At 37.1% G+C, this 119294-nt stretch overlaps 4 protein-coding genes across 11 annotated transcripts; 3 read left to right on the top strand and 1 right to left on the bottom strand.

Moving 5' to 3' along the window:
• Positions 1-46950: 46950 nt before the first annotated feature.
• On the top strand, positions 46951-47886 carry LOC100617107 (olfactory receptor 2D2-like). The gene has a single exon (XM_003339598.2). It carries the CDS (start codon positions 46951-46953, stop codon positions 47884-47886), a length of 936 nt encoding a protein of 311 aa, XP_003339646.2.
• A 6453-nt stretch (positions 47887-54339) lies between these two features.
• LOC100021091 (probable E3 ubiquitin-protein ligase TRIML1) lies at positions 54340-87017 on the bottom strand. 2 transcript variants are annotated; one of them, XM_056812186.1, is made up of 2 exons: positions 86881-87017; positions 54340-56236 (listed from the first exon to the last, which is right to left on the bottom strand). In XM_056812186.1, the coding sequence occupies exon 2, from the start codon at positions 56198-56200 to the stop codon at positions 54803-54805; it is 1398 nt and encodes a 465-aa protein (XP_056668164.1). In that variant the 5' UTR covers positions 56201-56236; positions 86881-87017; the 3' UTR covers positions 54340-54802. The 2 variants fall into 2 exon arrangements, with proteins under 2 accessions (XP_056668164.1, XP_056668165.1); XM_056812187.1 differs by lacking the exon at positions 86881-87017 and adding an exon at positions 85947-86084.
• LOC130457236 (POU domain, class 5, transcription factor 1-like) lies at positions 67972-68634 on the top strand. The gene has a single exon (XM_056816932.1). It carries the CDS (start codon positions 67972-67974, stop codon positions 68632-68634), a length of 663 nt encoding a protein of 220 aa, XP_056672910.1.
• LOC100021070 (zinc finger protein OZF-like) lies at positions 86961-110216 on the top strand. 7 transcript variants are annotated; one of them, XM_007474718.3, is made up of 6 exons: positions 86990-87125; positions 87872-88025; positions 91971-92040; positions 95061-95187; positions 95523-95618; positions 95861-110216. In XM_007474718.3, the coding sequence occupies exons 1-6, from the start codon at positions 86990-86992 to the stop codon at positions 97114-97116; spliced, it is 1839 nt and encodes a 612-aa protein (XP_007474780.1). In that variant the 3' UTR covers positions 97117-110216. The 7 variants fall into 7 exon arrangements, with proteins under 7 accessions (XP_007474781.1, XP_007474780.1, XP_007474783.1 ...); XM_007474725.2 differs by lacking the exon at positions 87872-88025 and adding an exon at positions 90143-90221 and having other exon boundaries at positions 87050-87125; XM_007474723.2 differs by lacking the exon at positions 87872-88025 and adding an exon at positions 90143-90221 and having other exon boundaries at positions 87104-87160.
• Positions 110217-119294: the final 9078 nt, after the last annotated feature.

The following is a 119294-nucleotide window of genomic DNA, read 5'->3' as shown; positions in this document are numbered from 1 at the left end:
ATCCTACTCCTCTTCACCCCACCCCCAGCCCTACCCCCAATCTTTTCACTCTGCCTCCCCACCTGCTGACCAGCTCCATTCCACCACCGAACCCCCTTCCCCTACGAGCCTCACAACAACTCACTCCATTGAACTCCAGAACACAGGCCAAGCAGCAGTTGCCACAGATGATTCAAATAAAGGTCTTTTCCCTCTAAGAGTTGCCCCTACATATAACAGAGAAGGAAATTTAGTAAACATTAGACCTCATACAGCTTTTTCTCCACAGAAAATTGAGAGATTCAAAGAAAAAACACCTTCATATGAAGCTGAGCCTGTGGTGGTGATAAATAAGTTTGAAAGCATTTTTCACACATATAATCCCACATGCCTTGATGTAGATGATTTGCTCCAGGTCTTGCTAACAGAAAGGGAAAGGAACAAGATCCTTTCTCTGGTTAATCAGGTTCAAGGAAAGGGAACAGTTCATTGGCCATCTGAACATTCCCAAATTCAGACCAAGATTACTTACAATTATGCCAGGCTAGAAATGCATTGCTAAAAGCTATGATAGCACTGGTACACGGATTAAATTTGAAAATCTTAAGCAAGAAGATAGCAAAAAGCCCGCCTAGTTTATGGATGGACTTATTGAGCTGGAAGGAAGATATATTCAGCTTGATCTTGATAGGGAACAGGACCTTAGACAAATCAGAATGCAATTTGTGAAAAACAGTTGTAAGGTAGTGTGAATTTTAGATTTGCTCCTGTAAAAATGGATTGGAATCCAGGACTTCAATCCCCACAAGCCTTTGCTCCACTTCCCCAGAATGCCTTGTAACCTCACCTGGGCCAAAATAGAGAAGGGATTTAACCTGATTGCAAAGGCTTTTGGTCTCTTTTGGACTTCTGTTTTGGGGCAGACGTGGCTCTTTCCATAATGTAGGTGAGGTCTTGTCTAGGCCTCCCTGGCCTAGGCACGTTTTCCTTATCCTGTATTTTCTTTTAATCCTTAACTTTTAATAAACCTCTAAAAATATAATGCTCCTTGTAGAGAGAAACTAATTTCTACCTGCCTCAGTCTCCCCTAAATTTTAGTCTTTACACTCCACCCTGCATAGTCTAGCAATCAAGAATGTATACACCCCTATTTAAGAATTAAGTGTTGAGAAGAATGGCCTATGACAGACATGTGCTAGCAAATGACAAATAAGAAACAACTGACACACCCCCTGGGCTGTCCCAAGTCAAGCTTAAGCTACCATTGGTATATGTAAGATGCAGGAAGTGATGTAAAAAAAATTCTATATATTCCCATCACTTCCTCTTGTTGATCTCTTTTTAGTGGCTGAGTCATTGAGTTCAGGGTCTCTCTCTTGGAGACATTGGATTCAACTAGCAGTGTGGCTTGTGGCAGCATTTTGGCATCTTGGCTTGGGTCAGGTAAGGCATCTTCCCTGAGCTCTCTTGGAGTTTAGGTTGATTTTTTTTTTCCTTTACCTTGCCTTATCTTTTCCTTATCTTCCTAGGAGGCCCCTCATCTCAGAGGAGGCCTCGTGGCTGGAAGCTGAGCTAGTTTCAATTTTGGAGGAGGCCTCATGACTGAGGTCTCCAAACTTCCCTTAGCTTAGGCTAGGCTGGAAAATTCTTATACCTCTTTCTCTCTCTTTCTTCTTTTTAATTCCTTCCCTCTATATTAATTAGACCACCATAAAATTCCCAAACTGACTTGAGTATTTTTCTTAGGATTTGATTTAATCCCTGGCGACCAACTAAATTTATATTCAATTTTTTAAAAACCCTAAATTTATCCCTTACAGTCTGGCTAATCCATGAAGGTGGTGACCAGGACCCTCAAATTTCTGTGAAACCTTCCTTTCTTTTCTCTTTATTACCTCCTCAAGTCAGTCTTTTAAGCATCTAACTCAGCAGTTCAAAACAAAGCTGTGAGATCAAATGAGTATAAAACATTTTTTTCTCTTTTCTCCTTAATTTGAATTGAACAGTCATTTTTTTAAAACCCAAAAGTGGCATGACCTTAAGTGGCCTTAGCCAAGGAAGTTGTTTAAGAATCTCCTTTCCCTTAGGGAACAAACAACTCAATTAGGCAACCCTTACTGACAATACTGCCTATATTACTCTTAACTAGTGGTGAGAAAAACCTGGAGAAAGTTTTGGCCTTGTCCTTCTCCCCATGTGTCTCTAGTTTTTTTTAATTAAGTAAGAAGTCAAAAACCTAATGAGATCAGCTAGGCAAAGCAGAGGCTTTGCTCAAAGAAAGGGAAGTAGAGGAGGATTGTGACCCCTCCCAAATCAAACAAAAATTCAGCCTTAGCCTCAGGTAAAAGGCTTTCTTTTCTGTCTCCTTTTGGCCTAGGGGACTTGATTGGATTAAGAGGCTCTTTTAAAAAAGTACACTACACCCAAATCTTTTTGTTTTCACTCCCTGACTTTAATCCCTAGCCAGTATCAACATCTACTGACTAAAATTAAAATTGTAAAGTATATATATATATATATATATGTACATATATATATATAAATGAATACTACATTCTATGAAATTTGTATGATGTTTGATAAATTAGGGACATTAAGGATTCCAGAATACTTCCCATTTCTTATGTTCTTAGGTCATTTCATTTTTATACTCCTAAATACTGTGACAAGAAATGCTACCTTGAAAATTTTTGAAGCTAAAATTCAGGAAAACATGCAAAACCAATTGGATGATTTTAAATGCTTCTTATAGGATCAATTGGCAAATACTGACCCCACCAAAACCATGTCTGACCCTTACAAATCTGCTTCTGAACCTCTAAATGAGGAAATTCCCTCCCCTGAAATGGAGATGGAAAACTCCTCTCCTACAGATCAGCTGCCAGACTGCTTCTCTTTTGGACTGTAAATCTTGGCTGAACGTAACTTCCCAAGACCCTTCTCCTGAAACTCCAACTTCTGAAATCCCAGTTTCTCCTGTTCCTTCTCCTACTCAAAAACCAATTCCAGCCCCAAGAAAATTTCATCCTTCTAAAGAAACTCTTTCTAGTCAAACTGACTCACAGGTACCAAATTCAACTAAAGGCATTTTTCCTCTAAGAGAAGTACCTGAAATAGGATGCAATGGGAATGTGGTGACTCTAAGGCACAATATACTATTTACTCCCCAATAAATAAATGAATTCACATGAAATGTTCCCACATATAAACAAGATCCCTGTCTGGTAACGAAAAAATGACAGACATACTGTTTCAGTATAATCTGCCTTAAAAAGATGATGAAAACTTGCTCCAGGCTTTTTTAACTAAATGTGAGAAAAGTAAAATAATTTCTCATGTCAATAAAGCTCTGGGGCACAATGCAGCATACTGGCCATCTCAGGATCCTGAATGGGACTATAGCAACTCTGAGGATTATTTACAACTATACTGTTGTAGGGAGGCCATCTTAACTGCCATGAGAGATAACATGGATAAGTGGAAAGAATTTGAAAGAATTAAGCAAAATGAAGAAGAGACACCCTCCAGATTCATGGACAGAATAATAGAGTTTGGGGGTTGATACCTAGATTTTGACCTTTCTAAAGAAAATTACACAAGACAAATTAGAAGGCACTTTGTCAATAACTCTTGCAAAGTGATTAGGGATTATTTTAGAACCCATTGCCCAATGTGGCCTCAAATGAATCTTGAAGAATTATGAAACTCTGCCCTATATATTTCAAAGGAAAACAAAGAAAAGGAGGAAGAGATCTCATGGAGAAAATTGAGAAATGATTGACAAATTTAACAGATATGATTGATAAACTGGAAAAGGGGCATGATACTCAACCAATGGCACTAGCCCCCTCCAAGAATCTAACTATCAATCCATAACCTGTCAATTCCGTGAGAAGGGCCACAGAATGATAGAGTATAGAATTTTATTCAAGGCAATCAGAAAGAATATGCAGTTTAATAACAACTATTGAAATAGTAATTTTAAAAATAACTATAATAATGATAATGGAAATCATATTTAGGAATGATAACTATAGGTGTGAATTTTAAAACTACTCCACCCTACTCAGACCATACTTTAGAAGATTTGACTTAGTTATTTCCTGATTTGTAACAATGGAGATACTTGTTCTAACAGAATCAGGTCTTTGGAACTCTACATTGCTCCACCCTACTTAGTTTAACAAGGACTGGAATGTCTGCACCAATACTCAAGGATTAAGAATCTAAGAAGATGGCCTTCAATAGACATATGCAGAAACAGCTGACAGACCCCAGGGCTGTCCAGATGAGATGCAGGAAAGTGATGTAAAACCATCTATATAGGGCACATCATTTCCTCTCTTCACTCTTCCCCGGAAATGCGGCTTTGGCTGGCAGCATGCTAAGCATTCCAACATCTTGGCATGGTGGCAGCTATTTGTCTGGGTTTTGGTAGTGAGTTTGCCCTTGAGCTAATTCAGATTCAGGCATCTTGGCTGAACCCTCTTGGAGTTCAGACTGATTCTTTCCCCTTTTACTCTCCAAACCCTTATCTTCCTAGAACCTCTACTTCCCCCTGGCACAAGCCAGGTGGGAGAAATCCTACATCCTTTCCTTCTCCCTTCTTCTTAATTTCTTTCCACTATATTAATTAAATAACTATAAATTTCCAGCTGTCTTGGGTATTTTATTTGGGATATCCTATGGTGACAAATAACTTATATAGTTCAGGTCACAACGCTAAAATTATCCTTTGCATAGGAATAGATATTGGGGAAACAACAATATAACTTAAGTGGTGCTCATCCAAAAAATACTCGGGGTGCTAATGCCCCTCATGGGGGTACTCCTCAGGGGGGGTACCCAAGGAACTTCCCAAATACTATGAAGGTGATTCCTCTTAGATCCTATTGATTTTGTAGATATTAACCCTTTTCAGTTTTGTCTCCCCTCCACATAGTAGCAAAGAAGAAGGAAGAAGAAAGATAGAAGATAGAAGAAGAAATGAATTTTTGAATACACTACCCCTGTGGTTATGAAATATACACATTTTTAACATTTTTGTTTTTCTTCCCTAATGATGGACCTGTACTATTTTGTTGCGCTTTACTTGTGCCATACGGTATTTGATTTTTTTCACTCATTTTTTTGCATTTGAAACACATCAACTTCTACTGAGATGGATTGACTGTATCCTACCACATGCATTGGAGATAATAATCCATAGACAAGTAGATACTGTTTTTGTGGGGAACACATTTAATCCCTGAATTTTGTCCCTTATTTTTATTATTGCTTTTCTTATATTTTGATTAGAATATTTGATTTTTTAATTTCTTGTACTTAAGGTACATACAATCAATATTAATTTTTTATTCTGCAGTAATATAAGTTTTATATATATGTATATAAATGTGTACATATATATGTATACATATACATATATATTTGCTATGATATTAATGCATAACCCAAAGTTTTAAACTGTGGGAACCTGCCATTTATTGATAAATGTTATGGGACTGTGATTAATGTTTGTGTCTGATTCTAGGAAATTGGATCAAAAAGGAGCAGAGACTTAACCTGAATAGTTCCAAAAAGAATACACAGGTAAAAAGAAAGAAACCAATCCAGGTAGGATTTATTCACTTCTAAGCCATTAAAAAGGACTTGAACCTAGTGTGAGACTCAAGGTTGCATATGTTAAGTTGTAGTATTTCCTTATATCCATACTCTTTGTGAAATACTCACAGTCAAGTACCAAAGTTTGGCTATCATGCTGGCTCCCATATCCCTGAGAATGACAAAAAAAAAATCAGACCAGGGAATGACACTTCCCTATCAAAATTAAAATCCAGTACTTTTTCTTTCTTATAGTATGGCAACTTCCTATAGTCTTGGCTGCAAAAGGGTAAGGGAAATATTACTGCGTTCTGTCCTACAGACTTGTGGGATAGAAATTACTTTAAATTGGACCATAATCAAGGGCCTGTTAGAAATTTATTAAACCCAAATAAGGGTATATTATGAATTTATTCTTGGTTACTCAATATTTTATATACATAGATTTGATTAATTTTGAATTTTTTCTTTCTCCCAAAAGTTTAACTTTCTTCCATTTTTTTATGTTTTTGGTTTTTTTCTCTTCTTTTGATAATTGACTCATACAACCCCATAACTCAACAATGCATCCTGAGCTGAACTGGGTGTTTCATAACACTCACTTCAGGGGGGATTGTATTTTAATAAAAATTCAAGATTTTGAAATTTTTGTTCAAGAAAGATCTTCAAGGAAAAAAGCTTTCTAATTCCTAAAATCCAGAGAATGAACTGTTTGCAGAAAGATGCCAGAAAACTTAAACTACATCAATAAGATCCAGAATGAACTTTGGGTGAGGTTGAACATTAATTTGAATGTATACTCTTATGCTAAAAGGGGGTTTCCCCCTAATTGTTTTTTGTCAATGCTCCCAGCAAACATTGGTTTTGCTGTCTTTCTCTCTTCTATTCCCCTCTTCTATCTAATTATTGTAGTTTTCTCTTAAAAGGTGAAATTTTGTATGTACCTGCAGTTAGGAGAATTTAGAAGTGCATGATTATGTTTAGTGATTAACTGGGGAGACTAGTCCCCTAATCACCATCAGGGGAGATTGTGAATTTTAAATTTACTCCACCCTGCTTACTCTAGCAAACAGGAATGTATACACACCTACTTAAGGATGAAGTGTTGAGAAGGATGGCCTATGACAGACATGTGCTAGCAGATGTCAAATAAGAAACAACTGACAGACCCCCTGGGCTGTCCTAAGTCAAGATTAAGCTACCATTGGTACATGTGAGATGCAGGAAGTGATATAAAAAGTCTCTATATTTGCATCACTTCCTCTTGCCAGTCTCTTTTTGGCGGCTGAGGTGTTGAGCTCAGGGTCTCTCTCTTGGAGACATTGGATTCAATTAGTGGTGTGGCTCCTGGCAGCATTTTGGCGTCTTGGCATGGGTCAGGTGAGATGTCTTTCCTGAGATCTCTCGGAGTTTAGGCTGATCCCTTTTTTTTTCCTTTATATTTCCTAAAACACTATCCTCCTAGGAGGTCCCTCATCTTGGAGGAGGCCTCGTGGCTGAGGTATCTGAACTTACCTTAGCTTAGGCTAGGACAGAAAATTCTGATACCCCTTATACCTCTTCTTCTTAATTCCTTCCCTCTATATTAATTAGACCACCATAAAATTCCCAAACTGACTTGAGTATTTTTATTGGGATTTGAATTAATCCCTGGTGACCAACTAAATTTATATTCAGTTTTTTTAAAAAACTTAAATTTCCCCTTACAGTAGTTAGGAATTATTTTATGACTAGCTGTCCAAATTGGCCTACTATGGACCTTGAACAATTTAAAGTGGCAGTTATGCTTTTGAGGGACATAAGGAAAAGGAGAAAGAGAACACTGATTTAGTGGAATCATTAAGGAAGGAAATGAAGGAAATGACTTCTAAACAGGGTGAGAAGCATAAGGAGAATGCTACTTTAGTAGAGACATTGAGGAAGTAAATAAAAGAATTTACTGAAACAGTTGGAAAGATAAAGCAAGGAGAGATCATAGCTCCCTTACATGAATCCACAAAACAACCACTAACATGTTACTTTTGTGGAAAAGTTGGTAATGTAATTATGAATTGTAAAAGAAGAAATCAGGAAAATAGGAACAGAGGTTTCAGGCGGAGTAATATTCTTAGGAGGAATAGTTATTACAATTTGGGAAATCAATACTCACACCCGAACACCTGTACTCAGTGTGGGAATTCCCATCAGTATGGGGGACCCCAGAGGCGTGGACAAAGAAATTGTGATGAATGATGGTACTTGAGAGGGGAAGGAACCTCAAAGAGTGTGGAGGTGAATTTTAAGCCTTTTCAGACCTCATTGACTTATTGATGTAAACTGTTTCAGTTTGTTCCTCTCCCCAGAATGAAGAAGTCTCTGTAACCTGATTCTAAATACAAAATGTATGTAATTTACTGTTAACTACTTCATACGTTATCAAAATTGAAATTTTCTGTTACATTGTCTTAATTTGTACCTTCCCTATGACTATGATTATAATGAAGAATATCAATGTAAAAGCCCATAAACAGCATTTTGTTCCTTTTTTGTCTTTGTTAGTTGTCACGCAGAGCTGATGAATGGACTCTGTCAAATAGGTTTCAACCTGTATACATATTTTGGAGAATTTAATTGTCTAATAATTTGATTTTTATGAATCTTCAGAAGTTATTTTCATATATTTGGGAACATCCCTACCTCTGACATCATTTATTTGCCTTCCTCTTAAATTATTTGTAACAAGAGGTAAGGGTCCATTTGTAGTTGAACTAAGGTGCTTTGCATTGTTGTGTTTTCCCATCTTACTGGGGGCCATCAGTCCATGATGCCTTGACAGAGTCACGCGTGGTAGCTGGGGAGACCACAGAGTGATCCTTGGCAAGATGTGACTACCCACTCTATCCCCCTTGCATGACCTCTTTCATCAATGCCCCTTAACTATGAATTGACATGATTATTATTCCCCCTAGTCTCAAAAGAAATAATGCAAGAGCAACGCACATGTACTCTTATTCCCCAAAACATCACCAAAAGATCAGACCCTCAAACCCAATACCAAAAGACTATCATGGGTGAACTTTTACTTAGGTACATAATTCCCAGCAAAACCACAGCTAGAGGCCAAGCCAAAAACTTTCTCATGAAGCCACCACACAAATCAATCATAGAGGCCCAAGTGATAAGTACAAGTAAATCAAACTTCAGTATGCCTCAGTGAATCAGTAACTCCCTAGAAGCCACCAGTCTACATTTGAATTGTGGTCCCAGACCCCTCAGCCCCTATGGTATGATTGTTGAATTGTCTTCTAAGAACTGCTGATTAATCATTCCATTTTATTAAAAGCAATAAGTAATTTCCCTTGATTATTTGTAAGCTCAAAGCTTCTCACAGGGTAATGAGAAAATTAAGCCACCTGTGATGAAATCGTTTATCTTGTGTGCAACCTTTATTTTGTCTATAATCACAATACAAAAATATAGAATGTTAATCAAATGATTTGTTAAAAATTGATGTATCACTTTTCCAATTCTCTCTCTTTGAACTTGTGTGTTAGGTAATGTAATCTGCATGCCAAGAAAATGGGTATAAAAATAAAGATCAGATATTGGAATTGTGGAGCAGCTATCAGATGCAAAGCAATCCCATGGCTATTATGATTAAGCTGTCTTCCATTTGTTATTTTTGTTGACTGATTGCTCGCCACCAGTTGGGAACTCTGGAGTCGCGAGTGGGGCTGGACCCTGACCGTGGCACCATCTCTGCATTTATTGTAAATGTAATAGATGACACACCTGAAGTGATTTTTGCCTTTTAGTCCTCAGCTCCACATACAAATGTGTGGGACATATTGGAGACAGTTCTGTTACACTGTTACAGTGTCATACCAGGAGGAGGGGAAGTGCCCAAGTGACTTAGTTACCCTGTGATATGTTATAATCTCATCCAGTAGGTGGGAATGATTTTTCCTGTGAAGTCTTGTAGCTTTGAAATGGATTTATTATATTTTGAAATTCTTCATCAACTTTACAGAGGTTTTTTTTTTGGGGGGGGGGGGGTTCCCTCCTACCAAATTTTGGAATGATGTTAATAATAGACTTTGTTAAAAAATATTTTTGCCAATGTTGAAAGGTTGGATAAACCTGTAGAACTTGTGACAAGTATTCATGTGTTCATAGGTTTTGTATGTCACACAGCAGGTCATGTAAATCCTAATGATAGTTGGTTTGTTTGTTTATTGTCATTAAATGGGCTCTTATAATTTTAGGGATTTTGGTATTTTCTAGAAGCTGTATTGGTTGTTGCACTACTGTTGTTAAAAAGTTTTTACCTGGTGAAAAATTATGTACACTCACACTGTGGATCCTGGCCAAGTTAAGAGTGATACACATTTCATTTTTGAGTGAGCACCTTTTGTGTTGTGCCTTTGCTTGGCTAACACATTGTCACATGGAATGTGAACTATGAAATTATGATTTTTTAAATTAATTTTTCCCTTTATGTTCATAATAGGATATTTGATTTTTTATTCTTTCATTTTTCCTAACCTTGGTGATACTTGAAGTACATGAAATAAGTATTAATGCTTTTTTTTTTTACTTGAAGGATAAAGTTTACAGTATAAGTTTACCGTATCTATTAGCCCAAGTAATATGCAAGCCCAAAGGCTTTCAACTATAGAAACCTGCCATTTATTGATAAATGTTGTGGGACTTTGTTAAATGATTGTGTCTGATTCCAGGAGAAGGGAACAAAAGAGCCACTATACAGTGCCAAGTACCATGAGGTCAAAAAGGACAAAAACCAATCCAGGGAGGATTGTTGAACTTCTATGCCAATACGAAAGGTCTTCAATCTAGTATGTGAATCGAGGTTGTGTCGCTTGACATATGTTTAGATGCAGGACTCCTTGTACCACATTCCATGTACAATATTCTGACTCAAGTACCTCAGTTTGGCTATCATCCTGGCTCCCCCTGTCTCTGACAGTGAAGGTACAATCAGAACAGGGAATGATTTTTCCCATTTGCTGCTGAAACTTCATCCTTTCTTTCTTATAGTTTGGCAGTTTTCTGTTGTCCGGGCTACAAATGGGTAAAGTACTATATTGCTACTGTTGTCCTACAGACTTGTGGGACATAAATCACTGTAGTGGAACCTTGCCTGTGGTCCAGGAACCAGTTAGTTTTTTTTTTTACTCAGAATTTTATACACATAAGATTTTTTTTATCATTTCTGTACTTATTATTTTATACAGAATTTCATTTTTTTACTCTTTATTTGGGATTGTGGGGGGGGGTTGTTTGTGTTGTTTTTTTTTTCTTTGGATGATTGTTTCATATACCTCATAACTCAGTCATGTATCCCAGTGTGATTCTGGTGTTAGCCAATATCCTCCTTGGGGGAGGGGGGAGGGAATTGTGTAATTACCCTAAAAATTCAAGTTTTAAAATTTTTGGAGAAATTTCAGGAAAAGAAACTTGCCAACACCTCAAAATCAAGAAAGTAGATCCTTTCAGAAAAGGTGCTGTAAAGATGCCTGAAGAAGGCACACACTACATCAAAGATCCAGAATGAACTTTGTGATATAATGAACTGAATTAAAGGGGGCTGAACATATATATTCTGAATGTAAACTCATATGCCAAAGGGGACTGACCCCTAGTTGGCCTTTTTTCAATGCATCTATCAATCAGTTTTTGTATTTTACTCCCATCTCTAACTATTGTAACTCCCTCTTAGAAAAATGCAATACTTTATGTACTTTTAATTAGAAGGTATTTAGAGTTATAATATAGTTATATTTAAATGATCCATTGAGGAGACGGGTCTCCCAAAGGATCATAAGGAGTAATTTTGTCAATGAAGCTCATCCCCTCCTCTCCCGGAGTAACTTTACATGTCTATCAAACATTCCTAACATACCACAGTTGCGCCAGGTTGTTCATTGGTCTATGTTTAGTATTTCAATAAAAATCAAGGCTTGGGGCAGAATCCAGGGGAGGGGAGGACCGAGAAGAGAACAGAGGAGGCAGGTGAGAGGAGGAAAGAGAGAAAAGACATTCAGGCTAGGCACCATATGTGAGGTTACTTAGAGGTATAGTTGTCTACCCTTTCCAATAAACTTTATAAAATATATATCTGGGTAGAAATATTACTTAATTCTTACAACACTAAATATTGCTCCGGTGCTCAGCTCAGCCCAGTAGGACTTGTTAACCCTCAACTGGAAGACTCAAAGTTCTACCCACACCACCTCTCCAAAGAAGGGAAGGCCTCCCCAAAACTAATCTCTCTCCAGAAACCAGGAAACAAAGGCCAGCTATTCATTCACACAAGAGGTAGTCCAAGTCCCAAGTTACCTCCAAGAGGCAGGTTCAGGCCAAAGAGGACTACTTAGAAGACTATCTCCAGAAGATTGCTTGCAGAAGACTCTCTAGCTGAAGAAGTTCATGGCTTTTATAGTGACTTCTTGTCCCTTCCCTCTTCACAGGGGCCAATCAGAGCTTCCAAATTGCCTAGCACAGCCCAGGAGAAGTGTCTGTGGGATCCATTTCTCATCTCTAAAGGTGTTAACTCTTATCATAGGCCTCTGAAGGTGTCAGCCTTTTACCATAAGCTTCTGAAGGTATCAACTTTTATCATAGCATTCACAAGTTTCTGACTAATTGAGTTATTACCCACTTTAGCAAATGACTTGCAAATACTCTTACTTAGTGTTAAGTAGGGGTGCTTTGAGTCCTGGAGTTAAGACTCATTTTAGTAAGTTACTTGATGGCTCACAAAGTGTTAAGTAGGGGTATTTTCAGTTTTGGTTGATCAATTTAAAAGTTGCTGATGCTAAACAAAGTCTGATTCACACTTCACAACAGGCAAGTGTGAGTGATTGCCATTACCATGGCTACAAGGAAATGAGAAGTCCAAGACAGGGTCATTAGGGAGACTGTTGCTTTACAATGGAAACAAAAGGGAAAGATCCAGACAAGAACTGGGCTATCTGGAAGAGGACTTTGATACAATGGGAAAAATTACTAGGACAAAAGGGTATTTAACATTTGATTAGGTCTACCTTAAGATCTATTCTGTCTGAAATGGGTGAGTCTGGGACTTCCCTCAGGGTGAGTTCTCAGGGAACAAGGGTAAACAGGGTCTCCAGATTTCAAGTTGACACCTTCCAGTTGGAGAACCCTGCATGGGCCTGATTGTAGAAGCCATAATACCTCCTCCTACCCTCCCTCTCACCTACTTTTTGCTATTCAATAAATAATTATAAAATTAAGATACAGTCTCCAGAGAATTTAAATCATTACATAATTAATAGTAAATTACAATTTCAGGGAAGGAAGAGGAGAAATAGGGAGAGAATGTGGAACTCAAAATAATAGTTAGAGATGGGAGTAAAATACAAAAACTGATTGATAGATGCATTGAAAAAAGGCCAACTAGGGGTCAGTCCCCTTTGGCATATGAGTTTACATTCAGAATATATATGTTCAGCCCCCTTTAATTCAGTTCATTATATCCCTCCCTCTTAGAAAAATGCAATACTTTATGTACTTTTAATTAGAAGGTATTTAGAGTTATAATATAGTTATATTTAAATTGTTTTTACATATAGGTAGGGGGAAGCATTACAGAAGGAAATAATAAAGAAATGACCTATCACAACTTCAAAAAAAGAAGAGAAAAGAAAAATAACAGAAAGGAAAAGAAAAAACAAGACTGCAAGATCTAAAGAAGGAATTTCCATTTTAATAGTTGGGTAGGATTCTACTGGTTCTTTTAGAGAAATTTGTCAATTTCTGATATTCTTATATTCTGATAGTTCCCCCTTACAAAGGCACTTAGGCCTTCACTGGTGTTTTATCACCTTATCTTTGGATTTTTTAGGTGTTCATATAATCTTTTGCTTTCATTGTATGTAGCCACAACCTCCCCCCGGGGAAATGTTCCTTCTTATACTTTCCTTCTATTATTAATGTTATTGTTGCTATTAGTCTTTTTATTATTTCATCACAAGATCATTCCTCCTTTGTTATTATCACAGAAAAGATATTCATACTCTTTACAAAAATTAATAACTCAAATTGTATGCTTAAAAAACATTTGCCCCTATACCTTCTAGAATCTTGTTAGGGAAATCATCTTCACTCTTGTGTACTGTCAGTCTCTTCCCCAGAATAGTTATTCCTGCCTCCCTACATTCTTAACTTTACACACGTGCACACACACACACACACACACACACATACACACACACAAATTAAACCTTTTAATTCTTCCTGTCCAATAATTACCACCCCATGTTTCCTTACATTGATACTATTTTTAGGATAGAAATATAAAAATAAACAATATTGTAAGATGATCAATTGTGAATGACTTTAATTAACTATTATCAACAATGTGTAGTGGTTAAATTTAGTGGTTGGAGTCAAATTATATGAAATAACATGGTTGCTGAAATTATTATATCTCAAGTCAGGAGTTTATTTACCAAAATAGAGGAGAAACAATAAAGTAGAGAAATGTGAGAGAAGTTAGAGAAAATACCTATACTAGTTCTCAACCAGGAGGGCCAGTAGTGGGTAACTACAAGGCCTCCAAGATGGAGTTAGTCTCTTTGGAAACTAGGAAGGAGCCAGCCTTTTCACTCACCCAATGAAGTAGCCCAGGAGTCAGGGTCTAAATTGAAGCCACAATCCCAGTCGCACTCTCCAGTAATGTTCCCTCAAAGACTACTATAAGAAATGAAGGGAGCTGAAGAGGACTGAACAGGTACAGGGGATACAAGAAGGGTTTGTAACAGGGAATGGAGAAGTTGAAGGGATGCCACGGGCAAAGTCCACCCTTGCCCGAGACTCCAGGGTATCCCCACTGGTGGCGAATGATCAGTCAACAAAAATAACAAATGGAAGACAGCTTAATCATAACAGCCATGGGATTTCTTTGCATATGACAGATGCTCCACTTTCCCAATGTCTGATCTTTATTTTTATACCCATTCTCTTGGCACACATATACACAAAATCAAAGAGAGATAATTGGAAAAGTAATACATCGGATTTTAACAAATCATTTGATTAACATTCTATATTCTTGTATTGTGATTACAGACAGAATAAAGGTTGCACACAAGATAAATTATTTTTGTCACAGGTGGCTTAATTTTCTCATTACCCTGTGAGAAGTTTTGAGCTTACAAACAATCAAGGGAAATTACTTATTGCTTTTAATAAAATGGAATGATTAATCAGCAGTTCTTAGAAGACAATTCAACAAACATATCATGGAGGCTGAGGGGTCTGGGAACACAATTCAAATGTAGATTGGTGGCTTCTAGGGAGTTACTGATTTGTATGTTCAAGTCACTGAGGCATACTGAAGTTTGATTTGTGTGCTCACTTCACTAAGAGAACATTAGTGTCAAAGAGAAAAGCTTTTGTGGTGATAGGTAATTGAGCCCCTTTTACTTGATGAAGGGCCATATTTACCTACTTCTGTCTTTGTCTAAGACACAAATAAACATGTGTTGTATTAATTTCTTTCTCATCTACTTTCATGTTGTAATCTGTGTAAATTGCTTTGCATCCACTGATTTACCAATGTTTAATATTAGAATAATTGCTTTTGTTAAGGTGGTGTGATGGTGTGGAAATAAGAAAATGGAAAAGCCTGCAACAGAGATGCAATAGCTGAGACTGCTGAGCTGTCACTCAAAAGGAGAACATTCTATTTGGAATGATGTCCAGAAAAGACAGTTGAGAAAGGATCAGAGCAAACTGAAACTGGCTCTCTTTGCTTGGGAAACAAAAGGAAGTCTGAGGTCTCTTGTCTTTAGCCTTGAAGACAGAAAGGAGAAAGGGTCTCTTGGTTTTGGAGACAGAAGAAAGAAGGACAAAAGTATAGCTCTCTCTGATTTGCTCTGTTTTGAAACAGTGACTGAACTTTCAGACCTATCAGCCCATTTTCCCAAATTGAACTATATTCCACCAGCCTCCAACCTAAGACTTATTCTAGTATTAGGGAAACCCCAAACCCTCTTTCCCTCTATTTCTTATCTTTCCTTTCTTTCCCAATAAACCCCTTACTTAATTTAGAGAAGAGAAAGAGTATTTTATTTGAGACATCATAAAACTACCCCTGAGTTGATTTTTAAAAATCAATAGAAGAATCATCAGGAAGGGAGAGGGAAGAAGAGAGGATGAAGAGATGAAAGAAGGGAGGAAGGGGGAGGAAGGAAGGAAGAAAGAAGAATAACAGCCCTGATCTGTAGTCATCATTTACCATTCAAATAATCCCTTATTACAGCGGGCACACCATAAAAGGTCAGGGCACAGGTCCTAAACTATGGGGGAATTGTGAGCACAAAATGTGGAATTTAAAAGAATAAGAGAAGAAAGAAAAAGAAATAAAAAAGACAACAGTATTGATTTCAGAGAAAAATCTCACTTGCCTCCTTCCCAAGAGGCTGTTAGCCAGTGCTTTTAGCAACATATCAACACACATTGATTATCTGATTGATATCAAAGATATGCAGAATGTACAATGCAGTGGATTATATCAAAGTAATTATCCCTGTTACAACTTGGTTAATAACAAATTTCTATTATACTCATAGTTCACATATTTTATGTCTCTGAAATGTTTGCTAAGGAAATGGAAAAGATGAAAGAAAGATTTTTGATAGAAAAGTTATCTGGAAGACAGAAGGACTGACAATTCCTTCTACTTTCTATCTAGAGGGGAGCTTTGAAGGGCCAGAATGTTCACTGTTTGGAGCTATAAATGCTTCCTAGATAATCTGCAGCAATGCCAGATTAACCTAGTCAATTTGGTAGAGACCCACTAATTATTTTTTCCTTGAAATGTTTGAACACTTATTAACCCTGGGAGTTCCTGATATGGCCACAACAAGAAAATTGCCTTTACAATAATATCTTGTTTTATATTGGACCTTGACCTTTGCCATGAAACCTCAGCATGAGTATTTCAGCATTCCAGGATTCTAGTGCTTATGTTCCCTTCAGTTTTAACCTTTTGTAGTTTTTACTGATGGAGCTTTTTTTAAGCTTTTTAAGAATAACATTAGGATGTTATTCTTAAACAGGTACATTTGTAGAGCCCCTTAAATAAGGAATAATTTCTAACTGTCCCAAACCTCCACCCCTGCATTGGAATCATTGGAGAATAGACATGTAAGATGATGTCTCACTCCTCAAGGAGTTTATAATCTATTACAGAAAATAAATAAGTACTCCAATGCCACGGGCAAGGTCCAGCCTCACTTGCAAATCCAGGGATTCCTGACAGGTGGCAAACAATCAGTCAAAAAAATAACAAACTAAAGACAGTTGTATCTTTATGCTCATGGGACTGTTTTGCATCTGATAGCTCTGTAATACTTATTGTGAAAGGATGGGGAGAATAGGAAAAACTGGGGATAAAGTGAAGTTTGTATGGGGGTATGGAGGAATTGAGGGGAGAGAGGGAATATTACTCAGTGAGGCAAAGGAGAGAGATGCCACCTGCCGAGAGGAAGCAGGAGGGGTCCAATAAGGTCTGTTTGTCTTTGAATGATTGAACTGATGTTCAGCTCCCTCTATGCGCAGAAAAGATAGTCCACTTATCTGACTGCGAATTCAAATAATATAAAGTTTAATAACCAGTTGGGACTGTAGTTTCTTATCAGCTTCAGAGCTGAGGCCAGGCCCCAGAGGCTGGCAGAGGGTTTCTCCCACTCCTGTCTACTCTATATCAGTCCTCGCTTTGTCTAATTCAGAATCTTAGCAGTAGACAGAAAGCAAACAAGAATAGGTATGACCTTCAGAAGTGATTGGGCGTGAATCTTCGTGCTGAACCAAGAAGAGGCACACCACACCAGACTGGGCTGAATGAGCTCCTCACTCCTCCCGCACTAGGAAGGAAGTCAAACCCTGGCAGGAAGGAAGTACTAGTCACAAGACCCAACTGCCACTCCTAGTTGCCCTTTCTCCCACCAACTGTCAGTCTAGTTTCCTTTCCACAATCGTACCCTTTTTTTTGTGACCTTCCCAAGGTCACTTTTATTTATATTTATATTTATATTCATATTTATATTTATATTATAGTTACCAATTTACTAAATCTACTCTAAGGATTCTTTGCAGGAAAGTTTGGGCAAGGATAGTTTTGGGGTTTTACAATAAATCCAGCACAATAAATGTTGAACAAAACTATTAGAAGAAATTTGGATCTTGGTGCTAATACTACTTACTCTAAGTTAACTAAAACTAATACATTATTTATAGAAATTATTTACATATAATACAACAATATACATTGTTCCACATCATGATGTCAGTCAAATAGAAATATCTATTGATCTTTCTATTTGCCTAAGACCTTATGGAACTAACTATATACATATTTACATTTTGCATAAATACAATTTCAGATGCTTGTTTATATAAACAAGGTCTCTCAATATGTCAGTTTGTGATTTTGTGTTTTGTGTCTAATAGTGTTGTGTTGAATTAATACTTATCAAGTTTCTTTAGATTTCCACTTCTCATGTTAACTGAGAGATCTATTCTTTCTTCCATGTTATGTAGTGATGCATACTATTTGCCTAATATGTGAAATTACTTTTGTTTTATTATTTCAACACACTTTGTCTTACATTCAAGTCTCGCTTTCTATCTGTCCTCTTCTTATATAAACAAATTTACAAAGTTCAAAGTCTTAACTATCCATTTCAGCTCTTTTTTTTATGCTTTTCCTCTGGGCTGGTATAAAATCTTTTCCTCTGGGATTCTTTTCCTCTGGGATGCTTTTCCTCTTGGTTGCTATTCCTCTAGATTGCTTTTCCACTGAGTTGCTTGTCCTCTGGGCTAGAAAGTTGTCTCAAACATTATGTGTCACTATTGTTTCTTTGTGATGTACTTTTTATATTAATCAGTTTTTGTTTTCATTTCTCAGCACTATCTATTGTCTAATTATCTTCTATGTCCCTTACAGTGATGTTGAACTTTTTCTGGTTTCACATGGGAACAGTGAAACCATAAGTCTTTCCCTGCAACTTTTATAGCTTTTGGGGTAGTAAGCAATACTTCATGTGGTCCAGTCCATTTTATGTCTGAAGTCAATTTTCTATTGAAATTTTTTAACTATACTATGTCTCCTGGTTTGATGTTGTGCAAATTGTAATCCAGGGGTACTGTTTGTTGTATCAAGCCCATTTCATGCAACTCTGATATTCTTGTCTGTAAAGCTTGTATATATTTTGTTAGTTGACAGTCTAGTTTATGAGAAGTTCTACATCAGAGAAAGGAAGATGTGATAAGATCATTACATTGTTAGCTTCTTCTTCTTCTGTTTGTTTTCTATGAGGTATATGCTTTTGTTGTACTGCTAATTTAGTGTCTTTATCCACTTCCTCATACTTTTCACAAAGTTCTTTGTAATTCTTGACTCCCAATGCTGCCAGCATTTCTTCTAATGAGATTGTGTAGTTTATGTCCTTAACTAACTCTTTTGACCAGATTGTTTGTTCTTGATTTGAGTTGTTAATGAAATCATGTCTCCCCCTCTTGTAAAATTTTGTGATCTTGATTGTAAATTTTGATCTATACATAAGGTTTTTGGTCTTCTTCATGTCCTGAATCAAATTGAATTGAATATAGTGATTCTGTGTGATTAGTGTCTTGCACTGACTCTTGCTTGGTGATTTCTATATTCCCCAAGTCTTTTGCAAGTTCCTGCCTATTAGTCTGCTATAACTCTGTGTTCTCATTTTGTTGGCATTCTTGGACCATGGGCGCCCGTATTTCTATTTTATTCAAATCCCAGTTTTGTTCTTCAGCTACAGACTTTTCTTGTTGCTTTGAACATTTGTTTTGCAATCCATCATCAGTTTGCAATGGAATTGCATTATCATGGAGACTTAAGGATGGCATAATAATGTTGGTGTTTGGTTTTTCTTGTGCAGTTACCATTGGTTGGAATTCTGCATAAGGATTTAAGGTTGATTTTTCTATTATGGCATTGGTATTTTCTTTTGTAATATCATCCCTGCTTTCTGTGTCATTGTCTCCAGGAGGTCTGATAATTTAAATGTTCTCTGTTATTGCATTTTCGTTCCAATTGGACCCTTCTGTTATTAGCTCATGTGCTTCAATTAATTCATTTACAGTTTGTGTATTACAGACTGTTGCCAGTTCTGTTTCTTCCTCTTTCTTTGTAGCTTGTTCTACTGTTCCAAAATTTTTCTCTTTAATCTCTGTTCCATCATTATCTAATTGGATTTCTTCTTTTATCCTTTCTTTAGTTTTGTTTTGTGCTGTTGGAAACCCAAATTCTATCTGCATGCAGTCTCCTTTCTTTTCATTTTTCTCATTTCCTTTCCCATTTTTCCTTTTTGATGTTTCCCCATGCACCTGGCTTCATAACTGACTTTGTTTGGCAGTACCTGAGACTGCTTGTGAATAATGTGGTTTCACTCCTTGGTGGATGTATCTCTCCATGGTTTCTAAATATGGTGCTTGCAATGAATTCTTACAATTACAATCACAACATTTTGCATTTGTTTGTGTATTATTGCTGCTATACTTTATGTTGCTTTTCCAAGACCTCTGTTTGTTATTAGCTTGGAATAATGGTGCCTTTAAATAACAGTCTCAAAACATGTGACCCATTTTTCCACAGAGGAAACATCTGGGTACATTTTTCTTTTGATTGCTTTGTATGTAATTTCTTATGGGTTTGTATGATTGCAGAGTGGCTAGATTTTTTATTTCTTCAATTTCTTTATGTTCACTTGTGCTATTTGCCTCCTTGCGCTTGGATTTAAACTCTTTTATTATTTCATCCTTTTCCTCTAGCATTTCTTTGTGACCTGAAAATATGTAAGTTGCAGTTTTTCTTAAATCTTCCAGACTTAGTGTTTCCCAATCTGGGCACTGAAGTTTAAAATATGATCTAATAGGTGTGTTACTGCCTTTCACAAATTGTCTCCTTATGTTGGAGATTTATATATTTTATTTATTTTTTTTTATTTTTTTATTTATATTTTTTTTATTTTATTTATATTATTTTATTTATATATTATATATGTGTTGGAGATTTTGTTCAGTTAAATTTTCAAATCCAAGCACATCCTCTGCTACTTCAATAACTCTATCAAGGAACTTTGATGAATGTTCCCACTTTCCTGTCTCAATTTCTCAAATCATCCCCAAGTATCTGGTCTTTTGGAAAAACTTTTCATTGCCTCTAACAAATCTTCTCTGGCCTTTCTTAGATAATGTAGATTGTCATTATTAAATAACTCTCAATCTGTTCCTTCCTCTGGCCGTGATGTTAAATTTGGATTGTTTCTTGTTTCATCAATGAACTGTTGTTTTTCCCTTTTTGAAAATAATTCTGAGAGAAGAATTTCAGTGTCCTGGAAATCTGGATCATAAAGTCTATTTGCTCTTTTAAATTCTTTTAAACATCTCATCAGTTCTGAAAACCAGGAAGGCATCAATTTTTTCAGATTTTCAAGGTCACCTGTTGTAAATGGTTTATGTGTTTTAATATGAATTATGCTGCTATCTGGTTGTAGGCTTGTTTGATATCTTAGTGGCAATATTGGTATTCCACTTTCAGCCCCATCTGTATTTTCTTACTTAACTACACACTTATTTTTAGATATGTCATGTTGTGTGTTAATACCTTTGCCACATTGTATCTCTTCAGTCAGTTGCTCAATCATTTGCTTTAGTTGCATTATCTCCATCTTCGTGGCTAAAATCATCAGACATTTCATTATCTTTTGCTTTTTTCCAGAAGTTAGATGCACACTTTTTTAAGGGCATAGTACAATTGGGTTAAGAAGAATAATGCTCTAGCATATGGGGGAATGAATGAAATCAAGCAATATATACTTATATTCAGCTATTGCAAAGTTTCATAGATGCTAAGCAGAAAATAAATATAATCCGGAATCGTGACAACAAATAAGTTGAAAAACATATACAAGAAATTTCCAATCCAGTCTAGATAACCCATGGCAAGTAATAGTTTCTTTGCTGTTTTGTATCTTGAAAAGTCTTTTTCAACTGGAAAAAATGTTTTTAAGTCTGGCCCTTTAAGAGTCGCTTCCTCCCTTCAGAAGGAGTGGTTTCTTTGGGGTGTGGTATCACTAGGCAGATTAGTTGTACTCAACACTGCTCTCAAAATAGTTACTTTTCACAGTCACAGAGGCTTTTGAAATGTATGCAGGCCTGGTTTTTTCAAATTCTTAACAAAATAGGTTGGAAAACCTAGCTGCCTCCACCAAAAACTGTAATATTTATTGGGAGAGATGGGGAAGATAGGAAAAACTGGGGATAAAGTGAGGTTTGTATGGTAGTGTGGAGGAGTTGAGGGGAGAGAGGGAATATTGCTTGGTGAGGCAAAGGAGAGAGATGCCCCCTGCCAAGAGGAAGCAGCAGGGGTCCAATAAGGTCTGTTTGTCTTTGAATGGTTGAACTGATGTTCAGCTCCCTCTATGCTGTAGTGATTAAAATAGTGGAAGACATAAACTATAGTAGATATAAAAGTGGTTGTTAAAATTGTGACCACAGAAAATATGGTTACAAGACAGTGTCTTGTTTTTAAATCAAGTATAAGGTGGTCGCCAGGGGAAAATTCCCAATTATTAAATATACCCAAGTCAGCTGGGTTTTATAGAGATTTTAATTAATACAAAATTAGGAATTAATGAAAGAGAGAGAGTAAGAGAAAATAATAGGAAAAGGACTAAACCAACTTGGGCCATCCTTAAGAGAGAGATCAGTCAGTTTTTTATCCACTCAGCACAAGATTTGTCCCAAACAAGATTCTAGTGTTCAGAGACACACCAGGCCAGCTCTATCTCAGCTGATTCCACCAGCTGAATGGCAGTCTATCTCTCCTGAGGCCTCCTTTTAAAGGGAATTTTCTCCTATGTCACCTCCCCTAAGTTCTCACATCTACCAATCACAATAGACGTTTTTCAAAGGACAGACCATTCTTAATTCACACCTAAGAAGGCTTAAATTTTTTATTAAGTTCACACCAGAAAACTTCTGAGTAAGTTCTCACCTCTTTGCTCCTTGTAAATTCACAAGTTGCCTGACCTTTATAGGTACTTAGCACCCTTTTGTATTAGATCTAAAAATAGGCACAGCTTAAGAACTTTTGCCTTAGTATAAGTTTGGGTTTAAGTATTTTTCAATGTTCAGTAAGGAGTTTCTTCCATAAAGCATGCTTAAGTATGGGTGGAATAGAGGTCTCATATTCCTAATCTAAGTCCCTTCATTGTTTAAATGAGGAATGGTCTTAACCAAACCTTATGAAGTAGGGTCTGAAAATTTTTTAAGGTTCACAATGGCCAGAAAAGATAGTCCACTTATCTGACTGCGAATTCAAATAATATAAAGTTTAATAACCAGTTGGGATTGGAGTTTTTCTCAGCTTCAGAGCTGAGGCCAGGCCCCAGAGACTGGCAGAAGGTTTTTCCCACTCCTGTCTGCTCTATATCAGTCTTCACTTTGTCTAATTCAGAATCTTAGCAGTAGACAGAAAGCAAACAAGAACATGTCTGATCTTCAGAAGTGATTGGGCCCGAATATTCAGGCTGAACCAAGAAGAGGCACACCACACCAGACTGGGATGAATGAGCTCCTCCCTCCTCCCACACCAGGAAGGAAGTCAAACCCTGGCAGGAAGGAAGTGCTAGTCACAAGACCCAACTGCCACTACTAGTTGCCCCTTTCCCCACCAACTGTCAGTCTAGTTTCCTTTCCACAGCTGCTCTCCCATCCCCAGGCCTGGTGTTTATTTTTATACCATTTTCTTGGCACACAGACAGATTACCCAACACACATGCTCAAAGAGAGATAATTAGAAAAATGATGCATTAACTTTTGACAAATCACTTGATTAATATTCTATATTCTTGTATTGTGATTATAGACAGCATAAAGGTTTCACACAAGATAAATGATTTTGTCACAGGTGGCTTAAGTTTCTCATTAGCTTGTGAGAATTTTTTGAACTTATAAGCAATCAAGGAAAATTACTTATTGCTTTTAATAAAATGGAATAATTAATCAGAAGTTCTTAAAAGACAATTCAACAATCATATCATTGAGGTTGAGGGGTACTGGGAACACAATTCAGATTTAATATTAGACTGATCATTTTTCAGGGTTTACTAAGGAGTTTCTAAGTTACTGGTTTGTGAAATTGAGTCATTGAGGCATATTGAAGCTTGATGTACCTGTACGTATTGTATGGGCCTTTATGATTGATTTGTGTGCTGCCTCATGAGAATAGGTTTCTATGAGTGGGAAAGTCTTGGGCTTGGGCTGTAGCTGCAGTTCCACTGGGGATTATGTGTCTAAGTAAAAGTTAACCGATGATAGTATTTTGGGGTTCGGTTTGAGGGTCTGATCTTTTGGTAATGTTTAAGAGAATTAGGGTACAGGTATTTTGCTCTTACATTATTCCTTCTGAGACTAGGGGGAATAATAATCATGTCAATTCCATAGGTATGGGGCATTGATGAGAGAGGTTATGCTAAGGGGGACTGAGTGGGCAATCACATCTTGCCAAGGGCCACTCTTTAGCCTCCTTTGCTACCACGTATGACTCTGTCAAGGCGTTGTGGCCTGATGGCTCCCAGCACTCCAAAATTCATAAATAGTAAATATACAGTGATCTCTCACCTATGCTGGGAATTACATTCAAAGACCCATCAATAGGTGAAAATCTGTGAAGTAGTGACATTATATTTATTCTATTATTTATATATATTTTAAAGCTTTATAAGTCCTTCCCACTCTCCTATAAACCTTTTTCCACACTCTTATAAACATTTCCTATGCTCTTAAACACTTTTCTTTCAGAAACCTTAGTGAAGCAGTCCAGTTACTTCATGATCTTCTTGCATAGGTCTAAGCATCTAGAAGGGAAGCCAGGAGCCATTGTGGAAGGGTTAAAGATTAAGGGAGAAAGGACATGAGTATAAGAAACACACAAAGAGGCACAGAGATCATGTCAGCCTCCTCCTCAGCAGGTCAGAGAGAGGGAGGGAGGTAGCTGAACTGATTTTATTGAGGATTGTAGCCATGGGAGTTGCATGATTAAGGGAGAAAGGACATGAGTATAAGAAACACACAAAGAGGCACAGAGATCATGTTAGCCTCCTCCTCAGCAGGTCAGAGAGAGGGAGGGAGGGAGCTGAACTGATTTTATTGAGGATTGTAGCCATGGGAGTTGCAAGATATCAATCAAACAAGCAGTACAACAGAAGTTATAGCATAGTATTGACAACCAAAAGGAACAGATGACAACACAGTAGTACCACCAGCTGCCCAGGAAAGAAACTCATATGAAACCTTCTCCTTTCCCTCACACCAGCATCAGCAAGGGTTGTTGGTCTTTGACATTACAAAGGACCTTTAGGACTTATTTGCTAGCTTTCAGACTACAAATAGTAGTAAAGGTTTGATTTTTAAATTCCACAAAATTTAAGCCCCATTCATTTTAAGGATTCAGAAGTCAATTATGTGAAATATTAGAAATATATCCATAAGTCTGGTCCACCAACCCTTTGATCTTTAGAGTTAGCTTTTGAATATATCTTCAACATCTTCATGATTCATTATAACTGAAACCTTTCACTTAGAAGGTGAAGAATGTTTGGGTGACATAGAGCTTGAAATAAATTCAAACTTTTAAGAAAACTTCACAAAACACAGCACCACAGAGCAATACTACATGCAGCAATCACACATCATCAATGTTAAGGTGACAAGGAGAGATACTGAACTATGGGCACAGTCACTAAGCCAATCAGTGACCAGGATACAGAACACAGGGCTGTGGTTGGTTGCCTTTTATTTCATCAGACAATAGTGTGCCATATACAATCTCACGTTGCATTTCCATTGTGTACAGTACAATATTCAAATGCAAAATCCCATGATATAGATATATATAGATAGATAGATATGGATATAAATATAAATACTGTATCACAAAGTATATATGTATATATACATACATATATATTTTTTTAAACCCAATACAGTGAAGCCATGATAAGTGAATCACAATATAGCAAGGGACAACTTCAGTCTATATCAATGTGCAAATGTATGAATCCCTACATGTATCTGAATATTGTTGGAATAAATTGAGTTTTGTGATCACAAAATATTTGAAAATCAGAATGTTCTGTCTATTGGTGATTTATCTCATCTCCTTTCTCAGATTTCTTATCTGAAAAAAACTGATGGCACTGTTACATTCACATAAAGAATGAATCCAACCACAGTCCCTTCACTGAGAAACTGCTTCCTTCCTAAAAACAAACCCAATGTATAAATATGAGTCTTGAAGCCCACTAAAATCCAGAAAGGCCAATATAAAGAACCTGTGAATGGCAACAGGAGTTCTCCATAGGCACTCAAAACATGACTGACCTCTCCAATTGACCTAGAATTTCCTCAGTAGGAATCCTGATTCTATCCCACTATATTGCTTCCTATTTGCCCCATTGAGGGTTTTCTTCATAATTTTGTTAAAGTGATGTGTTCTCATGATATTCTGAGAATTGCCTTTTGTACTCTGGTCTGCTTAAATCCTGCTTTAATATGTAAATAAGCTTCTTTCCTATTGCCTGAAACTCTCTAGTACCTTTGCTGTCATAGTCTCTCACTAGTCCAGTGGTTCTCAACCTTTCTAATGCCGTAACCCCGCAATACAGTTCCTCATGTTGAGGTGATCCCAAACCAAAGAATTAAACATAAAACAACAAGGGAACTGATAACAGGGATGCTGAATATATTTAGGCACAATAGGTATAAATCTCCCCAGAAAAAGTGAGCAGATCCACCTCCTCAACAAATACAACAGGAGAAACAAAGGTAGCCAGACCTACTCCAATTACCAGAGAAGAGCACTCTGCAAACTTTGAGTAGTGTGCTCCCTACTCCAAGAACAAGAAGAAATTCAACCAACAGATAAGGTAACAGGGGGGAAAACTAAAACAATGAGAAAAAGACAAAAAAAAACATCTCATCTTAGAAAGCTACTTTAGTGACAGGGAAACCAAATATGAAATCAGAAGAGGAAAGCAATGGCAAAAAAGAAGTATGTAAAGTTTCAGAGTGTGAAAGGATATCAGGGCCTAAAATATTCCCTGGAAGAACTTGAAAAGAACTTAAAAATAAAATAATAAGAGTATTCAGTGACAGAAAACTCAAAAGCAGAGGGGGAAATTAACTAAAGAAACCAATTCCCTAAAAAACTAGAATAGGCCAAAAGGAAATGGAGACACAACAATATATTGAAGAAAAGAACTCCCAAAAGAATAGAATGGACCAAATGGAAATGGACGCAAAAACAAACAAACAAACAAAAAACTCTGAAGAAACAGCTCTTAAATGGTTAGGACTGGCTAAATGGAAAAAAAAAAGAAACAAAAAATCAAGGAAGAACAATAACTTCCTAAAAATTAGAATTAGACAAAGTGAAGCCAATAAAACCATAAGACATCAGAAACAATAAGACAAAATTGAACAAATAAAAAAATAGAAGAAAACCTAAAATACCTCTTTGGAAAAATAGCCAACCTAGAAAGTAGATCCAGGAGAGATAATCTGAGAGTCACAAGAATACCTGAAAGTCACGATCAATGAAAGGCAACATAGTATACATATTATAAGAAATCATCAGGGAAAATTGCCCTGATACCCTTGATAAGAGGGAAAAATAGAAATTGAGAGAATCTACCAATCATCTCCTGAAAGAGGCTTCAAAATAATATACCCCAACATTATTATGGCTAAGTTCTAGAACTCCCAGGCCAAGGAAAAAAATACTATAAGCATCCAGAAGTAAACAATTAAAATATCACACAGTCACAGTCAGAATTACATAGGGCCTATCAGTTCTAAATTAAAGGACTGAAATACTTGGAGTATGATGTTCCAAAAGGCAAAGGATTTAGGACTACAACCAAGAATAATATACTCAGCAAAATTGAGCATGATTCTCCATGGGGGAAATTACTATTCAATGGAATATAGAAATTTCAGACATTCTGGATTAAAAAAAATAGAGCTGAAAGGAAAATGCAATAAGCAAATTTGGCACTCAAAAGAAGCATAAGAAAGTGAAATGAAAGCTAAAGGGTTTTGATAATTCTGAATTGAATTCATTCATACTTGGGAAGGTGATAATTAAAATAATTAAGGGATCTCTGATACTTGAGAAAGGTAAGGCATTTATAGTATGCAAGACAGCTAAACTACCTAACATACTAAAGAGCTTCATTACTATTGGAGCAATGAAAAGCATACATAGAAAGAAGGAAGGAAGCTATAAAAGATGGGCTGATATCCCAAAAATGAGAAAATGAGAATGACAACACAACCTATCACAATATATGGAATTTAGCCAAAGCAATAATTAGGAGGAAATTCATATCTATTAATGATTATACCAATAAAACAGAGAGAGCATTAATGAATTGAGAATACAACTAAAAAGGAACTAAGAAAAGAACAAATTAAAAATCTCTAAACACCAATTTGAAAATCTTTAAAATCAAGGGAGAGATCAATAAAATTGAAATTAAGAAAAACTAAGTCAAGATAGCAGAAGTAGTGGGAGCTTGAGCCACTTGAATCCTCTCTAACAAATCTTAAAATAACACTTCAAAAACAAACACTGGACAAAGGATATGGGAGTAAGCTGATTAGGATGATATGATCTGGAAAAAAAAAGATCAAGGGGTCCAAAAAAGGATTCCATTGAGAGAAAAGGGAAGGGAGAACTGGAATGGGCAAATCATGTTGCCTAAAAAGGTAAGGGAAACTATTACAGTGTAGGGGAGAATGAGGGTGGTGATAGGCAATGCTTAAATGTTACTTTTTATCAAAATTGGGTCAGTGAGGGAATAAAAACCATACCCATTCAGGTATAGAATTCTACTTTGCCATTAGAGAATAGGTGGAGAGTAAGACATAGGGTGGTTAATAAAAGGGACTGGGAAGTTGATGGTGGTGATTAAAAGCAAGACATTTGTGAGGAGGGACAGAGTGAAAGAGCAGAATCAAAAGAAAAAATAAGATGGAGGGTGATACACAATTGGTAATCATAACTTTGAATGTGAACAGGATGAACTCATCCACAAAAAAGGAAATGGATAGCAGAGTAGGTTTGTAGGATTCCAGGCATATACATCTGGAAAATGTGATTGATGTCTTGATATGATGTTATACTTGGTCAGAGCAGTTAATAAGACAGATCAGAGGCCAGAATAATCTCTAGGCCTGAGTCACAGAGGGCTCAGCTCGGGTCTGGTGAGACAGCATTCCAATGCATGATTTATGAGGAGGCCGTGCAGTCTTTGTTCTAGGCGTTTGAAAAGAGCGGACTTTTACCCACGCCCCTATCTTGTACATCATTGATATGTCAAGCCAATGTAAATCCACTATGTGATGTTGCATATGCATTACATACTTCTTACCTCATTATCTCAATAAAAAGTCAGGAAGGGAGCCATTCTTCCTCTTCTTCCTTTCTTCTCTCTCTCTCTCCAACCTGCCTGCCGGGCATATGGATGGCTCCTGCTCTGGAGCTCCATTGTGTCTCTAAAGTCTTCTTTCTTTATTCTTTTCTTCCTTTCTCACCTCACACCTGATTCCTTATCTTATCAAAGAAATCTACTTTCCATGCATTCTTGGTTAATTTTTATCTTTCTTCACTGTATGCCCTACAAAGAAAGATAACAGGAAGAAGCATCTTTCCTCCCTGCAACCTGATCTGTGTGTGCCTGAGTTTATCCACTCTCTCTCCGGCTTCTTTCTCCTCCTCAAAAATCATAATCCTGTAGATATTTCCTTTTATGCAGTTGCTGCTGGCCGGCTTGCTGTAATGTTAAACACCAGAATATATATTTTTTACAAGAGACACATTTGAGGCAGAGTGGTGCACATAGAGTAAAGATAAGGAGTTGGAGCAGAAATTACTGTGCTTCAACTGAAGTAAGTAAGAAAGCAAGAGTAGCAATCATGATTTCAGACAAATTTAAAGCAAAAATAGATCTGATTAAATGAGATAAGGAAGGAAATTACATATTGATAAAAGGTACTATAGGCAATGAAGTAATATCAGTACTAAATCTATATGCACCAAATGGTAGAGCCGCCAAATTTTTGAAGGTGTAATTAAATGAGCTTCCAGAGGAAATAATACAGTAAAACTATACCAGTGGGGGACCTCAGCTTACGCCTTTCATATATAGATAAACCAAACCAAAAAATAAACAAAGTGAATGAAGTGAATAGAATTTTAGAAAAGTTTGAACTAATTGAACCATGGAGAAAATTTAATTGGAATAGAAAGGAATATACTTTTTCCCCCAGTAGCATATGGCATATATTAGAACTGACTATGTATTAGGGAATAAAAATCATAACCAAAAGCAGAAATAATAAATGATTTCATGGAAAGACAAATAAAAAATTAATTGTAAACTAAATAATATAATTTTAAAAAGGAGTTGGGTTGAAGAACAAATTATAGAAACAATCACTAATTTCATTAAGAAGAATGACAATGAGGAGACAACATATCAACATTTATGAGATACAATGTAATACCAGGGGGAAACTTTTTTTTCTCTAAATGCTTACATCAATAAAATAGAGAAAAAACCAGATCAACAAATTGGACATGCAACGAAAAAATAGAAAAAGAACAAATCAAAACTCTTCAATTAAAAACTAAATTAGAAATCCTAAAAATCAACAGAAAAATTAATAAAAATAAAAGTAAGGAAACTATTAAATTAATAAATAAGACTAGGGATTAGTTTTATGAAAAAACAAATAAAATAGATTATTGATTAATTTGATGAAAAGAAAGAAGAAAATCAAATAACCAGAATCAAAAATGAAAAGGGTGAATTCACTACCAATTAAGAAGAAAATTAAAGCAATGATTAGGAATCATTTTGCCCAATCATATGTAAATAAATCTGACAATCTAAGTGAAATGGATGAATATTTGCAAAAAATAATTGCCCAGATTAACAAAAGAGAAAATAGAATGTTTAAATAATCCATCCCAGAAAAATAAATTGAACAAGCCATCAATAACTTGCCAAAGGAAAAAACCCCTGGGGACAAATATATTCACAATAAATTATATAAAAAAATTTAAGAACAATTAATCACAACATTAAATAAAATGTACAAAGAAAGTCTTACCAAATTCTTTTTATAACACAAAATAATATTGTTACCTAAGTCAGGAGGAGCAAAAACAGAGAAATAAAACTGTAGACTAATTTCCTTAATGAATATAGATGCAAATTTTTAAAATAAAATATTAGCATGGAGACTGCAGAACTATATCACAAGGATCATTTACTGTGACCAGGTGCAATTGGATCTTGGTATTGGGAAGTAGTTTTTCCTGGGCATGTTTTGCCATCCACTAGGGTGGTTTTTCCTTTCCTTTCCAGTCAGAAGTCTGAGTGAGGAGGGCAGGCTCTCTGTGTATGGAGTTAAGGAGCGAGGTTTTTGCCTGAGGCCACCTCTTGCATCTCTGGAGCTTTTACTGTTTGAAGCCTTTCTCTGTGCTATCTCCTTGCCCAAGGTCTGTGCTCTTCCACCTCTTGGGTTCTCAAGTCTAGCTGCTCTCAGGGTTAGGTCTTTGATGGTCTTAGTCAGCTGCCAAGTGCCCTTCACTTGTTCACTGATTTTAGTGCGCTCTGGCTCTGAGTCTAACACACTGGCTCTTCAATGCTATGCCCTACTATGGAGTCCCTTCATTCATATGAATTCAGTTTTTTTTTGGTCTTTTGAGGTAGTCTATATTGGTAGGTCCTGAGGAGAGGTAGATTTCTGTGTTTAAACTGCAGCCATGTTTACCTGCAAGTCTATAATATTTTTAAATCAGTGACCACAGTACTATATTAGAATTCTCATATGTTTAGTTCAACCATAAAATTTAATTCTATGCAATTTTATTAAATTAAATTTAAAAGGTTTTGTATAAACAAAATCAATGAAACCAAAATTAGAAAAAAAAGAGAAACTGGGGAAATATTTTTATTTTTCTCTAACAAAAAAGTGAGTTTCTCTGATAAAAACCTAATTTCTCAGATATATAGAGAACTAATTCAAACATATAGAGGACTGAATCAAATACAAGTCATTCCACCATCTATAAATGATCAATGGATATGAGCAGATACTTGTCATCTGAAGAAATCAAAGCTCTCTGTGGTCACATAAAAATGTTCCAAATCACTATTGATTAGAGAAATACAATAAAACAACTCTGAGATAGCACCTCACACCAATTAGATTGGCTAGCATGACCAAAAAGGAAAATGACAAATGTTGTAGGTGGTGTGGTAAAATTGGTATGCTACTGTATTGTTGATGAAGTAGTGAATTGATCCAACCATTCTGGAGAATCATTTGGAACTCTACCCAAAGGGGTACAAAATCATGCATACCCTTTGATCCAGTAATACCATTTCAATGTCTCAAAGAGATTTTTTTAAAAGTGTGGAAAACATCCTATTTGTAAAAAATATGTATAGAATCTCTTTTTGTGGTGGCAAAAATTGAAATTGAGAGAATGTTCATTAATTATGGAATGGATGTAGTATATGATTGTGATGGAATGCTATTGCATTGTAAAAAGTGATGAGCAAAATGATTTCAGAAAAACCTGGGAAGACCTACTTGAAATGATGCAGAGTGAAGTGAGCAGAACCAGAACATTGTACATCATAACAGCAATATTGTAAAATAATCAATTGTGAAAGATTTAGATATTCTTAGCAATACAATGATTCAAGATAATTCTGAGGTATTATGCCCCCAAATGCTATCTACCTCCAGAGAAAGAAGAGAATTGTTACAGACAAAAGAGTGGTTGCCATAAACTGTTGCAGACAAAAGAGTGGTTGCCATAAACTGTTGCAGACAAAAGAGTGGTTGCCATAAACTGTGACCGTGAAAATGTGTAAATGGCCAAAGTGTAAGGTTTTGGTCACACTGGTAAAGATAAGTTTTAGTGTCTTGATTTTATATTAAAAATAATGTGGTCACCATGGGAAAAATTCCCAAATATGAAATACCCAAGTCATCTGGGTTTTATGGAGATTTTAATTAATACAAATGAAGGAATTAAAGAAAAAGGAGAGAAAATAAGAGAAATATAGTATGAAAGGCCTAGGCCAAAACGGCCTAGGCCTGAGCCTTAAGAGAGAATAGTCAGTCTTTTATCACTCACCACAAGATCTTGTTCCAAGCAAGCTCTAGTGTTCAGAGAGACCCTCCAGTTTAGCTCAGGAAGCTGAACTAAGTTCAGCCTCTGAGAGAGAGAGAGAGAGAGAGAGAGAGAGAGAGAGAGAGAGACCCCAGCTCTCACCTCCTGAGCTGACCTCCAATTCAGCTTTGGCAAGCTGAACTCTCTCAGAGGCCTAAACCTCTTCCTTCTAAAGAAAATTTTCTCCTATGTCACCTCCCCTAAATTTCTACATCTACTAATCACAGTAGACGTTTTCCAAAGGACTGAGCATTCTTAATTCACACCTGAGTAGACAAAAACTTTTGATTAATTCACACCTGAGTAGACTAATCTTGTCCTTTGCAAGTTGCCTGATTAATTTTATCTTCATAGGTACTTAGCACCCCTTTGTATTAGATCTAAAAATAGACCTAGCTTAAGGGTTCTTGCTTCACTTTAAGTATGGGTTGAGTACTTTTCATTGTTCAGTAAGTAGATTACAACTTTATCTTCCCCTAAAGTATGCCTAAAAATGGGTGGAGTAATGTTAGAGTTTCCACCTTCCTGACCAAAGTCCCTTTTTGGGGGGTTTTAAAATGGGGAATGGTCCTAACCAAATGTTCTAAGGTAGAGTCTGAGAATTTTTAAGATTCACGAGTCTGAGAAATTTTAAGATTCACAGAATGAAGATTGAAGCATACTCTTTTCCCCTTGATTTAACCTTATTTTGGGGTTTGGGGTTTGGGGTTTATCTATTTTCTCACAGCATGACCAGTATAGAAATATGTTTTGCATAATCCTACATGTATAATCTAAATCAAGTTGATTACCATCTTGGGGGAAGGATGGAATGAAGAGAAAAACTATTTGGATCTCATAATTTCAGGAAATGTATATTTTAAATTGTTTTTACATATGAGGAAAATAAAATATTAAATAATTTTAAAAGCAAAAGAAAAAAGATTCTTGTGAAAAAATTCATAGTAGTTGGCAGCAATAATGTCAATTTTTATCCTGGAGAAGAAAGGAACTGAACATTATGTATGTCTTCACTTGTTTGAACAGTAGTCTTATGATCAAGGATGTGAATTGTTCTGCTTAGTGTCAGGAAGCAGAGCTCTAACTAGCTGGAGATATGCTGAGGGCCACTTCAGCTAGAATGGGGAGGCTGCAGAAACACAGAAGACAGTTTGATCATAGTTGAAGTTGCTACAAAAAATGTGGAACATCTATCCTTCAGAGATTGGTCTAAGTTTCTACAGGAAGAGAGGGAACACAAAAGTTCATCCAGGAGGAAGAAAAGAATACAACAGTAGAGTTGGCAGGTTAAGGGTTGTTGTGCTGTAGTTTAGGCCAGTGAAGAACTCTAGAAATGTGTAAAGATAGTCATCACCTCATATAAACTGAGATGAAAGTATGTATATCCTGTGATAGTTGTGACTGACAGAGGGCAGAACTGGGGGAAAATGGAAAGAGGTTACAAGGAGGTAAATTTTAACTGTTAGAAAAAGTAACACTTTCTTACGTTATAATCTTTAAAAAATAGAATGAACTGCATTGAGATATATATCATGTTTTAGGTCTCTAAATGTCTAAGCAAAGACTGAGGTCTACAGGCAATTTTAAGATATAATTCATGATTTGGTTTGAATAAGATGATCTCTGGGGCAAAATTCTGAGACTCCCTGATATGATATTGTGGTTTTAAAATATCTGAAGGTTGCCAAAGCACCAAGATAAAAAAATTCCATCGGTCACCATGACATTGACATTTTAGTCAGTAAAACTAACATTTGAAAATTAATCTAGACGTCACCTGTTCTCATAAATTTATAAGTAGATTTTTTAATGTATGATGAAGAAATTAGTAGACCTCACACTTGCTCAATCACTCAGTTATCCTGTCATGTATACTTTGACATAAAGAATATGGGGGAGGCAGGAAAGAAATTTAATAGTTTGTGGTTGTAGATGTAGCTTCAAGTTACCCTTACTATTATTCCCTTCTTGTTATACCACCTGAGAACAACTTACAAGAAACACTGACAACAACAATACATGGCATGGAGTCTATCCTAATAACTAAAGAAATCCTCCAGAGCATATTATGGGCCTCAGAGACAATATCTCACTATAGCCCATTAATTTGGGGCTATCCTGAAAGAATCAAACTTTATTAGAAAGGCAAGTCCTCTAAATCACCAAAGAGACTTGGAGCTGGGAAGGACTAATTTGAGCTAATTTTCCACTTGTCACTTCTCCCCATTCTCCTTCCTTATTCCTTTCTGGGCTTTTTTACAGTGATTGAAATGTGTTCTCTGTCTTCTGGTGAGTATGTGTGTGGTTTCTACCCTACCTAGTGGCTACTTCTTATTCATTTGTTCTGTGTTCCCCACTTGAAGTCTCTTCAATGGATGTGAGATTTGTTCCTGCTCTTTTCTGTCTTCCAGGTAAGAAAGCTAGGTTTAGGATAGAAAAGGGATTCTTGAAAAAGTGAGTTTGATCTTGAATGTTTTCTTTTTCTTCTAAAATCATCATTTATTCTAAGGAATTTGATATCCCAATATTCTCTCCTTGGCAGTAGATATACATAGATGTTTTCCAAAAGGGACTTTTATTCCTTATAATCAAAATATCTCACTCAGGAACTGGCAGAGAATCAATATCACCTAGATGATGGTTTAAGTGAAAGGAAGAATTCCTTTAATATAGAAGCTATTTGGATTGTAAAATTAGAGACTTGAACTAAATTATAATATAATCTGAAGCCCCTTCCAACCCTAAAACTATGATCCTTTGACCAGATAATCATATATCTTATATTAACCTGCAGAATCTATATGCTATAATATATGCTATGCTATAAATCTATAAATTTGCTATTTCATGACAACCATTCTCTATCAAGGAAGAATAAGAAGAAATGCAGTATGTCTTCCTAGTTGGTCACTCTCTTTTGGCAAATTCTTTAATAAGTGAATCAGTAACATTAAGCCCATGTTGATTTTCCCTCACAATTAAATTTCTAATTTCTTATACCTTAGATGGGATCATAGTTTTTACTTAGAACCTGTAAGCACATCTCTATTAAGAAATCTAGACCTGTTGTGGTAAATTCTGTGAATCCTTTTTGAGGGTTCCTTCTAATTGATTTTTTTCATCTTTAAAAAAGTAGAGGAACAAGAAAAGTCAAATCATAGAGAAATGAATGCTCTATTTGATTCCTATCCTGAAGCTACTTCTTTGAGTAGGAATCTATGTGAGCTCTACCAATAAAAAGTGCATGCAGATATTATTAAAGTAACTGCTTGTATGCAGGTAGAAAGATAAGCAGTAGTTAATAAGAGCCTGCACAGTTTTATGAAGAACAAGTCTTGACAAGCTTATCTTACTTTTATTTGGGATAATCAGTTAATGAATATTTACTGAGTACCTCCTTCCTGCTCATACTCTGCTAAATGCTAGAAATGCAAAGAAAGTCAAAAGACAATCTTCAAAGAGCTTATAAGGGGCAGACAATATGCAAATAATTATATACAAACAACCTATCTACCTGATAAATTGGAAATAATCAGCAGAGGGAAGTGTTTAGAATTAAGAAGGAATCAACAAAAGCTTTCTGTAGAAGGTTAAATATTAGCTTGTAATTTAAGGAAGCCAAGAAAACTATGAGGCAGAAATGAGGAAGAATATTCCAAATATGGAGGATAGCCAGTGAAAATGCCTGAAACTATGAAATGGACACCATTGCACTAGGTTCACTGAATTGATTGGAGGATTTAAGGGGTAAGAATACTAGAAAGGAATGTTGAGCAGCAGTTTATGAAAGGCTAAATGCTTGAATTATGGATTTGAGGAATACTCTAGACATTTTAGATTTCAGCAAGGATTCGTACAAAAAGTCTCATTGAGATAAAAAGGAGAAATGTGATCTCAGTGATAGTAATAGTTATGTGGAGTCAGAACTTCTAGAACAACTAAAAAAAAAACTAATGAAAGAATCAGGGTCAAAATTTACATTTGATGGTGTCAGTTCATTTTGGAGTATATCCAAAGAGCTTGCTGCTGGTCCTGCAACAGTTCAACATTTTGATTTATGATTCAGATCAAAGCAAGGATGGCATTATTATCAAAATCTTGGATAGCACAAAGAACAAAGGATAGCTAATAGGTTCAATGTCATGATTGGGATCTGAGTAGATGTTGGTGCACCACAACAAATGAATTAAAATCCCCCCAAAAGAAATTTAATGAAGATGAGTATAAATGCCTACATCTTATTTAAAACTTTTGGGAGGTAGACAACTGCTCATATAGAAAAGGCCAGTGATTTTTAGTGGTCTGAAATCTATATTTTGCCAAAAATATGAACCAGTAGCCAAGAAACTTTGATAGAATTTTAACAGCATAATATTCAGAGATAGAGAACTTAAGTTTACACTGTATTCTTTCTTAGCCAGACCACATCAGAAATTCTATAGACAGTTCTAGTGACCACATTTTGGAAAGGAGGAAAAATGATAAGCTGGAGCATGTCCAGAAAATGGTTACTAGGAGTGTGAGGAAACTTATAGCCATAAACACATTAAAATAGCTTGAGATCTGAGTATAATTAGACTGCAGAAGAGAGAACTTGTGAATGGGGGGGGGGGGGTGAACTGACAGTTTCTTTCAAATATGTAAACAACTTGTAGGAAGAAGAGATTATTTCCTCTTTTATTTTTACCCCATAGGGAAAAACTATGAATAAAAGACAAAAATTGAAGAAAAGATTTTTATTTGATATCAGAAGAAAAAATCTTCAATATAAGACAATTAAACATATCCAAACCTACTTTCTCCACAAATAATCCAATGGAAAAATAAAGAATTAATTTGGAATGAATCAATGACAATTAAACATTAGTTTCAATTACTGTCATAATTGGGAGACATTTTCTTTATAGATATTTCTCTACTCATAAGCATATTACATACATTAATTTGTGTCAGTGGTTTGAAATTCACTTAATTGTTCCATAGAAACTTTATTATAGATGACACTAAGGATCCTACATCTACCCTCAAAGCCCTATTTCCATATAATCATCTGTAATAATTACTATTAAAAATATTGCTACAATAGTTATAATAAAAATTAAATACCACACTAAAATTAGGGGGCAGCTAGGTAGGTCAGAGGATAGAGATAAAGAACTCATCTTCCTGAGTCCAAGTCTGGCCTCAGACACTTCCTGTCCATGTAACTGTGCAAGTCATTTGACTCTATTTGCATCAGTTCTTCATCTGTAAAATTTATTGAAGTAAATGGTAAATCACACCAGTATATTTGCCAAAAAAAACTCAAATGGAGTCACAAAGAGTCAGCTACAACTGAAACAATTGAAGAACAATACTAAAATTAAATTAGAATATTTCTCTTGAATTCCTGTGCTTAAGGACACGACAATTTAACTAAAATAAGATGGGAATGTAGGTAAATAGTATTTGTGGAGGTTCTGAGATCTTCTTGAAATTTTTAAGGGTTTGAGATGATAATATTACTGATTTCTATTTTTTACCCATTTTCGCTTGAAAACATAATGAATTTACTTTTCCATGATATAGATGAAACATCTGTCCTATTCACAAGTTTAGTGGCCTTAATTTTTGGCTCACAACTGGAATGAGAAGGGGATTTCTATTTAAAGGTGGGAAAGAATTGGACACAGGAATGAAAAGTGAGTATGAATGTAAGTTTATACATGTGAGAGAAAAGCATTCTGCTAAAATAAACTAACTAATAATAAATCAGACAAAATAGAGGAGACCTAAGGGTTTGCATGCAGAACATTGTTCTAGATTAACACTTAAGCCTCAGATTCTGATGAAAATTAAATTATCTGTAAAATTAAAGTTGGGATGTCCCTAGATTAACATTTGTTTATGTGAAAAATACTTGAATAACTGAACATCTCAGTCATGTGAAACAAATGTTATGTGATTGAGAAAAGTTGGCGCAGTTTTAGGTTGTACAATTTCACTCATAATGACTGGATCTAATAGGTCTGTTGAACTCTATGGTGGTCAACAACTTATGGAGTAGTCTGTTCAGTTCTTGAACCCAAATTTTCAGTGAGACATTTTCAAAATGGAGTGAATATTGAGGAAAGTGAACAGACTCATGAAATGTCATATAAGAAGTAAGGTTTATCCTGTGAAAAAGTTTATTTTTTTAAAAACCCTTACCTTCAGTCTTGGAATCAATACTGTGCATTGGCTCCAAAGCAACAGAGTAGTAAGAGCTAGGCAATGGGGTTTAAGTGACTTGCCCAGGGTCACACAGCTGGGAAGTGTCTGAGGTCACATTTGAACCCAGGAGCTCCTGTCTGTAGGCCTGACTCTCAATCCACTGAGCTAAACATCTGCCTCCAAAAAAGAAGTTTAGAGAAGGCATGGGAGTTTTCTTCTTACATGTGAAGAGGATTTATACTCATCCTATGCTAATCTGGAGTACAGAACTAAGAAATATGATAGAAAACTACAGAATGGGAGATTTTATCTCAATAGAATGGAGTATTTTCTATGAAATGTCCAAAAATGGGATTTGCCTTCCTTTTCATTCAAAGTTTTCATTGAACACCTAATAGAGGAGCTCTCTTCTCAAAGGGTAAACCATAAAATGAAGAATAGTTTACAGAGAAAAAAAAAGAAGAGAAATTAGCAAAAATCAATCAAATAAGACCAAAAAACACATGAAATGTGTAATGATTGTATGTTCACTATATTTTTGATGTTATTATAGTGAAGTCCTAAAGGGAACCTATAGAGAAGGAAACAAAGTGTTGAGATAGGAACTTAGATGAGCTGGCTCCTGCTCTCCTTCATCTCCCCTGAGTGATGCTGTCAAGGGGTGTTACACAAGTAATAGGGGGTTCCCTGATGTGAGAGGGTGATGGGGAGTTGAAGGAACGTCTCCCCTATCAGGTAGACCGGGGGTAACCCCAGATTTTCTGGCACAAAGTGGACCTAAAGACAAACCTCCCCGGTGTCTTTGACTCAGTGGGGGAGGGATACTGGTTACTCTCTACTAAGGCTGATCTCTAGTTACCTTCTCAAAGGTCCAAGAATAGATCACGTGAAAGAAATCTGACTGTGATATAAAAGGTTTAATGAACTATGGATATAAGGCAGGTAGTGTAATAGATGATATTTGGAGGATGTATTTGATGGATACTAGATAACGAATGGATCAGGTAGTTATCTTTCTTTTGCCTACCCTCCTCCCTCTACACCTCCCGTTTTCCACCCTCCTCAGAAGCCTTTCAGCCTCCCCTCCCCCCTTCTTCAGTCTCCCTCAACTCACTCAGTGTGAGCTGTGAGGTTTCAACGAAATAGTTCTTAATCTTCTTCGTCAAACAAGGGGTTTATTTGGAGAAGACAGGACAAGGGTGGAGGATAGAGGTAAGAGGGGTAGGATTTCCCTATTATCTACAATGAGTGTTGGGTTGGAGGATATTGAGAGAAATGGCAATTCAGACACTAGCATGAAACAGAGCAAGTCAGAGAGAAATATAAAGACTACTGTCGTTTTTCTTCCTTCAAATCAACCAGGCCATCTCCAACTTGATTATCCCAAATCCCAGAGATAAAACCAGCTTCTTCCTTCAGTCACCACCATCAGCCCAAAAGAACTTCAAACTAGTCACTGTTGCCTTGGGTCCAACCTGCTTTTCCTGGTAACATTACAAACAGAATCTTCATTTAACTGACAGCTGATCCATCTCCAGATTTTGTCCTTTGCACACATTTTCTTATAATTTCTCTCTTCTCCACAGAGGGAATTGGGGTCCCTGATTTGTCCCCCTATACATGGTCTTTCACTCAAGTAGCCATCCAGCTGGCTTGAGTTTCTCTGTCCCTTCCCACTATAGCAAGGCTAAGGAATGCCAGAACAAGTGCAAAGAGGGCTAAGGGGGAGAGCCTGGCTCTCTGACAGAGTCCATGACTCTCTAGCTCGGAAAATTCTGATCTTCTATTTAGATATTCCTTGAGGTATCAGATTTAAAATATCACTTGGCAGAAGAAACTTCTGGACAGTGTAAAGATCAATCTCTTTTATGACTCTTAGCAAGGTCCCCAGCAAGGAAATTGCTTCCTGCTTGATCGAGATCTCAGCTCAAAAAGCCCAGAATTCCCCACGGATATTTGCCTCGGCTCTCTTCTTACCCAGCATCCACTGCTTCCAACCATCATTGCTGTCACTCAACTTCTTGCAAAATTTCATCTTTTCTTCTTGCAACCCGTCCTTATTAATGTCTCAAATGTACAGACTTTCTACTTTTGCAAAGGAGTGGGATGGGGACGGGCTTGTGCTTCCTTATAATTCTACAACATTCATCTTCAATTATTTGGTGGCATTTTAAATTTCATTTACATTTTTGCTGTCAATGTATTTTCATTTTTGGCCATGTTTACTTCACTCTGCATAGGTTTGGGTCTTTCCATTCTCCTCTATATTCATCATATATATTTCTTACTGTACAAAGATATTATGTAATATTCATCTATCACTTTGTTTACTTATTACCCAAAAGGAATCTCCTTTCTTTCCAGCTATTTCCTATTTCAAAAATTGCTGCTATTAGTATTGCTGCCTCCCGGCCCGCGAGAGGCTGCAAGGTGAGAAGATAGAGATAGAGTAGAAGTTTTAGATCCCTCGAAGGGCGTGAACGAGCCGACTTTAGAGATGTAAATAATTGAGTCAGTAGACAATTATTATTTGTAAGAGCCACAGCTGCTCCGACCACTGGGTGTTACTATCCAGGCTGACCCACCCAATGATCTCAATTTAACACTACACTGGTCAGAGGATAATGCTAGCTCAGATGGAAAGGAGATCAGAAACTAAAGGAGGTAGATAATGCTAGGTAGCATTAGGAGAAAGAGAGAGGAAGTAAGGCAGGCCTGGCCTAAAGACCAGGCCTTAGTGAGAAAGATAGAGAAGAGAGAGACAGGGGAGAAGATGCTCCTTTGCAAACCTGTGGATGTCCTCCAAGTGGGCGGGCTGGCTGCGGCTCGTTTATTTATAATCTTGGCAGCTCAATACATATTGAACAGTTATATGATATCTCAATGCATATGGATGAGTTACCTGGGGTATTCCCATTGGATAATGCAACTTATGACAAGGTGAAGGTGGGGTTATTATCCCCGGGAGAGTGAGACAAAGGAAACCAAGGTTTCGCGCCTAAACTTCAACCACGCTGGCAATAAAATTTATTGCCATGCACAGGATGGCCATGTGTTCACTCACAATCCTTGTCTCCCCATAATGCCTATGGGCTGGACTGCTACAAGTATCATGGTATGTATGGGGATTTTATTATTATTAGTTACTTCTTTCAGGTAATTATGAAGATTGAGAAAAAGACCATGGACAATTTAGTCACTTTATTTGCATAATTCCAAATTGCTTTCCAAAATTCACAGCTTCACTAACAATACATTAGTGAATATATATTTCCACCTTCCCTCAAACCCTAAATACTCCTATCATTTATCATTGTTTCAAATATCCTAGGGGAGAAAGGTAAAACTTCAAGCAGTTTGGACTTATATTTCCATTTTTAGTGATTTTGAACATCCTCTTACATGGTTATTAATAGTTTGTAATTGTTATTAGAACTATTTATTGATGTCTTTTTACCATCAAACAATTGGGGAAAAACAATAGATAGATGGATGGATAGATAAATATTGTCATTCCCAATAGATCTATGGTAAAAGAACATTAATAAATAGTTCTCATCATTTTATGTAAATATACACACAGACACAAATACATACACAAAAACCCCAAGTACATCTATCCTTCCCTTGAGACAATGATTGCTCATTTCTTTTGTGAGGCCTAGCAACCTTGGTCATGCTAACTAGAGATAAAATTCACAGGTAGCCATTTTCCTCATGGATGTGGCATAGATATCTATATTAATCTTTCTATATCTATATCTCTATACCTCTAAATATTGAGAAAGAGAAAGAGAAGGAAATGTTTTTTGCAATAGTTTTTACCATTGACCTTTTGGGAAAATGAATATATTATATTTGTAATATGATATATTACATGATTATATAACATATATAATATAAAATTATAAAGTAAATATATTTGTTTGTTATCTATATAGCTTGGATACCAAAACTTTTTTGGTGAAATTTGTTATGAAGTTTTTTTTTCTCCATTCATTTGCTTTCCTTCTTCACCTAAATCAGTGATAGGGAACCCTTTAGAGATGGAGTACCAGTTCTCTTCCTCAACCCACTCCCCAGACCAAGTGTTGTGCCCATGCCCCACCCAGAGACCACTTTCTGAGTCTCTCCCCACACTGAGTGCCAGGTGAACTGCTTCTCCCTTTACTCCACCCAGGGGAGGTAGGAAGCACTCTCATTGGACTGCTGGGCAGGGTTGCAGGTAACATATTCAGGCTTGGGGAGAGGGAGAGGAAAGTGGTGCAAGCACTGTAGCTCCCCTCTGGTTATGTGAGCTATGGTTGCCTCAAATTTAGGGAAAAAAAACTCCAGTTTATAGGAAAACCCCTTATTTATAGGGAAATATAATCCTCAGATTAAATGACATCATCCTGACACATTCACCCCATTATGTTCCAGCCTTCCTGAAGGAGGTATCCTCCAAAATAATCTTTTTAACAAATGGTCAAGGGTTGAAGACAGGTTTTAATCTGAATGCAGGGCTGATTGCTACTTCTGACAAGGCACTATTGTGTTTTCCATAACTTTTAGCCCACCTGTTCTCCCTCAAGCAGTCACCCCTTTGAATGCAAATTGAATAGGCTAGTAAGAAGTGAGGGGACTAAGAAAGCAAATTAAGCTCAAATTTTCTTGTGAAAGAAACTAGGGAAGGGAGTTGTAGAATGGTTAAGAGCCTAATCTGTCCTAAAAAGGACAGATTCAAGTCTCTCCAAGCCACTGCGCAGTGGAGATCAGGAAGATGCAAGACCGATGGTGGGGAAAAAAGGCAGAAGAAATCCAGCGCTTTGCTGATACGAAAAACTACAAACAATTTTTCAGTGCCCTCAAGACTGTCTATGGGCCATTAAAACCCACCACCACTCCCTTGCTATCCTCTGATGGTGACACTCTCATAAAAGATAAAAAAGGCATCAGCAACGGGTGGAAAGAACACTTCAGTCAGCTTCTCAACCGACCCTCTTTAGTCGACCAAAGCTCCCTTGACCAGGTCCCCCAAAACCATACCATTGAACAACTTGCCGTCCCTCCTTCAATAGAGGAAGTCCAAAAAGCCATTAAACAAATGAGTGCAGGCAAGGTACCCAGTAAAGACGGGATCCCAACTGAGGTGTACAAGGCCTTAAATGGAAAGGAGCTCCAGGAATTCCACATAGTGCTGACCAGAATTTGGGAAGAGGAAGACATGCCCCCAGAACTCAGAGATGCCTCCATCGTAGCCCTATACAAGAACAAAGGCTCATGAGCAGCCTGTGACAAGTACAGAGGCATCTCACTACTCTCACTGCTGGAAAGATCCTCGCCCGTGTTATACTCAACAGATTCCTTTCATCTGTTTCAGAGCAGAACCTGCCTGAATCACAATGTGGCTTCCGACCAGATCGCAGCACCATTGACATGGTCTTCACGGTGAGGCAAATGCAGGAAAAATGCCTTGAGCAGAACCTGAGTCTCTACATTGTCTTCATAGACCTGACAAAGGCCTTCGACACAGTGAACAGGGACGCATTGTGGGTGATCCTTAGCAAGCTTGGTTGCCCAGCAAAATTTGTCAAACTGATCCAACTCTTTCATGTCGATATGACAGGGGAAGTCCTATCTGGTGGAGAAACTTCCGATCGCTTCAACATCTCCAATGGCGTGAAACAAGGCTGTGTCCTCGCTCCGGTACTATTCAACCTATTTTTCACCCAAGTATTATGACATACTGTGATGGATCTAGACCTGGGCATCTATATCAAATACCGACTGGATGGCTCACTATTCGACCTTCGCCACCTGATTGCAAAAACAAAGACAACAGAGACACTCATCCTGGAAGCTCTCTTCACAGATGACTGTGCTCTCATGGCCCACCAAGAAAATCATCTTCAAACCATTGTGGACAGGTTCTCTACCGCAACAAAACTGTTTGGCCTGACTATCAGCCTCAGCAAAACAGAGGTGCTGTTCCAACCTGCACCAGGGAGGCCAACTAACCAGCCATGCATAACTATCGACGGCACGCAGCTTTCTAATGTCAACACTTTCAAGTACCTGGGCAGCACCATCGCCAACGATGGGTCCCTAGACCATGAGATCAATGCTAGGATCCAAAAGGCCAGCCAGGCATTCGGGCGGCTTCACTCCAAAGTCCTCCAACACAGCAGTGTAAGCACTGCGACGAAGCTCAAAGTGTATAACACAGTGGTCCTCAGCTCGCTCCTGTACGGTTGTGAGACATGGACACTGTACCGGAAGCACATGAAACAGCTGGAGCAATTCCACCAATGCTCCCTCTGGTCAATCATGAGGATCCGATGGCAGGACCGAATCACCAATCAGGAAGTCCTCGACAGAGCCAACTCCACCAGCATCGAAGTCATGGTCCTCACAACCCAGCTATGATGGTCTGGACATGTCATCCACATGGACCCACAGCGAATACCAAGATAGGTATTCTAAGGTGAACTGTCAGCTGGACTCAGGATTCAAGGCCGACCAAAGAAAAAAGATACAAGGATCAGCTCAAGTCCAACTTGAAGTGGGCTGGCATTACACCAAAGCAACTAGAACTTGCTGCCTCTGTCAGAAGCAGCTGGCGAACCCACATTAACCATGCCACCGCCACCTTTGAAGATGAATGACGTCAACATCTTGCCGCTGCACGTGAACACCGACACCAGGCCACAACCGCACCTCCTGTAACAACTGGCATTCCATGCCCCATGTGCCACAAACTCTGCGCCTCAGCCTTTGGACTGCAAAGCCACATGAGGGTACATCAATAGATGATCATGCACAAAGACAATTTTCATTCTCGGTCACTGAGAGACTACTACTACTAAGAGCCTATTATCCTAGCCTCAGGTTCATAAAACTTATTCCTAAATCACTAGAATACAGTTTTGAATATTTTTAAAGTACAAGCCCACAAGACACATCCCCAAATCCCCAAAATATTTTGTATAGTGAAGACACTGTTTGCTTCTGATAGTAAAGATGTAAGTTATTTATCTCATCAGAACAAAGGTAATTAAGAGGCCATTGTAATTCTGAATGGGGTGGAGAATCTTGTCCTGCAAGGGATGCTGTCTTAAAGACACATGCTTACTAATTCCTACTGGGGAAAGGGGAAAGGAAGCAGCCCAGCTGTGCCTTCCTCCAGCTTTCTAGTTAGTATCTCTGGTAAACTCTATGGTGCAGGGACAGGCCCACTGGGTCCTTGGAGTACTGGGTCCTTGGCATGCATGCCCACAGAGGCATCTAGGCATGCCATAGGCTTGCCATTACAGACCCAGAAGCATTAGTTTTGTTTATGCAGATTTTTTGATTCATGAAACCAAAATTATGTTATCGTTGGTAACAGTCTCTATCTCTTATTTATCTCCTATACCCTGCTCGTAGCTTTTAAAGGTATATTATATGCTTGTCTTCTAAATGCTTAATGATAAAATCTTTACTGTAAAGATCATGTGTCCATTTAAAATTTTTTGTAGAATCTGACATAAGATTTATTTCACTTCTGGAATATTGCTTTTCTGACAATTCTTTATAAGTTCCTTTGAAAGTAATTTATGCTTTTTGATATATTGAATCCTGGGTTATTGAGTAACATTGTTTCCAATTCTCCTTTGTCTAGACTATTCCATTGATCTACTTCTTGATTTTTAAGTCAATATTAAATGGTTATTTTAATTGCTGCTTTACAACATAATTTGAGATCCAGAATAAGTATTCATCCTTGTTTCTTACATTTTTTGTTATTTCCCTTTTAATTCTAGATAATTTATTTCTCCAAATGGAATTATTGACTCCCTCCTAAACAGATAAAAGGATCAAGCATGAACCAGACAAACCACTCAAGAGTGACAGAATTCCTTCTCCTGGGACTTTCTGATGACCCTCATATGCAACTACTACTCTTTATATTAGTTTTGGGGGTGTACTTAGTTACTGTTCTTGGAAACCTGCTTCTTATCTTTCTAGTTCTCACTGATACCCAGCTCCATACACCCATGTACTTTTTTCTGTGCAATTTATCTACAGCTGACCTCTTTTTTTCTACCAACATTGTTCCCCAAGCTCTAGTTCACATGCTATCCAAGAGAAAGGTCATTTCCTTCATAGGATGTGCAGCTCAGCTGCTTCTCTTCCTCATTTTTGGATGTACACAAAGTGCCCTGTTAGCTGTGATGTCTTATGACCGATATTTGGCTATTTGTGATCCCATGCACTACTCTCTTATCATGACAGGCAGGTTATGTTGCCTCTTATCTTTGGGGTGCTGGACCAGTGGTTTTCTAATTTCAATTGTGGACACTACATTCACATTACACCTACCCTATCAAGGAGACAATAAAATTTCTCATTTCTTTTGTGAGGCTCCAGCAATCTTGGCTATAGCATCTGGAGATACTCATAGCTCAAAGATGGCCATTTTCCTCATGGGCGTGATGATTCTTCTTGCACCTGTGTCCTTGATCCTGGTTTCCTATGGCTCTATCATAGTGACTGTCATCAGGATGAAGACAGCTTCAGGGAGGCTCAAGGCATTTTCCACCTGTGGCTCTCACCTTTTAGTGGTTATCCTTTTTTATGTTACAGGAATCATGACTTATATGACACCCAAGTCCTCTAAGGAGCAAGGGAAACTAGTGTCTGTGTTTTATGCTGTGATAAACCCCATGCTTAACCCCCTTATCTATAGCCTACGGAACAAGGACGTGAAAAGAGCATTCAGAAATGCAACCAAGAGAGGGAAAGTCTGTAAACTCTGAGCCTCACAATGTAATTGTATTCATCAAAACATTTTATTTCCAAAATTTGTTGTATCACAACTACCATCACCAGCAGCAGCACCACCACCACCATAATTTCATAGGTATAAAATACATTTCCCCTCATGATTGGTAATAGAGAATGCATCTTGATATTGCATTATAACAGTATGTAGACTATTTGCATATCATATACCTACAAATCTGTATTAGGGAATTTGTCCCCATTGGAAAGCAAAAATGTTTTTCAGGGTGCAATGGTATGGTAAAATATGCATTGCTTAAGTCCAACATTGTGTACCACCGGACATCTGAAGGTATTTGTGTGGTTATATCATAAGGAGAAGGTGTGACGATGTGGTTTTTCCTTATGAAGTTATTTACTGCCCTAAGATCTGTTACAAACCTCCATCATGGCTTTCCATCTTCATTAAGCTTGTTCTTTTTAATAGCCAGAATTGGACTATTAAATTCAGACACCATAGGTCTTAATATGCCTTGTTCTAACAAGCTGTTTATGATTTGTGTTATCCATTCTTTTGCTTCTCTGCTTAATTTGTACTGAGGTATCTTAGGAGGAACTCCATCCCTGACTTGAATTCTGACTGGTGTCACTGATTTAATCCTACCTACATCATTCAGATGTTTAGCAAACACCCCTTGTGGAATATTTTTAGGTATTTTACATAGATGTTAAAATCTGGATTTTCTCAGGTTCTTCTTCTAATTGTTCCAGATATAATGATGGATAGTGTTTTAATGAATGTTTGGGCAAATGCAAGTATATTTTTCCAGATCTTTCACCTTGCAAAGTCGCTCTGATCTTACACAAAATATCCTGTCCTAAAAGGTTATCTGGACATGAGGGGATCAATAAAAATGTATGATCAATGGTGAGAAAACCCGATTTGACCATTGTGCTTTTGAGCTCAGGGACCTGTTGTATTTGTCCCATAGCTCCAGCTACAGAAACCATACCCCCTCTGTTGATATCCCCTGGACATGCCATATTTTTAGAAGTGATTTTGAAGCACCAGTATCCACGAGAGGTTTGTATTTTTTCTTTCCCACTTTAATCCATACATATGGTTCTGGCTTTTGTGTAGATATGGAATTTATTGTTAGTGATTCACTCTACACTGCTCTGCTATCTCCTGCCACTTGAATGGCTGAACTAGTTAAATGTTCTTGGCTCAAATAATTTCCAAAGTGATCTCCATCTAAATTTGATTGTATTAGGTCTTCTACTTCATTGGAAAATGATTTTAAATCATAGCTATGGTTAATCTGATATATTCCTTCCTGGTCAGATTTCCCAACCATTTAGAATGATAGTTTCATGGCTGTCATTTGAATCCTTGGCTGTTCTATCAGTTGCTAAGTTTTGCATTCTATTCATCTTTTCAAATTTCACTACTACTTCCATTACTTTGAATATGATTATTATATTAAAATGTAATCGTTTCATTTTCAATAAATTTTGTAATTTCTAAATTATTCATGGTAGGATGAAAACTTTCATCTTCTGGATTCAAACTAGATGTTTTTTTTCTAAGAAAGTCTGTACCATATAGCTATTTGAAGTGTTAACTTGTTCATGTGGGTTTTTGTGTTCATCTTTGAGTGTTTGCAAGACTTTTACAGGTCCATTAATAGTAACCTTTTGTTTCAACTTTCTGCTATAGTCCTTCTGTTGCAGGGCATTGAAATTTTGTTTCAATGTGTCTTTCACTAACTACTGTTTAGGTTTATGTAATTTCTTATGACTTTTGTTAGTACAAAATTCAATCCCAGTGCCTAATCTGCACTGAAAAAAGTTTTCTAAGTAGAAACTATATGGACCTTGATTTATCCAGAGAACGGGACATTAGGCAAATATGTAGGCAATTCATTGAGAACTGTTGTTCAGTGGTAAAAGACTACTTTAAAACTAGCTGTCCAAATTGGGACTTTATGGACCTCAAAAAATTAAGGAGAGTAGCAATCTATGTTTATAAAGGTCGTGTAAAAAGACCTGAGGAACACAATACATTAGTGGAAGACTTAAAGAAAAAAATTGAAATATTGAAGAGACAATTGAAAAATAAGGGAGAGACCATAGCCCCTTTGCAGGAATCCATGAATAAATCAGTAACCTGCCATTTCTGTGAAAAGAAGGTCCACAAAATGATAGAATGTAGAACCTTTCTCAAGATTATCGGAAGGAATATGCATTTTAATAACAACTTTCGACATAATAACTACAGAAATGATGATAATAATCATAGAAACCAGAATTTTAGAAATAAGAACGTTAGAAACCAAAATTATAGAAATAGGAATTGGGAAAATAATGACAGTGCTCCAAATGAAGAAAATTATAATACCTAACAACAATATATAAGATACGGTGCTCGTCCAAAAAATACTTGAGGTGCTAAGGTCCCTCAGGGGGGTACCCTTCAGGGGAGTGTCCAAGGAATGTCCCAATATAATGAAGGTGGTTCTTCTTAGACTCTATTGATTTTATTGAGATTAATTAACCTTTTTCAGTTTTGTATCCCCTCCAAATAGTAGGAAATGATTGAGCAGATGCTGCTACAAAGCTAGCAGCCATAGAAGGACCTGAATTAATTTTAACATTAACAACCACTGATGATTTAAATTTATCACTTTCCTATAATGAAAAGGAAGTGGAAAATGGAAGAAAAAATTCAAAGCAAAACAGATTAATGGAGTATGGGTGTCATCTGAAGGAAAACCCCTGCTCCCTAAAAGTTTCTATCACCAAATTTTCCAATCTATTCATAAAAATGGGCACTTTGGTACCCAGGGCATAGTGGACTCTGTTAAGAGAGTATGGATATCCCCTGGTACAACTACTACAGCCTCTAATGTGTGTTCAGCCTGCTCTACATGTCAAGCATATAACCAACATGCATTTCATTGAAAAGCCTTTGGTGGACATCCTCTGGCTTACACACCTTTTGAACATCTACAGATATATTTCATAACAATGCCAAAGGCTGGATGTTATAAATTTTGTCTACTCATTGTAGATCAACTGACCAGATGGCCAGAAGCATTTCCTGTGACCCAAGCCACAGCATATTTTGTTGCTAAAATACTTTTAAAAGAAATTATTCCTTGCTTTGGACTGCCAGCACATATTGATTCAGATAGAGGAAGTCATTTTACTGATTCTGTCCTAAATCAGATATATTCTTGCCTGGGGATAACTCCCAAATTCCATTTTCCATATCATCCCCAGAGCTCAGGCCAAGTGTAAAGAATGAACAAAGAACTTAAGACTATGATTGGAAAATTATGTACTGAGACACATTTAAAATGGCCTGAAATTCTCCCTCTGGCCCTATTTTATCTCAGAAGCAGGCCTAGAGGAGACCTACACATCTCACCGTTTGAGATGCTTTTTGGACATCCGCCTATACAGGCTAAACCTTTTTCCCCTGCATATACAACACTATAAGGGGGAGATACTACTATTGCTTCCTATATACGGGAATTACAGCACAAACTACGTGAACTTCATGAATCTGGAGCTGCAGTACAAGCTGGACCACTAGATTTTTCTCTTCATGACCTGAACCCAGGAGACAAAGTGCTTATTAAGAATTTCAAGCATATTGTTGCAACTCAGCCTTCATGGGAAGGACCATTCCAAATATTGTTTACTCCAACATCTATAAAGTTTGGAGAGAAGGACTCGGATTCACTGCTCGCATGTGAAGAAAGCATCTTCTGTTGGGACTGATTGACTGTACCCTATCATTCATATGCATTGGAGATAATAATCCATTGACAAGTGGATGCTGTTTTTCAAAGTCACATTGAATTACTGATTTTTCCCCCTTGTTTTTATTATTGCTTTTTATTTTGATTACAATATTTTATTTTTTTCTTTTTTCCTCATTTCTTGTACTAGAGGTACATATAATTAATATTATTTTTTAATATTATTTTTTGCATTAATACAAGTTTAATACATATATATACTTGCTATAATGTCAATGCATACCCAAAAGCTTTAAACTATGGGAACCTGCCATTAATTAATAAAATATTATGAGACTATTATTAATGATTGTGTCTAATTCTAGAAAATAGATTAAAAACAAGGAGCACAGACTTAACCTGAAAAGTGTCAAAAAGAGCACACAGGTCAAAATGAAACCAATCCATGCGGGATTGATAAACTGCTATGCCAATATGGAAGGAGTTGAAACTAATGTGGACTCAAAAGTCTCTCTAAAGAGTAGATAGGAGACTTCATAAGACACTGGCAAAAAATTTGGCCTTTACTAAAGAAAGGGAGAGGATAGGGACACTTCTCTGAGTAGTAGACCCAAAGCATTGTCCAGGGAACTAATTTTTAGAAAATTAATTCAATGCTCCTTTTTAGTCACTCACCTGTGTATGATACAATGTCTGTGTATGTTATATTTTTCTTTATCTTGTCCTTAAGTTTCCTAGTGTTCTTCAACTCATGGGATCATTCCTCAGGTTTGCAATTTCTAAGTTGAGGCAGAGTTTAGACATGGTCAAGGTCTTTCAGACTAAAACATTTGCAACAGGGAGTTAAGACTATAACTTTAGGTTCAGGATACTGTGGAGCTGTAATTTTCCATCACCACCTAGCTTCTAACCTCTTTAGCCTTTTGATTGCTGACTGTCAGAGCTATTTGGAATCTATAATAAGAAAAAGAGGAAAAGGAGAGCTTTTGGTCACATTAGAGAAGAGTGCTAATTAGGGCAATTAAAGGTATATATATAAAAAGCTGTTTGGGAAGGGGAATTTCTCTACTCTTCATGAGTTGAGATTGGTATCTCTCTTCTGAAGGTCACCTAACTTTCACTAATTTTCTATAGGAAGTTGCCAATCTAAGAATACTAATACTCTGGAGAATATATAATTTCAACACACACACATATGTACTATAACAAATAAAAGGTGGCCTGGCCAGAGTTATAAGCATTTATTAATATAAAAAAAAAAAGAAAGAGCTAGAAGAGAGAGATTTCAGCCTTACTTATTTGAGGTAAGATCTGGTCCCAGGTTTCAGCCCAGGGTAGTCCCTTCCATGCTGCCACTTACCAAGCACCAACCCAGGAAGTCAGTCTGTTCAAGAGTTGAAGAAACACTTTTTCATCCCAAGCTCACATTGTAAACCCTCTAGCTCCTTCTTCTGTGGCTACACTGCACACTGACACACACACACACACACTGATGCCAAGCCATTAGATATGTTATTCTAACACTCACCTTTTGGGTGCCACAGGATGGAGGCATTTTACTTCACACAATATATGTATTTCCACATATATGCATGAAGATGTGTATACTTGTAATCAGTCAACAAGTATTAAGTGCCTGAAATGTGCTAAGTTTGGAGACATAAAAAAGTAGTTCTTGCCCTCATGGAGCTTATTTTATATGATGGGAGACACAGATATATGAGATATACAAGATAACTTGGAAGGGGAAAGAACTATCAGTTATGGGGTAGGAGAGGTTGGGATTTGTATATTTTTGTTTCCATCTATCATAGTTCAACTTAATGTAGTATAAATTAAGCACCTACAATATAAGGATCATTTGCCAGGTCCTGGGGATGCAAAGACAAACATTTAACAGTTCCTCCCCCTCAAGTTGTTTAGAGTCTAAGGTGGGGGTAAGAAGGGAGGAGAGGGAAAATGTCATATGTGCAAAGCTAAATAAATACACATTCTATGCAAAGTAAATAAAACTAGACAATATCATTTGGGGGGCTCAAGTCAACCGTTAGTAGTAAGTCAAAAGGTAAGGGTTTTTTAATTGACACAGAGATAGACAGACAGACAGACAGACAGACAGACAGACAGACAGACAGATAGATAGATAGATAGATAGATAGATAGATAGATAGATAGATAGATAGATAGGCCATAGAATTTGTCAAAAGAGCCAATATAGATACTGACTCTCAAGGATTTATGACACCTCTCTTTCCTCAGTGGTCTCCTCAAATAGCTTAACCGCTAAACTCCACAGCTTTCTTTAGTCCACACTATACTTGACCCTCCTATGACACTGTTGTCTCATGATTCTCTTGCCTCGTTGAATGTTCCTTCTTAGTCTCCTTTGCTGGACCATTATCCATCTCCTACCCCTTCAACATGGCTGTTTTTCAGAAATCTGCCTTTTGCTTTTCTCCTCTTTTTATAGGTACTCTCTAGGGGTACTTTAGTGAGTATAGGTACCATCTCTACATAGATGATTCCCAAATCTATATGTTCTATATATCCAAATCTATATATCCAATTCTAATCTTTCTTGAGTTCCACCCAAAATTCCTGAACCCCATTTCCACCATCAACTCCTCTTTTTCATTTTAAATTTTAATTTGGTACTAATTTATAAACACACAGCTTTGTTAAAAATCTCCAACAAATCTTTGTAGAACAATTGGTGTACAAATAATCATTTATTCTTAATATTTACATAGCACAATGATAAGACACTTTAGAAACTTGACCAGGAAGTAGATAGTATAACTTGATTTAGTCTCAAAGAATGTAAGAGCTATACCTAAAGTAATGCCATTACTAATAGGCAGACCCAAGATTTGAACCCACAATGACACCAAGTTTATTTTTTTAATTTATTTATTTATTCCAAGTCATTGTTTTTATTTAAAACCCTACTGAGGGCTCCCTGAGTGTTTATTTGGTAGAATAGCAGCCTTTCTGAAAAGACTTATTTGTATATTAATTTTGGATCCAAGTAATAAATATCTGATGACTTCTTCATAATCACCCAGTAGAAACACTTTTACATCACACACATCATGAGGAGTACCAACGGTGATTTATTAGACTTAGGAGCTCTGTCCTTCAGGAAGAGTCTGAGATAGAAGCTTATTCAGAAATGGATATTTCAAGGATCTATAGTCATTGGAATCCCATTCTCTTCTCCCCTGGGGGGACAAGGACAAAATATAGGTTTCAGGGGGTCAGAGAAGGGGAAGGCAGGGAAACGAAATATTAAAGAATTCTTCAAAGCATCATAAAATGAAATGGATCCTTGATCATAACCTAGAAAAATTCCTACTTTTTGGATTGGTGAATTTGAATGATATTCTATGCAGAAAGGTGTGGTCATCATAGAATAAGTATTTCGCTTCTGAAAATGTGTAAGGAGAAATACATCCCCAGTAGAAAGAGAAACACTTGCATTCCTACTTAATGATGCCTTACATACCCCAACTGCCCATTTCCTACTTTCTCCCACATTTACTTCCCAGTAGTGCATTCCAAAGGTAAAGACTTGAGCCCCCAAAATGATACTATCTTCAAATTGGTGCGGAGCAACTGGTATATACTGCTGATATCCTCTATGGGTTACAGTCTTCATATTTTCAGACACAATGAGATAAGGACAGGCACTTTCAGGATCCAGTGTCACATTCACTCTGAAGTGTTTCATCATTTCCCAGATTCCAGTGATTGGAGCCATGGACACTTGAATAATGGTAGCTTCTGGACGATGACTTAAAAGGGACTTGATCCTCTTCAGTGTACCTCCTCCTACCTTCAGAAGCTGGAGATCTGGTTTCTGGCCATTTTGCTCAAGATCTATAATGATCTCCTTTAAGCTCTGAAGATGTTGAGAAAGCCTGGTCTCACTTTCTCTAAGATTCTTAATGTTCTTACTTTCATCTCTGCTCAAGTTTTGAAGGTGCCACTTTTCCTCACACTTTAGGAACTCATATAATCTCTTATATTCTGCTCTAATGCTCTCCCTCCAAGCATCTGCCTGTTCATTCCAAGTCTCCATTTTCTGTCTCTCTTCAGTCAGCATGTTTTGAATCATCTCCACTTCTTTCCAGAGAAGATCCAAAGTTTTCTGGAGCTTGTCTCTAGAATCCTCTGCAGCCATTTCTATAAGGTGCACTGTATGCCTGCTATGCTCCTGGCTTTCAAAACAGGATACACAGTGGAGGGTTTGATCCTCCTCACAGAATAACTTTTGTTCTTCCTGGTGTCTCTCACATATTGCTCTTTCCATCCTCAGCTGCAATAAGTAGGGTCTAATGTTTCTAGCTAAGCTAGACAGCTTTCCCAAGCAATGGTTGGACTCCAAGTCTTTTATCTGGAAGGCTCTTCTGCATTCAGGACAGGGGCAGGATTTGTCAACTTCTCTCCAGGTCCTAAGGAGGCAAGGTTGGCAAAAGCTATGGCCACAGCCTAAATTCACTGGGTGGCTGAAGTAGTCCATGTACACAGGACAAGTCAGCTCTTCCTTGAGGTTTTCAGCTAATTTTGCCATTGCCATTTTTCTGGAAAGAAAGTTTCAAGGCAGAAGAATCTCCTGAAATAAAAGAAAAGAGACTTTCAGAACTTTTAAGCCTTAACTTATATTCCTTCCAAGATCCTCTGGCCACTTTCAGTTTCATACCATCTCTTAAAGAACATTATTTTCCCCAAGAAGAAAATGAAAAGAGACAATGGAAGACTCTTGAGAAAATTATACCAAAATTTTTTAAAGTGTTTGTTTTAGTCTCTTCTTTGTTAGAAATTTAGAATGTGACATATTATCCCAGGTGAAACCAAACCCTCTCCAATCTATGGTTAAAAGATAAGCTCTCTTCCTTGGGTCAATGGACAGATAGTTTCACTCATTATGTTGAACTTCAATTATAGGATACCTGATTTTCCCATGTTGTTCATCATCTTGGATAAGATTGTTCTTTATATTTCAAGCCCACCAATTTAATTGCCCAACCCACATACAAGAACTGCTTGGTCTTCCACTTAGAATCTCCTGGAAGACATTAATCAGAAATAAAAAGTAGGCCTCTACGAAAACATCCTTGAGCATTTCAAGAAACTCAAACTGTGAGCAAAATTCTCTTCTAAATGTTAAGAAGTCAAAATGGGAAAAATCTTGTAGTCCCCACTAGTGAGAATAAGCCCCAGTAAAATCACAGCAATAACCTAGAAGTAGTCAGACATGTAGCTTCCCACACACACACATCCCCAGCTTAAGAACTTAATCCAATTCCTTCTCAAATACTAAATGTCCTTCCAAGAAATCACTGGTGCAAGAATTCTATGAGAAACTCTGTGAGATAGTTACATATTGACATATTGATTATCCTATAGAAAACTCTTAAGTTTCAGTGAGGTAAACTAAGTCATTGTACTAAAATTGTAAATCATTACGAACCATTGTCCATGTAAAAAGCTTACCTAATCCCTTGGTCTATGTCACTTTCTCTATAAAATACTATCTGTGATAAACAAACCTTGCCTCTGATTGCTACCAGCTTCATTGGTCTTCCTGATGTGTGTCATTCTTTTCCCCATATCCTATTCTCCTTGGCCCTACAGGACCCCCAAATGTTTGTCAGTTATCTGAAAAAACTGCAGTGAACATAACATTTAATGAACTTCTAGTACCAATGGTACCTTAGGCTTAAGCCAAACTTAAGATATGAATTATAATCATTAATTTATCTGAATATCACAATATGGCTTTGTCCTCCATGTGCAAAGATCCTTTGATCTCAGATTCTCAAATGTCAGAGCAGGAGTAAGCCTGAAAAGGCATCTGTACAAATCCCTTCTCTTTACATTTCAGTCGTAGAGTCGCTGACCTTGATCCCAAAACCTTCTAAAGTCCAGATTTAAGCATATTTCTGGGATATCCAATTATTAAATTCATTTATGTGTGTGTATATATATATATAATATGCATGAATACACACATATACCCTCCAATGACTCTCCACTTCATAAACTCATCACTTTCCTTATTGATCTGGTTCCCTTATTCAACCTCACTTTGCAACAATATACATTCTTGTTCAAGAGTCTTAGTACTTTGTTATTCCCTTCTATTCATAAAAATAAATAAATAACATGAGAAAACTGATATTCCCAAATGGACAACATACATTTACCTCCATTTATCTAGCAAGTTTCCTTCAGTATCTGCAGCTCAAGATCTGATCTTCCAAGCAAGATTCAGTCTCTCACCCTGAACTTCCCAGGTTGATCCCTTTTGTAGCTCTGGATTCATACCTGCTAGGCTCTAACTTGGTCCATTTAACACTAGGGAACCTGGGGTCTGCTTTGGAATTTTTTACTCCAGAGATGAATTCACTCCTGGGTTGGTAGAAGCAAGACAAAAACCCCTAACTTCACTGGATTCATATATCTGAAATGTTTATTACATGCAAGGTAAAATGCTAAGCACTGAAGATGGGAGCTGCTCTAAGGGATCTAATAGTGAAAATGAGACATATACATAAAGTGTAATGATAGTTAGGATGGGATATTTCCAGGACTGATTCTCTTCAAAACTTGGTTATAAAAATCTGCTTGGATATAAAAAAAGTAATGAGTCCAATATCCAGGCTCATGTGGACCTATTAACAAACAGTTTTTCATGGATAAACAGAATAGATAGGACCTTTGTTTGAAGGTCCTCCTAAAGTTCATGCCTCTCCCTTTTTAATAAACTAGTGACTCCAAAAGTGTGTTGAAAAAAAAAAATTTGAAATCACTTGGAATTGGCTCTCTGGGGAGTTTACTATGAGCATTTAAATATTGGAAATGGGAAAAATGACAAATCAATGTTTGATTTATTGTTTTATTGACTGTTTAGACTGAAGAATGTGAAGGAGAAAATCTTACTAATGAAGGCTAATCTTAAAAGTGTACTTTTTTATCTTGGAATCTTCATTGTTATACATCTATTAGCACACAGATTATGGGCTCCTTATCATCACTAGGATCAGCATCAAGTTCTCTATTTGACATTTAAACCCCCTCATAAATCTGGCCATCTCTTACTTTTCCAGCCTTCTTGAACGCCTCTCCCATATAGTCTATGATCAAATGGCACTAGCTTCCTTGCTCTTTCTAGAACAAGACTTTCCATCTATTGCCACTGAGCATTTTCATTAGATATCTCCTATGCCTGGATTCTCTCCCTTTTCATCTTTGAATACCATCTTCATCCTTCCCTCAAGTCTCAGCTGTAATCACATTATAACAGAAGTCTTTCCTAATCCCTCTTAATGTGAGTGCCGTCCCTCTATGAATTTTCTTAACTTAACATATATAAAATTTGTATGTATATAGTTCTTTGTATAGTGTCCTTTTAGAACTATTTTAAATGCCTTTTTTGTCTCCTCAGCACAATACTAATGTGTCAAATAAATATTTGCTGATTAACTGTATATCTTTATTATGTAGTCTTTAAAGTAGAAATTAAATGTAACCAAGAAGTAATTAGAGTGCCCTGATTTTCTGTGACTTCCTTTGAACATCCTTTTTCTTTCCTCTAAATATTTTGAAAATGTTTAATTTATTTCCTTTTTCTTCATCATAACTACCTATGTATCTCTCCCTTCAATGAAAAGATGCTTTCTCTTCTAACAAAAATAGAGACTCTTCCAGTATATATTTTTCAGAGTGAATGCTTGTTTGAAGTTGTTAGAGACAACTATCTCGATTTCAGGTACTTTGTATATCTGAACTCTTCAAAGTATAACTTTCAATTTTCATATTATGGATAAAAACACCAAAAATCTGAAAGCAATAAAACTTTATACCCTATTATCTCTGTTACCTATCCTTTATATAAGGGTGAAGTGACTGATTTACTCAATTCTGTCCAATTTAAAGAGAATTAAGATGCTTTATCAATTAATTTCAAAGATAGGGCATAGTTCTTATAACTAAAATAACTTTGCACAAAATTTTTATAAGGTCAGACCAAACAAACTTGGCTATACCCCAGAAAAAAATATATATATATATATAAATTTTTGAGAGAATTTAAAAAATACTCAATCAAATGTTTGAAGCCAACATGGCTATAGTACATAACTAAGGAGAAATTACTTTGGAGGAGGTATGAGACAAAGGAGGCAGTGGTGAGGAGAAGCCTTGGTTTTGGCTTTGAACAGGTCTCCACACTGTGACCAGAATAAAATCTTTCAATCTTGGAGGAGTCCCAATGTTGTCACATTTCTGACCTTTGTATCAGTGCCCTTCCACTTTTCCCAGGTTTTCTAATGCCAGCATCTACATTCAGAGTCAAGGACAGATCCTGAAGTCAAGCTTGAGAACACCTTAAGATCTCAACAAATATTAAAAAAAAAAAAGATTTCAGGAAAAAAGGATAATTGGGTTATCTCTCCCTCATGTAGATTCTCTTAAGTTTGAAAGGTCAATATTTTCTGCCAACTGTTCTTAAGGAGGCACTTTAGTAAACATCTCTTTCTACAAGTTGATTAATTTCCTTAGTTCATACTCATGGGACCCCATAGAATTTTATTTCCACTCATTTAGAATAAAGGGGAATGGGAAGGTTAACAGAAAGCCAAAGGTTACAGGGACTCAAAAAGGATGCAATACACTTAGTGCTGAGAAAATAATATATTTCAAAAATAATTTTACTCATCAAAATGGATAGATTTCATGTATTGAAGGGCTATTATGATACAGACTTCTGTTATACCTAGTGTGGTCCCTATGACACTGTGTCTTAGCTCTAATGTGGATTTAGTATCTCCTCCAAAACAGAAACCTTACATTATATTTAGTTAAGGGTCCTTAACCTGGAGTATATAAATTTGTTTTATATTTTTTATATATATTTTGATACCTCTACTTAATTTAATTGGTTTCCTTTATCACACTATACATATATATGTATAATTTGACTCAATTTAGAAGGTTATTCTAAGGATTCTGTAGGCTTTACTAGACTGCCAAATGGGATCCAGCACACCAAAAGGGCTAAAAACTTCATTCATTAAAATAAAAACTCCAGAGTTTTCAAGGTTTCAAATGGGACAAGGCACCTAGACCTATCCTACCGAATTATTCAACCTTCTAAAATGTAACTTACAGGAATTCTCTTTTATAATAGAACTCCTTCATGGTCTGAGGTGCTTAGAAGGCTTAAATAATAATTTACCATTTGTTCTTCCCTTGAAGAAATGAGTTGGAGACATCAAAGGTACACTGACTCAGATTTGGCCAAAGTACCTCCTATTACCTGTAGAAGTTGAAGATGAACTTCTGGCATTTTTGCTCTCAATCATCTCCCTTAGGCTTTGAAGAGTCTAGCCTTACTTTCTTCTAACCTCTTGAGACTCTCCATTTCCTTCTGGGTCAATCTGAAAATATGTAATTCCTCTTCTTCCTTTAGCATTTCACAAAATCTTCTATATTTAGCTGTGATACTCTCCCTCCAAGCTTGTCCCATTTCCTTGCATGTCTTCTCTTTTTCCCCTCTCTTTTGGAGTTTGTCCCTTGAATCCTTTGCAGCCTTTTCTACAGGATGCACTATATGCCTGCTTCCTGGGATTGGAAACAAGATGTGCAAAAGAGGACTGGTCTTCTTCAGAGAAAGTTTTGCCCCTCCTTGTGCCTCTCACATGTGATCCTTTCCTCTGATCTGCAGCATGTAGGATATGATGAAGTTTCTGGCTGTGCTGGCCGGTTTCCCTAGGCTCTCATCTCATAGGTTCTTCTGCACTGAGGACAGGATTGGTCAACTTCTCCTCAACTCCTGAGAAGATGCAGGCAGCAAAAGCAGTGGCCAAAGCCAAATGTCATTGGGTGGCTGAAATAATTCATATACACAGAGAAGGGCTGCTCTTCCTTGAGGTTTTCCGCTAATTCTGCCAAAACCATGTTCCAAGTGGGAAAACAACCTTTAAAAAGAACTTTCCTTAATGGTCTTCAAATACAGAACTAAGCTTCTGAGAATGAAGCTTTGTCTATCTCTTATTAAATGGTTCTGGAGTTTAAAAGGGAATTCTTTGTTCTCTTTGAGCTTTGTAACAACATTTAAAAGAGTGGTTGGTATAAACTGTGACCGCAAAAATATGGTTTCAAATCAAAAATATAGTGGTCACCATGGGAAAATTCCCAAATATTAAATATACCCAAGTCAGCTTGGTTTTATAGAGATTTTAATTAGTACAAATTAAGGAATTAATGAAAGGGAGAGAGAAAGTAAGAGGAAATACTGAGAAAAGGGCTAGGCCAGCCTAGGCTTAAGCTTTAAGAGAGAGATCAGTCAGTCTTTAATCCACTCACCACAAGATTTGTCCCAAGCAAGATTCTAGTGTTCAGAGAGACCCATCAGTTTAGCTCCTCAGCTCAAACTAAGTTCAGCCACCGAGCCCTTCAATTCAGCTTTGGCAAGCTGACTTCTTCAGAGGCCTTTCTGTCCTCCTTTTAAAAAGAATTTTCTCCTATGTCACCTCCCCTAAGTTCTCACATCTACCAATCACAGTAGACATTTTCACAGGACTGACCATTATTAATTCACACCTGAGTAGACTAAACTTTTGAGTAATTCACACCTCTTTGCCCCCTTTCAAGTTTGCAAGTTGCCTGATCTTTTAGTGATTAATTTGACCTTCATAGGTACTTAGCACCCTTTTGTATTAGATCTAAAATAGACTTAGCTTAAGGACTTTTGCCTCACTATAAGTATGAGTTAAGTACTTTTCACTGTTCAGTAAGGAGTTTACAACTTTATCTTCCCCTAAAGTATGTTTAAGTATGATTGGAGTAATGTTAGAGTTCTCACATTCCTGATCAAGTACCTTCATTGTTTAAAATGGGGAATGGTCATAACCAAATGTTCTAAGGTAGAGTCTGAGAATTTTTAACATTCACAAGTCTGAGAAATTTTAAGATTCACAGCTTCCCTACTTAGTACCTCACTAGATTGTGAAGACAGGACTAACTCTCCTTTGCTTACCTTTTGATTGAATCAACAAAAGCTTGAACTAGGTGGAGGAGTGTGCAAACCACTTAGAAAATTCACACCCTCAGAAACTCAATCAGTGAACCCTTTTGATGAGTATTCACCCCTCTAGAAGGTAAGAACTGGTTCCCACAAATACTGCCCCCTGGGTAGTTCTAGACAATTTGGAAGCTGTGATTGGCCCCTGTGAAAGGGAAAAGAGTCAAGAGGCCACTATAAAAGACCCTGAATTTCGGAGGCTGAAAAGGAAGTCGACTCCAAGAAAGAGTTTGAATTCAAGAACAAAGTCAGTTTCAAGAAGAAAGTTGGCCTCAGGAGTCATCTTCAGCTCAAGTCATCCTCTTAACCTAACTCTTGGAGGGAACTTGGGTGAGTGGATAGCTGGATTTCCCTTCCTATCTTCTTTAGAGAGTTTAATTCCTGTAGAAGGTCAACATGTCCTGGCTCAGTCAAGCACTGGAGCAATATTTACTTAAATAGGTTAATGTCTTCTCTACCCTTTTGTATTTCTCTGCTTTCACTCTTTTCACCTCTTTTGTAAATAAAAACTATCAAAGTCCCTTCGACTTTGAACAATAATACTTTGAATCAGAGACCATCATTATTATTTATAATTTTCATATATTCTCGTCAAATCAATAATTTTTAATCCTTACATTAAGCATCTCAAAGTGATTATAATGGCAGGGGACAATGAGGAAAGGAATATTGAGTGAGGCACTGAAGTCATTAAATAAGTTTTGAGATTGACCTCAAGGTCAATAAATGACTTCAAAATGGTTAGGGGAGAAAGTGGCAAATAAATATCATAAACTTCAAAAGAGGAAAATCAGAGTAGTGGTCTAGAAGCACCACTTCAGGAACAAAGAATATGCTACCTTCTTGTTCTGTAGCTTAGGAGTTCTGTAGCTTAATCCTCTGAAGAGGATTATAAATGATGCTTTGTCCATTAAATTAAACCTAAGTGAGTAAAACTGGTCCAATTGAGAATAGTAGAGTAATATGTTAAGCAGAGAAGGATCTGTATAAGCATTAGTCACCCTTGCCACAGACATGATACAGTTATCTCTCTCTTTCAGAAGGAGAAAGAATGTCAGAGTAATTATATTAGAGCCATACTAAAACCTGGGTCTGTACTAGTCACCTGCTGCATTCCTTTAGTTGTATCAGAAAGCCTTGTTGAGTGCTAGGTCATTGGTGCTTTTCTCAGTTAGCTTGGGCATTTCTTTAATAGTTCTCTGAGGATGTGGCAAAATTGGGACACTAATACACTGCTTGTGGAAAGCAACTTGGAATTATGCCCAAAGGTCTTTAAAAGAATGCATGCCCTTTGATCCAGCAATATCATTATGAGGATTGTACCCCAAAGACATAATAAAAAAGGATTGTACAAAAATATTCATAGCCTCATTCTTTCTGGTGGCAAGAAATTGAAAAATGAGGGGGTGTCTTTCAATACAAGACATTCCCAACAACAACAACAAAATATATGAATTATGTCTTTTATCTTTCTATATCAGTTCTTTCTCTGGAGTTGGATATTCACAGGCTATTCTTCAAATACTAATTAACTAATTCTGTAGCTGTATATAGCATTCTCTTCCTACTACTTGTTTACTTGTTTCACTCTTCATTATTTCATGTAGGTCTAAGTTGTTTGTTTGTTTTTCATTAACCTCCTCATCATTTCCTATGGCACAGCAGTTATTCAACCATTCCAAAATTGATGGATATTCCTTCAATTTCCATTTCTTTATCACCATGGAGAAAGCTACTAAAATATTTTGGGACATATAAGTTATTTTTCTTTCTTCCTGATTTCCTTAGGAAACAGATTTCAAAGTGGTATCACTGGGTCAAAAGGCTGCCATTTTATAACTGCATAATTCCAAATTGCTCTCCAAAATGGTGGGGTAAGTTGGAACTTCCAGCAACAGTGTATTAGTGTCCTCATTTTTCCATATCCCCTCCAACATTTGTCATTTTACCCTTTTATTATTTTAGCCAAACTAATAAGTTTGAAATTATATCAATAGTTTTCTCTAATCAGTAGGTGTTTAAAGCATTTTTATATGCCTATATATGGTTTTGATTTTTTTCATCCAAAAACTATTTGTTCATATTCTTTGACCACTTATCAATTGGGGGATGACTCTTATTCTTAAAAATTTGACCAAGTTTTCTATATATATTTATATATGAGACCACTTTCCTAGAAACTGTATAAAATGTTTATCCCAAGTTTCTGCTTTCCTTTTAATTATGGCTAATTAATTTCTTAAAAAACTTTTTAAATTTAGTCAAAAATATCCATTTTACATATCACAATGCTTGCTGTCTCTTGTTTACTCATAAATCCCTCTCTTATCCATAAAACTGATAAGCAATATGTTCCATACTCTTCCAATTTGCTTATATTTAGGTCATGTATCAATTTTTATCTTATTTTAGTGAATGGTGTAATATATTGGTCTATATTTTGTTTCTGCCAAACTACTTTCCAATTTTCCCAGAAATTTTTGCCAAAATAGTAAGTGCTTATCCCCAAAATTTAGGTCTATACTTTTGTCAAATTCAAGGTTAAAATTATTTTGTAGTGTCTCTGTTCTGTTCCAATTGAACTACCTTTCTATTTCCTTGTCAATATCAGATAGTTTTGATAATCACTGCTTTGTAATACAGTTTTAAACCTTGTCCTACTAGATCTCCTTTTTTATTAATTCGTTTACTATTTTTGATCTTTTGTTATTTTAAATGAAATTTGTTATTCTTTAGCTCAATAAAATAATTTTTTGGCAATTTAATTGAGATCATGTATAATTTCTGTAAAATCCAAGATTTAAAAAAATTTTAGAGAAATTTCAGGAAAAGAAGCTCGCTAACTCCTTGAATCAAGAAAGTGAATTGTTTGAAGAAAGTGCCTTAAACAAACCTACACTGCATCAGAACATCCAGAATGAACTTTGAGATGTAACTGATTGAACTGAAGGGGATTGAACCAATTTATTCTAACTGTAAACTTTTATGCCAAAGGGGATTGCCCCTAATTGGCTTTTTGTCAATGTACCTACCAAACATTGGTTTTGCTCTCTCTGTTCTATTTCCCTCTTATCTCCAACTATTGTAGTTTTCTCTTAGTGCAATATTGTATACACCTTTAGCTAGAAGATCTTTAGAGGTATAAGCTAGGGGGAACAGTGACCTTTGGAGCTGTCACTTACTGTAAGTGACTTGTGAACTCTCATACTTAATGGTAAGTAGGAATACTTTAAATTCTTGATTTGATTAGCTAAAAATAGAGAAGGGGAAAGTTAATCCTGTCTTCGCAATGGCATTGAATAAGTATATTAGTTCAGGTAGGATTGTCATTTTAATTATATTGGCTTTACCCACCCATGAACAATGAATATTTCCCCAGTTATTTAAATCTGATTTTAAAAGGTGTTTTATATTTATGCTCTTGTAGTTCCAGGGTTTGTTTTGCTAGGAATACTCCCAGGTATTTTATTCTATCTTTGATTATTTTAAATGGGGTATCTCTATTTCTTCTTCTGAGTCTTTTTTTTAGTGCTTTATAAGCATGTTAATGATTTAATGGGGTTTCTTTTATGTTCTTCTACTTTGCTAAAATTATTGATAGTATTTTCTGCATATACCATTATATCATCTGGAAAGAGTTTTTTTACTCTTTTTGTCCATTCTGAACCCTTCGACTTCTTTTTCTTCTCTTACTATGCCTACTAGCAGTTCTAATACCTCATTAAATAATACTGGTGATAATTGGGCATCTTTGTTTCACTCCTGATCTTACTGGAAAGATTTCTAGCTCGTATTCATTACAAATTATGTTTGCTAATGATTCTAGGTAGATGCTTTGTATCCTTTGAAGAAAAAATCCATTTATATCTATGTTTTCCAGTGTTTTTAACAGGAATGAGTATTCTATTTTGTCAAAAACTTTTTCTGCATCTACTGATATAACATTTGTTACTTTAGTTATCAATATAATAAGTTATATTGATAGTTTTCCTTATGTTAAAGCATCCCTGCATTTGTAGCATAAATCCTGTTTGTTCACAAGGTATAATCTTTGTGATGTATTGTGGTAGTCTCTGAGCTAGTATTTTATTTAGTACTTTTACATCCATATTCATTAATGAAATTTGTCTACAGTTTTCTTTCTATGATTTTGCTCTTCTTGGATTAGGTATCACCACCACATTTGTTTGGTAGGGCTCTTTCTTTACCTGTTTTTTCAAATAATTTATTTAATATTAGAATTAGTTGATGTTTAAGTATTTGGTGGAATTCACTTGTAAATTCAACTGACACTGATGCTTTTTTTAAAAAGAAAGTTCATTTATGGCCTGTTCAAATTATTTTTCTAAATTAGGTTTATTCACTAGGGTAGAGCCAAGAAAACAGAGAAACAGTGAGGAAAGCCGGGACTACTATAAGAATCCTCTCAAATCAACCTTGAAAGATCACCTCAAAATGAATACTGGAGGCACAGAACCAACAAGAGGAAGGAACAAAGTAATTCTCTTGTAGAAATAGCTTGAAAGGGAGGCAGATACGGTCTATTTCACTGGGTGAAGAAGGAAACTGGAAGTAAAACTACATATAGAGGAGTGAAAGTTGCCCGCCCACCCCATCTACTGTGTGGGGTTAATAACCTGGGAACAAGCCAACTGCAAGACCCCAGGACCCTGCCTAAGCCAACAACAGAGCACCTAAACCCACCTCTTGAAGTTCCAAGTCCTGGCACAAGCCTGTAGTAGGGTCCAAAGTCCTTGGTGCTTGGCCCATTCAAACCTGCAGTGAAACCCTAGCCCCAAGGCAAAGAAGCCTACAGTGTACTGAGCCCTGTAAGCCATCATCAATTCCTATAGAAGATTGAATCAGCAGCAGGAGTAGTTTCCAGAGCTCTTAGCCAAGAGGCCATCATACCACCTAGGAAAAACTGAAACTTGCAGAAATCCAGAACTAGGGCTAAAGGTAGGAGCAAGTAAAAATTAAAGTTTAAGAGAGTGTACTCTCTAATCTGAAAACAGAGATCACCTTTAAGATAAAAGTAAAAGTCAAAAGAGGGGGAGAAGAGCTGGGAAAATGAGTAAATAGCAAAAGAAGACCTAACCATGGAATATTTCTATGGAGACAGTAAGGCACAGACTCAGTAGGGGACAGTGAGATCAAAGTAGCCACCGCAAAACTTCAAAGAAACATGGGAATTGGTCTCAGACTCTGGAAGAGCTCAAAAAGGTATTAAAAAATTAAATAAGAAAGATAGAAGAAGCCGCATGGCCGGACACCTGGCTCCTGAATATTTCTCGCCACCCCCCGGCGGTGGCGGGGCCGGGGGTTCAGAACCGACGTGGAACTGGCCGGGCTTTCAAGGCCCACCTGGTGGGGCTGGAACAGGGCCGGGGCCCGACGGGTGGGGGATGGCCCCGTACCACCCCATGTATGATATTTGGGGAGGGGGTGTCTACTGTGAGCCTCAGCCCAATGTGGGAGTGATGGCTCAACCTGCTCAAGAGATCGCAGTCCCCGACGGCGATACAGGACCCGGGGTAGAGAGCCCTTCCGAGGGCAGCTCCCCAGAACCCCGAGCCACTCCGCGAGTCACCAAGATTGAGCCGGCGGAGAGCGGAGACGAGCAGCCACAAGAGAACCCTTCCCCGGAGGAGCTGGAGCAATTTGCCAAGGAACTAAAGCGGAAGAGGATCACTCTGGGTTATACCCAGGCTGATGTGGGCATCACCTTGGGTGCTCTCTTTGGCAAGGTTTTTAGCCAGACCACCATCTGTCGATTTGAGGCACTACAACTCAGCTTCAAGAACATGTGCAAGCTAAGACCTCTACTCCAGAAATGGCTGGAAGCAGCTGATGACAATGACCACCTTCAGGAGACGATGGAGCACCACAAACTAAACATTGTATTCTGGACTTGGTCTGAGTAGGACAAAGAACAAGACCCCTCTCCTGGAAATTATCTACTTGTTCATGTAGCATAAAGCCTGAATTCAGGAAGACTTGCAGTTCAAATCTGGCCTCAGACACTAGTTGGGTGATCCTGGGTAAGTCACTTAAACAGTTTGGCTCAGTTTCTTCATCTTTAAAGTGGGGCTAACAACAGATCTTAATTCCAAGGTTGTCATGAGAATCCAATGAGACAATAATTTGTAAAGTGCTTTTTAGCTATTCCTGGGATTGTATGGTAGCTTTTTTCCTGCAGTTTTCATATAATTGTTCATATGCTTTGCAGATCTTTTCCCATAAGAGTTGTCTAGCCCTCCTTCTGACCTGAGCTTGTCAAGATGAAATTTTTCTTAAGCACTTAATGTTAGAATTCCAATCTCTAGGTATTTAGATCTTGGGAGTTAAATCCACCTCGCTGTCATATGATCAATCAATTGCTAAGGGTTATCAAATCTACCTCTACAATATCTCCACACAGCCCCTTTTCTTCACTCCCATGGCTGCTATCAGTAGCATTAAAAGATCATAGATGTAGATCTGGAAGGGATTTGCAGACATTTGGTACAATCTCTCATTTTTTTACTTAGCAATCCTTGGTACACAAGGACTATCTTAATTCTAGGTAACATACCCACCAAAGTACAAGTCTGGCTTAGACACAAACTTAACTAGGTTGAAAGCCAATTTATAATCTGTTTTTAGCTTTAAATCTTCCTGCTGGTCCTGCCAGAAAGACTTCCTTGTACTCTCACACAGGATGTTTCTGTCCATTTTTGTAAGCCTATGAGGCACTTTCTCTCCTTGCCTTTTTTTTTAAACACCTCCAAGCAGTAAGGAGTAGGCAATTAGGGTTAAGTGACTTGCTCAGGATGAAGTACCAGAGGCTGGATTTGAATTAATGTCTTTCAGACTCCAAGCCCAGGACTCTAGCCACTGTGCTACCTTATGATTAACCTTATTTTTTGTTTTTTATATGTATTTTGTAAAAAATGGAAGGACAAGAAGAAAAATGAAAGATTGGTATTTAACATTTCTATTAAAGGATAGTGGAATCACATATTGAACATAATAGTACCAGTTGTGCTTATAAAGGAGAGACAGCACTAAAGAATGGATTGGAGGCATGGGAAAAAAATTGCATTTGCATAGCCAGTTCTATAAAACTATACAAAATAACTTTTGAGGGCCATCTGCAGGTGAATCAGGGGCCATCCTTAATGAGGGGAAAGTAAAAATAAGTAGGGTTCTGCAAGCAATATTGCACCTTTTATCATTTGACAACTGAAAAAGAGAATACGAGAATACTTTATGCTTACTCTTTGGTTACAAAAAAGTTTGATACAGTAAAGCAAAAAACCCCTCCAAACTCAAAACACCACTTTAAAGATCCTTTGATAGTAAGGTATCTTTCATGGTATCAAGATATTTCAAAAGGCCCTAATTCTAAGTAAGCAAGCTATGCACAAAATGCACAGGAAAAAAAGTTTTCTAAATATTTGTCATCGTGATGGGAGAAAGTTCAGCCCAGACTCAAATTGAATTCTCTGGATGCTGAGGTCTTCTAGATGAAGCTATTGGCAAGTGGCATCATAAATGCATCAAACCTCAATGGGGAATATTCTGAGCTTAATTGAGGATCAATAGTAACTCAAAAATCTGTCTTGGACCATCCACACAGAAAAGACCAAGAGGCTAGAGCATGAATATCTTCTCTAGATTACAGTGCTCATAAAGACCGATCTTTCTAATATCAATGTTTTGCCATTAAAAATTAATATCACCAGAAGGCAACAAAGAGGCATGTATTGGGTGAGAACAGGCTGAAATACAACCAAAGAGGAAATCCAAAGAATTCAAGTAAAGAACTTCATCAAAGAACTGTATGATGGGAAGAGAAGATGGACTGTTCACATGGCTAGGACAAAGGACAACTAGTGGATAGTCAATACTTTGGTACCCTTAAAAGATAACAGGAGAAATTGAAGAAGGCCACCAAACATTGAGTGGACACCTTGTGAAGGACTTGAGGGAGGGCATGGATAAGGGTCACAGGATGGGCAGTCTGAGATGAGTTATGATAGGCATTGTTGGAGAGAGAATTCCCAGATTGACAGGATTGTAGATCCATTAGAGTTTTAAAATAAATTAGGGGTACGTATTGTCTCCCCAAATAGATTACAAGCTTCTTGAGGATAGGGACTTGTTTCATTTATGTCTTAAAACCTTAGCTTAGCACAGTAGCTGACCAATAATAAATGTTTGTTAATCGATTATCTACAAGAGGATAGAAGACCTTAGACTCGGCAAATCATTTACCCTCTTTCAAAGCTTTAGCTTTCTTATCTTTAAAAGGAAGTTTGGATTCAGTGCTTTCTAAATTTTCTTCCAACCAGTGGTATGTAAGTTGTTTTAACACCTGACTTTAAATGTAAATGTTTAACTTGGGGGAAAAAAAAGATTACAGGAGACATTTTAAAATTTAATCTATATCACATTTTCTTCATCACTTAAGTTTACACAATCAAAACAATAAAATGAAGCAAATCTTGATGTTAGATTTTTGAGGTGTGAACAAAAATTTAACCGGGACTTTTAGTCATCTACAGCACATCCTTCCATCTAAATCTGTAAGATTCTATGATAACGGGAAGGGGGAGGGCCCTGCATACCTGTGATTTGGTGGAATGAGCTCCCTGTGTAGAAACTCCCTCCATAGATTAGCAACTCTGCTCCTAGAATTAGTAGCCTTAAGTATTAGAGATGTGAAGTTACTTAATGTATTTGTCAGAGGATTAGAGGACAAAGTCTTGGATTGCAAGACCAATATTCTATCCACCATCAAAGGTCTAGCTAAAATCCAGTCATGTTATCTGTTATTACTAGTCTATAATTTTGCTCAGGGTCATACAGGTAGCAAGGGGTTTGAACTCAAGTCTTTTGCCTCTAAATCTAACACTTTGCACTATCATTGCTTATTGTTGGATGAATTCGAAATGTTTGGAAGGAAAAGACTAAAGTTTAATTTTTTTAATGAAGTGTTTGAGATGTTAGGAAGACATTAAGTATTCAAACCACTGGAAATATAGGTAGGGGAAGGATTAGAGAGGCTGATTTGGATGTTTATAGCTGGTATTTGAAGTACAGGGTTGGAGTAAATGAGGTTTAGGTTGTGAAGAATCCCGAAGACAGAATTTTGAGAAATACCCAACTTAAAAATTGTGATCAAGAAAAGGGAAAAAAAATATGGTGGGAGCAATGCCACTACTGAGTCTGTACCCCAAAGATCAGCGATAAGGGAAAAGATTTACCTGTACCAAAATATTTTTAGCATATTTTGTAGTGGCAAAGAATTGCCTGAAACTGAGGAGAGTTGTCCATCACTTGGGGAATGAATGAATGAACAAGTTGTATATGGTTGTAATTTGTACCATAAAGAATAATGAATAGGATGAGTTCAGGAAGATCTGGAAAGACAAGAATTAATGCAAAGGGAAGTGAGCAGAACCACGAGAGCCATGTATACAGTAACATATACAATCAACTGAAGTACTAAACTATCATCAGCAAAGCAAGTCTCCAAAATAACCACAATGGACTTATGATGAGAATACTCTCCACAGTGAAAGGAGGGACTGTTGGAGTAAGCCTGCCATCTTCCTCTATATTTCCTACATGAGATTTCTATTGCATGTGTGACAAGGATCTTCTATCAAGACATGCAACATGAAAATATGTATTACATGAAAGTGAGTATAACATCAGACTATTCACCACCTGGGGTAGGAAGGGTAGAGAAAGGAAATCTACATTCCAAAATGTCAAAAAAAAGTCAAAAAATGTTCTTACATGTAACTAAAATGAAAAAAAAAAATACTTTTGGGGAGGAATAAGAACCAGGATAGTGTGTCTGAAGAGCCAAGAGAAGAAAAGATGTCCAGGACAAAAGTTACAGAAGCCAAGGGCTGAAGGAAAAAAACAGTTAGGTTTGGGGTTTTGGTGGGGTATGGTATACACCAGGGAGGCCTTTACCTTTGCTAACGCTGAGAGACTATTTTTGGGTTTTGGAATTTTGATGTGCCTTGACCTATCGAGTAAACGAAGGATTCCTATGTTTACACAAAAAAAAAAAAAAAAAAAAAAAAAAAAAAAAGAAAGATAGAAGAAAATGGGGGTGGGGGAATTAATGAAATGCAAAAAGGAAAGGCATAAAAAGCAGAAATGATCAAATGAGTGTGAACCTTAAAAATTCTCAGACCCTACTTCATAAGGTTAGGATTGTGAACCTTAAAAAATTTCCCAGACCCTACTTCATAAGGTTGGATTAAGACCATTCCCCATTGGGACCATTCCCCATTTGGGCAATGAAGGTACTTAGATCAGGAATGTGAGAACTCTACTTAGATCAGGAATGTGAGACCTCTACTCCACCCCTACTTAAGCCTGCCCTAGGGGAAGATAAAGTTGTAAACTCTTTTCTGAACAATGAAAAGTACTTAAAACCATACTTATGGTAAGACAAAAAGTTCTTTAAGCCATGCCTATTTTAGGACTAATACAAAAGGTTGCTAAGTACCTATAAAGGTCAAGCACCTTGTGAATTTACAAGGAACAAAGAGGTGAGAAACTTACTCAGAGCCTTCCTAGTGTGAATTACTCAAAAATTTACAGCTTCTTAAGTGTGAACAAAGAATGATCTGTCCTTTGAAAAACGTCTACTGTGATTGGTAGATATAAGGACTTAGGGGAGGTGACATAGGAGAAAATTCCTTATATAAGGAGATGACAGTCTCCTAAAAAAAGGAGGGGTCTCTAAGGAGGCTGTTGGGAGAGAAATCTCTGGAAACAAGCTCTTGGGACAGTCTCTTGAGGACAGTCAGAAGAATCCCTCTCTGGAGAAGGATGGCTGGCTGAACTGGTGTCTATATTCTTGCTTGGACAGATCTTGTGGTGAGTGTTAAGGACTGACCTCTCTCTCTTAAGACTCAGGTCTAGACCTTTCGGCTAAGGCCCTTCATACTTATTCCTTTCTTATTCTCTCTCACTTTCATTAAATCCTCATTTGTATTCATTAAAATCTCTATTAAAACCCTGTTGACTTGGGTATATTTTAATAATTGGGAATATTTCCCTGGTGACCATCTTATATTTGATTTAAAACAAGACACTGTCTTGAAAACATATCTTTGCGGTCACAACTTACTCATCTACTCTTATATCTACTACAATTTATGTCTTCCACTATTTTAATCATCTACAGTTTATGACAACCAACTATTTTAACTATTACATGAGAAAAGAGGCACAAAAATTCAATTAAGAAAATAGTTTTTAAAAAGTAGACTTGACAAAGCAGAAAAGGAGGTTCAAAAGTGCACAAAAGAAAATAATTCTTTAATAATTAGAATTGGGCAAACAGAATAACTTCATGAGAAATCAAGAGACATTTTAAAAAAAGAAAAAATAGAAGAAAATATGAACTATCTAATTGAAAAACCAATTGACCTTGAAAACAGATCCAGGAAAAAACAATCTAAGAATTACTGGACTACCTGAAAGTCATGACAAAAAAAAAAAAAGCCTAGAAATCATATTACAAAAAATCATCAGACTGCCTTGATATTCTTGAGCAACAGGATAAAATAGAAATTGAAAGAATCCTCAGATCACCTCCTGAAATCAATCCCCAAATGAGAACTCTGAGGAATATTATAGCCAAATTCAAGAGCTACAAGGTGAAGGAGAAAATACTGCAAGCATCCAGAAAATAAATCATTCAAATATCATGGAGCCATAGTCAGGATTACACAGAATTTAGCAGTCTCTACATTAAATTATTGGAAGGGTCAGAATATGATATTCCAGAAGGCAAAGGAAGTAGGCTTACAACCAAGAATCACCGAACCATCAAAACTGACTATATTCTTTCAGGGGGAAATATGATCATTTAACAAAAAAAAGTTTTCCAAGCATTCCTAAAGAAAAGCGCAAACCTAAACAGAAAACTTGATGTCCAAATACAAACCTCAAAAGAAGCATAAGAAGATAAATAGGAGAAAATTTAAGGGACTCTCAATTAGGTCAAATTGTTCATATTCCCACATGTAAAGTTGATATTTGTAACTCTTAAAATTTTTATAATTACCATTTTTAAAAAGTATACATAGACACAGGGTGGGAGAGCAAGCTGTTTAGTATGACATGCAAAAATAAAAAAAGTCAAGGGGGTAAAAAAGAGGATTGCACTGAGAGAAAAGGGGAAAGAGAGGTAAAATGGAATAAATTATATCACCTAAAGAGTCATGAAAAAAAACTATTATAGAGGAGGGGAAGATGAGAGTGGTCATATAATTGCAACAAAGTCCAACAGCAAGAGTTAGAAAAAGAAATTCTATTTAAAATCACTTTGAACAATATAAAATACTTGGGAATCTGCTTGCCAAGACAAACACAGGAATTATATGAATACAATTACAAAACACTTTTCACACAGTTAGATTTCAACAGTTGGAGAAACATTAATTGCTCATGGATAAGTCAAGCTAATAGAATAAAAATGACAATTCTACTTAAATTAATTCACTTATTCAAAGTCATACCAACTAAACTACCAAAAAACTTTTTAGAGAGCAAGAAAAAAATAACAAAATTCATCTTAAATAATGAAGATCAAGAATATCAAGGAAATTAATGGGGGGAAAAATGTGAAGGATGGAGGCCTGGCACTATCAGATCTTAAACTGTTATAAAGCAGGAATCATCAAAACAATCTGGTACTGACTAATAAATTGAATGGTGGATCAATCAGATTAGAGTAAATTACCTTAGCAATCTAATGTTTGATAAACCAAAAAATCCTAGCTTTAGGGATAAGAACTGTTAACTTGGAAAAAACACAGAAAAAACAAGTCTTTAATCAGGAGAGGGATAGTATTCAAATTAGGCCTCCACACAGAGCCAAACACCCAAAAAGCACACAGAGCCTGTAGCAGCCCACGCCTAGCTATGGGCAAGGGGAACAGTGGGCATGTGCAGATTGCTCAGTCTTGAGCATGCTCAGTACTGCTCATGGCTGGGAAGGCCTCTGACCCTTGACCCCAGCTTCTCCCAGGTTAGGTGGGAAAACAGGTTTCTTTGTTCTCCCCTGGTTAAGAGAAACCACACCTATGCCTTGTCATTAACCAATGAGAATCATCCCTATGTACTGTGTATATTTGCATATCAAAAACTATTTAGCCCAGCAAGCTCCACCTTCTCTCTCTCTCTTCTCTTTCAGGCTAGCTGATGGCTGTCCTTGCAGGGCCAAGCTCCATCTTTAATCTTTCTCTATTCACCTCTCTGACCTGTGTGGTATGGATCTCAGGACTGGAAAAGCCTACGGAATGGTCCTTTGATCAGAGCTTAGCTGTGGCTCATTGATAATTAATAAAGACTCATTCTGACCACCTCATATCTCTAATAGGACTCCGTCACTCCCCTCGTGGGATCAAAAACTTCTATCCTGTCTCTATCTTCCTACCTTGTGGCTTCTCTCCCCTCTGAGAGAGCCACAGAGACATTGTGTGAGATACCTGAATTGGGTTAAAAATCATCAAGATATTAAGACTGTAAGGGACCCAAGGGGATGATAATGTTGGGTCGAGGTCTTGTTTATATGTTCACAGATAATGAAAACATCTGGTCACCCACGTCGTGCTTCATGCCAGCTGATACAGACCAGGAAGAGAAGCAGACGGAAGGTGATGGCATCAGCTATCTGCATGCCAGCCACAATCCAGACACGCTGGAAGGACACTTCTTTGGTGACTAATATCACTCTAGAACAATGACATTACACTATTAGAGACATTTGCTATTAGACCACTGATGGACACTTGTCATGCTGACATCCATTGAGATGGGGTACCCAGAGCCACATCAAGTATGCTAACTCAGAAGGACTAAATCACACTTGTGTCAGTGCAAGACACCAGATACATCCCACACTCCAAAGACTTTGCAATGGGATTGAGATGAAATAGCTACAATTGTTTAGCTACTAAAGTATACCTTGTATTTTGTATATGATACTGTCAAAGGGAATTTTGTATGCATTATGAATTGTATGCATTGTGAATCTACCACTTGTATTGTAGGAAATACTGTTATCAACAAGGGTATAGACCTTGGTATGACTCTCCAAAGAGTAGGAGATAGAAAACTCTCATTCATAGCATAGATCTGATATCTCTGACAACAAAAATGAGGTGCTAAGCAGGAAATGCTGCACAGGCATGTCTAATGGACAGATGACACTGATGTTACTCTCAAGAAAGGATGAGAGATCAGGGAAAAGACACTAGGAAATCTTTAATCAGGAACCTGAGTTATTGTAAGAGATCATTGACATCCAGGCAAAGATTATGTTCCTGACAATACCAGGATGGACATTAAGGGCTGACTACCATAGCAGTAGTTAAGTGTTAATACCATTGTTAACCATTACTCCTGATACCCTGTCTTTGTGGGTAATATCTTAATAGGAAAAATGTCTTGCTCTCTCCCAACAGTCCCAGAATTCAGACGGCCGCTGGATTCGGGATCTATTGGCTTCCCTTTCATATACTGGAAGATGTTCTGGTATATGGAAGTAAGACCTCAAGAAAAACTGAGGGCTCTAGGTTTGACAATTGCTGTGGACGCGCAGTCATTGTCTCTCCTAGGTGGAAAAAATTATTATTGCACAGAAACATGGAGCAAGGGCAAAGTATAATCTAAGTTTTACTGTTTTGGAGTATGGATTGAAAACATGACACAATAGGCACAGATAAGCTTGCAGAAGAAGCACATTGAATATTATTCACTGACAATTAGGAATGAAAAAAGCTATGTCAAATTCTATAGGTACAAGAAACTGTAGAAATTGGTTCTACATGGAAAACAACTTAAGCTTCTATTTACCCAAACATTGGTTTGGTGGAATGAATTTTGCAAATATTGGTAATGGTATAGGCTTGGTTATCATATTGATGGATTTATTTATACAAGCAGAGATTTAAATAAGGAAGACATAAGGAATATGCAGTCAGAACTTGAAATATTACTTCATTATCACCATCATGGGTTTTTAAGCTACAATTGGGAATGTAAAATGTATGGGAATATTGGTATTTGTTAAACATTGCACTGTGATTGTTGTATTAATGTTTTTGCAAAGCCTGTAATGGTGCAAAATTATGTTCATATACAAGGCGAATTTTGATCTATTTAGATCAGGAATTAGAAATCATTGGGAATGTAAGTTCTGATATTTTACATTGGCTCAGTTTCAAAGATACCACATAGACTGTGAGCCAAGAGCCAAGAGAATCGTGTATTAATTTTGGGATCAGGTTCCCAGGATCAATTTTCTAAGATCATTTGACATGTGATAACATGGTCCTCCAGAATTGTTAAGAGAGGATGTTTTTCTTTGAAGGGATCTCTCCCAACACACAAACAAAAAGAAAAGGGAGAAGAATCTCATAGATATCAGTATGTTCATTTTAGAGAACACTTTTGACTCATTTTCAAGTATTCAACTTTGATTTTTCTGTAGTGCAATTATTGCCAGAATTTTTAAGTACAAGGAAAGTACTGTTAATACTCTGATCCAGAATTATGAAGGGTGCAAAGATTTCTAGAATTACAGTCACCTAACAGTCGGTGAACATGAGAACATGACAGCAATTGTTAATTTTCAGATGACCATACTGGAGAGTGATGTCTGATTGCATGTAAGGGGAATCATAATGAATCTTTCATTATGGACCAGACAGCCTCAGCCACGGTCATACACTTTCCATATGAAATGGATGTTTGAGGTTGGGAAATGCAGAGACATGGCGTACTGACACCCTCACTCGCTGGATGTCCTGGCATCAAGCTACCAACCAGTTTCCTATGTGGCAGGCATCTGGCAGTGAGCACGGAAAGATCCCCAAGATGCAGTATCAGGACGAGAGAAAGGAAGGACTTATCCTTCATCTCCAGAGATAGTATTTTGCTAACTGTTGAAAAGGCTGACAACTTCTGATAGTCCAGACTGTGAAAGGTGGCATGTTTGATTATTGCACCTGTCATGTGAGCCATAGAATTCTACCTCATTAGACCAGGATCAGTAGCGTGGAAATTATTTTCTTAACATTTTTATATCTACTAAGACTGTTGCATTGATCCTGAAATGCAGACAGGCAGATAGAAAGATCAGTTTGGGAATTTTTAAGATTGATCACTGAATCAGTTTATGCTGATGTTCACTCTTGATTGGTATATCTAAGTTATACAATCAGGATGGGTTTTTCATCTCTGTATCAGAATATGATTATGCACCAGAGTGTTTGTATTTGTTAATGCTGTAATGTTGCTACATTTTGATATTACACTATTCATTTGTGTGTAAAACAAAAAGGGGGAGATGTAGCAGCCCACGCCTAGCTATGGGCAAGGGGAACAGTGGGCATGTGCAGATTGCTCAGTCTTGAGCATGCTCAGTACTGCTCATGGCTGGGAAGGCCTCTGACCCTTGACCCCAGCTTCTCCCAGGTTAGGCGGGAAAACAGGTTTCTTTGTTCTCCCCTGGTTAAGAGAAACCACACTTATGCCTTGTCATTAACCAATGAGAATCATCCCTATGTACTGTGTATATTTGCATATCAAAAACTATTTAGCCCAGCAAGCTCCACCTTCTCTCTCTCTCTTCTCTTTCAGGCTAGCTGATGGCTGTCCTTGCAGGGCCAAGCTCCATCTTTAATCTTTCTCTATTCACCTCTCTGACCTGTGTGGTATGGATCTCAGGACTGGAAAAGCCTACGGAATGGTCCTTTGATCAGAGCTTAGCTGTGGCTCATTGATAATTAATAAAGACTCATTCTGACCACCTCATATCTCTAATAGGACTCCGTCACTCCCCTCGTGGGATCAAAAACTTCTATCCTGTCTCTATCTTCCTACCTTGTGGCTTCTCTCCCCTCTGAGAGAGCCACAGAGCCGAAGCCTTGGCACTCTGGTTACAGTATCCCTGGAAGGATCACTGTGCTAGATGATACTCTGATGAACAACAGAACTTGGGGAACTTATCTACCTCTTGAGAACTGGGGGTGAGGGCAAGGGAGAATGATTGGTTTTATAATGGCTACAAGAAAATGAAAAGGTTCAAGACAGTATTACCAGGGAGTGGCTGATGCTTTACAATGGATACAAAGGAAAGGGTTCAGCCTAGGCCTGGGTTACTTGGGAAAGGACTTTGATACAATGGGATAAACTACCAGGACAAAAAGGTACTTAACATCTGATTAGATCCAGGCTAGTTCCACCTACCTGGGACCACTAAGTAATTTAAGGTCTATTGTTAATCTGAAACTGATGAGTCTGGGATCTCGCTTGGGAAAAACTCTCATGTGACAAGGTAAAACTTGAGGATCTCCAGATCTAAGGTTACTACAAAACTTGAGATTTCTAGATTTCAAGTTGACAGAATTCACTATTTGACAAAAATTTCTGTGAAAACTGGAAAAAAGTATGGCGAAAATTAGGCATAGATCAATATCTCAGACCATATGCCAAAATAAGGTCAAAAATGGGTATATGATTTAGACATAAAGGGTGACATTATAAGTAAATTAAAGGATATCTGACAGTTTACCTGCCATAGCTATGGAGAAGTGAAGAATTTTTTGATCAAACAAGAGATAGAGAACATTACAAGATATAAAATGATTAATTTTGAGTATAATAAATTTAAAAGGTTTTATACAAACAAAACCAATATAAACAAGATTAGAAGAAAAACAATAAACTGGGGAAATTTTTTATAATAAGCTCTTCTGATAAAGGTCTTATTTCTCAAATATATAGAGAACTAAGTCAAATTTATAAGAATACAAGTCATTTCCCAGTTGACAGATGGTCAAAGGATATGAATAAGCAGTTTTGAGATGTAGAAATCAAAGCTATCAATAATAATAAAAAATATTCCAAATAATCCTTGATTTGAAAAATGCAAATTAAAACAACTCTGAGGTATCATCTCATACCTACAAGATTGGTCAATATGACAGTTAAGGAAAATTATAGATGTTGGAGAGGATGTGGCAAAATTGGAAAGCTGAAGCATTGCTGGTGGAGTTGTGAACTGATCCAACCATTCTAGAGTGCAATTTGGAACTATGGGTAAAGGGCTATAAAATAATGCATACTCTTTAATCTAGTAATATCACTACTAGGGTTGTATCCCAAAAAGATTTTTTTAAAAAGGGAAAAGGACCTACTTATACAAAAATATTTATAGCTTCTCTCTTTGTGGTAGCAAAGAATTTAAGACTGACAAATGTGGTATATGAAGGTGATGGAATACCACTGTGCTATAAGAAATGATGAGCACAATGATTTCAGAAAGAGCTGGAAAAATCTACATGAATTGATTCAGATTGAAATTAGCAGAACCAGGAGACCATCAAACACAATAACAGCAATACTGTGGAATGATCAACTGTGATAGACTTGGCTCCTCTCAGCAATAATCTAGAACAGTGATGGCATGATCCCCTCATGTGTTTCCCCCACTGCCTCCTCCCCACCCCACTCCCCCCCAGGATGTATCCTGTATGGAGGAGGGTCTACTTTTCAGGATGTTAGGCAGCATTCTTCAGGAAAAGCCAGATGGGAGAGATTCTTGGGCCAGCAAATCCTGTCACCATTTGCTTTGGGGGGAGGAGAGGCAGTTTAAACAGGGTTCTAGAACAAAATAAGCTTTCCCTTTTTTTTTTTTAAACAAAATCATTCTTTGTGACAGCTAATTCTGATCTGGATTCAGGTCAAGTCTGAGCTTGCAAGAATTGCTTTACCAATGATTCTGCAATCCACCTGACCTGATCTGTAGGTGAAGGATAAGCTGCTGAAAGGGAACTAGGCCAACGAACCTGGTAGATAAGCACCCTTCCTAGGCCAACGAACCCTGGGGGATAGCCACATTGACCTCTCCACCCTGAGTGATAGCCACATTGACCACTCCACCCTGTGTGATAACCATATGGACCCTCGGTGAGCTCCATGGTCAGCCCCAAGGGTATATAAGCCTGCCTTAAAGTTTGCTGGGGGGGGGGGGGGAACCCCCTTTGGGCTCCTCCCCACGCCTGTGAAGTGAGTTACAATAAACCACCTCTCTGTGCTGATTGCAGCGTCTGTTCTGTTCCTTTGGCCCCTAAATGGACCCTAACACTGCCAGGGGGCCTTATGTCTTGGAGGGGTGGAGTCTTGGAGTTTCCTTATCTTCAGTGAGCCAGTACATGTGTACTTGCTAAAACTCTCTGATAGGGGTGGCAAGCATTGAAGGCAGGTCTTAATAGGCTCCCAGAAGGGAGTGGGGAGTCTTGGTGCAGCAGTGTCCCTCAAACTCAGAGCAGGTTCCTTCAGGGAAGGTTCAGATCTTGAAAACAAGGGCATGGAAGACTCTGCAGGCTCAGAATTCATATGGGAGTGGGGGATTTAGCTTGAACTTCCACTGCTGTTTCCTTCCTTTCCCTGCATGCTGCCTGAGGTAAGGGCTCAGCCTGCTCCTCCTCAAAGGCTCCTCTCCTCATAGGAGCCCTGGGCCCAAAGAGAGGGAGAGAGAAAGGGGAGTGGCCTGATCACTCTGCTCAAGGGGAGGGAATAAGGGCAGAGTGGTGGGGAAGCATGGTGGAGAGGGGGAATAGAGGAGCTCTACTAGAGTCCTGCCTTTTGAGTAACTAATTCTGCCAGGAACAGTGCATGTGCCCATAAAGAGGTCTCTGTGTGTCATAGATTTGCCATCATGGATCTAGAACAATTTTGAGGGACAAAGAATGTGATACACCTCCAGAAAAAGGACTGTTGGATTCAGAATGCAGATTAAAGTATATGATTTTTCACTTAAGATTTTGTTTTGGAGTTTTGGTTTTATATGACTATCTTACATAGATGAACAATATTAAAATGTGTTTTGAATGATAATACTTGTATAACCCAGATTGAACTGTTTGCCAGCTCCAGGAGGGTGGGGCAGGAAGTGATGTAAGGAGGCAGGCAATTGGATCATATAACTTCAGAAAACTTACATGGAAATTTGTTGCATGTAACTGGTAAAAAATAAAATATCTTAATAACACTAAAATTAAAATAAAAGTTTATTCTATTTCCTCCTTTCATTGGCTATTTTATATTTTTGTTGGAATTTTTTCATTTTGTTTACATTATTAAATTTGTTTGCATGTAATTTAATAAAATAACTCCTTTAATAATTGCTTTTATTTCATCTGCACTCATGGTATATTCACCCTTTTCATTTTTAATGCTAGTGAGCTGGGTTTTTTTCTCTATCATATTAACAAATGGTTTGTCTATGATGTTGATTTTTTCATAAGGCCAACTCCTGACTTTATTTATTGATTCAATGGTTTTCTTACATTTAATTTTATTGATCTCATCTTTGATTTTGGGGATTTCCAATTTAGTGTTTAGTTGGGGGTTGTTCTTTTTTTTAGTTTTAAAATTGCATTCCCAATTCATTGATCTGATGTATATTATTGATATAAGCATTTAGAGATATAAATTTTCCTCTAGTTACTGCTTTTGCCAAATCTGATAGGTTTTGGTGTGTTATCTCATAATTATCATTCTTTTTAATAAAATTATTTATTATTTCTATGACTTGTTCTTTAGCCCACTCTTTTAGATTAAATTATTTAGTCTCCAATTAATTTCATATTTCCATGTCCTTTATTACACATAATTCTTGTTGCATAATGGTCTGAAAAGGATGGATTTAATATTTCTGCTTTTCTACCTTCAATTATAAGGATTTTTTGCCCTTATAGTCCATTTGTGTAAAGATAATAAACAGTGCTGAGAACTTCTATTCCCATTCAATTCTCTCCAAATTTTTTTTTTTTGGTTAGATTATCTAGCTCTGAGAGGGGGAATCTGAAGTCCCCATCATTATTGTTTTGGTATCAATTTTCACCTGTAACTCATTTAGTTTTTCCAATAAAAATGTGGATGTTCTAACCTTTGATACACATAGGTTTCATATTGATAACACTTCATTATCTCTGGTATCTTTTAATATAATATAGTCTCACTACTTATCTTTTTTAATTAAATCTATTTAAACTTTAACTTTTTCAGAGATCACGATTATTGCCCCTGCTTTCTTTGTATCAATTAAGGCATAATATATTCTAATCCAACCTTTTATTTTTACTCTATGTGTGGCTCTCATTTTTAAGTGTGTTTCTTATAAACAGCATATTGTCAGGTTTGGGGTTTTGATCTACTCTGCTATCCATTTCCATTTAATGGGCGAATTCATCCCATTCATATTCAAAGTTACAATTATTAGTTGTATATTTCCTTCCATTCTGTTTTTCCTCACTGTTTGAATTTCTCTCCCTCTACTTTGCTCTATCCCTCCTCAGAAGCCCAATTTGTTCTGATCACTAACTCTCCAATCTAAACCCATTCTAAAAGCTCCTCCCTTATCCTCTGCCCTGGCCCTCACAGTTATTCTGAGTGAAAATGAGTAATTACTCTTATTATTATAATTCAATAATTAATGATAATTGAATAATAATAATTGACTATTATTATTCTGAGTGTACCTTCACAGTATTTAATTTTTTTTTCTTTTTGCTTATAGGACTTTCTCCTAAAACTGGAAGCTATGGAACTTAGCAATGATGTTTCTGTGCATTTTCATCTTGGGGTCTCTTTGCAGGGGTGATTGGTAGATTCTGCTGACTTCTGTTTTACCCTCTAGTTCTAAAACTTCTGAGCAATCTTCCTTAACAATTTCTTGGAGTATTCTTTTGATCATAACTTTCCAGTAGTCTAACAATTCTTACACTGTCCCTCCTTGATCTGTTTTCCATAAATTGTTTTTGTGATAAGGTGTTTCATATTCTATTTTTTTTTTCTTTTGATTTTGCTCAGATGCTCTAACCAGGGCCCACAGCAATTCTGCCACTGAAGTGGAACCTCAATTGGGGACTCACAGCTCTCCTGGAAGTGATCACAGCCAGTAGGATCCTTGTCCCTCAGCTACCCCACTCATCAGTGTGCACTCTCTCCTCATTCAATCTCTCCCAAAGTCTTCTTCTGGTCACAGCAATATGTATACACAGTTCTATAGCCTTTTAGACCTAGTTCCAGATTGTTCTCCAGAAATGTTGGACTAGTTCACTACTCCACAAAAAGTTCATTAATATACCTTTTTTCCTTCACTCCCTCTAGCATTTGTCATTTCTGATACGTATAAGGTGGTATCTCTGTTGTTTTTCTTTTCCTTTCTTTGATTAATAATGATTTAGAGAAACTTGCTGTTTTGTTTTGTGTTTGTTTTTTTCACAAACAAAAACAATGTAGTCAAGATTAGGAGGACAGAAAATGATGGAAATTTTATGGGAAATTTCTCTGATAAAGGCTTCATTTCCCAAATATAGAGAACAAAGTAAAATTTATAAAAATACATGTCATTTTTCAATTAATAAATAGTAAAAGGATATGAATAGGCAGTTGGCAAAAGAAATCAAAACTATAGTCATATTTTTAAAAATTCTAAAATTACTATCGATTAGAGAAATACAAATTAAAATAATTTTGAGGCACCACCTCATCCCCACCAGATTGACTAACATGATAGAAGAGGAAAAATCTCAAACGTTGGGGGGGATATGAAAAAATTGTGACACTGATGCACTGTTTGTAGAGTTGTGAACTGATCTAACCATTCTTGAAAACAGTTTGGAACTCTGCCCAAAGCACTATAGAACTTGTATACCCTTTGACCCAGCAATACCACTGTTATGTCTGTATCCCAAAGTAATAATTTTTTAAAAGGGTGGGGGGTGGGAGAAGAAAAGTCCTATATGTACAAAAATATTTATCATGGCTGTTCTTATAGTGATTGGAAATTGAGGGGTTATCCATCAATTGAGGTATGGCTGAACAAGTTGTGGTATATGATTGTGATGGAATACTATTGTGCTGTAAGAAATTATGACCAGAATTCAAGACTTATGTGAACAGATGTAAGTAAAATGAGCAGAACCAGGAGAACATCGTACACATTAACAGTAATAGGTCCACTAGAAGTCCTCCAGAACACTTTAAGTAAATAGAAACAAATCCCCTTATTATAAGAAAGCCATCAAAAGTGATAGAAACCATATTTTCTTTTGATCAGGAGCAGTTATTCAAGATCAATGGAAAAGCAACTCAAACTATAAGATATTCAAGTATGGGAATATTGCAAGTTTCTTACCTGATGTTTCACTTGGTCCTCACTATTCCATCCTGACCTTAGTTTCAAGTGGCTAATTAGACATAATCTAGAAATTCCATGAGATAATTGCCTTGTCTTCACCATATTGCTGTTAGAACTTGAAAACAAGTCTGCTTCCACCAGTTACTTGCCGCCAGAGATCTTTTCTTCAGCAGTTCCGATCTATCTTTGGCAAAGTGGAAGTGCAAATTTATGCCAATTCCACTAGTTGCTATATGTATATTCATAGACAGTAAAAAAAAATTAAAAATAATACAAGTACATGGAGATGCACTGAGTGGTCTAGGTCCTGGGTGCCTTTTCTGAATGTGCTGATTGGGAAAGGATCACAGGCAAGAGATGAGATTTATAGAAGAAAAGGAATGTCCTGCCATTTTCACAATGTGTGCCACATGGTAAGCGATTAACAAATGCTTGAGGGATTAATCTTGATTTCCAGCGAGTGGCAGCAATAACAAATGAGAGCCAACAGCATTTGAGAAATAGGAATTTCTGCACTGATCTAGGTGTTTTCGAGGTGTTGCAGGACAGGCACAAGAACACAAGAGGGAGCTAAAATTCCAAAGAGAAGGCGGCAAGCGAATCAACAGCAATACTTCCAAATCCAAAACTTCATGCTGCTAGGGCTTCACCTGTCAGGGCTGTGAATTCTTTACAAAGGATGGATTAACCCGGAAGGAAATAGCCCTCACCTGATAGTATACAATTACTGCTTTGTTAAAGGCTAGACTACTCATCCATTCTCTATTATTTACATGCATTTTTTTCCTTGCCACCCAGATACTCTTTGAAAAGTAAGCTTTCAATAATGATTGCCCCTTTGACCCGCCTCTAAGCGACCAGACCAGCTATACACCTCAGACCAGCTACACCTCAGTCCCCCAAGCCACAGCTCTCAGAAGTAGAGACACACCAAGACAGCAGCCATATCAAGATCCATCGCCCTTCCGCCCCGCCCATCACTGCAAGAGAGCACAACTCCGGGATAGTCCAATGGGAAACGAGTCTTCCGTAGAGGGAAAATGGTTAGAGAGCATTCTGAAATTACAGAGCCGAGGATTGTCAACGCGCAGGCGCAACCTCGACGCCCGTTTATTGCGCACGCAGTTCCTTCGCCATCATGGAAAGGGATTGTCGGCTTCAAGGGACGTTTTTTGGGTGAGGCTATTGTGGACCCAGGGCCCAGAGCCCAGGTATTCCGGGAACTTGGCGCTTTGCCTTTGAGTTTATGCGGCTGGAGCAGCGGGAACTGGTGGCGGAGGTGGTCGGGATGGAGATGTGACTGCTGGGAGTTCGGGCTGTTTGGGGGGAAGGGGAGAGACGCTCTCTTCAGCGCATGTGCGGAACTCTGACCGGCTTTGGTGGGTCTCCGGGCGTCCTGCCTATTTCTTCCCAAACTGGATATGGGTTGAACCTATGTCTTTGGGCTGCCAAAGGCCGCAGGAGCTTTTTTCTCTCCAGGACCCCGGGGTGGAGGGCGAGGGGGGCAGTGGTTTGAATTTCCTGAGGGAGGTCACTTAAACACTTGAGAGAGTGAAGTGGGCAAGAAGAACATAAATCGGTTCTTCCGCTGCCAAAGACTGTCATTTTCTTGTTGTATTTAATAGGAGAGTCTGGTGTAGGATATGCCCCAAATGTGCAAGCACCTGACCTATTTTCCTCGTAGTTACTCCCTTTTAAGGGGAAATATTTCCTAGATGCTAATGATTTTCTTGATTGGCCCAATACAACGTCAGACGTCCCATTCTTTAGCAAAATATATTTATTTGGGGAAGTATTTTTTTGTAAATTCTCAGTCCATCATACAAGTGCACTTAACTTAATTGAATCAGTTGAGAAGTCTGAGGTGTTCTTTCGGTGTATCTGTGTATGTCAAAGAACTTGAATTTGTTGACTATCCACAGTGCTCCTGAATGAGATACATCTTGTAGCATGTATATGTAGGACTACTTGCCATCTCTGCAGGACTCTAGAATTGAAGCTACTGAGGCCCCTCTTGCTGATTCTTCTTGTCTCTACCCACAACACAACCTGGAGAAATTCAGGACTCAGCCTGAGGTACCAAAGGGAGGGTTATTTGCTAGGGAGAGAGACCTGAGTATTAGAATTTTAGTCTGGATTAGAGTGACCTTGCCCCAGAGGCCTTGGCTCCATTTGAAAATGGAGAAAGAATCCATCCCATAACAGACCTTTGCCTGAGCCTGGAGACTGAGGAAGGTCTTGCTTATGTTGAACAATTCCTAAATATGCTGCCTGATTAGATCAGAAGTTATTGCAGCTGAATGTGAATGTTACAAGAGTTCAGAAAACTTGGAAGGAGGTAACTGGAGATCTGACACAGATTCTTGAGAAAAAAAATTTTTCATTACAAAGGAGGACTGGGGACTTTTGGGTATGGGGCTGAGGTGTGGGTTGTTTTCTTGGGCTTGAAAGAAGGGAAGGGGATATCTAAGGTGAGGTGTATTAATATTGGCCTGGAAATAAACTAGTCCAGACTATTTCTTTTCTTTGACCAGCTAAAATCCTGTACTCCCCAAATACATCTTTATTATTTCCTAATTGGTCTCACTGTCAACATTCTTTCCTATTTGTAACTTAATTGGCTGTCCTTTGGATAAAACATTAGTATCTTCCAAAAATAGGCTCAGAGAGGTTTATTGCTTGGAATATCAACTCTAGTTATCTGTTCATTGCAGTTCATTTATCTGATATAAACTATTAGTTTTATTCTTTATAAAGCTGTGCTATCCAAAGACAAAGTAAATTTTGTGACCCAGAGAGGGGGAATCAGAATATTACTATTAAAGAAGTTAACCAAAATGCAAAAAATAAGTCAAATACTTCAAATTTCACATTGGGGACAGACAGGAGGTTGTAATGAAAAGTAGTCTAAACATTAAGCAATCTAATTGCAGTGTGGTATAATAGGAAGAAAGAAACTTCACATCAGATGACTTGAGTTGAAATCTCATCTTTGCCATTTACTTACTACCATTGATCTTAAGAAAAATGCTTGTCTCTGAGCTACTTTTTCCTTTATAATGACAGGATTTATAGTCTCCTATATATAGTCTTAAAGGGGACTATGACATGTTCAAATAATTATAATATGAAGTAGTGTTAGTTTGAGATGAGGTAGGATGACTGACAAAAAATTTACAGAAAGATTAAATGTGAAAGTATGTATATGAGCTTTAAAAAACTAAACAGGTAGCATTAAACAATTTGGGAATGTGGGCAGCTAGATGAAATTCTTGGAGAAATAGACCTGGATATTTTATTGAATCATGAGCCCTAAATGAGTCTACAGTGTGGTATGGCAACCCCAAAACCTACTTCAATATTGGATTCTCTTGAGAATTATAATATCAAGAATTTGATAGTCCTGTATATTCTATCTTGGGTCAGATCATATCCGGATTATTGTGCTTAATTCTAGATAGCACATTTTGTGAAGGGTATTAAAAAGAGGAGATCAAGATGAAGAGTTGACTAGAGAGTATGCCATTTGAGAACTTATTAATGAAACCCCTTATTCGTGATGTTATAGTAATAAATCTCAGTTAGGATTGAGGTTCCTTCTCACTCTACATTCAATTCCATGTGGGATTTAGACTGAGTAGCCTAGGAAATTTTGAGAAAGGAGCAAGTATTCTCAGTAGAGACCCTGGATAAAATTTTATAGAGAATCAGTCAGTAAACTCTTATTAAATATCTGCTATGTATTAGGCACAGTAAGGGTAATACATAAGCTGGTCCTTGGAGTGGGGGGAAAAAAGGTTTTCAGTAGTTAGAGATAAGGGAAATACATGGTTGATGGCCTGGATGACAACAGGGAAGAGCTGAATGTCTAATTTGGATGGAATTTAGAATGACAGAGAATAAATGTAATAAGACTAAGAAGCTAAGTTGGAGCCAAGATGATGATAATTTCTATAGCACTATACAGTTTAGAGGGCATTTTCACAATACCCCTGTGAAGGTGTTATTATTGTAACCATTTCATAGAAACAATTAAGGCTCAGAGAAAGGTTCCTTGTTCAGAGACATAACTAATGTCTGGCGGGACTGGAATTTGAACTCAGGTGTCTTCTGACCAAATATATATTTCAATATTTCTCTTTACTTAGATCCCAGACTAAAAACTTTATATTTTATCTTTTTTTTTTTAATAGGGAGCCACTGAAAGTTGTGGATCAGAGTAGCAGCTCAGTTTTCTGCATTAGGTTATTTTGTACGCTTTGTGAAAAATAGGTAAGAATGGGGAAGCCACTAGAGTCTGGAACATCAGTTAAGAAGCTATCATAGTAATCCAGGCAAAAGATGTGCATCTTAAAAAAAAAAAGTTGCATTATTAATGGAAAGGCAGGACAGATTCAAATCTGTCTTTGAAAAAGAAACAGTAAAACTTAGCAACTAGACATTGAAAGGAAAGAGTCAAAGATCATTCCAAAATTTGAACCTTGGACAACCAGGAAGATAATAGTGCCAATTACAAAAAATAGAGGCATTAAAGGCAAGGATAATTTTTGAGACATCTGTCATCTGTTAATTGAACTGATAGGGATGAATAAGGTCATCAGAGTATAGAGTATATTAAAGACAAAAGGAGAAAGTACAGAATCTTGAGTAAGATATGGATGATGACAAAGCAAAGGAGAATAAGAAAGTAATCTGATAGGGAAAAAAAATGAGCAATGACACAAGTCAGGAGTTAAGAGCATCTAGAATTAAATTAGAATTAGGAGATGATTGAAAGATGTCAAATGAAAAATGAACCAAGCAAAGGGCTCTAGTAACATTGAAGAGAAATTCTGGTAGAGGGAGATGGCTCCAGAACTTGCTTTGACTTCTTGTTAGTGAGAAGCATTAGAATTGCCCTGATACAAAGAGCTAAATCAATTGTACAAAAAATCAGGCCTTCTCCAATTGATAAATGGGCAAGGGACATGAACAGGCAGTTCTCAGCCAAAGAAATCAAAACTATTAATAAGCACATGAAAAAGTGCTCTACATCTCTAAGCTCTGAGGTATCACCTCACACCTAGCAGATTGGCTAACATGACAGCTATGGAAAGTAATGAATGCTGGAGGGGATGCAGCAAAGTAGGGACACTAATTCATTGCTGGTGGAATTGTGAATTGATCCAACCATTCTGGAGGGCAATTTGGAACTATGCCCAAAGGGCAATAAAAGACTGTCTGCCCTTTGATCCAGGCATAGCACTGCTGGGTTTGTACCCCAAAGAAATAATAAGGAAAAAGACTTGTACAAGAATATTCATAGCTGCACTCTTTGTGGTAGCCAAAAATTGGAAAATGAGGGGATGCCCTTCAATTGGGGATGCCCATCAATTGGGGAATGGCTGAACAAATTGTGGTATATGTTGGTGATGGAATACTATTGTGCTAAAAGGAATAATAAAGTGGAGGAATTCCATGGACTCTGGAACAACCTCCAGGAAGTGATGCAGAGCAAAAGGAGCAGAATCAGGAAATCATTATACATAGAGACTGATACACTGTGGTACAATCGAAGGTAATGGACTTCTCCATTAGGGACAATGCAATGTCCCTCAACAATCTGCAGGGATCTAAAAAACACTATCCACAAGCAGAGGATAAACTGTGGGAGTAAAAACACCAAGGAAAAGCAACTGCTTCACTACAGGGGTTGAGGGGATAAGACTGAGGAGAGACTCCAAATGAACACTCCAATGCAAATACCAACAACACGGAAATGGGTTCAAGTCAAGAACACATGTGATACCCAGTGGAGTCATGCGTCAGCTATGAGAGAGGTGGTGGGAGGGGGGGAGAGGAAAAGAAAATGATTTTTGTTTCCAATGAATAATGTTTGGAAATGACCAAATAAAATAATGTTTATTTAAAAAAAAGAATTGCCCTGAAAGAGTAGGTGAAAATTTCTAAACTAGTGAATTTGGGTGGTATAAAGCAAGTTACTCTTTCATATGTTCCTTATCTCCAATTCTCCATTTTCAGAATTCCTTCCCAAAAGGGGAGCGTTAAAGACGAAGTAATGACCTCTGTATTTCTGACAACTGAACCTAAGGTGAGTTAGAACTTAATTTCTCTTTTTAAAATGCCACTTCAGGGAAGCAGCCGGTTGGCTCAGTGGATTGAGAGCCAAGCCTAGAGATGGGAGGTCCTAGGTTCAAAGTTAGCTTCAGACACTTCCTAGCTGTGTGACCCTGGGCAAGTCACTTAACCTCCATTGCTTGCTTATCCCTTACCACTCTTCTGCCTTGAAACCAATACACAATATTGATTCTAAGACAGAAGGTAAGGATTTTTAAATGAGTAAAATAATAAAATGTCACTTCAGGTGTGCAGGAGTGGAAACTTTCTATTTTATGAACTTGGCTTCTTTTTTTTTTTTTAAACAAAGACCTATCTCAGGACCTAAGTAGCAAGTGTTTTCTCTCAAGGGACTAAAGATTATTAGTTGTGGAAGAAATGAACATGATATCTGTGGAAGGGGGTCACATTAAGAAAGTAGTGACAAGTTGATTTTGTTGAGATTTCTAAGGGCTTTGAATAGCAGCTAGTTTAGAATTTATCCTGCAAAAAATGTAAAAGCCATTTGGTGTTTTAAAGAAGGAATAAGGTCAAGTGATATGATTAAATGGTGTTTAAGGAAGAAATTGACTGCTTGAGTAGAAACAAAAGAGTGAAAAATCAAGAATGATTTGAAGGTTTCCAGAATAGCTATTCTGCCTTTGGAGTGCTATGGGTGACTGATTCCCATCAGAGTGGTGTGTCCTGTTATCCATGATTATGACATGAACTTACCAAAATTATCTTGAGAAACCTGAGATGAGAATTTATTGATATTTTTCTTAAGGTTGTATATCCCTGACAAGGAAGCCATATTCTAGGGATATCTGCTCCCGTTGATTGTTAAATGCATAATTTATTTTACAGTCTTAGACAATAAAATAGACATGATGATACTTATTTAATTTATCAATTACTTTTACACTAAACTGCCAGTGCTTAAAAGGACCCAAGTTTTCAAGGCTTGATTCAAAGTTGATTGCATTCTCTCACAGTTGGAAAGAGGACTCTTAGCAATCAAATCTAATTAGTCCCTAAATGGTCATTTCATTTATGGTATCTTTCAGCCCATGATCATGGAACCTCTACTTGAAGACCTTCTTTGAAGGTGAACCCAGTAACTCCTGATGTAGCCTATTCTACATGTGGACAATTTTTTATTTACATTGATATTAAATCCACGGATCTCTCTCATTGTTTCTAGTTCTGCCTTTAGTGACAACCAACGCAAATCTAATCTTTGTTCCCCATGACAATTATTCAGATGCAAAAAGAACTATGACATTCTTTTCCCCACTTAAAGCTTCTCTTTTTCTAGTTTAAACATACCTGGTTCTTTCAACTGAACCTCTCATGACATGGTATCGAAGAAAAAGTATTACTAATACTGTGTATTCTGCATTTAGGCTCTATTCTACAAAACCAGTTTGATATATCCAAGCCATTTCTGGCATGGTGAGTGACATGTCTAAAGTGGTATAGCTCTTCCATGCTTTGATCTGACTGCCTAAGATTTTGAGTAACATTTACAAGCATCTTGAACAAGAAAAGGTATCTTGAAATACAATCTGGGTTAATATTTCCAGAATTGATTCCCTTTCCAGTACTGACTGTGTGTTCTTTACTCATTCCCTCATCACATTGGTAAAATAAGGAGAGTTGGAATAATACTTGCTCCTCATTGCCATTTCTTGATTTTTCCCCTCCCTCCATCATTCAGTAACTCATTCTTTGAGGTTCATACAAATCATATCTACCACTTAATCAAAATCCTGGTAACTTTTGTCTAAAAAAACCTCAAGGTCACTTCCTACCTTCTTCAATGAGATCTATACCTGGTTCACAATTTTTTTCTCCTCCCCAACTCCTGCCCTCATACTTGTGAACTTCAACATATTTACTAGCTTTCCCCCAAACATCCTAACCACTCAGTTTCTCATCCTACTCATGCCCTGTGACATTCTCCTGCACCCCACTTAAATCTCACACACACACACTAAAAAGGTGGTCATAACCTTAGTCTTATTCTCACAAATACACCACCTCGAAGTTCAAGAATTTTGAAATCCCATATTGAACCATAATTTATTTTATTTTCACTTCTCCCTCTTTTTTCCCTTAGTAACCTAGTCTTCATCCAAACTATGACCTTCAATCCCTTGATCTTTCTGTTCTCTCCTAGGCTATCACCTATGCATTCACCACTCTCTTCTGTTCCCCATCTTGACCCCTTGGCGAATCAGTTTAACTACAGTGCCTTCATTTTTTATTCTTTATACCTAACTAATTAAATTTACCCCACCACCCAACCTGTTATAAATACATCAATTAATAGCTTGATAACATTTATTTTAATTTGATTTACTTCATTGGCATTAGGTGTTTTGTGTCCAAAATTTGTATACTTTTTATTAAGTGTTTTCAGTATATTTTCATTTTCAGAGTCCTTTGCAAAGAACTTTGTAATAACTCTTTAGTCATATGCTTAAGGATTCTGTTAATTCAAAAGTAGTCTTCACAATCTAGTGAAGTACTAAGTAGGGGTACTTAAGTTATTGTTAACCAAAGTGTTAACTCAAAATAGTCAAAGGGAATAAACTATTCCCTTTCACAAGTATAAACTCAAAGAGAACAAAGAATTCCCTTTTACAATGTGAAGTTTTATAATCCCTCAATCAAGTTCAGCTTTTTCCTGAAATACTGTGCACTTATTTAGAATTCTTAAATCACTTACCTGTAGTCTTTTAAAAATTATATGTTTTTAAATTTTTCTATTCATAAGACTATTTCATAAGGGCGGGAACAACATATCTTGCCTTTTTTTCCCCTTCATTTGTCACAGCAGAGACTTGCATGGTACTACATACTCAATGATAAATGAATACTTTATTTGGAAAATTCACAATTTTAAACATGATCAAAGCTACTTCTTATGAATCCAACTTTCTCCAGTGTTTGGGGGGCAGAGGGGAGGGTAAGTAGTCTCGGGATGATACCTGTATTTGACCATTTCAGGAATCAGTGACATTCAAGGATGTGGCTGTGGACTTCACCTGGGAGGAATGGGAGCAACTAGATATTGGTCAAAGAGTCCTCTACAGGGATGTGATGTTGGAAAACTATAGGAATATAATCTCCTTAGGTAAGGAAAAGACCGTGTTTTTTATGTGATTTATCATGTCTCTTTTCTCAATTTATAAAAATGGGGCCTTTTGAAATGTTTGAGTTGAGCCTGAATCGTAGGGATCTGAAATACCTAACAACTTGAAGTCTCAAAGACAGGTTATTTCTACTATCCAGTCTCATGTGAAAAATACTATATTTACAGTTAGAAATGGGGAGTTTTATGGAGTCCATGATGCTGCAATTTTTTTCATCCTTCAGAGGTCCTGAAGACTAATCAGTGGGATTTCATCCTGGGATAGTTCTTTGTCCTGTGACAAAATATCCAAGTTCTCTGTCTTTTCCTGTGAGTAGGGACTCAGGTTTCCAAACCAGAACTGATCTTCCTGTTGGAACAAGGAAAAGAGCCCTGGATGGTGAAGAGAGAAATCTCAAAAGACTCCTGCCCAGGTAAGTGAGTGATAATTAGGTAGAAAAAGAATCACTAACCTTCATAATGGGGTAGTATCTTGTAAATATAGGTAATTGCCATCAAGGTTAGATTCTAGTATTCTAAATTAGGAGAAACTTGAAAATAGGATGACTAGAGAGAAATTTGGGGCCAATGATAATAACTCACTTGGGAAAAAGGGTCCTGAATGTAATTAGAATTTGAAAATGCTTTAATCTATATTCAATCCTTATTCTTACAGGAGAAAGACATAATAAATGTGATACATGTGGGAAGATTTTCAAATATGATTCACGCCTAATTAAACATCAGAAAATTTGTGCAGTGAAGAAATACTCTGAATTTAATGACTATAACAAATCATTTTTACAGCAAACCCATCTTACTCAAAATCAGAAAATTTATACTGGAGAGAAACCCCATAAATGTAATGAATGTGGGAAAGCCTTTAACAGAACTGCACACCTTAAGTTGCATCAGAGAATTCATACTGGAGAGAAACCCTATCAATGTAATGAATGTGGGAAAACCTTCAACCAGAATGCACACCTTACTCAGCATCAGAAAGTGCATATTAGAGGTGATCCTTATACATGTAGTGAATGTAAGAAAACTTTCCGTCATCCTTCATCCCTTGTTCAACATCAGAGAATTCATACTGGAGAGAGACCTTACACATGTTATGAATGTGGACTAACTTTCAGATTATATGTATATCTTACTCTACACCAGAGAATCCATACTGGAGAAAAACCCTATAAATGTAATGATTGTGGAAGAACATTCAGATTGCGTTCAATACTCAATCAACATCAGAAAATTCATACTGGAGAAAAACCCCATAAATGTAATGAATGTGGAAAAGCCTTTAGTCGAATTTCATTCCTTACTGGACATCAGAGAATTCATACTGGAGAGAATCCCTATGTCTGCAAAGACTGTGGAAAGGCCTTCAAACAGAGATCATCTCTTAACCAGCATCGGAGAATCCATACTGGAGAGAGACCATACAAATGTAATATTTGTGGGAGAGCCTTTATTGGCCGTACACAATTTAAGCAGCATTACAGAAGGCATACTGGAGAACGACCCTATAAATGTAATGAATGTGGAAAAGCCTTTAGTGGGACTCCTTTTCTCAGAAGACATGAGAAACTTCATACTGGAGAGAGACCTTATAAGTGTGATAAATGTGAAAAGACTTATAGGCTGAGAGAAGATCTTTTGCAACATCAGAGAATCCATTCTAAAGTGAAACCCTATAAATGTATTGAGTGTGGGAAAGCCTTTGCTTATAGAACGTGCCTTACTCGGCATGAAAAAATACATAATAGAGAAAAACCCTTTGAATCTGGGAAAACTTCAAATCAGATTACATACCTTGCCCAACATCAGAGAAGTACTAGAAAGAAATCCTATGAATGTACTGAATGTAGGAAAGCTTTCACTTATAGTGCAGCCTACATCAGACATCAGAAACTTCACGGTGGAGAATAGCCAAGTTAAAGGGGAAACTGCTTTTAATTCCTACTTTTATTTAGATACCCAAGAGTCAAGATGCCATGATTGTCTTTAACTGAGATTTCATCTGGATTTGAAAGACAAAAGTCCTTTTTTTCCACTGTATTTTTCTCTCCTTAGGCATTTTAGCTGCTACACAGAAGCTGCCATGTTGAGTACCTCTGAGTGGGAAATGTGCTGTTCTACAGAGGGAAATGGTAGACATTTACCCTAGGCATTACAATGAAAATTTTATTAAAACAACTAAACCTCATTCCTTAAAGGAAACAGTGTAACTTAACCTTTTAAAACAATGGAAATGAAAAAATATAATTTTCATGCTTATGACAAGCCATGTCAATTGAAAAAAGCACAAAAACTAAACTATAAGTCAAAATATTTTGTTCACATTTACACAGCTATAATTGGAGGATGCATTCCTGACAGACTTAATGCTAAACTTTTCATGGAAATGAAAGACTTTATTAATGAACTATATGTGAAAAATCTTTACAAACCAAGCCAAACTAAATCCCAAAAAAGCACTAACAAATTGTAAAGAAAATTGTGAATTTGGAGAGAACTTGAAAATTGGGTCAAATTATCCCTAAAAAGAGGGAAAGAAAAACTTGAATTTTATGTGATAATTTTTTAATAAGCTCTTTTATCTGAGGAAGGGACAGTATTTTTTAAGCCAAATTATTACATAAGATTTGAGTAGATCACTAAAGTCTGCTAGCAATTAGGAGATGTGCTTTGTTGACTGAGAATGAACTGCAAATTGTAAGCCAATGAATGAGCTTAAGCCACTCTGCTCATGTTAGTAATTTAACTGGTAGATTTCTTGAATGGTAGACTTCATTCTTTTCTATAAAATATGAAGGAAGTGTTTTGGTGTGATTTCCAGGCCTACAGAGAATCGTGGACTAGACTAGACACAGAAACTTTTAAACTTTATATACTATCTAGTACTTAGCTAGTTTAGTGTGGGACTAAGTAGTTCTCTTTCATACTTATAATATTATTGCATTTTGTCTTTCTGAATATATATATATATATACCTGTTCTCAGTAAACATGAAACACTTATTGAAAAGATGGTGGCATGAAAGAGCTGAGATATATGCTATTTTTTCAATTTCCTCAGGAATTTAGTTTGCTTAATTAGTTTTAGTAGTGGAAATAGATGTGACAAATCAAAATCAATTCATTCCCCTTGGATGATATTAGTAGCAAAAAAAGTTTTTAATGACAGGATAAATTGAAGTTGAGTTTTAACAGTAAGTAGTCATAGTAAGAGAATGCCTACTAAGGGCTACCCTAGCTAAACATGTAAGTCATCGTAGACTGACTACTTGGTGATGAATTTTCTGGCCATGACAACTCATGAAACAAAAATGCAAAATGACCCAAGTCTTATCTGACATTCTTCCATTTCTGTAATGATAATGGAAGAGTATTTTAAAAGAAATGAGGATACTAAATATCACAAATTTTAAACCAATAAAACTTAACTTGGCCATTGGCACTCTAAATGTAAGGGCCCCTTCTATAAGGATAATGAATGGACAAGCTATAGTAGGAACTGAATTCTATTGTTGACGTTCTCAATATAAACAAATTTTCAGTGAAATAAAAGAATGACTTTCAAGTTTTAATTGGAGAGGCAATTAAAGAAATTAAGGCAGAGTTATTTTTACTTTGTTCCCAAAGGCAACTAGATGTTTCCTGGGATATTTTGTCATTTCACAACTTAATGTTCATTGCAAGTGCCAAAAGGCCACCATGAAAATAATTGCAGTTTATGCATCAATATCTATTACAGGGGATAAAGAGGGAGAGAAGATACATGTTTATAAATATATATTAAATCCTCTAAATCTAAAATGTAATGATTGTTTTTTGTGCCATGGATCCTTTTGGCTATCAGCCAAACCATGTTTATGCCTCAGAATGATTTTTAATGTATAAATACATGTGTACATATATGTATTTAACTTAATGGACCCCAGGTAAGAATTCCTGGCTCTAAATTAAATCAAAATATACATCGACACATTCATTACAATTGTGGTAATAGCTTAGGGTGGCAAAAAAAATGTTGGCACATAAAGTCCAACAGTAAAGAAGGAAAAGTCAGAGGTGTTACACTAAATGTTCTAAGAGAAAAAAAAATCTGAAAGTATCTGACATAATGAGCACCAAATAACATTTCAAAAATAGAATTGAATATATTTTGCCAGGAAATTATTCAATGTGAGTCATTTATAAATTATCTGTCTATATTCAAGATTATTGAATTAGTAGAACAAAGACCAAAATTAATACAAAATGAGAGGAAAGAAAAATAGAAAAAAATGTAATACTATAAAACCTGCTCAATTTATACATGTGTCTAAAAAATGGGGAGGAGGACAAGACAGGCACCAATTAATTTAGTGTAAATAACTAATGCAAATCATATGTCATCACAGAGGCCATTTTTGTCAGAAACAACTGACTTGTCAAGCAGAGAGATGGCAACAGAGTAACACTGACATAATATCAACTCTCAATTTTCTAGAAAAATCTAGTGGTAAATTGTGAGCAGCATCAATTCAAAATATGCCACAAAGGGATAAAGTTTAAAGAATGTGTGACAAAAGGCCTAACTAAACAAAGAAGTCCAATAGGTATTTGAGGATACAACTGAAAGAGGACCACAAGCAGTCATCTGGGACAGATTGGCATAGATGTGATTGCAGGGGGAACAAAAATTGGAGGGACAGATTAGGTAATATAATTGTCTACCTAAAGAATCCTAGTTATTCAATTAAAATGATTGAAACAACTTCAGCAAAGTAGTAAGCTGTAAAGCAAAGCCATGACTCCAGGTATTTTTGTAAATTACCATGGAACTATATCCAAGAAACAAGTCAAAATAAATACAGATTGTGTAAGCTATTTGAGAGTGTACCTATTAAGATAGGTACTATATGAAAGAACTTAAAAGCATTACAGAAATAAAAAATATTTGGAAGATTAATTGTTCATGTTTGGACTGTCAATTTTAATTATAACATTACCTGTTAGATAATATTTAATGCAAATATTTGATGTTATATCAAACCAAGGATTATGTTCTAGTCTTAGGGGGAAATAAAGTAATATCTAGAGGAATACAAGGTCAAGAATTCCGAGGGAAATAGGAAGGAAGAGATCTTGTGGCACAAGATCTGAAACTATGCTACAAATTTATCAGAATTATGTATTACTCTTTTCAAAGCAAAAGAGTTGATCAGTGGAACATAATAGGTGCACAGTTATACAGATACAAGTGATTATAGTGTTGCAGTGTTCAGTAAATCCAAAAACAACTAACGGAATAAGGCAACACCCTTTGACAAAAAATTGCTCAGAAAATTCAGTCTAGTAGAAATTAGTTTTAACCTAGTTTGCCATATACCAAGAGAAGTTCCAGATGGACACATGGCTTAGATATAAAAGTTTACATCATAAATTTGAGGGAAAAAGAAAATACCTTTAACTGTGGACAAGGAAAAATAGAATCAGAAAGTGGCAAGATTAATAATTAAATTCAGGAGCTTCTGCACAAAATCTTGTAGTTAAAAATAGAAGAGAAGGGAAGACAAAGAAATAATAGCAGGATTTTTTTGATAAAAGGTAGAATAAGGGCCCATTTTTTTAAAATGATCAATGGATAGGGTTGATTTTCAAAGGAAGAAATCTGTTAATGTCCACATGAAAAAGTGTTCCAAAACACTAATAAAAAGTGAAATGAAAATTGAACCTTCTCTTAAGATTTTATATCACATTCATCAGATTAGCAATCATGACAAAAAAAGTTAAAAAGCAAGGGGGGAGTGGTAAGAATGGAACCAGGATGGTAAAGTGAGCTTTTTTTTCCCCACCCACCTCTCTAAAGAATCACAAAATCATGTCAAATTTAATTCTGAGCAAAATAACAAAAAGTCATTGTGAGTTTGTTTTTTCAAGTCAGGACAATTTAAGGTGACAGAAAGCCAGGTCTCCAGACATTGAGGTTTGGCTTCTTTAAAACATAACAGACTAGAAGTGGCACTGGCTAGGGTGATAGTAGTGATGGCAGTGGCAGCACCAAAAGCTCCTAATGCCCAGGGATGGTAAGGACACTGAACACTTGGTCAAAAATAGATTCCTGGGAAACCTGCTAGCACTGGGCACAGGATTGGATATATTTGGTATTTTCATTGTCTAGAACTCTGTCCCAGATTATATTTCAAGGGTGGAGGGAAAGGAACATTTGTAGTCGTAGGGAAGCAGGGACTCCTAAGAACCCGAGTGCAAGTCCGAAGAGCAGTGATCAGACTAAAGCCTAAATCTTGCCACTTTGGAAGCATTGAAAACTTAAAGGCCCCCAAACTTAGCTGTGAAAACAATGGGACAATAGAACCAGAAGCTTTCTCCCAAAAGAAAGAGCCTACACTCGAACCTGAAGTCCAAAATCATGAAGTTGGCTGGAAAATGAGCAAAAGTAAGAGAGGAACTTGACCACAGAAAGTACTGGTGACAGGAAAGCTCAAGAAAAACTCAGAAGAAAATTTTCTCAGATCATCTACAAGTAAAGCCTCACAGAAAATTGTAGATTGGACACAAACATCAACAGGAATTCCTAGATAAGCAAAAGTGACATTTTTTAAAAAAGCAAAAACATTTTAAAAATCAAAGACTGACAGGAAAAATAGGAAAAGAAATGAAAGTAATGCAAGAAAATTACGAAAACAATTAGCAGCAAAAGAGGTGCAAAAAAAAATTGAAGAAAGTCCTTAATCATCAAAATTGGCCAAATAATAGAAAGGGTGCAAAAAAAAATACTGAAGAAAAGAAAGTAAAAGTCAAATAAGAGAGGTTAAAAAACTTCAGTGAAGAAAATAATTTCTTAAAAATTAGAATTGAATCAAGAAGAAGCTAATGACTCCATAAGACAGAAACAACCACAACAAGTCAGAAAAATAAAAAAAATAGGAAATATAGGGAAAATACAAACCTAAAAAACAGATTGAGAAATAAGTTAAGAATTATTGCACTACATGAAAGCCAATTTTTTAAAAAGTCAAGACATATTTCAAAAAAATTATAAACTGCCCAGATATCCTAGAACCAGAAGGCAAAGAGAAAATTGAAAGAATCCAAAGATCATTTTCTGAATGAGATCATAGAATAAAACTCCCAGGAATATTATAGCCAAATTTGAGAGCTCCCAGGTTGAAAAGAAAATAATGAAAGCAGTCAGAAAGAAACAATTTAAATACAGTAGGGGCTCAATGATTACATAAGATTTAGCAGCAATAATGTCAAAGAGGGAGAAGGCTTAGAAATATACTCCAGAAGGCAGAGGAGCTAAGATTATAACCAAGACTAACCTACATAATAAAACTGTACAATCCTACAAAGGAGGGAAAATGAATATCTAGTGAAGTAGAGTACTTTCAAACATAGATTCTAGAGAAAAAGGGAAACTGAAAAATCACAAGATATAATAAAGTTAAACTGTTTATTTACATTCCTATATTGGAAGATGATACTCTAAGAACTTTTAACATCATTAGGGCAATTAGGTGTGCTAGTAGATAAGATGGTGGATTAAAGTAGTCTCCACTCTCCTAATCCCTCTACACATTCAAAAATAAATTGCCTCAAAACAAAGGAAAGCTAGAGAAACCTCACTGGGATAAGAGGAAAATGAAGCACAGCATCTGAAAACTGACAGTTTGGAGAAGCCCAATACACTACATCAGATGCAATGAAACTGCAAAATGAGCAGGAAACCTACAAACTCTCGTGACAACAGCCCTGAGGCCACAAAGGAGCAGAGAAGGGGAAGTGGAACTACAGTAACCCACTCACTTCCACTTGGCAGCAGAAACCAGGAGACCTACTCAGCCCAGGCCACTTGGCAGGCAAATGGAAACAGGAGAGCAGGGACTAGACCAGACCACAAAAATAATAGTGGAACTGGTAGCACAAGATGCTGCATATAGCTGCACAAAACAGCTGCAAACCTCTCCAGAGAAAGCCATCAGGGCCACATCCTCTACAAACACATTGTGAGGAGCAATGGCAGCCTGTCCTACTCGAAATATCAGAGAAGAATACTCTGCAAGCTTAGAGCAATATGCCCTCTACCCCATAAACAGAGCAGAACCTCAACAAATAAATAAGGTAATGGGAAGAAGAAAAAAAATACTAGAAAAATAAGCAAAAGTCAGGAAAACCCTGAACTTAGAGAGTTACTTTACTGACAGGGAAGACCAAAAAATGAAGAGGGCAATAGTGCCTGAAAGGAAATGTAAAGCCTCAAAAGAAAGTGTTAAAAAGATGCTAGGTCTCAAAAGAATCCCAGGAATAACTTGAAAAGAAAACAAAAACCCAAATAAGAGAACTACCAGAAAAACTCAACGGCTTGAGGTAGGGGGGAGGGAATTCACTTAAGGAATCAACTCCATAAAAAACAAGAATGGTTCTAAAGGAAAGTGAAGCAACAAACCACTGAAGAAAACAACTTCTTAAGGAATACAGCAGACCAAATGGAAATGGAGGCCAAAAACATTTTTTTTAAGAAAACAACATATTAAAGAGTAGGATTGGCCAAATGGAAAAGGAAACACAAAAACTCAAGGAAAATAATAAGTTCGTAAAAATTAGAATCAGATAAATAGAAGCTAATGATACCATAAAACATCAGAAATTTTTTGTTAAAAAAAAAAGATTAAAAAAAGAATCTAAAATACCTCACTCGAAAAAAACAACCAACCTGGAAAATAGATACAGGCCAGATAATCTAAGAATCATCAGAATATCTGAAATCCACAATCAAAAAAAAGAACCTGGATACCGCTACCCTGATATCCTTGAACAAGAGGGAAATTGGGGTAGTCCCATCAGTCACCTCCTGAAAGAGACTCCAAAATAAGATACCCCAAGACTATTGTAGCCAAATTCCAGAACTCCAGGCCAAGTAAAAAGTACTATAAGCTGCCAGAAGGAAATGATTCAAATATCAAGGAGTCACAGTCAGGATTAGAGAGAACCTAGCAATTTTTATATTAAAAAACAAAAAGGCATGGAATATGATCATCCAAAAATCAAAGGATCTAGGACTACAACCTAGAATTACATGCCCAGTGAAACTGAGCATAATCCTCCATGGGAAAACATTGATGTTTAGTGAAGTAGAGGAGTTTCAGACTTTCCTAACCAAAAAAATAGAGATGTGAAGAAAATTTGATAAGCAAGTTTGACGCTCAAGAGAAACAAAAAGATAAAGTGAAAACTTAAGGGTTCTGATAAGGTTGAATTGAGTACATTCAGACTTGGGAGGGTGATAATTGAAATAATTAAGATATCTGTGATACTTGAAAAAGATAAGGTACTTAAAGTATGCAAGATACCTAAGATAAGAACTTTATTAGTATTCAAGCAATGAAAAAGAGCATACATAGAAGGAAGAAAGCTAAATAAAATGAGCTTTTATCCAAAAAAGGGGGTGAGGCTAGGAAAGAGGAACACATTGGGAGAAGAGAAAAGGAGAGATAGAAGGGAGTAAACTACCTCTTTAAGAGGAATATAAGTCGCAAATACAGTGGAGAAGATGCAAAGAAGGTCACTGACTGAGCTTTACTCTCACTAGAATTAGCTCATAGTAGGAATAATTCACAGTCAGCTATAGAAACCCACCTTACCCCTATAGGAAAAGAGGAGGGTAGGGTGAATATGGAGGTGGGGGCAGACAAAAAGTGAATTGGGAGAGGCAGTCATTGAAAATGAAACATCTGTGAACAGGGAAGGGCTAAAAGAAAATAATAAATGGGGGAAATAAAATGAAGGAAAACACAATTAGTAATCAAAACTGTAAATGTTTAATGGGATGAACTCACTCATAAAACAGCAAGAATGAGTCTACCCCAAGCCTCAAGGGTCCTTGCTTTTCTAAATGAAAGAGAAAGCGCACCCGAGAAGATCTAGTAAAAAACATGATTCCAAGAAGCCCAATTTTATGATTTCTGAAGTTTGAGTCTTCTTTTGAGAACTCTGGCCTCTGAATTCTGACAGTAGCATAGATGCAGTATTCCTCAAACCCCCTGGGTTGGCCCATAGGACTAAACAGGTCTGTTTCTCACGTCTGTGGAAGCTTAGTAGTGATGCAAGCCTCCTATTCACCAGTTGGAAGCCTCCCTCTATCTCTTTCCCCCTCTGGACCACCCCACCTCTTTTCTCAAAAGCCTGTCTCCCCCACCAGCTTAGGCTCCATAGCAACCACAAGAGACTAACTCTACTGTAGCTGCCCAAGGTGGTGCAGAGCTTGAACTGGCAGTGAGCAAGAGGCTGTTTGCTGAATGCTGACCCAACTTAATGCAGCTGCATGACCAAGACCCAGTGTGCACCCTTGTCTGTGCCAGTATCTGCAGCTGTGCATGAATGAATGAATGGTCACTCCATTGTGTTTCCACCTTGGTGTTTGGGGGTCAGGATATTAAAAATGTTTGTACTTCAAGGCTTTGAAGTTGGAAATTGGGACTTGTTATAAAACTAGGGCCAATGATGTGGTGAGTGGAACAGTGGGTTCAAAAGCCTATTGGGGTTTGAAGTCCTGCCCTGACACATTACCTCTCTGACCACCTTTTCCAGTCTCGTTTTTCTCTCCCATAAAGTGAAGGAGTTGGACCCTCTATCTTCCATGTACTTTTGTGCAGGTGAGAACCCTGCAGAGAAAGATGACCTATATTTATTTTTCTTAGCTGGCATTTACATAGCATTTTAAATTTTGTGAAGCACTTCAAAATATTGACTAATTTTATTCTCACAACCCTAGAAAAGTAGATGCTGTTATTTATAGATAAAAAAGTAGAAACATCGAGAAGTTAAGTGACTTGTGCAGGCTGGATTTGAATAAAGGTGCTATACTCATATATGGCCCAAAACTAACCTTGTGCCAGTTCCTCTAATGATATTTTTGTTCAGTTGTGCAGGATTCTTCATGACCCCATTTGGGGTTTTCTTGAGAAAGATACTGGAGTGGTTTGCCATTTTCTTCTCCAGCTCATTTCACAGATGAGAAAACTGAGGCAACCCGGGTTAAAGTAACTTATCTAGAATTACCTAGCTAATGTCAGAGACTGGTTTTGAACTCTAGGGACTTTATCCACTCATGTCATCCTGACCCCAAGCCTGGAGCTCTATCCACAACCATCTAGCTGCCTTTCTCTAGGGCTGTGAATATTTCCTGATTGGTTTCTTGCTTTTGTCCCTGATCTTTTCTTCAAGGCTTTGAGATGAGGCTATCAGGTTGAATGATTAAAGTTGTTGCCCTAACTAGCCCCACTTTCCACAACTACCTAGCTGACAGGCCTGTCTCTTGCCCACAGATGGCATAGGAAGAGTTTTCAGGGGATTGGCAAGAGGGAAAATGAGATCTGAGCCTGATAGAGACTATCCCAACTGAAGAGACATTAGCCTTTACACCAGTGATAGCTTTAAAGCCAGAGCACTATGTCCCACCCCCAGAGACCTCCTGAAGTGCCCTTTGCCCCCCCCATCACATGCTGAGTACCCTTACCCCACACAGGGGAAGGAGAAAACATTCCCAGTGGAATGCTGGGTGGAGAGGTGGGTAAAGTGGGGAAGATCCTCACTGAGGGTATAGAAAGAGGGAGAGAAAAGTGGCTGGAGCACTCTGTTCCCCTCCATCTCTGCTGCCTGTGAACCTGGGAATTTGCCCATATGCACTCCTATTGGGCTGCTGGGCAGAGGGGCAAGGGATATGAAAAAATATCAGGTGTATTGGAGACGGGGAAGGAAGCAGCTCCACCTGAGTCCCTATGCCTTTCTAGTAATGAACTCTGGGGGTGGGATTTGGGGAGGGAGGGTGGCTAAATGCCCTCAGAGAGCACTCTGTGTACCATCTTTGGCACCTGTGCAATAGGTTCGTCGTCACTGCCTTAGACCCTGTTCTTCATACATCAGGGAAAAGGGTCTATTGTGGAAGTACTTGAGATCAAAGATGAGAAATATATAAGTACTAGGGGAGCCAGAGTGTTATTCAGGGTGAGAGAGAAATATTTCAGAAGAGATCCTTAGCTAGAGAATAGGAGGCAGCTGAAAATTTTCTCTGTGGCCAACAGAAGACTTAGCATGTTGACCATTTGGAGAGTTCAGCTAAAGCTCCTGTTAGGTCACTTCATCCAACTCAGAATTCAATGCCTTTTGAGTTCTACTCTGCACTATGATTCCAAAAAAGGTTGAGAAACTTCTGGTTTGATTGAGCCTCTGATGGAAATAAAGAATGACATTTATACCCAAGTAGTTATCTCTTTTAAGATTTTCCCTCCAAAGACTTTTGATTACCTGCCAGGAAATGTACTAGAAATGGAGAGATTAACACCTCTTAAAGCTAATTTCATATCTTTGATCCCTTCTTTTTTCTCACAAAAATCTTGGAAGCAGGAATATATATTTTTCTTCTTTTATAAATATTGTCTGTGAAGCCTAGAGAGCCTGGGGAACTTCTTTAAATGTCCAAAAACTAGTTAGTAAATGCACTTGGCCCAAATTCTAGGTCCTTTACTTCTGAGGTCTATTAGGACACAATCATTCTCTGAAAATAAAGTTGGTAACTCATTCTTTTCAAGTGATTTAACCCAAAGAACTCAGCAAATTGATTCATTTTTTAAAAATAGATTTTTATTGATAGTTTTTGTTTCTATATTGTCTATATTTTTTTCCTACATCTTTCCCCTATACCCCCTCCCAGAGAGTCATTTCATTCTTATGGGTCAGGTCAGGAAATGAAAATATTTTTCTTCATTAAATGAAAAAATAGTTTAGGAACAGAGATGTTGACTTACCCAATAGCATACAAAATATGGGAGACAAAGCCACATTCACTTTTCTAAACTTGTTTCCTCATACTGTATATATAAGGGCAATAATATCACTTATCTCCCGAAGTTGTTAAATTTGTGTGTTCTTATTTCTAGACCATAGCAGTGATGAAGTCACTTTTCAGGAAGCAGTAACCAAGACCTTTAATTCTGATCCTCAAAAAGCAGAAGATTCTATATAATTCTTTACTGCCCTTGATATTTTATAATAGTGAGAAAATACAAAGGTCACACTTAACTTTCTAGCTTTTATTTCTCATATGTCTACCTTTCCCTAAGAGAGGAACACAGAAGAGGAAGCCATACAAAATAGACACTATTGTGAATTTTAAAACTACTCCACCCTACTCAGACCGTACTTTAGAAGATTTGATTTATCTATCTCCTAATTGTAACTATGAAGACACTCTCTTTAATGGAATCGGGAATGTCTTGTAGTACTTTACCCTACTTAGACATACTTTAGGGGAAGATAAAGTTGTAATCTCCTAATTGAACAATGAAGGTACTTAGTTCTCACCTTATAGTGAAGCTAGAACTTTAAGCTAAGTCTATTTTTAGACCTTAATAGAAAAAGGTGTTAAGTAACTATAAAGGTTAAATTAATCACAAAAAGGTCAAGTAACTAACAAAAGATGAACTTGAAGTGTGAAATAGCTCAAAAGATATAAACTAATCAAAGAAGGTGAGAACTAAAAGTATGGGCAGTTCTGGAGAAAGTCTTTGATGTGAGTGGTAGATGTGAAAATTTAGAGGTGGAGACACAAGGGTGAAAGGTCTATATATTTGGGATTTTTTCGTCTCTCAAAAATTCTTTCCCCGGAAAGTTGGATCTGGCTGATCACTTCCTGTGAGCAGCCTGAGAGCTAGTTCGATCCTGGAACTCAGCCTGGAGGAGCTCACTCAGCTTCCTTGAGATGGTCTCGTGGTGAATGATGAAGATTGACTTCCTTTTCCCTTGGTCTCAGGGAGGCCACTTTGGCCAAGGCCTTTAACTCCTGCCTGGCTCAACCTGAGCCAGAGCAGTTTAAATTAAGTCTTTTTCCTCTCCCTCTTCTCCTTAAATTCCTTTCCTCTATATTAATTAAATTTCCATAAATTTCCAGACTGACTTGGGAATTTTATTTGGTGACCATTTAAATCTAGACTTAAAGTACCAACTATAAATTCATCTTTACACTATACTTATAACAACTAAGTTTCTGGTGAACTGGAATTTATTCTGTCCAGAAATGCTATTCCTGTTCTTAGCACATAAACATGATCTTTTCCCCCCATCCTTAAATTCTCTCCCGGTTAAAGTTAAATTGGAAACACAAACATGCTTTCTCTAGTATGGGAAACTGAGATCATACAGATATATACTGGACTCTATAGGAAATTATCCTTTCCTCATAGTCTCTTTCCTTCCAGCATTCATTCATTGAACTTCATAGCTACTACATGCCTCAGCACTCTGCTAGGCTCTATGAACAAAAGAAATTTAATATCCCAATGTTCAATTTCAAGTTAAGACTGACTAAAGACAGGTATATAGGTATATGAAACAATAAGTCAATGATTGATTAAAAGCCACACTGTGTGTTAAGTGTTAAAGATATTAAGCCTAGGGAAGCTCCAAAACCAATATGAACTACTTCTACTCTTGAAGGAAGTGGTATGAATATTAGCTAAGATTTTGGTAATTGGAAAAGATTGATGAGACTATCATGGGCAGGGAGAAAAACATGAGCAAGCAGAATGAGGTATACTATATTGTACCAGGACCAGTGAGGAAATATCTGGGTTGAGTAGGATTTGCATGTCTGATTGGAGTAGATGGTAATTGTGAGAAGGGAATTTGTATTTTGATTTAATCTATCAGATTTCCATCTGTTTTGAATTTGGGTCAATCAGCAACCAGGGAATTGATCTCACAGGCACTGCCCCCCTGGGTGGTGCCAGGCTAATTGAGGAATTGTGATATGTTCCTGGGGAGTGATTCAGGAGAGTTAGTGGGTGAAGGGAACAGCATATAAGGTGAGACCTGGCAGGAAGCAGAGGGAGATTGTTTCTGAGACTGAGATTCACAAACAGACTCTAGGTTGTTAGGATAGGTAATTCTTTACCTCCTTTCCATATTTCCTTCTCTTATTATCTTTATCTTACTATAATAAAGCTATTAGAACTATTAACAGTCTACGTTGACTTATGGGTTAATTTTTTTTTTAAACTCTTACCTTCCGTCTTGGAGTTAATACTGTGTATTGGCTCCAAGGCAGAAGAGTGGTAAGGGCTAGGCAATGCGGGTTAAGTGACTTGCCCAGGGTCACACAGCTAGGAAGTGTCTGAGGCCAGATTTGAACCTAGGACCTCCCGTCTCTAGGCCTGGTTCTCAATCCACTGAGCTACCCAGCTGCCCTCTGACTTATGGGTTAATTTTTATAAAAGGCAATCACAACTTGTTTTTTTACTCATAATTTAGTCAAATCCATTCTAACGTTACATAATGTTATTTATTTATGCTGTGGCCAAATTGTAGAATTCCCTTAATGCCAGTATGAAGAGTTTGGACTTTGGTAGATAATTGATAAAAACTAAGTGTTTTTTAAAAGATCAGTATGATAAAAATAGCATTTTAGGAATCTCTATTGAAAAAAATCTCAGAGGACACCTAATATAACTGCTTGAGAAAGAATCCCATTTACAAACTTCCTAAGACCTCATCATCCTGCTTCTATTTGAGGACATCCAACCACTCTAGTTTAAGGATTTATCTTGTAATAGTTTATTTGGTTTCTCTGCTTCAAGTTCTCTCTGTCTCTGTCTGTCTGTCTCTCTCTCTCTCTCATCCACAAATCTGACAAGGTTACCCTACTTGAGAATTCTCCAACAATGGGGAAAGCATTGCCTTGAGGATAGTTCTAATTGTAAGTTCTTGTATCAGGATAAAACTCAAATTCCTATCTCTGACCATATCTGCTGTTCTACCTTTCCCATTCCCTCACTCCTACTAAATTTACCCTTTGTTTTCAGTGAGATCTTCCTTTGGCTTTACAATTTCTTTTCCAACAAGGGGGCTTTGGCTTTCTCTCAAGCTAATTCTTGATGTCACTCTTGCCTCTAATTACCAAATTCCAGGGTGTGTGGCAGAAAGTGTTCCATTCCAGATATTACTCTTTCTAAGATTACCAGGGATATCTTAATTGCCAAACCTATGGACTTTTCTCAGTCCTAATTCTTGATCCCTCTATGATTTTTGATGCACAGTTGACAATTCCCTCCTAGGCACTTTATCTTTTGGGGGTTTTGTGACTTTCATTGTTTTTCTCTAACCTATATGACCACTCCTCAGTTTCCTTGCTTATTCTGTATCTTGCTTCCTTTGTGTGTTCTGTTCTAGACTCTCTTTTATTTTTTTTTTGGCAGCTCTTATGGATCCAGTTATCAACTCTATGTTAATGATTCTTAGACTCATCTAGCTCTAGCCTCTCCTAACTTCCAGTCTCAAATTTCTAACTCCCTGTTAGACATCTTGAACTGGATATACTATAGATAGATATCTGAAACTCGATATCTGAAACTGAACTCATCATCTTTCTCATTCTCTCAAGCCCTCTCTAATTTTCCTATTAGAAAATAAGAGGGTTTGGGGGGGCATCACCCTACCAGTCACAGAGCTTTACAACCTAAGTGTCTTCCTTAACTCCTCACTCTCACCCCATGGATGTATATAATAGGATATAGGCAGATGTTAGGGAACCATTCCTGAAAAATCATCATTCCTGTCATCTATGATCTCAAATTGCTTTCTCCAAACCCTTATCCCTATCTCTCTTTAGCTGTTCCCCTAGTAATCCTTCTATTTTTCTACCCACCTGGATGAATTTCCTTTATCATCTATGCTATCTTGGATGCTTCGTAAATTCCTCTCTAGCCATTTCCCACATTTCCACAATAATTTTCTACTTGTGTCATAAGATTGTATTTTCAAATCTAAATATACAACCTGAGATACTATTTTTAGTTTCTTTACTTTTTTCTTACCACATGAATTTTTTTTCCTTTCCCAGAAGAGATATTTGTATTTTTCTTTTTTTTTTTTCAAACTGGAGGACCAGGCATGAATCTAGTCAATGCCAAAGCAAGACATTTCTAAAGAAAGGTCACCCCAGAAAGTAGTAATAAACAGATTCATAATGGATGATTCCAAGGATTCCAAATTAGAAATATGGGGATTCAATAACCACCATGAGAAACAGTGAGGAAATCAGGAGTGACATGAGACAAGTAATTGTCACCCAGGAGAAATCACTTTGTGGGATGTAAATCTTGAAATCTCTCAGACTTATGAATGTTAAAAATTTCCCCATCGGGGAATTCTTAATTGGAACAAATTCCCTACTGAGAAACATTCCCCATTTTGATGTGAGAACTCGCCAGGATCAGAAATGGGAGGACCTCTACTCCAACCGTACTTAAGACTGCTTTAAGGGAAAAAACACCTTGCTAAACAATGAAAGTACTTGGACCCGTGCTTATAATAAAGCAAGGAGTTCTTTGAACAAGGCTTGTTTTTAGAATTGATACAATGGGATGCTAGATACCTAAAAGGGTTGGGCAAGTTTTCTCTTGATGAGATTAGCTGACTCAGCTGTGTTTTCTCTCATTCAGACTTACTGAGGAGATTGGTCGACTTAGCAGGAATTTAGATGGGCAGTCCTTTGGAAAGCGTCTACAGTGATTGGTAGATGTAGGGACTTAGGGGAGGTGACATGGGAGAAAAACCCCTATATAAGAAAAAGCAGAATCTCTTGAGGAGATTTCCTTTTGGAGGATCTCTGATGAGGATCGCTTGGGAAGAATCTCTTGAGAGAGGCTCTGGAGAAGGGAAGCTCTTGGAGGACAATCTCTAAGGAGGTCTCGCTGGAGCTCCTCTAAGGGGACTCTGTCCCTCTGGAGGCTCTGGAGAGAGGCCTTTTGGAACAGTCTCTGGCTGGAAGGCTCTCTGGTAAAGTCAGCCGAGATGGAGCTGGTCTGGTGTCACTAGAATCCTTGTTTAGGCAGAACTTGTGGTGAGTGTTAAAAGACTGACTGACTGATTCTCTCTCTTAAGACTCAGGTCTAGGCCATATTGGCTTGAGGCCCTTCATAATTATTCCTTTCCTACTCTTTCTCTAATTCCTCATTATATTATTAATTTAAAATCTCTATAAAACCCAGTTGACTTGGGTATTTGAATAATTGGGAATATTACCCTGGCGACCACCTTATATTTGATTTAAAAACCAAGATACTGTAGTGAAACATATTTTCTGCAGTCAAATTTACTCACCCTCCCTTATATCTATCACAATTTATATCTTCCACCATTTTAACTCACTACAGTTTAAGGCATCAACCATTTTAAATCTAACAGGGACAAAGAGTAGTAAGTATAATGACTATAAAACCAGCTCATGTCTAATACAAATTTGTCTTAAACAGCAAAAAGCTCCCATAGGAGAAAGACACCATAAATATGATATACATAAAAAGAATCATATAAATTTTAAAACTAAATATCAGAAAATCAATTAAGAGGACACATCAGAAAAGTCACACTAGAGAGAAATCATATAAATGTAATGAATGTAGGAAAGTTTTCAGCCACACTTCATTTCTTATTCAACATCTGAAAATATACAGCAGAGTAAAACCATATAAATATTATGAATACAAGAAAGCCTTCAATAAAAGTTCATACCTTACTCAACATCAGAGAATTCATACTGGAGAGAAACCCTATAAATTTAATGGATGTAGAAAAGCTTTCAGTGGAGGTTTATCCTTTACTAAACAGAATTTATATTGGAGGAAAATTCTATAATTATAATGATTGTGGAAAATTCTTCAGTCAGATTTCATCTCTTAGTCAACACTGCAGAGCTTATACTGGAGAGGAACCCTACATATCCCATGACTGGGAAAGCATTTAAGAAAAGTATATACCTTACTTAATATCAGAGAGTGTACTGAAAGTGAGAAAGCCTTTCATTTCCTTATTCAACATCAGAGAATTCATACTGGTGATAAACCTTATACATGTAATGAGTATGGGAAAGCCTTTAATCAGAGTTCACACTTTTATTCAACATCAGAGGATTCTTACTGTAAAGAAATCATACAAATTCAACTAATATGAGAAAGCCTTTGATAACTGATAATCACATCAAATAACTCATACTGGAGAAAGATCTTATGAATGTAATGAATGTGGGAAAGTTTTCAGTCAGATTGCCTCTCTTATTCAATATCATAGAACTCAGAGTAGAAAGAAACCCTATGAATATAATAAATGTGGGAAAGCCTTTTCCTGGAATGCACACCTTTATGAACATCAGAGAATTCATACTGTTTAGAAAACCATGAATATGCGAGAACAAGAATAATTTTGCCTTTTGTGTGTCAGAGACTTCATACTGGAAAGTAACTAAAAATGTAATGAATCCTTTTGTTAGAGCCAATATGTAGCATATTCTCCTTTGTTGGGGAATTGAAAGATAAAACATCTATATAAAAATCTAATTTGGAAAATAGGGAGAAAGCATACTTCATTGAAAAATGCACTGTCTATAGTCAGAGGACCTGGATTCACATCCTAGCACTAGCAATTGCTACCTGTGTGTCTATGGGTAAGTTACCTCAATCTAGTTATTCATCTGAGCTCTAGACCTGCATCACTACCTACCTATTGGATATTTCAAAGTGCATCTCATAAGCATCAATATGTCTAGAAAATTTTTTCTTTATCCAATCCCAACCCTCTTGTGTACTATTACTGATGAAGGGACCATCATCCTGCCAGTTACCTAAGTGTGATCTTTTATTCCTTGCTCCACATATCCAATTATTTGCTAAATCTTTTTATCTTAACATTTTTTATACATATTATAGTAGCTGCCAGTAGCTCCTATATAATGTACCTGTGGGTGGTGATCTGAGAAGGAAATTGGAGGCTAGAGGAATATGGATGTAAGATAGATAAGGCAGTCAGAGGAAGAGACGCAGGAATAAAGACTCAGAGACCACAAGTTAAAACACATGGGGAGAAGCGAGCTCCGTAATTACCTCTCTAAAAAGAGAAAGCAAGCAGAGAAATTATAAGTATGAGAAACAAGAGAACATGCGTGGAGCTGAGAACTCTGGGATATCCCCCATGGACCAGGTGGTCAAGAGATTAATGGGAGATATGCGGGGCAGCTGTGCTGTGTCAGTCAGTCAGAGATGAGGAGGCCATTATAGGCCATAGCAAGATTAAGAGGTGCAAAGAGCAAGAGCAAGGGCTGTGAGAGCAAGAGGTGTAAGAGAAAAGGAGGCTCACACATGTTCCCCCGCCTTTATTGGGGACCTTAGGAATGTCAAGTGGGAAGTGATTGATGAATACGTGACATGATACAGGTTTTTACATTGGTAGAATTGACAATGATGGAATCAAAGAGGAGGGGATTAATCCAACCCATGCTTTGTAAATTAATGTTGTCTGAGCCACGACACTGTGGCTGTCAACGCTCAGCCCAGGAATTTACTAGTCCTTTGCGCTAATCCTTTGGATTGTCCCTTTCCATACAATGAACATTAAGTGATCTGACCATGTATCTGGTAAATGAATATACAGGATGCAATATCAATACATCAACCATACTTCCAAGATGCTAACATGCCTGGTATGCAAAAATATCCTCTTCTCCAATCACATAGCCACCACTCTAGGCCTTTATCTTGTAATAATTTGTTTGGTTTCTCTGCTTCAAGTTTACACACATACTAATCCACAGATCTGACCAAGTCACCTTGCCCCCCTACCTCTGCCTATACACAAACATACACACTCTCTCATACTTACACTCAACGTCAGTGGATCCCAGTGACTTCTAGGATCAAATGTAACCTTGCAGTTTTTCCATTTTAATTTCACTTCACACATTTTGTGATTCAATCATACTGACCTTATAGTTCTTAACACACAATGTGGTATTTCCTGTCTACAGGATTTTGTACTGACTTTTATATCTAGAATTTCTCACTCTGTACTTCTGCCTTTGGGCATCCCTGGTTTCCTTTAAGAGTAATGAAGTACTATCTTCTACAAGGCAAGTGATTGCTTATATTGTGCTTTATTTAGCTGTATTTCTATGTAAGCTTATATGTGTATTTGTTATCTTTCCCATTATAATATAAGCTCCTTGTGGAAAGGAACTCTTTTGCTTTTGTCTTTGAATTCCCCAGCTTTTAGCATACCTGGTATATAGTAAGTGCTTAGTATGCTTATTATTAATTGATGATAGTTCAGTCTTGAGTAGGCTTATGCATCTGTACATCCTTCTTGTTGAGGCTTAATGGGCTGTGTTCTGTCTCAGCTACAATAACCAGGTAGAAAACAATAGGGGTCTACTCGGGATCATACACAATCACTCATGTCTTCTAATAGCCACAATTGAGACATAACAGTAACCAGTATGGTCATGCTATAAATAAAAGTTAATCTTGGAGGCTTCTACTAGATTTATAAGCTTTTATTAGGAGAGAGAGAAATAGGTTCATCTTTCTGAAAAATCCAGTTCCCTATTGAAGCCAGAATTCCGAACCTCCACTTGTCAGAAATCAAGAGCTCAGCTCAGATAAGAAGGATTTGGGAAAGAGAGTCAGTCCAGAGAAAGTTAGTTAAGTCCAGTCTAGAAAAAGAGAGCTCCTCAGCTTCCCTTGCTGCCTTTTCAAACCTGTGTTTCTCCCACCCCCTGGATCATTCATAGGCCAACGGATTTCAGATGTCATTGTATTTCCCTTTTCCCTCCTCGGTGCCACATTACACTGGGATGCAGGCACTGGTGCCAGGGGACACCTGCCAGGATTCCCAACAGAAGACATGTGACTCTGTGACTCTTATGTTGAATCTTTCCAAGATGAACTGAGTTAGAGGTCTCCTAAATATTTGCCTCACACAGTCAGCTGCATTAAATATGGGTTATATACTTAGACCACAGACCCAGACTCAAGTGTCTGCCCAGCAGCTTTGGTGCAACCATAACTGGTATAATAGTTTAAAAGGTTGTCAGATTGTAATAATTAAAAGTTCACCAAATTGTAAAACTAAAATTAAATTATGAGGATGCTAATAGCTTTATTATATCAAAGTAGTGATTGTAAAGAGAAGGAAATGTAGGAAAGAGGTAGGGAGCAATTTAGCTAAAAAACCTAATTGTGTTCTGATGGAATGAAGTTCACTTCTGACAAAATTCCAATCTCCAGCCAAAAGTCTGCAAGAGTCTCTTCAGCAAGAGTCCCCAGAGTAAGCATCTCCCTTCAGCAAGAGTCACCATGGCAGTAGTGTCTCCAGAGTGTCACCAACACAAGAATGTGTATTCAGTCCTTTATAAAATGCCTTTATAAGCCCTTTTCTCCACCCATTAGCTCTCCCATATCACATCACAGGAACCAATCATAGTTCCTTAAATTTTCCTGGCACCACCCAGGGGGACACCTGTGGGATCAATTTCCTGTCTCTTTGGTTTCAACTTCCTTTCACTGTGGGTGTGTATATCCTTGCCCATTCCAAAGGACTTCCAGGTCCCTGATTGATTAAATTAAAAGGGAGGGGAATTCTAAGTCCCTGGTTTATGAAATTAAATTACTGGCAATGACATTAGATCTCATCGCTTACTGATCCCCATCTCAGGAATATAATACCATTTTGGTAGTAATAGGACTTTGGTTAAGGTGTCTCACTTCCTACACTGCTAGGACTTTTCATCATGACCAGAATTGCCTCTTCCTAAAATAAATTCACTGGTTACCTTTCCTTTCCTTTCTTATGTGACTTTTAATTGGGTGCTCTATCTCACATTTCTGAATTACTCTAATCATGGTGCTTCATACGTCAAAGTTAGATGTGAACCCATGTCTCTTTTTATTCAAAATCATGCTCTTTCTCCTAAATACTATTATACATTTTTAAAAGTTTTTTTTTTACTGATAGTAGGAAGAATAGAATTGAAAATTCTATTCTGAAGTTTAGATTATATAGTATGCATGTACATCAATATAGATACTATATACAGGTCAAATTTTATCTGAAGGACCATGTTAGAGCCTTAGTTTCCCTATTGGAAAAAACTGGAATAACATCTTTGTATCTATCTCACAGGGTTGTTACAAAGATCAAATGAGATAATATATGCAAAGTATAAATATGAAAGTAGTATATAAATGTCAATAATTATCATAGTGAGGATGAAACCCTTCCATCTACCCTGTAGGTGAGCCCTCCTATATGTACATGGCCCAAAATGGCAACCGAGTCTGGAGGTTTGATGGATGCCATGCCATACATGTTAGTAGCAGTAGGTGGGAAGAGTGCTGATAGGTAGAATTGAAAACCTGAAGTGCTGAAGAATTATTTTGTTGACTAAACAATCAACATCCCAGCATTCCTTGCATTTTGGTTTTCACATATTATACAGAAATGTTATATAGATTCCTTTGGCTCTGCTTTTCTGCCTAATATTTGGTCTTCTTGCCCATTTGAGTTTCTGGATCTAAGGGTTCTGCACACCCTTGGGACCAACTTGGCCTGGCTTTTTAATTTATAATTAATCTCACCATTCCAACCCTGCCAGTCAATCTAGCATCAAAACAGAGAACAGAAAAAATGGGGCTCTAATTCTGTATTCCTCCTTAACCATTCAGTCAATAACTCTGCCCATACAAACTCACCAGGCTAGAAATTGGCTTCTGAGCCTACCAACATCAATAAAATTCTTACCCTAAAGAGCCCTCACAATCTACTCTTGCTGCCTTCTCATCTATGCGCTCTTATTTTCAGACGCCAGGTCTTTGGAATGAGATGTGGTAGTAGTTTGTGACTGGAAAGGAAAACTCAAAGTAATTTTTAGGAATATATCTTTTTGGATGGGTGTGTAAATGTTGACAACACATCCAAGTTATGCCTGGTATTCCCCTCAAAACTTCTTGATTTGGTTTAATAGTTCATGTGTTCGGGGAAAGCAGTATCTATGAATCCCTTTTATCCACTTTCCCAACTACTTAGTATCAATTACTCTAAATTGGTGATGGGAATTTGTGAGAGGGTAGAGGAAGCCATTGAACCCCAGAAAAGTAAAAGAAAGCTCATACACAAAATCTATTGATCCTAGTGAAATTTATTGATAGATATTATTTTAGGCTTACCAGGGGCTAGAAATGTAAGATGTTGCAGGCACTTCTGGGAAATCTGTATCTT

This window comes from Monodelphis domestica, chromosome 1, assembly GCF_027887165.1.
Source record: "Monodelphis domestica isolate mMonDom1 chromosome 1, mMonDom1.pri, whole genome shotgun sequence".
Taxonomy (NCBI): Eukaryota; Metazoa; Chordata; class Mammalia; order Didelphimorphia; family Didelphidae; genus Monodelphis; species Monodelphis domestica.
Note: the sequence above shows the minus strand (reverse complement) of the source record. Positions and strands in the feature narration are given on the sequence as shown.

Excerpts from the sequence above, each read along its gene's own strand:
- LOC100617107 (XM_003339598.2), top strand. The coding sequence starts at position 46,951 with ATGAACCAGACAAACCACTCAAGAGTGACAGAATTCCTTCTCCTGGGA.
- LOC100021091 (XM_056812186.1), bottom strand. The coding sequence starts at position 56,200 with ATGGCAATGGCAAAATTAGCTGAAAACCTCAAGGAAGAGCTGACTTGT.
- LOC130457236 (XM_056816932.1), top strand. The coding sequence starts at position 67,972 with ATGGCCGGACACCTGGCTCCTGAATATTTCTCGCCACCCCCCGGCGGT.
- LOC100021070 (XM_007474718.3), top strand. The coding sequence starts at position 86,990 with ATGGTTAGAGAGCATTCTGAAATTACAGAGCCGAGGATTGTCAACGCG. Across the intron at positions 92,041-95,060 it reads TTCTGACAACTGAACCTAAG|GAATCAGTGACATTCAAGGA; the intron begins GTGAGTTAGAAC and ends TGACCATTTCAG. Across the intron at positions 95,188-95,522 it reads TAGGAATATAATCTCCTTAG|GGACTCAGGTTTCCAAACCA; the intron begins GTAAGGAAAAGA and ends TCCTGTGAGTAG.